Source organism: Tauraco erythrolophus, chromosome 6 (assembly GCF_009769465.1).
Source record: "Tauraco erythrolophus isolate bTauEry1 chromosome 6, bTauEry1.pri, whole genome shotgun sequence".
NCBI lineage: Eukaryota > Metazoa > Chordata > Aves > Musophagiformes > Musophagidae > Tauraco > Tauraco erythrolophus.
In genome coordinates this window covers 111,942-256,120 of record NC_141470.1, presented here as the reverse complement: position 1 = coordinate 256,120, position 144,179 = coordinate 111,942, and the positions used below count along the sequence as shown (strand labels likewise).

The 144,179-nt window shown below is 41.3% G+C and overlaps 2 protein-coding genes across 4 annotated transcripts; one reads left to right on the top strand and one right to left on the bottom strand.

The window, feature by feature from the left end:
- Positions 1–52,708: 52,708 nt before the first annotated feature.
- PDHX (pyruvate dehydrogenase complex component X) lies at positions 52,709–119,605 on the bottom strand. Of its 3 annotated transcripts, none has more exons than XM_086613141.1 (11): positions 119,464–119,605; positions 109,870–109,953; positions 103,527–103,627; positions 90,622–90,827; positions 88,001–88,099; positions 81,559–81,742; positions 77,707–77,854; positions 71,074–71,132; positions 64,663–64,821; positions 60,262–60,326; positions 52,709–55,327 (listed from the first exon to the last, which is right to left on the bottom strand). In XM_086613141.1, exons 1-11 carry the CDS (start codon positions 119,597–119,599, stop codon positions 55,063–55,065), a joined length of 1,506 nt encoding a protein of 501 aa, XP_086469267.1. In that variant the 5' UTR covers positions 119,600–119,605; the 3' UTR covers positions 52,709–55,062. The 3 variants fall into 3 exon arrangements, with proteins under 3 accessions (XP_086469267.1, XP_086469268.1, XP_086469266.1); XM_086613142.1 differs by lacking the exon at positions 119,464–119,605 and adding an exon at positions 110,480–110,572; XM_086613140.1 differs by lacking the exons at positions 103,527–103,627; positions 109,870–109,953; positions 119,464–119,605 and adding an exon at positions 97,583–97,704.
- Positions 119,606–119,832: 227 nt separating this feature from the next.
- On the top strand, positions 119,833–137,497 carry APIP (APAF1 interacting protein). Its single transcript, XM_086613659.1, has 8 exons — positions 119,833–119,953; positions 123,502–123,602; positions 126,788–126,836; positions 128,942–129,059; positions 130,126–130,261; positions 133,349–133,516; positions 134,070–134,192; positions 135,439–137,497. The coding sequence occupies exons 1-7, from the start codon at positions 119,918–119,920 to the stop codon at positions 134,167–134,169; spliced, it is 708 nt and encodes a 235-aa protein (XP_086469785.1). The 5' UTR covers positions 119,833–119,917; the 3' UTR covers positions 134,170–134,192; positions 135,439–137,497.
- The last annotated feature ends 6,682 nt before the right edge of the window (positions 137,498–144,179 follow it).

The window sequence follows — 144,179 nt, the reverse complement described above, 5'->3', positions numbered from 1 at the left end:
TATATTTATGGTAATATCACTGTGGAAGTACCTATTATCTATTTAGGCACAGAGTGCCTTGAATAAGTTTTCCATTGCATAAGGTTAGGAATTCCTGATAGTTCCACAACATTCTAATTAATCAAGTGTCAGCACTGTCTGCATGCAACTGCCTCAGCTTTCCTGCTCAAGTAACTTGACCAACTAATACTCATCCTTTATACAGGGCAATTATTTGGTTTTCTTTCTTGAAACTGAAGGCCTTATTCACAGATCTGCTTTTGTTTTTTCTTCCCTTAATTTATAGTGGATTAAGTTGCCAACATCTGTCACAAGTATTTTCTGTGGCCAACTCTTCTATATCATCTTTGTAACATGTTTTATTAAGCATCCAAACCAAGCTAAGTAACATCACCACTTTCTAATTCAGGGAACAATCCATGAAGAAGTATGTTAACTATCAAATCTGGGAATGCTTAAGGCTCATCATTGTAAGTGGCATTTCTTTTCTAACTCTTAGCAAGAAAATTAAAAATCTAGAAGACATGCAATTCCCAAAAGTATTTCCTAACACCATTAGAAATCTGAAAACATCTATATAGGTTTCAGTATTGTCCTATGATAACTTATTTTACCATTCTTAGCTAGATTTTCTTTCGATCCAAACCTATTCTCCTTAAGCCATGCCACCTCTTTTTTATTTTTTTAATTTTTCTTATTTATGTCTGATCATACCTTGAGTGTGTTGCATTATCCATCTGCCTTAACACCAGCTAAATGTACAAATAGTGGTTTTGTATATAGCATACCTCTCAGTATCTACAGTCCAGTCTTGATTCTTATTCCACCATGTTCCTCTTATCCCCACCCTGTCTAGATTCATTTCCCCTACCATCTCAACTTCCTCTGTTGTGTTACCAGGCTGCGGTATTAGTATATAAATATTTGGTTTTTCACTGACCACACTCCATCTCTGAGATGTACCTTCAGTACCTATACTGTTCCCTTTCTACATGATTCCCTTTGCCATCTTTCTGTCCACTGATTGTATTCCTTTGCATTTTGTTGTATACTTATTTATCTGATTTATGCTCTTGGTGAGCAAATACTAAGCCTCGAAATCATATGAATCTCTCCCCACTTTTTTCCCTTGTTCCTTAGTTTAAAATTCATAAGTCTCATTATCATTGCAGAGATTTCTCCAGGTAATTGGATGGAAGATGATTTGAAGGGTTGTCAGCCACTAGAACAGGCTGCCCAGGGAGGTGGTTGAATCCCCATCCCTGGATGTGTTTAACAATAGGGTGGATGATCTACTTAGCGATATGGTTTAATGGGGATTAGGGATGGTTGGACTCGATGATCTCTAAGGTCTTTTCCAACCTAGAAATCTATGAAATCTATGAAGTAGGTAACCCATTAGGTCTTCACCTTTTTTACATGAGATCGATTCGCGGGTCCTGAAGGAACTGGCGGATGAAGTTGCCAAGCCGCTGTCCATTGTATTTGAGAAGTCGTGGCGGTCTGGCGAGGTCCCCAATGACTGGAAGAGAGGGAACATAACCCCCATTTTTAAAAAGGGGAACAAGGAGGACCCGGGCAACTACAGGCCGGTCAGCCTCGCCTCTGTGCCTGGCAAGGTCATGGAGCAGATTCTCCTGGGAACCATTCTAAGGCACATGGAGAGCAAGGAGGTGGTGGGTGACAGCCAACATGGCTTCACCAAAGGCAGATCGTGCCTGACCAACTTGGTGGCCTTTTACGATGGGGTGACAGCATCGGTGGACAAGGGTCGACCAACGGATGTCATCTGCCTGGACTTGTGCAAAGCTTTTGACACTGTCCCGCACGACATTCTTCTCTCTAAACTAGAGAGGCATGGGTTTGATGGATGGACCACTCGGTGGATAAGGAATTGGCTCAATGGCCGCACTCAGAGAGTAGTGGTCAACGGCTCGATGTCCAAGTGGAGACCGGTCACGAGTGGCGTCCCTCAGGGGTCCGTGTTGGGCCCGGCCCTCTTCAACATCTTTCTCGGTGACGTGGACAGTGGCATGGAGTGCACCCTCAGCAAGTTCGCTGATGACACCAAGCTGTGTGGTGCCGTCGAGAGGGACCTTGACAGGCTGGAGAGGTGGGCCCGTAACAACCTCATGAAGTTTAACCAGGCCAAGTGCAAGGTCCTACATCTGGGTCGTGGCAATCCCAGGCACAAATACAGACTGGGCGGAGAATGGATAGAGAGCAGCCCCTGAGGAGAAGGACTTGGGAGTACTGGTGGACGAGAAGCTCAATATGAGCCGGCAATGTGCTCTTGCAGCCCAGAAGGCCAACCGCGTCCTGGGCTGCATCAAGAGGAGCGTGGCCAGCAGGTCGAGGGAGGTGATTCTCCCCCTCTACTCTGCCCTTGTCAGACCTCACTTGGAGTACTGCGTCCAGTTCTGGAGTCCCCAACATAAGAAGGACATGGACCAGTTGGAGAGGGTCCAGAGGAGGGCCACGAAGATGATAAGAGGGCTGGAGCACCTTTCCTATGAGGACAGGCTGAAAGAGTTGGGGCTGTTCAGCCTGGAGAAGAGGAGGCTCCTCTATAAGGCTGACCTTATAGCGGTCTTCCAGTACCTCAAGGGGGCCTACAAGAAAGATGGGGAGAGGCTGTTCAGGAGGGCCAGTTGTGATAGGGCAAGGGGTAATGGTTTTAAAATAGAGGGAGGTAGATTCAGGTTGGATATTAGGAAAAAATTTTTTACCATGAGAGTTGTAGAACACTGGAACAGGTTGCCCAGAGAGGTGGTGGATGCTCCATCCCTGGAGACGTTCAAGGCCAGGTTGGATGAGGTCCTGAGCAACCTGATCTAGTTGGAGATATCCCTGTTTGTTGCAGGGGGGTTGGACTAGATGACCTTTGAAGGTCCCTTCCAGCCCTAACGATTCTATGATTCTATGATTCTATGATTCTACATGGCGTGTCATATCACAGTTCATAATCAGTAATATAACAGTCAGAATGCAACATACCGGCTCTACACGAGTGTTGAGGTTACTGGTAGAAAAACACTGTGGCAAAGGGAAGTCTATAAGGCTCTAATATAACAGTAGATTACCCAGTTCCAATGTTCAGGCTGGTTCCTGCACTATATTTTTTAGACATTTGTCCAGTCTTATTTTTCAAGTCTACTTTAAAGCATTTTTTAGTCTCATAGTTATACTTCCTCCAGACTTTTCAGCTCATTAATTCTTGTAGTACTTCGTTTGCATCACAATAAATTTCTCTGTTTCTTTGACGTTCACATACTTCAGCTTTTGCAGACGGTTATGATTCCCTTCGAGTTATAATTTCACATTTTCTCTGAAGTCAGTCTTTCCAGACTACAACAATTTTGCTGACATGCTTTGCACTAGAATTTTTGCAGTTTATCAACAGCTTTTTATGTGAGCCCTTGATTTACACAAAATATTCATCCTGCCTTACCGAATATGAATTATCTAAAAATAACACCATTTTTTTTCCACTGTTTTATCTATAATTCACAACCTTATTACTGAATGAAGTCATAGAATTATAATATTCTTCATGCTGACAACTAACTTCACCACTACTTGATTGTTTCTCCCAGTTTTAGTCATGCTTTGTTTCTTATTGTGTAGTACACCTTTTGGGGATGGGGAAACATCTTTTTCTACAATGTCTCTGTACAGCACATCCGTAAGCCGATGTCTTGCTACATGGGGTGGATCACAAGCATTAACCACAAAGAACATATAGTGACCACAGCATAATACTCTATATGATTGTAGAACATTGAATACTGGTTTTTGTTCTTGGGTTTGTTTGTTTTCTTTCTTTTCAACTCCTTGACACAGAAAAAGGTAGCAGAGGTGATTCAGTATCTGCAGAAACGGAGAAAGTACAATGAATCTCGAACAGTTTCTTACTCTGTAATTATCCAAAGTTTCTAAGTTTGCCTTTCAAATCTCAAATTTAATACAATTGCATAAATGTGCATTCAGAGCAAAGAGTTTTGACTCTAAACTTGTTCTTACCATGAAGTTCTGAATAATTATCAACATTAAGGTTCAAGCATAAATACTAGGTATCTGAACGAAAAGTAAGTCACCGCTGTTGTCAGAAAATTGCCTTCAGCAGTGTTTAACAAAGACCACTGGGTTTAGAAAAAGAGGGCCTATGGACTTGCATTAACCTCCAGTTGCAGTGCTGATTTACAGAGGAAACATTCCAAGTTTCTTAGTCTCAGAAAGCAGACTACAGATTGCAATTTATTTCGTTTGCAAAGACATTGGAAGAAGAAGAGAATTAGAAAGGGTCTCTGTCCTTTTCTCACACACACAGCATTTGATGTTACGAATTTCCTTGCAGTTTTATCACTGTGCGCCCAGATCTGGAAAAGTAGATCCTAACATACTCACCATGAAGTGTGTGGTTGTCAGCTGTGAAACCCAAAATGTAGCATTGTTAATTTTTTTCTTCTAAACAAGTCCAACTTTTTCTTCATGGACATGAAGACAGATTTGTCATGTGCTTCTCTGTGAAAATAAATCCTTCAAGAGCTCTGCATGGAATCTTTTCAGGGTAGGGAGTTTGAGGGTTTTTTATCTTTTTTTTAATTTCTTTTATTTTATTTTTTATTTTTAACAAAGAGACTGTCTTCTGGCTTGCAAGTAACGGCATAGAAACTCAGCAACCTAATCTATAGTTCAATGTGAGCAATGAAAATGACTTATAGAGAGGAAGTGAAGAGTTGTTGAAGAGAGAGAGAGAAAATAAAAATGATAAATGTATAAGAAGAGAAGGGAAGAAAAATGAAGGGGAGAAAGAGTAGAATATTAGATCTTTCCAGTAGTTTCAATACATGTATGTACAAATAACTGTGCAACAGACACCAGAGCACTAGCACTATAAGCACTACTGTATGTTTGACTTTTTCTGTCGTAAGAGTGTACAGCTGCTGCTTGAAACCACTTCAGGCAATTCAAAGGAAATATTGGCTGCTCACAGAAATCCTAAAAAATCTTAAAAATTTCCAAGATTTTTTTTTGTCTTTGCCAGTCATTTTGAAACAAAACCTACTGAAGGAGACTGAAATCTTATTTTCTCTGCCTGTATGTTCCAGAGCCCAGCAAGAATCTTTCCTTCTTCTTCCTCCATTTGAGGATCTAGCTCAGTTTTTCATGAAGTATTTTTAGGACATGTTGTTAAAAAGAATAAAAAGCACTAAGAAAATGCCAAAGTGTTATTTAAAGAGAATGAAAAAATTTGTATACAAGGTTTCGCTAACAGCTCAAGTATCCTCCTTACATCTCTGTCTTTTTGAAGGACGCCAGACAGGGCTTAATTTCATTTCAATATTGTAGAACAAGAAAAACATTTTATTATATGCAAGGGAAGGGGAAGAAATGAAAGAGAGACTGGCTATGTGGTAAAATGCCTTCTAGTGAGGAAAGAAAATCCTTAAATAAATAAGTTTTAAGCCTCTGAGATTGGAAATAAACACACAGTCCTATAGTTTTAGACTGTTGCTTGGGTTCCAGGTCAGTTTTACACAGATAGAAACATTTTTCCATTTGCTGGTGTCTGGTAGCTCCAGATATTAAAGCCATGTAACAATATCTGTTTAAAAGATCATATTTAAAAGGTCTGCTAAATTTTGAAACAAAATTTTTATGAGTGTCTGCTGTTTTAAGGTAAATTTAGATTTTGGAAAATTTAAAACAATAGTTTGGTCTTTTCAAAACATAAAATTAAGAAGATATTGTTTTATTCAAATATTCATATTTCAAATATCCATACTGACACTTTTTTTCTTTGAATTCTTCTAACACCCACACACTTTAGAGTTTTACCACGGGAGTGGTTGTTGCATCAGGAGTGTGCCATATTCTAATCCTATGAGTGCTGCTAATATTCTAAGAGTAAATGCATCTCATATACACCCAGTGGCTCTTTGCAGCTGTGTTTATAAAATATTCCACCTCCACAGGGCATGCCCAAGCATGGGGCTAAGGACAACTATCCCTGAAACTGCCAAATTCTATGTAGCCATATAAACCCCAGAGAAATAAAGAAGCTGTCAGAGTCAACAAGAGGACAAGAGTTGACCCATATATGAGTGGACTGCAAAAAGAAGTCTGTTGAAAGCCCTGGCAGGGAGAGAAGCAGCCAGAAAGCAAGAGGGAAATTGCAGCACAGAGAAGAAGCAGAAAAGCTCTGCTTTGTGTTGAAAGAAATAAAAAAGGCAGCCGTGTCCACAGTCATACTGTTTCTCTCAAGACATATCCTTTTATCCTGTCAGAAGCATTGTCCCACTGGATGTACAGTAAATACATTCCAGAAATATGGTCACTCTACACTAAAGCCTCACTGTCATCTACCACTCCTTCATTTTTCCTCTAGTGATGGTCTGGCTGTAAGCATCAGTGTACCACAGACAAACATCTCTGTTAACTGATGCAAAGACAGTGATAACAACTCCAGAGGGTTCTCTACAAGGCAGCACTTTAGGAGGCTTTTTTTTAATTTGGGTTTTGAAATCAATCTGGTTGCATAGAACATCTTTTTGTTGTTGCAAGCTCAAGGTTCCAAAATGAGGAACTATTATCAGCATTCATCAGTGTATAATCATAATTCAGTCCTGTTTTATGCATAAGGAAGCCACCTTCACATTTCACAACAATTTCCCTCCTTTGCAATACCTTATTAAGCATGCACGCTACAAAACACCCTGGGAAGTCAGGAAAACTCTGAAGTAAAAGTGATTATTTTTAGTTACACCTATCACAGAGACTGGATGGCGTATAGCAGTTAGAATAAGGGACTGCAGGAGAAAAAGGTGTGGTCAGGGTTGAGGTTAAAGGCTAAACTGAATTCTTCTCACTGGAACGTATTTTCTACCTGAAACTGGAGAAGTTACTTGAACTAATATTCTAGTTTTTTAAACAAGTGAAGGCTGCATGTTAACTTCCGAGTGTCTGAACTGAAGCTTCAGCTCCAGCAAAAGAAATCTCATTGGTTCACAGCTGTAAGTGAAGTTAGAGAGCGCTACCCTTTGAAGTTCAGTTTACTCCTACATATTCTAAAACATGATTTCCTGCCTGTCTCAGTTTTTTTTCAAAATTGCATATGGTGTTAACACATAGAACTGTACTGTCTCAACTCAAGATAACTGTTCTTTTAATCGTAAGACCTCCTGGAGGTGATAAGATTTGCTCATCTTGGAGGCTTTTGTAAAGACAAACTACTGCTTTTGAAGCATTTAGACACTATAAAGCACCAGTCATCTCAAAGCACATGGCTTCTTGGTCATCAGACACAGTTCCTAAAACCCTGAAAAGATGGTTAAGTGAGCACTCTCTATGTTGTGCACTATGTGAGTCTGAGGACCTGGGAGGGTGAGGAGAGGAGGAAGCACGTGGTCATGCATTGAAGAAAGTACTGTAATCAGATGTCTAAAGAAGCTAAAATTACAGAAGCACAGACAAACTCGCTTCTGCTATTTCCTATTTTTTGAATGGTTGACTTTGGGAATGTCATACTGTTCTCTTACAACTGTATGTCTATGTAATTATCAGTTTATTTACTTTCCTAGTTAATTTCAAATGGTTTGATCTAATTGTTTCTTCTGGTACTTAGTGGGGCACCTAGGGATATCTATCACCAGGTTAAAGACAGTGGCTCTGTGGGGAAGCCAGCAAATATGCAACAGGGAGAGAGAGTACTGAGTGTTAAGCTTTTGAGATGAGCATATTAGCAGATGACCTAGTGTAAGAAGAGAGAGAGAGAAAAAAAAACCACCTCAACCCTCTCCCATTTTCCCTGAAATTTTCTGATTATTTATCAAGCTCACATTTGAGCAAACCAACCCATACCAGCCAAACTGGCTGCATCCTCTAGAACCTCAGTGCTGGCAAGATAGAATTGAACAGACACAAATTTCATCCTTTGGAGTATCTCTCACCAACAACCTTGTATCTCCCCCCTCTTGAGTACAGTACAGCCTCTTGTTAAAGGGCTAAACTGGCTCTGCCTGCACTCAAACATCTCCAAACAAGCTTAGAATATTCTACTGTGATTTTCTCCTCTAAAGACCAATTTAACTCTGAGGCACCACTGCTGGACAGAGCAGCAGAGATCCTTTCAAATTAAAATACAACTTTACTATCTCAGCTACAGCTCTTTCACAATGTCTGGGCTCTGTAAAATGTAAATCCAGTAAAAATATTCCTTCTGTACTGCTCAGTATGAAGAAATCCTTGCCAAAGAAAAGAACTTACGATTTAAAACTGGAGCTCACTCTGGGAGATTTTCCACTCCTATCCCACAGAGGATACTTTCCAGTTCCAGCCTCCCATATCAGCTGGGAATGCCTTGACACAGTTAGTGGGAAGCTTAATCTCAGGCAGCCACAAGGAGACTGAGACAGCAGATCACATGGAGTAAGAGAGAAAGAGAGAGAGAAACTAAGGAAGGCTCTGAAGACTGTTAATACACAACAATTTCATCTGATTGCAGATCCAACCAGTAGTTACTACACTGCACCAGATTGTAACCAGCATTCTCTTAAGCTGAGAATGGGAAACACCAAACTGGGAAAACTTTGCTTCTGCAGGTGTTTTAAATGTTTTTTCCCTTAATTAGAATCCACTAAAGGCAGAGCAATCATATTACATATTGGTAAGAACCCATCCAAATTATGAACTAGTAAAGATTCCTATGATTCAGACATACATGGCCTTTCAAACAAAGACCTGAAAGGGATATAAAAATTGGAAGTTTAAAGGAATTTAGGAATTAGGCTAGAGGACCATCCAGTGTAATATCTTGTCCTTGAGTGAGCAAGATGTGACACTTCAATGGGGAAGAGAGGAAAACCTGGCAACATGTACTCTTTCAAATACCAGGAATCAAGATATTTATCTGTCCTACTTAAAAAAACTTGAGACAACTCATCTAATACCATTTCTAAAGTACTTTTCAAGTGAGTGTGATTTTTAATTAAAAAGGCCTTCATATTCCAAGCTGCCAATCCAGCATTATTTAACAGAAACTTAATTAATATAGGAGCTTCTAATAGAATCATAGAATCATAGAATGATTAGGGCTGGAAGGGACCTTCAAAGGTCATCTAGTCCAACCCCCCTGCAACAAACAGGGATATCTCCAACTAGATCAGGTTGCTCAGGGCCTCATCCAACCTGGCCTTGAACGTCTCCAGGGATGGAGCATCCACCACCTCTCTGGGCAACCTGTTCCAGTGTTCTACAACTCTCATGGTAAAAAATTTTTTCCTAATATCCAACCTGAATCTACCTCCCTCTATTTTAAAACCATTACCCCTTGCCCTATCACAACGGGCCCTCCTGAACAGCCTCTCCCATCTTTCTTGTAGGCCCCCTTGAGGTACTGGAAGACCGCTATAAGGTCAGCCTTATAGAGGAGCCTCCTCTTCTCCAGGCTGAACAGCCCCAACTCTTTCAGCCTGTCCTCATAGGAAAGGTGCTCCAGCCCTCTTATCATCTTCGTGGCCCTCCTCTGGACCCTCTCCAACTGGTCCATGTCCTTCTTATGTTGGGGGCTCCAGAACTGGAGCGCAGTACTCCAGGTGAGGTCTCACGAGGGCAGAGTAGAGGGGGAGAATCACCTCCCTCGACCTGCTGGCCACGCTCCTCTTGATGCAGGCCAGGACGCGGTTGGCCTTCTGGGCCGCAAGAGCACATTGCCGGCTCATATTGAACTTCTCGTCCACTCGTAATAGTGAAGTTCACTTTTCTGTTTGACTTACTTTACACTGCAGCACTATTTATTTTTCGTTTCCTGATCACTATGTTCCAAGCATTGCGACTTTTGCCTCTTTAAGAGACAGGAACTTTACTTTAGTACCCTTCATATCTGATAGCTAATGATTCACATGATTTTGCGGTTACATTTTGATTGGCATGAAACAAATGATCTGTTTGGCTTTTGCATCAGATATACTGTACAATTTACATCTCAACTTTAAAACTACCAAGTAAAATACAAAACACATGAATTTAATTTTCTTCATCCAGCAATTTACACAGCAATATCTAGTAAATGTTTATTGTATGAGCACTTACGATGGGCAACAATTGCTATTTATTTAGCAGTCCATCATCATCAATTGACTCTAACTGCAGCATACATTTAAGGATAAATTTGTCACTGCAATACAGCAATTGATGGAAAGCATATTGTTTTGACAATTGTTTATTTCAGATAAATAGACGTGAGAATTTATGGAAAAGAACGCAGTGACTTAGAATCTAACCAGAATTCTGGGTCCTGTTCTTAAATGCAAAGGAACATTCACAGGCATAGCTACAGCAAGGTAGTCATCAGCACTCTGTATGCAGCTGATTTAATCGTGACTAAAGCCAAATGCATAGCTAGATGGGCAAAAAAGATGGAGAACCCTTCGGAGAGCCATGGGCAGGATGCGGAGAATAAAACTAGGTCACCTGATAGTCATCTGCACTCCAAAACTTTACTGCCCCTTAGTCAACAACTTCTTATTGTTGGTGATTGGGTGGCAATTGCTACATTTCCATGTCATAAACCTCCTCTTCCCAGTCACACCCTAAGCTCTTTCTCTCACCCAGGAAATAAGCCACAAGCAGGTTGCTTTCCTGCTTTTCTGGTTCCAACAGTACCTTATTTTGTAATGCATTACTATAATTATTTGTTTCTGGCTAGTCCCATAATAATTTTTCAGCTAAAAAAGTTTCCAAAACAAGTTTATGATGCATTGAGTGGGAAAAAAAAAGAGAAAGTATGTAGGAAAAAAGTGATTGTTTCCTCAAGCGCTAAAGATCCTAACTGGTCCTTTTCTGCTGCAGAATATTTTAAAATGAAGTTTGCTTTTCAGAAATACAAAACCAGCCCTGGGTACATGCATAGACATTTTAGTACCTGCAGTCCCTATACTATTTTTTTCTAAGCTGTTTCTGTGTCCTCTTGTAGGCTTGTATATCATTTTTTGACTTGCACCAGCACGGTTAAACCATGTGGTACCCTCCTCGGAACAAAATCCAGGATGACATAACTCTTGCTTTGCTCTTTCAATTGCTCTGTGTCCAAACACCAGACAAAATTAATCAATTAGTGCTTAGAAAAATAGAATCCCAGATAATGATTTGCATGCAAACTTCTCTGGAGACAATAGGCATAACACATGTTAAAACAAAGTGAATAAATGCAGAAAACAAATTGCAGATGTATCTTTCATATACAGTTGGAGTACAGAGGAGACAAGATTTGAAAGAGTTTGATCCAGTGAATTAATTTTTCAAAAGCTGGTGGTTGCCAAAACAGTGTGCATGTGTTAATTAGAACCTCTATGTTGATGTTCTTGATCTTGACACATCTACGGTGTAATGCCAGGTATATATCACACAACTATGTGCTGTTGCAATGCCTGTCCTAGTTTGCACAGATGTTAGTTTGTCTCCTTTTGCCTAAAAGCAAACAGAGAATGGTGTTAATAAAATTAAGTGTCCTAGAATAGAGTAAGAGATTTAAAGACAGAAAGTGTCTATGCCAGTGCCTCCTGAATAATTTCATTACAAAATTTATGAGTAATTTATGATTAATCCAAAGCCCAGAATGCTCCTATTGGCTGCAGCAAGAGCTGCCTTTACAAGCAGGAAAGTAAAACTAAAGGCAATCCAGTGAGCTGAGGCTTGTTATTTCTTACGAGTTGGTTATGGTGATCCTGTAAGAGTGTGTCGTGGGTTAGGCCGATCCGGCAACTAAACCCCACGCAGCTCTCCCACCCCAGTAAAATGGAGAGGAGAAAAATGTAATAAAAGAGCTGAGGATCGAGACAGGAACAGAGGAGCACCCACCAACCATGGTCCCGGGCAAAAGAGGCTTTTTTCTTAAAGCAAAACTATTTATTAACAGCTACCTAGAAAAAGAAAAGCACACAAAAAACGGTTACTTGAGAGGATTACAGGAAAACAAGGCCAGGTCTTAAAAACACCACCACTCCCCCCCCCACCCCCGCCTCTTCTTCCCGGCTCTACCTCCTCCCCCCAGCGGCGCAGGGGGGCAGGGAATGGGGGAGTGCAGGTCAGTTCATTCCATGTTGTTACTGCAGCTTCTCTTGAAGGAAAAGGAGTCCTTACACCATTGTCCCTTGCTCCAGTGGATCTCCTACTCATGGCGAAAGCGTGAATCCTACCCGCTGGGGGGCAAATCCTTACCCCATCGGATTGCCCAAGTGCGGGCTTTACCAGTCCTGGACCTTTAAGGAGCTGTAGCCACTCGCTCTGGCGTAGGTCATCATACAGACTTTAAATGCGCTCTGGTGTGGGTCGTCATATCGACCTTAAATGTGCCTCCGTACAGACTTAGATGCGTAAATTCAAAATGCGCCTCGACCTGTGCCCAAGATTCACAACAGTCTCAGGCTCAGGCATCACCTTTAACAAAGCACCTCCCCATCGGCGGGGGTCATCCCACGGACTCTAGATGCGTACCATACTCAGGCTCTGGCATCTCTTCTCTACGTGGGTCCTCCACGGGCTGCGAGTGGGTCTCTGCTTGCCCCACCGAGGACTTGTTGCAAAGGGGCTGCTCGCAAGGGGGACTCAGCCGCGGCACACGTTGTTCCGTCCCATCTTCACTGACCTCTTATGTGTGTGGCCGTTTCTCTTAGATTTCAGTCCTTTCTGGGTGAACTCGGCCCGGTGGGCGCCCTGGCAGCGGGGCTCTCCCCGAGTTCCCCAAGCGGCTCCGCCGCCACCATCCTCGACAGGGCGGGCATCAGCACGGAGCGGGCACCGGCCCGGCCTGGGAGCGGGGGCCATGCCCCCCTCCCTTCTCCTTGCTCCTGGGCACCGGCAACACCTTTCCGGTTCCTTTGTCCGACGTAAATAGGGCAATTCGCAGAGGCGCCGATTGGCTCAAGCCCCGAGGGGGACGAAAGTCCGGTGTGATGGGCAGCTTCTGCCACCTGGACCTCCCCCCCCACTTCAAACCATGAGTGTAACTAATAACTGAGGAGTTATTAATTCGACTGCCTCTGCCTGCTGTGATGCTCAGCATACCTCCTACTTCGTAACTCTCCACTGATGTCACAGGAATGTTTGCAGGACGGGCAGCAGAGCAGACTACGTGAAAAGGCAGCAGTGGTCTGCTCGCCTTCAAGCTGGCATAGCTTGGTTTGCCAGAGTTGAGGGAAATATTTTAAAGCAATTTAAATGAAGGAATTTAGTGTTTCTAAGTTAACAAGCACCAAGCCTGGGAAATCCCTGCTGTTTGGTTTCCACACATGCCTCTCACTGCCTGACTCTCAAGTCAGTCAAGAGCCATTTCATAAGTACTGAGGCTGAGATTTACCTGAAATTGAGAGCTGGAACACACACTGCTGTATTCCTCTTGAGCACACCATGACTACGTTTAAACAGACAGATTTTTTTTTTTTTCAGAATAATAATGTCAGTGAAACAATAAAGCCACAATAGTATTAAAAGGTAATGCCTATGTTCTTCTTATAGCCATTTTAAGAAAAGCTTTAATCTTTTATAAAACTAGCTCTGCCTCACTCTAATTTTCATGTTTTCAAGTGACAAGGGTATATCATTGTCCATTTACACACAAATCGTATGGACAGTATGCAGGTAGGATTTTTTTCCAACTTATCCAGTAGTTGTTTTTTTCTTCCTTCTAGTTTATATCAAATGACTACTGCAGACAATGTTTCATGAACAAGAACTTGTCTCTTCTATTAAGTAGCACACATACCAATATGCTTGCTCACACCCCCCTCCCTTTCTATTAGAAACTTTTCCAATAAAATTATACATAAATAGAAGGAGATTTCTTCTGATCACTTTAGGTAAAAGCCCTAGTTAAGAACTTTCCAGAAATTCAGTGAGAATAGCTTGGACCATACAGTCTAAACAAAAATAATTTTGAAATAGACAACTAACAATCGGCAACCTCATATTTTTGTTGTATCAACATTTTAAATCCTCTAAATTTTTCCTACCTATGATTTATTAATTGTGATACATAGCACTTTTTTCATAAAATGTAATTTGTATAACACAAAGTATTTGGGCTTTGTTTATGGAGTTATTCTGTACTGATTTAAGAATTATTTTTGGAAGCACAACCAACCAGGAAAGTCCTCTGAGAAAGAGGAGTTATCTCTTCCTTAGTGCACATTCTTCAATTTACTATCAGAAAAAATATTTACTGGCTTGCTAAATTGCTCTCATTCTTAGAGATTGTGTGTATGAATAATACGGCATGATATATAAGCCATGTATTCATTCAGGGTATTTTCTGCCTGTAGACAGACAGACCCCACCTATAGTCATACAGCATCACAAACTCCAAGTTTACTCAGAAGGAAAACATGCACAACTGGAAAAGAAAAGACAGTTAACTGACTCAGTGAAAATTATCAGGTTGCCAAAAATGATCCCTCTGATGTAATAAAAATGTCTTTAAAAGAACAAATGAGTCATGTTCCTTGGTGGACAAGGGAAGAGCAAATGATGTCATCTACTTGAACTTGCTCAAAGCAACACTGTCCAGCATGACATTCTTGTCTCTAAGCTTTTCTCCTTTCTCAGCTGTTAGCTCATAGAGACAAGGATGTTGTATGGGAAAGTGTCAAATGACTTGTCCCATCCCAAATGACATCCTTGTCTCTAAACTGGAGAGACACGGATTTGACGGATGGACCACTCGGTGGATAAGGAATTGGCTGGATGGTCGCACGCAAAGAGTTGTGGTCAACGGTTCAATGTCCAAGTGGTGTTCCTCAGGGGTCAGTACTGGGGCCAGTGCTATTTAACATCTTTGTTGGTGACATGGACAGTGGGATCGAGTGCACCCTCAGCAAGTTTGCTGATGACACCAAGTTGTGTGGTGTTGTGGACACGCTGGAGGGAAGGGATGCCATCCAGAGGGACCTTGACAGGCTGGAGAGGTGGGCCTGGGAGAGCCTCATGAAGTTCAACAAGGCCAAGTGCAAGGTCCTGCACATGGGTTGGGGCAATCCCAAGCACAAGTAGAGGCTGGGTGCAGAATGGATCGAGAGCAGCCCTGAGGAGAAGGACTTGGGCGTGTTGGTTGATGGGAAGCTCAACATGAGCCGGCAATGTGCCCTTGCAGCCCAGAAGGCCAGCTGTGTCCTGGGCTGCATCCAAAGAAGCATGGCCAGCAGGTCAAGGGAGGTGATTCTGCCCCTCTGCTCTGCTCTCGTGAGACCTCACCTGTGTTCAGCTCTGGGATCCTCAACATAAGACAGGATATTGTACTGTTGAAGCGAGTCCAGAGGAGGGCCATGAAGATGATCCAAGGGCTGGAGAACCTCTCCTATGAAGACAGGCTGAGAGAGTTGGGGTTGTTCATCCTGGAGAAGAGAAGGCTCCGGGGTGATCTTATTGCAGTCTTCCAGTACCTAAAGGGGGCCCAGGAAAGCTGGAGAAGGACTTTTTTCAAGGGTGTGTAGTGATAGGACAAGGGGCAATGGCTTTAAACTTAAAGAGGGGAGAAATTGATTAGACCTATGGAAGAAATTCTTCACTCTGAGGGTGGTGAGGCACTGGCACAGATTGCCCAGAGAAGCTGGGGGTGAATATGAATACTGGTACTGGTACAGCTGTGTGCAAAAGATATGTGGGAAAATCTCTCACAAAAACATGCACCAAAGTCTCTCAGTCTCTCTCTTCCTTCTCAAAGAAACAGTGAATTGTATTGCCCTATCTCGAATCTCATATTCTCTCAAAATCTCTAAGGCAGAGTATTGCAAGTCAAGAGATGCCTCATTTGCCTCTTCATAGTCTTCAGATGCTGATTGCAAGAAAAAATTACTTCTGAATTCAAAGTTCACTGGGCAAGATCATTACAATCATAAGAAAAACCTGATGAAAACTTGTATGCTTCCATCATGTCTATCTAACATTTACTCCACAAGATTTCACTGAAATGAGAAACTTTCTTGCATGCACCTCTGAACAGAGTCTGGGAAGCCTCACACCCTGTTCTCCTCATGAGGACTGCATTCTTCCTTTTTATGTTTTTGAGAAGGAAAAAACCTGAGTTTCTGAGCTTTGTCAGCTCCTGTGCAATACTCTATTTCCCTCTTGGGTTCATATCCACATTTACCAGCAGCTTAAGGTGAGAAATCAGACAACATGACTAGAGCATGATCTCCTGATTATGACCTGATAGAACTACCATGGCACCAAAAAGCACAATATACATGTCAACAGACATCAGCAAACGTTACATTCCTGTCCGTGGCTAAATAGTAGGTGAACTGAAGCAGTATATGTCATCCTGGAAATGTAAGAGTTCTGTTTGTTTAAATGCAGCCAGTCCAGCATGACATTAAGCCAGTGGAAGTATTAACTGTATTAACTGATCCGTATTTCTATGCCTATGTTAATACTGAGCTGCAGTCAGCATTTCAAGTAGTCCCTTTCAAAGGAGACGTGACATGCATAAAAAGGAACCACTAATGTTCTACTTTCTTTGCTTATAGCAAAACTTATTGGTTTTACCCAGCTTCCCTTCCTACCTAACTTTCACGCCAGGTCAAGGCCTTTGTTTTCAAAAAAAAAAATATTTTAAAAATTCTTCCATTAAACAAACAAACAAAAAAATAAATTCTTCCATTAAGTCTTTAGAAATGTACCTAGATGATAAAAAGTAACGCCAAAAGAGAAGGTCCTGAAAATTACTTTACCAAAGAGTTCTCACACTAACTGACCTGCAGTTTGGCGTTGTCAACTGACCAGTTGTGTGTGCAGAATATCTTATAGGCTAGATCACCATGCATGAACACTACAATTTGGTGAACCATTAAAAATCAAAACCACATTTAGATGACAATCCAAATAATTTCTGGACAAAAAGGACACACTGGTGTTCAAAAGAGTTTTCACCGTTGAAATGAGTGATAATTCTGCCTTTTCTGATACACTCCCAGATATTTACATAGATAAATTGTGGAATGAGGTGTCACATCTGAATGGGTTTACTCTGAAATAGGTGTACTTTAAAGATATTATGGCATAGGTTGAGGTGTGAGCTAGCAGCTTTTACAAGGTATATATTGAAAAGGAGAAAGAAATTTCTGTAGCAGAAGCAACCATCAAACCATTTGACATTGAAAATTCAGTTGCTGAACACAAAGTTGGATTCTCAGAGCCAGCTGCATTTAGGGAAATATAACATTATTCAGCTTTGGAAGAAAATTATACAAGAAACTCCCTGAAGGGGAAAGCAAGACACACACCTCCCTAGAACTAACCAGGGGAGTTAGCTATGAAACAAATTTCATTAGTTATCAGACTGTTTTGGATAATTAAGTCTCATGGGCCAGGATGTAATCACTGGAAAATTCCCGCCCTCTCTCCACCTTTGTGCAGAACTTTGAATAGATTCCTCATGTGTCTTATTCCTGTTTTACTTTAGCCCATCTATCATACAACGCTTACCAAAAACGGGATGCAAAGGTGAATTGTTATCTCCCAGGTTAAATCGTTAGACTGTAAAGAAGAGGCTGGAGCTCCTGTCCTGGTAAACTTAAGCCCTCTGTGGCTGAATAGTTTTGTACCCTGAAAAGACTCTGTAAAGATAACTTAATTTAACTTTATGCTCAGAGGAAGCCACAGAAGAAACTAGACAGAATACTGGTCTAGGGTTATGTAGGTGAAGGTCACTCACAGTTTTTGATCAGTCTGCAGATCTGTCAGCAGACCAGCAGGCAGGTCATTGCATCAGGCTTTTAACTGGCACCATGGATGAGCTGCAACCCAGTGGAAGGCTGCTAACCATTTCCTGTGGATCAGAATCAGGAAAACAGCAGATTGAATGACAACAGCTCTGCAGTTCTGGAAACAGACCCAGTTGTCAGGAACCAAAGACAGGTGGCAGAAAAGAACATGGTGGAGAGAGCATAAAACAATAACCACTGACTTGCATGATCAACTAGATAGGGAAATACCTGAAGATGCTGTAGGGTTACTGTGGCTAACTTCAAGGCTGAAAAAACTTGTTCATCTCGCATTGCTAATGGGCTCAAGCAAAAGAGAGCAGTAGGGCCAAACTTTGAGACTTTGCCATTATCACATTTATATTTGAAAATCCATAATAAAAAGAAAACTTGAAACATTTGGCTTTATGAAAAGATACCTTAACAACAGAAAATCAATGAAGGAGAAACCCTGCATTTAAAAGAAAAAAAAAAGACATCCTACTCTAGACTAAATCCGCTCTGACAAATAAATATGGCAAAAAAATAAGAACTGTAAAGTAGATGCACTACTAGAAATATTTTTCCAAAGCACACTTGTGATATTAGATCACTACCAGCAGATTTGTGAAAAAAATTCAATTGTAGCATCAGTCATTACAAAGGGAGACAAGAACAACACGAGCAATTCTCACCTGTTCTTTAACCAAAAAAAAATCTTTCAGCAATGATAACATTGCGAAAATGTTTTGGTTGAAACAGAGAAGAAAAAAACTCAACAGGGTAGAAATTGTAAAGCTTGATAGCTGAGAAACTCAGAGCAAAATATATCCTCCCTTTATTTTTATCTGATTTGATTACTAATTTAATTTACTTTTAAGAAAAATTATGTGGCAAAAGTAAGCATCCTTGACCTGATAGCCTTTTTCTATTATTTACATCAATATTACACTAAATTTCTGGTAAACCATACATCTATAATTGATTTTTATTGCAATAAGCATGTTTCTTATGCCTCTCTATACCAGCACCTATAGCATGTCCCCAAGAAAACAGACTTTGCGAGTTGTAGGAAGGTCAGTTTAGACACTGATGGTTCTTCATGAAACAGCTCAGACTTTCAAGCAGTACAGAGGAGTCCAATAAAGAAATATCCTGCCTGGGGAAACACAGAACTTTTTCTAATGGCAACTGTCATTGAGTCATCAAGCAAAAACGGTTAGGGAGAACCTCTTTCTCAATGCATTGAACTTCAGTGATTCAAAGACATCAAGTACAGAACACGTCACTTCCTTTCAAAAATCAACCACAAAGCCCAAAGAATATTATGAAAAGAAATAATGTAGCTAGAAGCTGTATCTAGGGGTGACAAACCAGACAGACTTGTGACGGACCAGCTGATGCATAAGAAATGCAAAATAGCTAAAAGCTATTTCCATTTTATAATACTATTTTTATATGTCATGATGAGCTAAAAGTCCTTTCTTAGTTAGAGCATTCTAGAAAACATGGCATGGGCAAAACCTCCATGAACCTGCTAGCTAATAAGAATGGTGCTTAAATTGATTGTTCAATAGAGTCTTTCTACTACATATTACTGAACATGTAATTAGAACAAAAATTTAGGCTGAAAGCTCCCAGATGAAGTCAATAGAGCTACACAGGCTGAAACTAGTAGAGAACCAACCCTCTGTCGGACTGTAAAAAAGGAGTTACCGCAACAGCTCTTAACTTAGAGTACACAAACTGTATTGTTTACTTGAACAAGTCAAAAAAAAAAAAAAGTAAAAATAATGAGTGTAAAAAAGTGATCATAATATGTTTCCTATATAATGACATCACAGCAGTGGCTGGATACTGCTGTCTGGTTGTTACAGTAATGGGTGTTTCCAAAATGCGTAGTTTCTATGTTGCAGTCTACACCCACTGCTTTACCAAGAAATCTCCAAATCTACATTTTCACGCTAATAAATAGCATGCAAGCAAATATCTGTTTTGGAGAGAGAAGGAAGGGTTGCTTTGGTTTGGTTTTTTAAGTGCAGCAGCCTCTAAGATGGATCTCAGCAGCTGCTCAACAGCATGCAATAACATGGCACGGTAAGTTTGAAACAATCCAAACTGAACCTGTGCCAGGAGCTTTCTAGGGAGGCTAGAGGCAACTAGTCAACCTGGAACATTTCCCACAGTGCACAGCCCCTTCCCACTCCTCTGCTTATTCCACTATTCTGCTGTGACTATCTATGCTAGCTTTCCAGAGCAGTCTTAAAGCCAGTCACTGTAGTATTGTACAGGTGTGGAAACTATTTAATGCTACTATTTGTACTGTGCAGAGAGAGGGAACTTTGCCTCTCCTTTCAGACGTGACAGAGTAGTTAAAACCTTGGTCAGATGTTTAACTTGGAAGAGAATTAAAATTAACATTCAAGCATGAAAGACCTAATAATCCACAGAAAACAACTGGAGAAAAAAATACCATTATTAAAACTGCAGAAGAGCCAAAGATAACTGTACTTATTGTTGATGTGAGTGAAAGATCACTTGCTTCCATTCAAATTCTCTCATATTTCATACAAATTATAAATTTCAATAGGCAGCACTTACCTAACAGTAAAGCTGAGGCCTAAAATAAGAGTGGGGAAAGAGACTTAAAAAATGAAAACAGAAGAAAATAGAATGGAAAATTGAGAGGCACACAAAACAGAATGATGAAAGAACCAGTGACAGTGAGTGTGCTGGGAGATAAAATTGGAGAATAGAAAAAGAAAAAAAGATAAATGAGACACACTAAGGGGCAGAGTAAGATGAAGAAAAAAAGAAGAAAAGAAATCAGGAGATGAAGGCAAGGCCATGGAGAAAGAAAAGCACAAAAGAAGGCACTGGGATTGAATAAGACAAAGCAAACATCACCTGGAAGACCCTGGTCTTCCTAGTTGTCGTGGGTTAGGTTGAACCCCCACACACAGCCGGTCACTCCCCCTCCCCCACCCCCAGGAATGAGGGAGAGAATTAAAGGATAAACGGGAAACCCGTGGGTTGAGATAAGAAAAATTTAATACAGATGATTTAATACACAGTGTAGATGCTCACCACCCCCTCGTATGCGAAGCCCGTCTCGTCCCAAAGCTGCAATCCCGGACGAACGCGAGGCCCCGAAATAGAGAGGGGCAGAGAGAGAGAGAGATAGTACTCCGAGAGTGGGAGTACTGGGAGAGAGAGAAAAAGAAAGAAAAACAATAGAGCAAAAGCGCAGCAAGCGCAAAAGAGCAAAAGCAGCGAAAGAGCCAAAGCGCAAAAGCCCTTCTGTCCGGCTGACCCTCGCTTTTATACTGGGCATGATGCTGCATGATATGGAATACTGATTGGCCAGTTTGGCCCTCAATCTTAAGTTCCACCACAAATCACAAGGGGAATCGGTGTCCCCTGTTCCTGAACTATGCTCCCCCTTATCCCAGCCGTGCTTCTGCACTCCGGCACACTGAAAAGTCCTTGGAGTTCACGTCCAACCACAAACATCACTTGCTATCAGCATTCTTCTCAGAGCGAGCCTCTGAGTAAAACCAAAACACGGAGCTCTTCTAGCTGCTTAAAAAGAAGAGCTAACCTGTCCCAGCTAAAACCTGGGACGTATCCACCCCTTATTCCATACCATGCACGTCATGCTCAAACCTTACATATATACTATTCCCTTAGCCATGGGTCATCCCTCCAAAATGTGTCTTCATCTGTTCTAGCAGTCTCTCAGGGCAGGAAAGATGACGTGGAATTCGCTCAGTCGGTAGAATGGATGACATGTGTCTTTGTTGCGTGTGGGGTCTGGAGCTCGTAGTTGGTGTATCCGGCTCGCCGTCTGCAGGTTGAAGATGTTGATCTCGAAGAAGTTGCTGGTTGTTTGGAATCGGTTCTGATTCTGACGAAGTTCATTCTTCATTAACCTGGATGATTCTTAATATAATGGCATTAGTACAATGTGACAACCATAGCAATGATGGTATGCAGGGACAGGGTTATTCAGCAATTAATATCACACAATTCAATTCATTTTATCATCTATTTTCACCCAACATCAAATCCCCTTGAGGTACACATCGGACTTCCCCGTCCTTCTGCATCACCCACCAAGTGCACCCAGGTCCTTGAGCAAAAGCAATCCCACGAATGGGTTTACCTTTACCCGAGGCAGGAATAACCCAAACTGTCTTCCCGAGTATATTCCTCATGTGCACTACAGGGACTTATCTCCTTCTACAGTACGTAGAAGTTCTGATTGCGCAGGACCAGCTCGATTGGCAGATCCTCTAGTGTTGACTAACCAGGTGGCTTTTGCTAAATGCGTATCCCAATGTTTGAAGGTTCCACCACCCATTGCTTTCAGTGTGGTTTTTAGCAATCCATTATATCGTTCAATCTTCCCAGAAGCTGGTGCATGATAGGGGATGTGATATACCCACTCGATGCCATGCTCTTTGGCCCAGGTGTCTATAAGATTGTTATGGAAATGAGTCCCGTTGTCTGACTCAATTCTTTCTGGGGTGCCATGCCGCCACAAGACTTGCTTTTCAAGGCCCAAGATAGTGTTCCGGGCGGTGGCATGGGGCACAGCATAGGTTTCCAGCCATCCAGTGGTTGCTTCCACCATTGTGAGCACGTAACGCTTGCCACTGCGAGTTTGTGGAAGTGTGACATAATCAATTTGCCAAGCCATCTCCATACTTGATATTTCAACCAACGCCCTCCATACCAAAGAGGTTTTCAACCGCTTGGCTTGCTTGATTGCAGCACACGTTTCACATTCATGGATCACCTCTGCAATAGTTGTCCATAGTTAGGTCCACCCCTCGATCGCGAGCCCATTTGTATGTGGCGTCCCTTCCTTGATGGCCTGAGGCACATGGGCCCAACGAGCTAGAAATTTTTTCACCTTTATGTTGCCAGTCCAGATCCACCTGAGCCACTTTAATCTTGGCGGCCTGATCCACCTGTTGATTGTTTCATGTTCTTCTGTGGCCTGACTCTTGGGTACATGGGCATCTACATGTACGTACTTTACAACCAGCTTCTCTACTCGAGCAGCAATGTCTTTCCACAACGGGGCAGCCCAGATGGGTTTACCTCTGCGTGCCAGCTGCTCTGCTTCCATTGCCGTAGCATCCCCACAGGGCATTTGCTACCATCCAAGAGTCGGTATAGAGATAGAGCATTGGCCACTTTTCTCGTTCAGCGATGTCTAAAGCCAGTTGGATGGCTTTCACCTCTGCGAACTGACTTGATTCGCCTTCTCCTTCGGTAGCTTCTGCGACCCCGTCGAGTAGGACTCCATACAGCAGCTTTCCATTTTCGATGTTTTCCTACAAGGCGACAGGATCCGTCAGTAAACAGAGCGTATTTCTTCTCATTGTCTGATAGTTCATTATAAGGTGGAGCCTCCTCAGCACGTGTCACCTCCTCCTCCTCTGGTGACATTCCAAAGTCTTTACCTTCAGCCCAGTTAGTGATCACTTCCAAAATTCCTGGGCGATTGAGGTTTCCTATCCGAGCTCTTTGTGTGATCAGTGCGATCCACTTGCTCCATGTAGCATCAGTTGCGTGGTGTGTAGACGGGACGCTCCCTTTGAACATCCAGCCGAGCACTGGCAATCGGGGTGCCAGGAGCAACTGTGCTTCCGTACCAATCACTTCAGAAGCAGCTCGGACTCCTTCATATGCTGCCAGTATCTCTTTTTCAGTTGGAGTATAGTTGGCTTCGGATCCTTTGTATCCTCGACTCCAAAACCCAAGAGGTCGACCTCGCGTCTCCCCTGGCGCTTTTGCCAGAGACTCCAGGTAGGACCAGTTCTCCCCGGCTGCAGTGTAGAGCACGTTTTTGACATCTTGTCCTGTCCGGACTGGTCCCAGGGCTACCGCATGGACTATTTCTTGTTTAATTTGTTCAAAGGCTTGTTTTTGCTCTGGGCCCCATTCAAAATTGTTCTTCTTTCGGGTTACTTGATAGAGGGGTTTTACAATCTGGCTGTAATCTGGAATATGCATTCGCCAGAAACCCACAATGCCTAAGAAAGCTTGTGCTTCCTTTTTGTTGGTTGGTGGGGACATAGCTGTTATTTTATTAATCACGTCCATCGGAATCTGACGACGCCCATCTTGCCATTTTATTCCCAAAAACTGAATCTCCTGTGCAGGTCCCTTGACCTACTCTGTTTTATGGCAAAGCCTGCTTTCAGAAGGATTTGGATTATCTTTTCACCTTTCTCAAAACTTCTTCTGCTGTGTTGCCCCATACAATGATGTCATCAATGTATTGCAAATGTTCTGGGGCATCACCCTGTTCCAGTGTGGTCTGGATCAGTCCATGGCAAATAGTGGGGCTGTGTTTCCACCCCTGGGGCAGTCGATTCCAGGTATACTGGATGCCCCTCCAAGTGAAAGCAAACTGTGGCCTGCATTCCGGTGCCAAAGGAATTGAGAAAAACGCATTAGCGATATCAATTGTAGCGTACCACCTGGCTGCCTTTGACTCCAGTTCATACTGAAGTTCCAGCTATCTGGCACGGCAGCACTCAATGGTGGTGTAACTTCATTCAAGCCACGATAGTCTACTGTCAGCCTCCACTGCCATTGGACTTACGTACAGGCCATATAGGGCTGTTAAAAGGTGAGCGGGTCTTTGTGATGACTCCTTGACTCTCCAGTTGATGAATCAACTTATGGATAGGAATTAGAGAGTCTCGGTTGGTACGATATTGCCGTCGGTGCACTGTTGTAGTAGCAATTGGCACCTGTTGTTCTTCGACCCTCAGTAATCCCACAGCAGAAGGGTCCGTTGAGAGACCAGGCAAAGTAGACAGCTGCCTGCCTTCTTCTGTCTCTACTGCAGCTATGCCAAAAGCCCACCGATATCCTTTTGGGTCTTTGAAATACCCTCTCTTAAGATAATCTATGCCAAGGATGCACGGTGCTTCTGGGCCAGTTACAATAGGGTGTTTTTTGCCACTGCTCTCCAGTTAGGCTCACTTCAGCCTCTAACACAGTCAGTTGTTGAGACCCCCCTGTCACTCCAGAAATACAGATGGATTCTGCCCCTCTAAGTTCGACGGTATCAAGGTGCATTGGGCACCAGTATCCACTAGAGCCTTATACTTTCTGGGGTATGATGTGCCAGGCCACCGAATCCACACAGTCCAGTAAACTCGATTATCCCTCTCCTCCACCTGGCTGGAGGCAGGGCCCCTCTAATGCCTGTTATCATATTCATCAGAGGAATCAGCAGGATTAGAGTCAGGGTGGCTAGGAGGATCAGCCCTCCCATTTTGACTAGTGGACTGCTCACTGTAGACTGGGGCAACAGCTGTCCTGGAGGAATTGGAGAAAGTTCTATTCCTGTTGGTTCTTCCTCCCAACTGGCGTACCCTTGCCTCTAAAGCGGAGGTGGGTTTTCCATCCCACCTTCTCATGTCTTCTCCATGATCACGGAGGTAGAACCACAGCTCACCCCGTGATCTGTACCGTCTCTCTTGTCTCTCTCGAGGAGGGTAACGCCTGGTTCTGACAGCTGAAATTCTAGAACGTTCAGGTGGTGGGAAATCTACTTTTTCTCTTAATTCTCGGACCTCCTCAGACAGCTTTTCCACAGTCTACAACACAGGTTCGTATAGAAGTATTATCATCATATCGTCGGAGGTAGGTGACCAGATTACCTACGGATAGTGGTACTTCATCGTCTCCGAAGTCCATTATTGCCAATGAGGTGGAATATGCTGCTGGCGCACTCCGTATAATCTTCTGCCACATTGGTCGTGTGCACCGGACGTCATCTGGATCTTCGAGTCTTGGTCCGCTTCTCGAGTCAAGATAAATCAACTCTCGCACAGCCAGTTCTCTCAGATACTGAATAGCTTTTTCTATGTTGGTCCACTTGCTTACATTACATGGCACCTCGTCCTTGTAGGGATACCTTTCCTTTATAGCTGCCAGGAGCCGTCTCCAGAGGCTGCGGACTTGTGTCTGCCTTCCAATTGCTTTATCAATGCCTCCATCCATGGCAAGGGCTCCTAGCTGCCTGGCTTCATTACCATCTAACTCCAGACTATTGGCTCCCATGTCCCAGCATCTGAGCAACCAAGAGACAATGGGCTCACCTCTAAGACGGCCATAATCTTTTCGAATATCTCGCAGCTCGCTCATTTTTAGAGATCTGGTGGTTATCGTCTCATCTATGATGTCACTTCTCCTCCATTGAGATTTCTCTGGGGCGAAAACAGAACGCTCCCGCTCATTTCTCGTGATGGCCCTGGTTGCTCTTCATCATCATCATCCTCTCCTCTGCGTTCTGACTTTCGCACACATTTCCTCGGTTGCTCTTCCTCCAATCGTTGTGATGGCCCTGGTTGCTCTTCTTTGTCTGGTTGCTCTGATGGCCCTGATTGCTCTTCTTCATTTGGTTGTTGTGATGGCCCTGATTGCTCTTCTTCATCTTCTAACTTTTGTATACATTTTCTTTTCCTTACGGGGGCAACTGATACCGTTGTAGTCTGAGTAGCTATAGTGCTTGTCATGGGAGTCGAGATGGCAAGCACAATAACCCGAGAAATAAATTGATATACACCCCTAAATGGCCGATTGACTTTGAATATATAAATAATTAAACATATATTCAGGAGACCTTGCAGGACAATCAAACCCGTTAAATTATTCCAATGATGTTCGGCATTATCAAAATCAACGTAAGCTTTTGTAAATGAAAAGTCACCAGTATAATTGGCGATGATATCCGCCAGGTGACGCTCAAAATTAATAAACGAGCTCCACATCACCATCCCCTCTGCACCGCCGAATACAAAGACTGAGCCGGTCCCAGCACCGATGATCTTATCAGAGTTACACCAGTACAGTATAGCAAAACCCTTAATTACCGATAACATACTTTTCATGCCGGTCCAACACCCAGAGCCAGAAAACCGCATAAACATTCCAGCCTAACATCATATAGGGTAAATAAGGCAATAAATTATGAATGTCCGGTAACATGTATGCAAGCATAACAACAGCATTCAGCCAGCAACATCGTTATCTCAACCCCTTCGGGCCCCACGTTGGGCGCCAATTAAGACTGTCGTGGGTTAGGCTGAACCCTCCCACACAGCCGGTCACTCTCCCTCCCCACCCCAGGAATGAGGGAGAGAATTAAAGGATAAACGGAACCCGTGGTTGAGATAAGAACAATTTAATACAGATGATTAATACACAGTGTAGGTGCTCACCACCCCCTCGTATGCGAAGCCCGTCTCGTCCCGAAGCTGCAATCCCGGACGAACGCGAGGCCCCGAAATAGAGAGGGGCAGAGAGAAGAGATAGTACTCCTGAGAGTGGGAGTACTGGGAGAGAGAGAAAAGAAAGAAGAAACATAGAGCAAAGCGCAGCAAGCGCAAAAGAGCAAAAGCGCGAAAGAGCCAAAGCGCAAAGCCCTTCTTTCCGGCTGACCCTCACTTTTATACTGGGCATGACGCTGCATGATATGGAATACTAATTGGCCAGTTTGGCCCTCAATCTTAAGTTCCACCACAAATCACAAGGGGAATCGTGTCCCCCCTTGTCCAACTATGCTCCCCCCTTATCCCGCCGTGCTTCTGCACTCCGGCACACTGAAAGTCCTTGGAGTTTCACGTCCAACCACAAACATCAACTTGCTATCAGCATTCTTCTCAGAGCGAGCCTCTGAGTAAAACCAAACACGGAGCTCTTCTAGCTGCTAAAAAGAAGAGCTACCCGGTCCCAGCTAAAACCAGGACACTAGTGGATAACCTGTAAGTTTTGAGAACACTAATAGCTTGACATGTTCTACTAAAATCGCAAAAACTTCTACTAAATCTTCTGTATATTTTTTTCCCAGTTTAGTTAGTTAGCTGGCTGACTACCAAGTGAATCTGCCACTGTACAACTGCTGTCACCATAAACCACGTTAATCTCTACAACAGTGAAGCTGTGCAGTCTACCAACTAAATTACTGCAAATATTTTGTATATTGTTGACTGTATAGTAAATACTGTTTACAATGTGTGAATATACATGGCTACATAGTGCACCCTCTCTCAAGGGTTACCTTCACTTAACACTGATTGTCGCTCTAAATCTGTACCTATTTAGTGATGGCTTTGTGAAAAAAAAGCTTTTCAGTCAAATTTCCAGAGGCTGCCCTAATCATGTCAAAACGTGTAAACACAATGAAGGTCCATAACATTTCATTTTGCTCCAAAGGTATTCTTTGGATTCAACCAATAAATTTTTCCAGTATATCTCATAATCCACCAGGCTACTGAAAACAAGGGCTACAAATTTTTGAGAGCACTCTCATTTTCTCATTCATTATGTTGCTTCTAAAACAGCTTACAACGGCAACATTAAAGACTGATACTTGGCAGTTAGGGGTACAATTTGAGGAAGATGTTGTTGCAACACAAGCCATCCCACGCTTGTGTCTTTGTTCTTGAAGAAGTAATAGCTGTCCAAGAAAAGGATGAAGTCCTACTATAATGCCCTAACATGAATTTGTATTTGTTTTGCCTTTTTCCAGGCACAGTGCACTTGGCAACTCAGTGTATTTCTTCTTACTTAGGCCAGTTCTATGTGGCCTACTATTTCTCAAACAAGCTTTTTGAGTCTAAAACCTAGCAAGGCAGAAAGTAACAACATCCTTAGTTTGCTATACCTCTGGCTTTTAGAATAGAGGTCTAATGCTGACATAAAATTAAACTGGTTCTAGTACACTAAGTATACACAGGTAACTAGAGTAAAAACAAAAACTCACGTCATTTGTGACGTGAAAAGATGGGTACGTTATAAATGGATCTCTGAGACTGCACTTCCCAGCTATTAAAGTGACATATAAGAAATGAATACAATGGTAATTTTGAAAGGCAAAAAAGTCTCTGTAAAAGATGAGCTGGAAGGCTGACATTCTGCTAGGAAAATATATCCATGAAAATACAAAGATTAATCTTCAATAAAAGTTGAGATAAACTTGAATAAACAAAGACAAAAACTGAGATTAAGAGTGGAACTGAAAGAGGCTGATATAGAATTGAGAACACATTTTCACCTTAGTAAAGCTGCAGCAAGGGAGGTTGCACATGGAAGCTATAGTGCATTGAGGTCTTCAAAAGCTGCACCAAAAAGTAACCCATTCTTGGGAGCAGCAAGGGACACAACAGTCCCACAAGGACTCAAAACAGTGGGCAGAGCCAGATGCTGCTAAGGGTTTAACAACACTCCCAGGCAAAGCAAGTGATGAACCAGGTACAGAGTCCAGCCAGGGAGTCCAGTCAGGAGCAGAAGACAGGGCCAGACACAAGACTATAATGTACATACAAAGGGTCTGTTCCAGGAGGCAAGCTGCCAACAGCCAAGGTCTGATATCTGTAACTTACTTTTCTTAACGAATGGCATTCTGCAGTTGGAGAAGCTTCATGAGGAATGTTATTTAATACACATAATTCCGAAGCTATTTCTCCAGGTAAGGATTTGGCTCCAAGTAACATGCCCAACAGGATCATTTTCTGCATCTTCTCTCTATATGGACTTCTTGGTCAACCTGCGGCTGTACCAAAGAAGTGTACACCCTCAGAAATCTCATTTAAGCACTTTGAAATGGGTGGTTTTCCTTAGGAGTTCTTTTCTGGACATATTTTTAAGGATAATGTCTTCTGATAGTGTCCATTAAGGTCTTCAGTGATATTGCATTTATGATTTACCATGGCTTCTTTGGAGGTACTGTGTCATCACATAAGCATACAATGCAGCCTACAAAATGCTTATAAATGCCAGAGTAAGAAAAGAAGGAAAAGAAGAAAACTGCCTCGAGGGAACGGGGTAAGGGAAAACGAAACTACTGCAATAGCAGTAAAGAGACAAGAGAAAAGAAGACCAGGCAGACTGGAAAATGAAAATAAAACACTGGGTACACAAGACTTGCTGGAACTGGAAAGGCCAACAAGTATGACAGGTAGATTCTTCAAAGCAATGTGCAAACAGAGGCCTTGTAGCTAGTTTCATACAAATAAAAAATGAATCACCAAAGAACCATTCTCTGGATACTTTCAGCAGAAATGTGTCCCTTGTTCCAGCTTTCTACCCTCAAACTCAATAACCCCTAAGTAGAAGATGGAGTTGATACCCTTACACAAGAAGGACATGGAGCTGCTGGAGCGAGTCCAGAGGAGGGCCATGAAGATGATCCGAGGGCTGGAGCACCTTTCCTATGAAGACAGGCTGAGAGAGTTGGGGCTGTTCAGCCTGGGGAAGAGAAGGCTCCAGGGTCATCTTATAGCACCCTTCCAGTACCCAAAGGGGGCCTATAGGAAAGCTGGAGAGGACTTTTTACAAGAGTGTGCAGTGATAGGACAAGGGGCAATGGATTTAAACTGAAAGAGGGGAGATTTAGATTGGATATAAGAAAGAAATTTTTCACTCTGAGGGTGGTGAGGCACAGGAACAGGTTACCCAGAGAAGTTGTAGATGCCCCATCCCTGGAAGTGTTTACGGCCAGGCTGGATGAGGCTTTGAGCAACCTGGTGTAGTGGAGGGTTTCCCTGCCCGTGGCAGGGGGGAAGCTAGATGATCTTTGAGGTCCCTTCCAACCTACACCATTCTATGATTCTACGATAGCTCTTGCCTTGTTTTAGTTGTAGTCAATAGTCACAACGCTCTGGCTGATCACTGTCTGTTTACCTGACAGGCACAGCAAAGCAAGCTTCTGTTCTTTCTGAAGCCTATGAAAACCAAAAAGAAGAGCCTGATGTTTGTAAATCGTAGTACATTTGCGTTCTTAGAAACCAGAAATTGCTGGCATTACATCGGCGTATTGTAATAATTCTGCTGCTGAGACAAGAGCAATGACATCACTTTCCTTTCTTAAAAACAAACTATAATTAACGATTCAGTGAGATGCAGTGACATCGCAGTAAACAGTAGAGATGAGGCCTATTAGTTATGAAACACTGGAGCTTTTCTCAAGAAGAAATAGCAGTGTTTGCTCTCTCTAATACACTGCTGTTTTTTCTTTAGCACATTCATCAGCATAGAAACAAATGTGCTGCTTTAAAGATTGGGAGTTACTCATGTGATTTGGCCATGGATCTAAATGTCAAGGATGGAAAACCTGACTTTCTTAAAATTTAAGAATAATAAATATTTTATTCTATTATGTGCTGAGATAAAAAAAGGCCTGTGGAAAATTCAAGTCACAATAAGAAGTAAGTTTCTTCCAAATCTAGAGGACAGTTGTGTTACAGGTTTGATTCCTGTTTCCTTCTCCCCCGTACTGGAACTTTAAAACTTAGGAGTGATGCATCCAAAGAAGCATGGCTAGCAGAGTGATGGAGGTGATTCTGCCCCTCCACTCTGCTCTGGTGAGACCTCACATGGAGTACTGCGTTCAGCTCTGGAGTCCCCAGCACAAGAAGGACATGGAGCTGTTGGAGTGAGTCCAGAGAAGGACCACGAAGATGATCCGAGGGCTGGAGCACCTCTGCTATGGAGACAGGCTGAGAGAGTTGGGGCTGTTCAGCCTGGAGAAGAGAAGGCTCCGGGGTCATCTTATAGCAGCCTTCCAGTACTTAAAGGGGGCCTACAGGAAAGCTGGAGAGGGACTTTTTACAAGGGCCTATAGGGATAAGACAAGGGACAATGGATTTAAACTGAAAGAGGGGAGATTTAGACTAGGTAGAAGGAAGAAATTTTTTACAATGAGAGTGGTGAGGCACTGGAACAGGTTACCCAGAGAAGCTGCGGATGCCCCATTCCTGGAGATGTTCAAGACTAGGTTGGATGAGGCTTTGAGCAACATGATCTAGGGGAAGGTGTCTCTGCCCCTGGCAGGGGGGTTGGAACTAGATGATCTTTAAGGTCCCTTCCAACCCAAATCATCCTAGGATTCTAGGATTCCATGATGATGTGTGTAATACCTATGCCCATGGCTCTCATTTTCCAACCATCCTTTTCTTCATCACTCCAGCTGTTACACAGCAACACGGTAAGTTAATATGTGATTTTTTTTAATCAGTTGTTGTTATCAGCAATTCTCTTCCTCCTATATAATTCTGCCTTCTGTCCCTAGTGCAGGCTAATTTAGACAATTTTCCAAACCCTTTAATGCATTCTAGATAATAGAGCTTACTTTACAGTAAATTGAACCGAACTTGCTTGGTGAAGCAGAACCTATAGAATATTTTAACATCAGAATGCGAGGGTACACCTGGTTAAAATTCTGGCAGATTCCTGATAAACAATACACTGTGGAAATGCAGCCTGGAAAGTTACAACTCGAAAAATATTGACTGATACCTCACTGGAGTTTAATCATGCTACCTTAGGGATTATAGAATCATAGAATCATAGAATCGTTAGGGCTGGAAGGGACCCTCAAAGGTCATCTAGTCCAACCCCCCTGCAAGGAACAGGGATATCTCCAACTAGATCAGGTTGCTCAGGGCCTCATCCAACCTGGCCTTGAATGTCTCCAGGGACGGAGCATCCGCCACCTCTCTGGGCAACCTGTTCCAGTGTTCTACAACTCTCATGGTAAAAAATTTTTTCCTAATATCCAACCTGAATCTACCTCCCTCTATTTTAAAACCATTACCCCTTGTCCTATCACAATTGGCCCTCCTGAACAGCCTCTCCCCATCTTTCTTGTAGGCCCCGTTGAGGTACTGGAAGACCGCTATAAGGTCACATGCTCATGTTTTCTAAAAATCAGGCCTAATTATAGACTTAATTACATGACTGTATGAATTACAATCATGTCAATTAATTAATTCTTATTCCAAAATCAGCTGGAACAGTACTGGGGAAAAAAAAAAAACAAAACCACAAAACCAGCAGTGTAGAGCCTTTTATACCAGTTCATTTGCCTTGGTGTTTGAGATCAAATGATGTCATGCTCTTGGTTTAAGACAACAAACCTAGTGTGTTGTAATCAGCATCAACATGTATCAGCATCTCTTGCTTTTTTCCTTACTGTTTTCCTGCTGTAGTGTCAGCCTACTATCCACTAAAGAAATGTTTTATTGTGTAGGTGCAAAGTATTTAGAAGATGCCTATCTAATTATTCTTCTGTTTTGGAAAGTCATGTATGCTGGGAAAAGACCGTATCCTTATATGCAGGATTTTCTTATTTTTTTATGTCTAGGTTGAGGGTTTTTTTCATTTAAAAAAATCAAAAAATGCATACAGAGGAAGTAACTATGTCTCATATTAACTTACTATGTAATGCAGTTACCCTGAGGAGCACTATTTAATTGTTATTTCCACTCTAAATAAATTATTTCCACTCTAATAAAGGAGTCTAGTTGCTGTCTTGGCTAGATGTGTTTGATATGAAATCAGAGCACACTTCTAATTTATTGTTTGCACACATCTTACCCAATTTTAGTAGCAGTTACATGTTTTTCAGTTCCTGATTTTAAAAGTTTCTGTATTTTCTTCAATATGCCTCAGTGAATCACTTGGCAAGGAGTACCTGGCAAGGAGGCAGACCTTGGCAATCCGGGGTGAGACTGTGTTTGCAGTTTCAGTTTCCTGGGCATCTCCGCTTAGCCAATGGAACCCTGGCGTGTATCAAAAACAGTGTGGCCAGCAGGAGCAGGGAAGTGATTGTTCCCCTATACTCAGCACTGGTGAGGCCACACCTGGAGTACTGTGTCCAGTTTTGGGCCCCTCACTTCAAGAAGGACGTTGAGGTGCTGGAGCGGGTTCAGAGAAGGGCAACAAAACTAGTGAAGGGTTTAGAGAACTTGTCCTATGAGGAGCAGCTGAGGGAGCTGGGACTGTTTAGTCTGGAGAAGAGGAGGCTCAGGGGGGATCTTATCGTTCTCTACAATTACCTGAAAGGAAGTTGTAGGGAGATGGGGGTCGGTCTCTTCTCCCATGTTATGAATGACAGGACAAGAGGGAATGCCCTCAAGTTACACCAGGGGAAATTTAGGTTAGATACCAGGAAAAATTTCTTTACAGAGAGGGTTGTGAAGTATTGGAACAGGCTGCCCAGGGAGGTGGTGGAGTCCCCATGCCTGGAGGCGTTTAAAAACCGTGTAGATTTGGTGTTGAGCAATATGGTTTAGGGACCCTGACAGTGCAGGGTGAATGGTTGGACTCGATGATCTTGAAGGTCTCTTCCAACCAGACGATTCTATGATTCCACTTAAAAATCAACACTCATCTGTAAACATTTAGCTTTGTACAAGGAGTTACAAGACAGAATCTTTGTCTTCTTTGATTCATAAACAAATCTCCAAATTATAGATAACAGTAGTTGATGCTGAAGATTGGATCAGATTTAACCAACAGTGAAGATTAAAGTATCTTTTTCCCGCTTTTTCAATTTCTTTGAACTTCAGTTTACTGCTATCAATGATCTGAAATCTATCAGAAAGATAATAAAATCAAGCTGTTCTCCAGCGAGCCCTTTGTTTCTCACTTTGAGAGTGGCTCGAAAGCTGGTTTCTTACCTGTGTACGAGGCAGCTCTCTGTCAGGAATGCAGAAGCTGCATGTAGCATGTATATCTTTATCTTCAGGACATGCACAGCTACTGATGTTGTTAAAAACATGTCTCCAAGTCTAAGGAAAAACTGAAAGTACAAAAAGTCCTGCCAAAAACCAAACATTCAATTAAAAAAATTAAAATCATTCAAGTTTATTCTGTAGGGAACCAAGAAACAGGAAGACAAAACCTAACAGTAATTTCTCTCCATGCTTCCTCAGTGATGAGAGTTTGTTGTTTGCATGCAAGCCTCAGTGTTATTTTAGACACCTTTGGATATCCCAACTGGTCACTAGCTGCCACTCCTGAAGAGCAGCTATTGTCGCTTATTTTTTTATAATTTTCTTTTTCTTTATTTTTTTGTTAAACCAGGTAGAAAGCGCTGCCACAATCCCAACATGCAACTTGGGGGATAAAAAATATTAAAACAGCAAAAGCAAATTATAAACCATGCTAGCTTCAGTAACAGTGTTTTTTATATATCTCTCAGTAAAAAGCTTCTAACAAAGTGATTTGGCAACAGTTACAGGTACCCTGCTCTAAACTGTAAAACACAGTATATGCTTTACATTAATGAGTCCTGCTTTAGTGAATCTCAAAGAATTAAAACAGTTTACAGATGGACAAATGAATACTTTTGAAGAAGTGGCAAATCCTGCTGGATTATAGTGGGTAGAGAACAGTTTACAAGGAAGGAAATAAAGTAATCTTAATCAAATACTTCCTCTTGCTTCACAGGCTTTCAGTACTTAGCTCAAAAGAAACCATTCAAATAGTTTTCTGCATAGGCAAAAGAATATAGCATTCATAAATATGTACATAATAGTGACAAATTTTTACTTAAAGCACCTCCTTTTCTCCTTTTTAGGAGAAAAGATACCTGTGAAGATAAAGTTCCTGACATGGGGCTAGTAGGTATAGAAGAGAACTTCAAGGAGAAGCAGCAGGGATTATTCAAAGGCAGTGAGAAGATCATGGAATCATAGAATCATAGAATGGTTTGGGTTGGAAGGGATCTCAAAGATCATCTAGTTCCAATCCCCCTGCCATGGGCAGGGACACTCTCCACTACACCAGGTTGCTCAAAGCCTCATCCAACCTGGCCTTGAACACTTCCAGGGATAGGGCATCCACAACTTCCCTCAGCAACCTGTTCCAGTGCCTCACCACCCTCAATGTGAAAAATTTCTTCCTTATATCTAATCTAAATCTCCCCTCTTACAGTTTAAAGCCATTGCCCCTTGTCTTAATCACTACATACCCTTGCAAAAAGTCTCTCTCCAGCTTTCCTGTAGGCCCCCTTTGGGTACTGGAAGGCTGCTATAAGATGACCCTGGAGCCTTCTCTTCTCCAGGCTGAACAGCCCCAACTCTCTCAGCCTGTCTCCATAGCAGAGGTGCTCCAGCCCTCAGATCGTCTTCGTGGCCCTGCTCTGGACTCGCTCCAGCAGCTCCATGTCCTTCCTCTGTTGGGGACTCCAGAGCTGAACGCAGTACTCCAGGCGAGGTCTCACGAGAGCAGAGTAGAGGGGAAAAATCACCTCCCTCGATCTGCTGGCCACGCTTCTTTGGATGCAGCCCAGGATACGGTTGTTTTTCTGGGCTGCAAGTGCACATTGCCGGCTCACATTGAGCTTCTCATCAACCAGCACCCCTAAGTCCTTTTCCTCAGGGCTGCTCTCAATCCATTCTCTGCCCAACCTGTACTTGTGCTTGAGATTGCCCCAACACATGTGAAGGACTTTGCACTTGGCTTTGTTGAATTTCATGAGGTTCTCACAGGCCCACCTCTCCAGCCTGTCATGGTTCCTCTGGATGGCATCCCTTCCCTCCAGCGTGTCCACCACACCACACAGCTTGGTGTCGTCAGCATACTTGCTGAGGGTGCACTCGATCCCACTGTCCATGTCACCAACAAAGATGTTAAATGACACCGGCCCCAGTACTGACCCCTGAGGAACACCACTCATCACTTGGACATTGAGCCATTGACTGCAATTCTTTGAGTGCGACCATCCAGCCAATTCCTTATCCATTGAGTGGTCGATCCGTCAAATCCACGTCTCTCCAGTTTAGAGACAAGGATGTCATGCAGGACAAGTCATTTGACACTTTCCCATAGGACATCCTTGTCTCTATGAGCTAACAACTTAAAGAATGGCAACCCAAGCTTACAGTAGAGTAGGCACCAGGGCTGTGGTTTTTTGCCTTAAGCATTTGATTCACAAACCAGCTGAGATTTCAAGACTTAGTTCTAAGAAACAAGAACAAAGTGCCTCTAGAACATCTCTGCCAGTCAGAATAAGCTCCACACCAGGAGTATCCAGCCTTCACATTTATGGTGGTGGCTTAAATATACGGGGACACTGTTGAAATCATCACAAGGAAAATGTAAATCTAATTCTCTGCTAAAATTTCTTTCACCTTTAATCTCTGGAATCTTTATAATGTTCCTAAGTAGCTAAACTAGATCACAGAATCATAGAATAATTTAGGTTGGAAAAGACCCTTAAGATCATCAAGTCCAACTGTAAAACTAACACTGCCAAGTCAACCACTAAATCATGTCCCTAAGTGCCACATCTACCTCCAGGGATGGCGACTCAACCACTTCCTTGGGCAGCCTGTTCCAAAGCTTGATGACCCTTTCAGTGAAGAAATTTTTCTTAATATCCAATTTAAACCTCCCCCGGTGCAACAGGAGGTCCTTTCCTCTTGTCCTGTCTCTTGCTACTTGGGAAAAAGAGACTGACACTCACCTTGCTACAATCTCTTTTCAGGAAGCTGTACAGAGTGTTAAGATCTCCCCTCAGCCTCCTTTTCTCCAGGCTAAACAACCCCAGTTTCCTCAGCCACTCCTCATAAGGCTTGTGCTCCAGACCCTTCACCAGCTTTGTTGCCATTCTTTGGAAGCACTCCATCACCTCAGTGTCTTTCTTGTAGTGAGGGGCCCAAAACTGAACACAGTATTCAAGGTGCAGCCTCACCAGTACGAAGTACAAAGAGACAATCACTTCCCTAGTCCTGCTGGCCACACTATTGTTGATACAAGCCAGGATGCTATTGGCCACCTTGGCCACCTGGGCACACTGCTGCCTCACATTCAGCCCCCTGTCAACCAACAATCCCAGATCCTTTTCCACCAGGCAGCTTTCCAGCCACTCTTCCCCAAACCTGTAGCATTGCATGGGGTTCTTGTGAGCCAAGTGCAGGACCCGGTGCTTGGCCTTGTTGAATCTCATATAATCGGCCTCAGCCCATCAATCCAGCCTGTCCAGATCCTCTGCAGGGCCTTTCTACCCTCAAGCAGATCAACACTTTTGCCCAACTTGGTGTCATCTGCAAACTTACTGAGGGTGCACTCAACCCCCTCATCCAGATCACTGCTAAACAGAATCGGCCCCCGTACTAAGCGCTGGGGAACACCACTTGTGACTGGTGTCGTTGCAACCAACAACCAACTTGCTGTTTGCTCTGGCAACTAAACTCCACTCAGCCGCTCGCTCACTCCTCCCCTCAGTGAAGTGGAGAGGAGAAAAATGTAATAAAAGGACTGAGGGTCGAGATAAGAACAGAGGGAGCACCCACCGACCATGGCCCCGGGCCAAACAGACTGGGCTTGGGGACAAATCAATTCAATTCATTAACAGTTACTTGAGAGGATAAAGAGAAACAAAACAGATCTTAAAAAAAACACCTTCCCCCTTCCCTTCCCACCTTTCCTTTCTTCTCCTGTCCCGGTGGGGAATGGGGCTGCAGGTCAGCTCATCACACGTTGTTTCTGCCGCTTCTTTCCCAAAGGAGGAGGACTCCTGACATACTTTTCCCTGCTCCAGTGGATCCCCTCCTCACGGGACAGTCCACAGACTTCTCCACTGTGAGTCCTTAATGCAGGATGCGATCCTGACCCATTGGATCGCTCCAGTGTGGGCTGTTACCACAGTCATGGTTCTGAGGGAGCTGCCACCCGCTCCGCCGTGGGCCATCCCACGGACTCTAGATGCGTCTCTACTCCGTCGTGAGTCCCATTCTCCACGACCTCTCTCAGGCTCAGCATCTCTGCTCCCACATGGGCTTCTCCCTGGGCTGCGAGTGGGTCTCTGCTCCACTGAGTCTGTCCTGGCTGCAGGGGGGCTGCCTGCTGTCTCGCCACCAGTTGCAAGGGAACCTCAGCTCCGGCACACTTCATCCCATTCCATCTTCACTGACCCGGTGTCGGTGTGGCCGTTTCTCTCAGATCTCAGCCCTCTCTGGGTGAACTCAGCCCAGCGGGCACCCCAGGAGTGGGGCGCTCCCCGAGTTCCCCAGGCGGCTCTGCTGCCACTGCCATCCTCAGCAGGTGGCACCATCCCGGTGCGGGCAGCCCCCAGCTGGGAGCCAGGGAGTGAGGCAGTGCCCTCCTCCCTTCTCCCCTCACTCCTGGGCAAAGCACCTTTTCCGGTTCCTTTGTCCCGACTTAAATAGGGCAATTCACAGAGGTGTCGATTGGCTCAACCCCCAGGGGATGGGGGTCCATTCTGGTGGCCAGAGCCAGGTCTGACGTGGTTCCAAAACCAGGGAAGTCACAGAGAGCAAATCCCCTCTCCTGCCATCAGAACCCCTTCATACAAACCAGCCACACTGGCCACCAGCTGGATTCAACTTCATTCACCACAACCCTTTGCACCCAGCCATCCAGCTGTTCTTTACCCAGCGAAGAGTATGACCATCCAAGCTGTGAGCAGCCAGTTTCTCAAGGACAATGCTGTAGGAAATGGTGTCAAAGGCTTTACTGAAGTCCAGGTAAACAACATCCACGGCCTTTCCTTTATCCAATAAGAAGGTCATCTTGTCACAGAAGGTTAGGCAAGCAAGGCCTGCCTTTCATAAACCCATGCTGAACGGGCCTGATGTCCTAGGTTATGATGTAAGATGTGCCCAAAAGTATATATTCTACCACCATCTTCATGAGCTGTTGAGACCAGGTGGGGCAATGTTTCCCTTGCCTCCTCCTCCCAGACTGTCTTCTGTTAATGGGCCATCAATGCCTTGCCCATGACTCGTGGATCACTCCCTCCAGGAGCCATCTCTGTTTGATGGGCAATCAAGGATCTGCGGCCAGACTCCCAGAACATCGGCCCCCTGGGAGATGCTCCAGCCGGGAGGGGAGGGGGCGCCTCGCGACTGCACCGGCGCGCGGGAAAGCGGCGGCGGCGGCGGTCGGGCTCTGGCAGCCACCGGGGGAGACAGACGGGCACTGCTCGCTGCTGCTGGACTGGCTGGGACAGAGCAGCCACTGGAGGTTTGCTGCGTGCCTTCCGCCCAGACCTGGGGGGCCTGGGCCGGCCGGTGTTAACAGCCCAGAGGAGCGGTTTTTTCCTTCTTCCCCGCCGGGTTCCCGGAGGAAGACCGGGCCACCTGCAGCACCGCCGGCCCTTCGGAGGCGGCCCGCGCCCTTCGGCAGGATCGCTGCTTCGGCGGAGCCACGGCTGCCGTGCCAGGAGGGCTGCAACCACCGTTTGATCGGACTGCTGCCAGCACCCTGACCAGCAGGGCGTCAGGTCGTATTTTGACTCTGTCAGTGTTTTTTTTTTTTCTTTTTTGGTGTACTATTGCATTTGGATGGTTGTTGTTGTTGTTATTGTTGTTTTCCCTTGTCTTTAATCTTCCTAGTAAAGAACTGTTATTTCTACTCCCATATCTTTGCCTGAGAGCCCCTTAATTTCAAAATTTTAGTAATTCAGAGGGAGGGGGTTTACATTTTCCATTTCGAGGGAGGCTCCTGCCTTCCTTAGCAGACCTCTGTTTTTTTTTCAAACCGAGACACCTGATCACCTGGTTGTCCTGTATATGCCATATGATGGCACTCAATACAATCTGCTCCACAACGTTCCCTGGCACTGAGGTCAGACCGACAGGTCTGTAGTTCCCCAGATCCTCCTTCTGGCCCTTCTTGTAGATGGGCATCACATTTGCTAACCTCCAGTAAACTGGGACCTCCTCGTGTCATGGTTTGATGTGTGTGGGGAGGTTCTGGTTGCAGGAGCTGGCCACCAGATCAGACTCCCATCCCCCTCGGGGTTTGAGCCAATCAGTGCCTCTGTGAATTGCCCTATTTACATCGGGACAAAGGAACTGGAAAGGTGTGCCTTTGCTCAGGAGTGAGGAGAAGGGAGGGGGGCACTGCCCCTGCTCCCTGGCGCCTGGCTGGGCAGCGGCCCGTGCCGGGCCGGCGCCACCCACTGAGGATGGCCACGGCGGAGCCGCTTGGGGAACTCGGGGAGAGCCCTGCTCCCGGGGTGCCCACCAGGCCGAGTTCACCCAGAGAGGACAGAGATCCGAGAGAAACGGCCACACCAACACCAGGTCAGTGAAGGTGGAACGGGACTGAGGTGTGCCGGAGCTGAGTTTCCCCTGCAACCAGTGGTGAGACAGCAAGCGGCCCCCTTGCAGCCATGGCAGTCCCGGTGGAGCAGAGACCCACTCGCAGCCCCTGGAGAACCCACGTGTGAGAAGAGATGCCTGGGCCTGAGTACGGTATGCATCTAGAGTCCGTGGGACGACCCCCGTTGGTGGGGAGGTGTTTTGTTTAAAGGGGATGCCTGAGCCTGAGGACAGTTGTGAAGCATGGGCACAGGTAGAGATGCATTTAGAGTCTGTGTGATGACCCACGCTGGAGCGAGTGGCAACACCTCCCTAAGAATCTGAGACTGTGGTAAAGCCTGCACCGGAGCAATCCGATGGGGAAGGATTGCATCCTGCGGGTAGGACTCATGCTGGAGAAGTCTGTGGATTTTCCTCGTGCGTAGGGGAACCACTGGCGCAAGGGAAAATGGTGTAAGGACTCCTTCTCCTTTAAGAAAGGAGCGGCAGTAACAACATGGAATGAACTGACCTGCACTCCCCCATTCCCTGTCCCCCTGCGCCACTGGGGGGAGGAGGTAGAGCCGGGAAGAAAAGGAAAGGGGGGTGGAGTGGTGTTGTTTTAAGATCTGGCCTTGTTTTCTTCTTATCCTTTTAAGTAACTGGTTTTGCTTGTCTTTATTCTTTTAAGAAACTGTTAATAAATTGTTTTGCTTTCAGAAAGCCGAATCTGTTTTGCCCGGAACCATGGTTGGTGGGTGCTCCGTCTGTTCTTGTCTCGACCCTCAGTCCTTTTATTATATTTTTCTCCTCTCCACTTTACTGGAGTGAGAGACCGGCTGTGTGGAGTTTAGTTGCCAGATCAGCCTAAACCACAACACCTTGGTTAGCCAGGACTGCTGATAAATGACTGAAAGATGCTTCAGCTTTCTGTTGTATCGTCAGTTGTTTTCCTTGTCTTCTCACAAATTGATTTCTTGAAATAGATGAGACTGAGCACCAGGAGACCTGAGTGAGACATGTGAAAAGGAAGGGCACATGCTTCTTCACTGATATTTCACAGTATCACTGGAAGCCACAGGCAGCTTTTAAAGATGTAGTTGGAGCTGCTATCCTAATCTTTTCAATCTCTCGGCACCTCTGTGGACAGTCCCAGTGGTATTTTCATTTCACAACTCTGTATTCTATTCACATGTAAGCAAGGAAACAGTTACTAAGGAAAGGATAGACAGAAACTCTTAAAAAATTTAACTCTTTCTGATAAAGTTCAGTCCTCACAGACTTCAAAAACGCTGAAATTTCCTTTCAAGTCCAAATATGCTTTCATCATAATCAAAAACATTTTAAAAATTCTTGTCTTCCAACTTAACAGGATCCTTAAAAAGGTCTTTTTGTATAAGGATTTCAGAGATAACATAAATTCTTAGCAATTCATGGTGAGGTAAGCCAAGGCTTTCTGGGATTGCTGGAAAAACTGATTTAAGCATTGGCAGATAAGAAATTCTTTAAATGATTTCAACAACTGACACATAAATGACCTCTTATAAAAAGTGGTGGTTAGTACTAAAATAATCTTATGCACACATGTTATTGTTTATATAAATCTACATCTAAATTAAAACTGCAAATGAATACCTTTGAAATGTTCACAGCAATTCTAATGAAAATATTTTTAACTGTAAATATACATCCACAGTTTTGTGAAAACATCAGCATGCTTATAAATGTTTTTGGTGAACTAGGCCACTAATTCTTTCAGTACATTGAAACTAATTTTAAATGAAAAAAAAAATTAAGTAAAAGAAAATTAGATGTTGTTGTCTCTCTGGTTGAGAGTCTCACAAAAGGCCATCTTTACATTTCCTACCATCAGTGACATGGGGATCTGCTCTAGAAAACTTATCTAGCAGTTGCATACCTTAAGCAAAAAAAAATTGCAATCTATAATTGTTTAATCTGCTGTTCACATATTAAAATCCAGTCAAGCATTCTAAACAACTACAAGAAAAACAGCAAACTGCATGAAAACTTTTTTTTTTAATATCACAAAAACTTCAAAGAAACTCCTAAAACTTCCAGAGTCACAAAAACATATTCTAAAGTTTGTAATTAGAACTTGTGGTTGGTATGGCAAAGAACTGTCACTTAACAAGACAAGGGTAAAATTTTCTGTGTTCAATTTATCTTTAAACTGAAAAAAAAACAAAACAAGCAAAACGCTCCTCAGTCTTTAGATATGCAAGAATCCAGAGTTCTTTTGCCACTGAGTTCTCTACAGTTACCGTTTTCCTGTCCTAATCTCTCTTGCTTTCCGTCACTAGTTAGGCAAACTCTTATCTCCATAGAGCAAGCACTACCCACTAATACTTTGATATAAATGATATACACACACCCACTACTGAGTCAGATACAGCGCACAGCCACAAGCAATCACCACATTAAATAGCTTAAAAATTAGACAGGACTCAGGATTAGAAAAGTGCAGAGAAAATACTGGTTTAGCCTATGCCTAAATCAGTCCTAATACCATGTGATTTCTAGAATATCCCTTGCTGGATTCACAGATATATTCACAAGCTTAACAAAATACTCTGCAACAGTTGCAGGTTTTTCTTGGTTAGTTGATTATCTTCTTATTTTTTAACAAAAATAGATGTTTGAAATCTCTCCAAGAGCTCTAGATGTATTATTCTCACACAACACAACTCTTTCCACCACCACATCCCTCCAAAACACTGTGATGGGGTATGTATAAGGGAAAGCTCCCTTCTCACTTAAAGATTACTCCATAGATTCTTCAGGGTATCTCTCTTAGCCAAGAGTATTTGTTCCTAGCTATCATTTCAACCTTCTCATCACTTGTGTTTGAGCAACAGATGCAACGTTGCATTTTCTTTCTTCAATTTAATCAGGACAGCTTTCTCTTAGGCCTCCCCCAGTGTTGCACTTATACACTCCTACGTTGACACGCATACATTAAAGCAGAAATGTTGGTCTCAGCAGGGGAATTCAGAAGCTTGTCTCTTTGTTCAAACTGTAGCCCAAATCTGAAAGGCTTTAACAAATGTGGTTGAAATAGCAGCTGGCTCTTTTTACCAGTCCATCTCAGCACAGACAAGAGACACACATGTGCACAGGCACACACACAAAGTATGCACACATGTTTTAAAAGGAGGTCCAAGAAGTAAAATTCCGTTTTTTAAATGTACTATGGAATATTAAAGTTTTGAAGTATTATTTCCTTCAGAATTTGCTTAAGACAATTACAGGGACAGAGATCATCTGCTTATACTTTATAGCTTAAAAAAAATCCAGGCATTCCTTTATAATCAATAAAATAGATATAATGGTATATGAAGATCATAGAATCATAGAATGGCATAGGCTGGAAGGGACTTCAGAGATCATCTAATCCAACCTCCCTGTCATGGGCAGGGACGCCTCTCAACTAGACCAGGCTACTCAAGGCTCCGTCCAACCTGGCCTTGAACACCTCCAGAGAGGGGGCATCCACAACTTCTCTGGGCAATTTATTCCAAAGTCTTACCACCCTCGTACTGAAGAATTTCTTCCTAAGATCTAATCTAAATCTGTTGTCCTTCAACTTAAACCCATTTCCCCTTGTCCTATCAGTGGACACTCTTGTAAAAAGTCCCTCCCCAGCCTTCCTGTAAGTTCCCTTCAGGTATTGGAAGGCAGCTGTTAGGTCCCCCCGAAGTCTTCTCTTTTCAAGGCTGAACAATCTCAGCTCCCGCAACCTGTACTCGTAGCAGAGGTGCTCCAGCCCCTGGATCATCTTTGTGGCCCTCCTCTGAACACGCTCCAACAAATCTATGTCTCTCTTATGGTGGGGACACCAGAACTGGACGCAGTATTCGAGGTGGGGTCTCACAAGAGCCGAGTAGAGGGGGAGAATCACCTCTCTTGACCTGCTGACCACACTTCTCTTGATACATCCCAGGATGTGGTTGGCCTTCTGGGCCGCGTGAGCGCACTGCCGGCTCATGTTGAGCTTCTCATCTATAAATACCCCCCAGTCCTTCTCTTCAGGGCTACTCTCAACCCACTCTGCCCAGTTAGTATTTGTGTCTCGGATTGGCCCGACCCAGGTGAAGGACCTTGCGTTTTGACTTGTTGAAGCTCATGCAGTTTGCACTGGCCCAATTCTCAAGCCTATCAAGGTCCCTCTGTTGGCATCTCTTCCCTCAAGTGAGTCCACGGCACCATACAACTTGGTGTCATCGGCAAACTTACTGAGGGTGCACTCAATGCTGTCATCCATGTTGCTGACAAAGATGTTGAACAGCACTGGACCCAGAACAGACCCCTGAGGGACACCGCTTGACACTGGTCTCCATGTAGACATCGCACTATTGACCACAACTCTTTGAGCGCGACCATCCAGCCGGTTCTTTATCCACCGAGTAGTCCATCTGTCAAATCCATGTCTCTCCATTTTAGAGACAAGGATGTCATGTGGGACAGTGTCAAACGCCTTGCACAAGTCCAGGAAAATGACATCTGTTGCTTTACCCACATCAACCAGTGCTGTAGCTTTGTCGTAGAAGGCCACTAAATTAGTCAGGCACGACTTGCCCCTAGTGAAGCCATGTTGGCTGTCACCAACCACTTGGTTATTTTTTATGTGCCTTAGTACAACCACCAGGAGAATCTGTTCCATGATTTTACCTGGCACAGAGGTAAGGCTGACTGGTCTGTAGTTTCCCGGGTTGTCCTTGGTCCCTTTTTTAAAGATGGGGGTTACGTTTGCCCTTTTCCAATCTGTTGGAACCTCACCAGACTGCCAGGACCTCTTAAATATGATGGCTAGTGGCCTAGCAACTTCATCCGCCAGTTCCTTCAGAACCCGTGGATGTATCTCATCAGGTCCCATGGACTTGTGCACCTTCAGGTTCTCTAGGTGTTCCCGGACCTGATCTACTCCTACCCTAGGTGGTTCTTCACTCTCCCAGACCCAGCCAGCATCCTCTGTGATTTGGGTGGTGTGGTTCGAGTGGTTGCCAGTGAAGACTGAGGCAAAAAAGTTGTTGAAAATTTCAGCTTTCTCCATGTCCTCAGTAACCAGGTCACCTGTATCCTTCCGGAGAGGCTCCACATTCTCTCTCATTTTCCTTTTTTCTCTCACATACCTATAAAATCCTTTTCTGTTATTTCTAATATCGCTGGCCAGATTTGACTCTGTCAGGGCCTTAGCTTTTCTAACCTGGTCTCTGAGTACACGAGCAACTTCCTTGTACTCATCCCAGGTTACCAGTCCCTGCTTCCATGCTTTGTGTAATCCCCTTTTGTATTTGATTTTAGCCAGGAGTTCTTTGTTTATCCATATAGGTCTCCTGGTGTTTTTGCCTGATTTCTTCCTTTTAGGGATGCAATGCCTTTGAACTTGGAGGAGATGATCCTTGAAAGTCAACCAGCAACCTTGAGCTCCCAGTCCTTCCAGGGCTTTATCCCATGGCACACTACCAAGGAGGTTCCTGAAGTGGCGAAAGTCAGCTCTTCTGAAATCGAGGGTTTCAAGCTTGCTGAGCTTCCCCCTCTTAGCTGCCCTTAGGATCTCAAACTCCACCATCTCATGGTCACTGCAGCCAAGGCTACCCACGAGTTCAACGTTACCTACCAGCCCTTCCCTATTGACAAAAACGAGATCTAACATGGCACCTCTCCTCGTTGGTTCCTCTATCACTTGGATAAGGAAGTTATTGTTAATGCATTCCAGGAATCCCCTGGATTGCTTGTTCCCCGCTGTGTTGTTTTTCCAACTGATATAAGGGTGGTTAAAATCCCCCATGAGGACCAGGGCTTGTGAATGAGCAGCAACTCCTATCTGCCTATGTAGGGCCTCATCCACTTGGTCCTCCTGATTGGGTGGTCTGTAGCAGACTCCCACTGTAAAGTCTCCTACCATTCCTTTCACCCTGGTCCACAGACACTCGGTTCTATCATCATCACTTGCCAGGTGGAGCTCCATGCATTCTAGCTGTTCGTTGACATAGAGGGCAACACCCCCTCCTCGTCTCCCCTGCCTGTCCTTCCTGAACAGTTTATACCCCTCTAGTCCAACACACCAATCGCAGGAGTCATTCCACCATGTCTCTGTGATCCCGATCAGGTCATAGCGCTGCAGGCTCACAAGCATCTCCAGCTCCTCTTGTTTATTGTCCAGGCTGCGGGCATTCATATAGAGACATTTGAGTTGGGTCCCTGATGAGGTACCTGGAGCCCCCTGATGATGCTCAGATGTTTCCACAGTAACCAACCCTTCAACAACCCCTGTGCTCTGTCTGCAACCTGGCATGACACCTTGATTCCTTGCTAATTCACAAGACTGCGTGATCTTGCTAGTGCATTTCTCCCCCACAAGCACTGGCATACTGCATTCCGGCTCTCTTCCAGTGATCATGATTTCACCCCGATTTCACTTTCATACCTAGTTTAAAGCTCTGCCTGTGAGCCCTGCCAACTCCCTTCCCAAGACCCTTCTCCCTCTGTGGGACAGGCTATTACCATGCCTTTCTAACAAACCTGGCCTCTTGTAGATCCAGCCACTGTCAAAAAACCCAAACCCCTGCCGGACACACCAGGCTCGGAGCCACGTATTAATCTTTTGGTACTTCCTGCCTTCAACTATAGGTGAAAAAGACTACTTTCTTTGGACTTTCTTTCATCTTTTCTACCCTGCACAATAAGGATTGTCTTCCAAAATGAAGATGCAATTCTTCCCACAATTGCTGAAAGGTAGTCTTTGGCCAAAACACCTCTCTCTCTCTCAGCTCAGATCTCACTTAATATTTAAGCCATGTGAATAATATTTAAGACACTCCTGATAGGTCAATTTAGTTTCATAAGTTTATAGCAGCACCGACACTACTGGTAAAAATACAACACTTCTTGTCACTTATTATGAGATCCATTAGGAGATCCATCCCTATCCATTCCAGTAAGAGGGCCTAGACTGTTTGTGGCCTTCCTCTGCAGCTGACAGGGTGGTTGAAGCCTGCCAGATAGCATACAAATACATAGGAAAAGCAGCCAAGGAGGTGCCTTAGAGCATTGTTTAGGATAATTTAGCACATCCTAAAATGTCTCTTCTGATCCAGGTTAGGAGTTACTCAGAATCATTAGCCCTTATTAGGAGCTTGAGTAACTGCTTTAAAGACTATGATAGCTAGATTAGGTTCAAAATAGGAATGGATGGAGGATGGGCTCCTAATCTGCCTGAAAAAGCTGTAACTCCTCTACGCTTGTCAACAGGGAAATGAAAGATGTTATAACATCTGATAAATTTCTGCAGGCACAACCTGCAGAATTCACAACATTTGTTTATTTCACTTCAAAACAATTCTGTACATATCTTGTCTCTCCAAATAGTTTTTTGGGGAAAAAAAAGTGTGGCTATTAGTTTAATCTGCATCTGTGTATTGCTTGTGCTATAATGTGAATAGTAAAGGTGCTCTAGAATCCTTGCCAAATGAGCGAGTAAGCAACGTATTGCACTCAGAGTATTTGGTTGAAATTTACACTATAAGCCACACAAGCCACATAAGTCTCACACCACAGAAGAGTATAAGAAGAGTTTCTTTCTTGATCAACCAAGGGATCTGTTATAGTTCCTATTTTCCATGCAAGGAAGAGGAAACAGTGTGATGCTGTCTGAGAAACTCAAGTGCATGCTGCTAATGAAGACTGGGACATGACACAGCAAGTATAAGCATCTGCACAAGCAAACAGCCTCCGTGGATATTTAAGCTTATCATTTATTTGGCGGGAAAGAGATTAAAAGTGCACCAAAGTTGCAAAATGAAACATAATTACACATATTATCCTAAGAGAGGCAGCTGAAAGATGAATTGGTTGATGAGTAGGTCAACAGAGAGTATCCTACTAGGTTCAATTGCTTGGATTCCTGAAAAGTGAGGCAAACAGCATGCAGTAATGAATGTTACATAGACAATGCAAGAATCATGAAACTGTAGGAGAGAGATCTGCTGCACTAAAAATTCAGTATATTCTTCATAAAACAGTGAGCAGAAATAAAAATGCTCTAAGCTGCCCTTTCTTCTCATCTAGGTCTAGGCCACACGGGCGTAACTTCTAAGGTATAAAAGAGAATCTTCTCTTGATCCCTAACCTTTAAGGAGGCAAATAGTGGTATTCATGAACACAGCATGAATCATTTTCCTTAGCACAGGCAACGAACAAAGAGAAAAGTCTGTCAGTTTCCAGACATTATTTCTCATAATGACACAAATGTTTAACTTGCCAGGTGGGACATTTATTGTGGAGAGAGGGAAGAACAATATGGTTATTGTATCTGAATAACTATCCACTGTGGTACCTAGAAGTCAAAAGAAAAATGATATCAAAGGGAAGGAGTGCAAACTGAATTCAAGCAGATAGTGATGGCTTTTCACTGATACAGGTTAGGCAGATTTTGTAAAGTAATCATGCAAAGTAGCTAGCCAAGCTTCCAGTAAATGATTTGCACCCTAATTTAGTCAACACATGGGTCTTCACTCAAATCCTAAATTTCTGTATTTCTTGGAATGTTTACTGATTAGTACGTTTCTACAAATCTCCAGCAAGCTACGGTGAACATCCTTCTGCTTTACCCAAGCATGATTACACAGAAAGAAATCACAAAAGGTTCGAAGTTTAAAACTTATGCTTAACTAAGAACACACTAAAAGGTACTTTCAACTGATCAGTTTTTTCTCTGTTTAATCTATTATGGATGTAATTACCGTACTGACTTAGAGAAATCTGCTCTCTATGCCTTCGGTATTTTAGGGACAACTGGAATAAAACATCATTGAATATGAGTCAGCAGTGTGTCCTGGCAGCCAAAATGGCGAACCATGTCCTGGGGTGCATCAAGCACAGCATAACTAGCCAGTCGAGGGAGGCGATTGTCTCACTCTACATTGCACTGGCGCAGCTCCACCTTGAGTACTGTATGCAGTTTGGGTGACTCAATATAAAAAATACATCAAACTATTAGAGTGTGTCCAGAGGAGGGTAACCAAGACTGTGAAAGATCTTGAGGGTAAGACAAGGCACGGTTGAGGTCACTAGGTTTGTTCAGCTTAGAGAAGGTTGAGAGGTGACCTCATCACAGTCTACAACTTCCTCAAGGAGAGCAGTGGAGAGGAAGGTTGTGATCTCCTCGCTCTGGTGACCAGCAACAGGATATGAGAAAATGGAACAAAGTGTCATCTGGGGAAGTTCAGATTGAACATTAGGGAAAGGTTCTTCACTGAGAGGGTGGTTGGACACTGGAACAGACTCCTAAGTGAAGCACCAAGCCTATCAGAGTTTAAGGAGCATCTGGACGATGATCAGTCATATGATTTAGTTTTAGGTAGTCCTGCAAGGAGCAGGAAGTTGGACTTGATCTTTATGGGTCCCTTCCAACTTGAGATATTCTATGATCCAGTTCTGCAGGAAGTGCCATGCAACGACCAAGGTTTCCATCTGATCCCAATTGCAACAGATCAAGGCAAGTTAGTGTTTATGATTCCTTCTTTATTCATGACAGGTGTGTTCTAAAAGACTTCAAAACCAAACACCAAACCATCAAGCTACAGCTTCAATTCAAGAATATCCACATACTAAAACAGTTCAGGGACTATATTTACATTTACAGGGATCCATAGAGTCAGAAAACCAGGCTGCTCAGTCTGCCCTCTGCTGGTCTTCCCGTATTTCAGTTTTCTCTTTAAAACAAGTCTTTAATTGACAGAAATGATCGAGAACAGTGGCAGCATAAGGCTTATACCAAGCAAATCCACCCGTGAGCAGTACATCAGTACCTTGATGATCTCATTTCTGAAGGATGACTCAGTGAACAGCTCTATGTGCAGAGATTAATAGGCTGATTAATACACTTTCTTGGAAACAAATTTTGGATAAACATGCACATATTTTGGGTAATTAAAAAAAAACAGCATAAGAAAAAAGCATGTTTCGTGCATTTTCTTGTAGAAAAATGTTTGATTTTTCATGCTACATTACTATAGTCAGGAAGGAAACTGATAGGAGACACACGAAAGAAACTTCTCTATTGTGCTAACATACTTTAAAGATACTGCAGTAATGCTCATTATCCTTGCATCTTGAGATGAATGCCATGCTTATCTTAGAAACACTTCTTCTTGGGTAACGTGAAGCTCAAGGGCAGCCTTGGCTTTAGTGACCATGGTGGAGTTCAAGATCCTTAGACCAGGAAGGAGGTCCACAGCACGCTCAGTACCCTGAATTTCAGGAGAGTAGACTTTGGCCTCTTCAGGGATCTCCTTGGTAGAGTACCATGGGAGAAATGCCTGGAGGGAAGAGGGGCTCAAAAAAGCAGACTAATATTCAAGGATCACCTCCTCCAAGCTCAGGAGCAGTGCATCCCAAAAAAGGGGAAGTTGGGCGAAAACACCAAGAGGTCTGCATGGATGAGCAAGGAGCTCCTGAACAAACTCAAGCACAAAAAGGAAGCCTACACAGGGTGGAAGCAAGGACAGGTAGCCTGGGAAGAATACAGAGAAATTGTCTGAGCAACCAGAGATCAGGTAAGGAAAGCTAAAGCCCTGATAGAATTAAAACAGGTCAGGGGCATCAAGGGCAAGAGAAAAGCTTCTATAGGTATGTCAGTGATAAAAGGAGGACTAGGGAAAATAGGGGTCCTCTCTGAAAGGAAACAGGAGACCTGGTTACCCAGGAAATGGAGAAGGCTGAGGTACTTTTGGTGAGGTACACACTTCTTTGCCAAATCACAAACGTTTTAGCAGGACCTATAGCAATAGGACAAGGGGTAATGGTTTTAAGCTATAAGAGCGTAGGTTCAGACTAGACCACCACCAGGTTGCTCAAAGCCTCATCCAACCAGGCCTTGAACACTTCCAGGGATGGGGCAGCCACGACTTCCCTCAGCAACCCGCTCAAGTGCCTCACCATCCTCTGAGTGAACAATTTCTTCCTTATATCTAATAGAAATCTCCCCTCTTCCAGTTCAGTCATTGCCCCTTGTCCTATCACAACACATCCTTGAAAAAAGACCCTCCCCAGCTTTCTTGTAGGCTCCTTTTAGGTACAGGAAGACTGCTAGAAGGTGTCCCTGGAGCCTTCTCTTCTCCAGGCTGAACAACACCAACTCTCTCAGCCTCTCTTCAAAAGAGAGGTGCTCCAGCCCTCTCATCGTCTTTGTGGCCCTCCTCTGGACTCACTCCAGCAGCTCCATGTCCTTCTTGTGTTGAGGACTCCAGAGCTGAATGCAGCACTGCGGGGGGGTCTCAGGACAGCAGAGTAGAGGGGCAGAATCACCTCCCTCAACCTGTTGCCCACACTTCTTTTGATGCACCCAAGACACAGTTGGTTTTCTGGGCTGCAAGCGCACATTGCTGGCTCATGTTGAGCTCCCCATCAATCAGCACCCTCAAGTCCTTTTCCTCAGGGCTGCTCTCAATCCATTCTCCATCCACCTGTACTTGTGCTTGAGATTTCCCCGACCCATGTGCAGAACCTTGCACTTGGCCTTGTTGAACTTCATGAGGTTCTCATAGGCCCACCTCTCCAGCCTGTCAAGGTCCCTCTGCATGGCATCCCTTCCCTCCAGCGTGTCCACAATACCACACAGCTTGGTGTCATCAGCAAACTTGCTGAGGGTGCACTCGATCCCACTGTCCATGTCACCAACAAAGATGTTAAATAGCACTGGCCCCAGTATTGATCCCTGAGGAACATCACTCGTCACTGATCTCCACTTGGAGATTGAGCCCTTCTCTGCAACTTTCTGAGTGTGACCATCCAGCGAATTCCTTATCCACCAAGTGGTCCATCTGTCAAATCCATGTCTCTCCAATTTAGAGACAAGGATGTCATAAAGGACAGTGTCAAATGCTTTGCACAAGTCTAGGTAGATAACCTCAGTTGCTCTTCCCAAGTACAAAAATGAAGAACATAATACCAGATTTTAAATTAGTCTGCAAATTCTCTTGGGCTATGCAATCAACGAGAACTTCTTGTACTTTATTAAGGACAATACACAACTTGCTGGTTTTTTTTCCCTTCAAAGTAGTATGAGATTGACAAACAACTTCAGAAAAATTCATAGTTAACCATTTAAAATTGCAAATTAATTCTAAACACCCAATCTTGAATATAATTTATCAATGAGAAACTCCTGGAAATACAGAATGGATATGTCCATTATTGCACAGTAAGCTAGATTTGGTAATCAAAATCTGTCCCTACTGTTAGATTAATAGTTTATGATATCAGAACAAGCCAAAGAAGCAAACTCATTTAGCAAAAACTCTCAACTCAGTATTAACTACAGGTTTTACCTTGGAATTAGGCAGCAGCTCAACAAAAAAGTCCTCCAAATCTTCAAAGGAAGTACTTGCACAGACTACAATAAGACAAACTCCCATAACTCTACTGACATTTTATATTCTCTCCAGGTCCTGTAAATGCAGTTATTTCATTTCAAACACATACAATACATGGTTCCATATTTTAATATATATAAAAGAAAAAAAATCATTGTACATCTGTTAATTTAAACTTCAGGCCACTGCACATAATCCTCCAAGTTACAATCCAATACACACTGATGATGAGACACTTTCTACTTATTCTATTCATGCAAAGAACACCATTAATCAGTAGATATTCAGTGTGCAAAATTTGACCTTTCATACTGAAACCTCGATGAGATTAAAATTAAATTAAAAAAAATAAAATTAAAGCTAGTTTTTTCTCACAGTATTGCTGGCACAATTAACTCGGGTTTTAAGTTAACCACAATATATCACAGAGCACCTGAATTTTTGTTTTTTTAATATTTTGTGGTAATGAAGAAGATACCTGAGTTAGAGTCACTTCTAAATTTAAAAAATGTAATTGTCTCCAAATTAAGTCAAAGAAAACCTATTAATTTTTTACACAAAAAGTTTTCATTAAATGTTGGTTCCAACAAAAACTAAAAATCAACGACGCTGAGATTCCATCCTTTACGGAGATTGCATTTACTCAGACAAGTTTATTCTCCTCTCTACCCCTCTGCAATGCTTTAGATTATGTAGTTATCTTAATATACTGGAAAACATAGATACACCTACAGTTTAAATGTGTTTTAATGAGTTCTAATTATATGAATGAAGCTGTGGATTTCACCAGATCATTTAATATTTTGAGAAATTATTTATTTATCTATGACCTAATTTAGTCTTTCTCAGAATTTCCTGTCATTTATTATCCCCATTCATCTCCATAGTCATCTTGTTTTCTCCAATCTTACAGTAAAGGGGAAAATAAAGAACAGTTATATCTGTGATGCAAATGAAATTAAACCAAAACTTTTCCGATTTGTAATGTCTTTGCTCTTATGTAGCCATTGAAATATCTGTCAAAACCTCATAAACCCCATTTCAATCTGATTTGGATGGCAAAACATACCAGAAAAGTCTTCTGAAAAGTGAAAAACTTTCTACTGCAGCAATATCATTTAGCTACTTGGTTATCTCAGTATTAACAAGGCAAGTATTGACATAGCAGCACTTTGCTCAATTATGATTCCTGCTTTCCTCACTCTAAAAGACCGATAGTTAGCCCTTAAATAAAGCATCCCATCTCAGCACTGAAAAGACCCCACCTGGAGTACTGTATCCAGCTCTGGAGTCCTCAGCACAGGAAAGACATGGACCTGTTGAAGCAGGTCCAGAGGAGGGCCACAAAAATGATCAGAGGGATCGAACACCTCCTGTGAGGAAAGGCTGAAAGAGTTGGGGTTGTTTAGTCTGGAGAAGGCTCTGTGGAGACCTTATTGCAGCCTTTCAGTATCTGAAAGAAAGATGGGGACAAACTTTTTAGCAGGGCCTATAGTGATAGGACAAGGGGTAATGGTTTCACAGTAAAGGAGGGGAGATTCAGACTAAATATAAGGAAGAATTTATTTTACAATGATGGTGGTAAACACTGGAACAGGTTGTCCAGAGAGGAGATAGATGCCTCATCCCTGGAAACATTCTAGGTCAGGTTGGACAGGGCTCTGAGCAACCTGATCTAGTTGAAGATGTCCTTGCTTATTGCAAGGGGGTTGGACTAGATGACTTTTAAAGATCTCTTCCAAGCCAAACTACTCTATGATTCCCTTTTAAATTTCATAAAATTTTCTTGACTGTTCCTTTACAGAGATTTCTACACAAATGTTATGTACTGAGTGTTTAAAGAAATGTAGTAAGTTAACTTTAAAGCGTTTTAGCTTTACAGTAGAAAACCCAGACATTGTAAAAGCCTAAAAGCATGAAAATTAAGTTTTTCATGTTAGAGAAATTAAATATTTAAACTGTCCATCTCACAGTAACTGTCTACTCCTCTACACAGAAAAACAACCCCAAGTACATAACAGTTATCTATGTTATCAAAACAAGAAGCAACCCTCAACAAGTTTAATACAAGGCAAGTCGCATTGGATTCTCTATGTTGGCTTTCAAGGTCTCCAGAAACTTTGAAGCCAGTTCATCATCTACCACCCGACCATCACTTGAAAGAGTCACTGTCATAAGTTGATGCTGCTCAAGTTTCTCATTCCCTTCTTCATCTTCCACAATCTTGAGCTCCGGTCTTGCTCGGCCCACAGCCAGGATGCAGGCCTGTGGAGGGTTTATGACTGCAGTGAAATCATTGATGCCAAACATGCCCAGATTGGAGATACTAAATGAAAGAGAAAAGAGTTACCAGTAATGTCAGAAATTATATATTCCCTAGAAGAAGAAATCTATATTCAATGACTACTATGACCTAATTCTCTTCCAAGGCCAAACCCATTAGATCTGAACTGGATTTTAGTTGGGCACATTCCAGCTCTCAAAGGTTTGGGATTATTTGCAATTACAACTTATGTGTCTTTTCAAAAGTCCCATTTCTTTACAGTCTCCTTGCATTGCATGCACTAAAGGCAGAAAGTAGGACAGGAAAGTGGTATCTTCAAATAAACTTTGCCTGGCCCTGTTCCAAGCAAAACGTCTTTTAGATTGAACCTTACAACTTTAGGTTACAATGGCTGCTGATAACCGAGTGATACCAAGTGAAACCACCCAGGCACAGAAAAGCCTCATCTTGCCTTTCTCCCTTGAACATTTTTGTCTGTGTAGCCGACTAGGAAGTGGTATATAAGAAAAGGCTTGGACTCTTTTGTGACAGACTGTCTATAGACAGAGCTGGCCAACTGTCTCCTTGTTATAGTTACTGTAAAGAAAAAATATTAATCTGTACAGAATAATAGAACAGTTTAATTGGAAGCACCTTGAAAAGTCATAAGCAGGGACATATTCAACTACATCAGGTTGCTCAGAGGCCTGTCCAACCTGACCTTGAATGCTTCCAGGGATGGGGCATCCACTTGGTATCACCTGCAAATTTGCTGAGAGCAAGCTTGATTCTACTGTCTATGTCATTGAGGAAGATATGAAACGGTACTGGTCCCAATATGGACCCCTGAGGGACACCACTTATTGCTGATCTCCATCTGGACATTGAGCCATTGACCACTACTGTCTGGATGCAAACATCCAGCCAATTCTTTATCCACTGAATAGTTCATCCGTCAAACCCTTATCTCTCCCATTTAGAGAGAAGGATGTTTTGGGGGATAGTGTCAAAGGCCTTACAAAAGTCCAGATAGATGATATCCATAGCTAGCCTCCTGTCTACTGATGTAATCACTCCATCACAGAAGGCTACTAGGTTCATCAAGCAAGACTTGCCCTTGGTGAAGCTGTGCTGGCTGTCTCGAATCACCTCTTTGTCCTCCATGTGCCTTAATATCGCTTTTAGGGGGATCTATTCCACAGTATTCGCAGGCACAGAGGTGAGGCTGACAGGTCAGTGGTTCCCAGGGTCGTCCTTTCTACCTCTTTTAAAAATGGGTGTGATGTTTCTCTTTTTCCAGTCACCAGGGACTTCACTTGACTGCCATGACGTTTCAAGTATCATGGAGAGTGGCTTGACAACTACATCAGCCAATTCCCTCAGGCTTCTGGCAGGCATCTTGTCAGGTCCCATAGACTTATGTATGTTCAAGTTCCTCAGGTGGTTACCAACCTGATCTTCTCCCACACTGGGAGAGACTTTTCTTCCCCAGTCCCTGCCTTACACTCAATCCACTCAAGAGATGTGGGAAAAGGGGTTGCCAGCAAAGACTGAGACAAAAATATTGTTGAGTACTGCAGCCTTCTCCTCATCCATTGTTACCAGTTTGCCAGTCTTGCTTTCTTTGATGTTCCTTTTCTGGCTGATATGCCTGTAGAAGCCCTTCTTAGTATTCTTGCATCCCTTGCCAAGTTCAGCTTCATCTGCACCTGGCATTTCCTGACCCCATCCCTACACAACCGGGCAGTGTCCCTATACTCTTCCCTGGGTATCTATCCCTGCTTCCAGTGCTGTGCGCATTTCCTACTTTGACCAGCAGGTCTTGACTCATCCATGTCTATCTCTTGCCTTCCTTTCCTGATTTATTAAACTTGGAGATTTCTCACTCATTGAGACCTCTTGCACTCTATGGAAAGCATCCTTAAAGGTCTGCCAGCCTCTGTTCTGCTCCCTTGTCTTTGAGGGCAGTTTCCCAGGGGTCCTATTGACTAAATACTTGAACAGCTGGAAGTTTACTTTTTTGCCTGACACAGATCCCTCAGGACTGCAAACTCCACCAGTGCGTCATCACTGCAGCCCAGCCTTCTCCAATCTTGATGTCACTGATTAGCTCACTGCATTGGTGACCAACAGGTCCAGTATCACATCCCCTCGGTAAGGGTGTCTACTACCTGGCTTAAGAAGTTATCCACAACACATTCCAGGAGTCTCCTGGATTGCTTATAGCTCACTATGCTACTTTTCCAGCAGATGTCAGGGTGGCTGAAGCCCCCAGCAGGATGAGAGCCTCGAGTGCAATGCCTCCTGTAGCTGGAGTGAGAAGACTTCGTCAATAGGCTCCCCCTTGATTGAGCAGCCACACACCAACCACAAGCTTCTCTCTGTGCCTCGGTCTCTAATTACCCATAAGCTTTCAAACCTGCTCTGGCCATTCTTCAGAGGCAGCTCATCACAATCTATTCATTTCCTGATGTAGAGGGCAATTCCTCCACCCCTCCTTCCTCACCCCGTCCCTTCTGAATAGCCTGTAACCCCTCAGCAGCCGCACTCCAGTCATTGGATTCATCCTGCCAAGTCTCAGTAATGGCAAGTAGGTCATGGATTTTAAGCAGCATGGTGGCTTTCAACTCCTCCTGTTTGTTGCCTGTGCTGTGCGCATTGGTGTAGAGGCACTTCAGCTTTGCTGTCGGCTATTACTTTCTTAGAGGAAACACCCCTTAATTCCTTTGAGGTATTTCACAGGTGTTTCCCCGTTGGCTCCTATTATCTCAGGAGTCCGTGGCTCACCTCCGTAAGACTTCAGGTGTGCTCTAGTGTAGCCAGCATATCTCAGAGCAACAGGTTGAGGTCCCTCTCTAGCACCCCATCCCTCTAACCTTGTCATGGTCGTTCCCACAGCTCGTCATGGGCAAGCCTGGTATTATCCCCCTCCCCCTTCAAGTCTAGTTCAAAGCTCTGTCAATGAGCCCTGCTAGCTCATGAGCAAAAATGCTCTTCTCCCTTTGAGACAGGTAAAATCTGTCTGATGCCAACAGGCCTGGTGCATGTAGGCCATCTCATTATCTAAAACCAAAAATTGTGCATGACACCAGCCACGGAGCCATGTATTAATAAACTGGGCACGTCTGTTTCTTCCAATGATGTTGCCTGCAACTGGAAGGAGAGAGGCAAAAATAAGCTGTTTGCCGATTCCCTTACAACACCATTCCCAAGGCCCTGAAGTCTCTTTTGATGGCCCTTGGACTACACATTGTAGCATCATCACTACCCACATGGAACACCAGCAATGGGCAATAGTCCAAGTGCCGTACCAGGCTAGGAAATTTCCTAGTGATGTCCTCATCCCAGGCCCCAGAGAGGCAGCAAACTTCCCTTAGAGGAGGGTCTGACCAGCATATTGGACACTGTTCTCCCTCAGAAGGGAGTCGCCTATAACTACAGCTCGTCTTTTCTTCCTTGTGAAGGGTGGTCGTGATACATGGGGTAGGCCTTTCTGACCTTGGCAACACCTCTGTGCAGATGGACTGTCATCCACATCATCCATTGACTGGCCTTCCACATCCTCCATACCTTTGTACAGAGGCACCTGGGAAGGTGATGCGGCAAGGAGTGGGTTCACCTGCCTCACTGAGCATGGACTTGCCTCAATTCACTTCTCTCCTTTAAGCTACTGTCTTCAGCCTGGCAGAGGAAGGATACAGAATCCCTTTGATCTTGGTTTTTTTCGGTGTCTATTCCTGTTTCTGTCTCAGGGAGGGCGGAGCATGGTTCCACCAGTCTCTCTTTCTCAGACTCCATGATGCTCCTTCACCTTTCTACTTCCTCTCATAGCTCTGCCACCAGATGAGAAGATCATCCACCTGGTCACACCTCACACAGCTGTTCTCACTTCTGCTATCTGTTACTAGTGAAATGCTCACAGTTATTCGCACTCGGGGGCCATTTGTGTTGATGAAGACAACCAAGCTCTACCGCTGCATTTCTGTACGTTTTTCTGCTGAAAGGCTTAGAGATTCTTTTGACCACTCCTCCAGCATGAGAGCCACATACTCCAGACATTTGCAATCCAGGCACATTAATACACCTTACAGTAATGTTTCTGCAGAAGTCTGTAGTATCACTCTCATCACAAAATTATCTATTCTAGAAGATATGATTAACATAAGCATTCAGAATTAGCTTTTAAAAAACTGACAAAAAGCAAGCTAAGCTAAAGTTTATGTAAGAAAACATGGTGCTTGATGATACTGTGTCATAAAATATAGTACATTAAAGTTTTAGAAATCTGGGGAGTGTAGAAAGTCAGCTGAGAAATTAATTGTGCAACTGTGTCACTACATTCATGCTAGTGTTTTACACATGCCATTTATTTCTCATCACTGAGTTCACTAGTTCTTTTTACAGAGTAGATTTTGTAGAAAAAAAATTTACTAAATATATGCTACTATTTAAAATCGATCTACTGTTTTTTAATGTTTTAGTCAAAAGTAAACTATAAGGGTTAACACCATAACTTTGCTGTAACTTTTTTTGTCCCTCTAGAGACATTCCTCTGAAGAGTGAATTGAAGACAAACTGGACATCGCTGTCTGCTGTGATACTTCTGCCAAACAACTCCTCTTAAAATATTTATTTTAAAACTATTACCAGTGGCTTTTCCTAACTACAGAATGCAATTAAAAAAAAACAACTAAACAAGAAAACCAACATTCTTCTGCAATTGGGAAAAATTAAAAAAAAAAAAAAAGGCACATCAGTCTCAGTATGAAAAACGTGAATTTCACACCACGCTCAGATGAAATAAACCTGTACCAAGACAATTGTTTCCCCTTAATATAGGACACTTGGCCTAGTTTTGTCTCTCGATCATCACATGTAGCTTCACCCTAAATGAAGCAAGATTTTAAAAGGCAACGCATTAACGTACAGCATTTAGCTGAGGATAAAACAGTTCTAAACCCACATAGTGCGTATTAAATTCTGCTACAGAGTTTTACCTAAAAGATCCTCCCTGGTACTCTTCCGGTAATAGTTTTCCATCTCTTGCTTTCTTTGCTAGAGCCTAAGGAAAATTAAAGAAAAAGAAGAGGAGAGAGGAAAGAAATTTAAGTGTTGTAATAGATTAATTCTTTTTGTGTCTTTTTTAAGACACTATACGTCCATACAGCAGTACCATACAGCCATTAAAGTCATTTGCTTTTAGATTTAGGGAAGCACCTCAGCAACCACTGGTGTTGTAGCTGCAATGATTTGACAAAGAGACAAGGACAAAAAACCACCTTTATTTTCTCAGTTATATTGGCTGTTCAATAAATGCTGCTCTCTCATCTTGCAAACCTTGCTGCAGTTTTCACAATGGAACCACCATTCTGTCTGGTGCTTTTTAGATGATAAAAATATCTAGCAAAATACCAATAAGACAAATTGACAGTATTTTTCTTAAGATATTTGTTTAAAGAAAACTGCCATGTACCACTTCAGAACTCTCTAGCAGATTGAGGAGAATGTATTTCTTACAGCTAAGCATTCAACTGCCTTAAAGACCACCCTTCCTGTGACCTCCCTTTTGTTTGTCTTTTCTACTTCTAATATAATAGACGAAACTCTCCACAAACATTTTGTTCAAAATACAGCCCAACAAGTTCATACTATGTTCTAAGATAAGATCACAGAGAAAAAGATCCTTATCCCCACCTATGATGTTTCTAGCTCTGAGGTCTCCTTAGATGGAAGCAGTGGGAACCAGGATGAATAATTCTTACAACAGTTGTCACGTAAGGAAGAAAGGAATGTGTGGACCTCAAACAAAATGGCACTCATTGGTGGGTAAAGAGCCAGTTATTCAGCCACCAACCCGTTCCTAACACCTTGTGAGTACTCAATGGAAAAGGTGGTGACTGGAAATGTGCTGGATGACTTCTCCGTTAGTAGTAATCTTAACAAAAGGAGGAGCTCTTCAACTGACAGCAGAGGCAGACATGGGAATATTTGCAGGACAGATGAGGTATCCTGTTCATACAGAACACATTTAGTGGTTTTGGCTTGTATCATATTTATTCTGCAGGTGGAAAAGAGCATGGAAAATGTCACGTAGTGACAACTGCAGCATTATAGAATCATAGAATCATAGAATGGTTAGGGTTGGAAGGGACCTCAAAGATCATCCAGTTCCAACCCCCCTGCCATGGGCAGGGAAATCCTCCACTACACCAGCTTGCCCAAAGCCTCATCTAACCTGGCCTTGAACACCTCCAGGGATGGGACAGCCACAACTCTGGGCAACCTGTTCCAGTGCCTCACCAACCTCAATGTAAAAAATTTCTTCCTTATATCTAATCTAAATCTCCCCTCTTTCAGTTTGAATCCATTGCCCCTCGTCCTATCACTACATGCCCTTGTAAAAAGTCCCTCTCCAGCTTTCCTGTAGGCCCCCTTTAGGTACTGGAAAGCTGCTATAAGATCACCCCGGAGCCTTCTCTTCTCCGGGCTGAACAGCCCCAACTCTCTCAGCCTGTCTTCATAGCAGAGGTGCTCCAGCCCTCAGATCACCTTCGTGGCCCTCCTCTGGACTCGTTCCAGTAGCTCCATGTCCTTCTTGTGTTGGGGACTCCAGAGCTGAACACAGTATTTCAGGTGGGGTCTCATGAGAGCAGAGTAGAGGGGCAGAATCACTTCCCTCGACCTGCTGGCCACGCTCCTTTGATACAGCCCAGGATATGGTTGGCTTTCTGGGCTGCCAGCGCACATTGCTGGCTCATGTTGAGCTTCTCATCCACCAGCACTCCCAAGTCCTTTTCCTTAGGGCTGCTCTCAATCCATTCTCCGCCCTGCCTGTACTTGTGTTTGGGTTTGCCCCGACCCACGTGCAGGACCTTGCACTGGCCTTTTTGAACTTCATGAGGTTCTCACAGGCCCATCCCTCCAGCCTGTCAAAGTCCCTCTGGATGGCATCCCTTTCCTCCAGCATGTCCACAACACCACACAACTTGGTGTCATCTGCAAACTTGCTGAGGGTGCACTCAATCCCACTGTCCATGTCACCAACAAAGATGTTAAATAGCACTAGTCCTAGTACTGACCCTGAGGAACACCACTCGTCACAGGCCTCCACGTGGACATTGAACCGTTGACCACAACTCTTTGAGAGCGACCATCCAGCTAATTCCTTATCCACCGAGTGGTCCATCCATCAAAACCATGTCTTTACAGTTCAGAGATAAGGATGTCGTGCGGGACAGTATCAAATGCTTTGGATAAGTCCAGGTAGACAATGTCAGTTGCTCTTCCCCTATCCATCAATGCTGTAACCTCATCATAGAAGGCCACCAAATTAGTCAGGCAGGATTTGCCCTTAGTGAAGCCATGTTGACTGTCACCAATCACCTCCTTGTTTTCTGTGTGTCTTAGCATAGTCGCCAGGAGGATCATTATGACATTTTAAAACAAATTTAACTGTTTCAAAAAGCACAGACAGGGAAATAGACTTGGATCTGCTTCTGGGAAGGCTGATCAAGGCAACAGAGTCTGTTTATATTTTTCTTCTTCTGGTAAAAATAATAAAAGTAATGATAGTTTCCAATCATTTAATTATGTGAGGGAAATTTCAGTGGAAGTGAATAGAAAACCAAAGATCTGCTTTATCGCAAGATGAAAAAAGTGCTGTATCACATTTGTGAAACTTTCTTGGAGAAGATTATTCCATGAATTCCCTCTGTTTCCTAGAAATTTTCTACTTTTTAGGAATTCTACCACTGTTTTCTAGGATTTTTTTCCATGTTCTTTCTAGGAACTGACCTTTGTTTTCTTTTTTTTTTTTTTATTTATTTCTAGATTGCTCTCCAGGCAGTTTCAGTTTGTGCCTCCCACATGTTTGTGCCCTCCACTCCCATGTCAGGTACATATTTATTTCAATAATTCAGTCAAGAAGGTGAAAAGCAAAATTATGTTGGTGTAGACACCTGTAATCTATGTGACCCAATGACTTTCATATTGATTAGTGTGACCTACATTATACACATTCCATTTGAAATGAATCATAGAATCATAGAAAGGTTTGGGTTGGAAGGGACCTCAAAGATCACCTAGTTCCAACCGCCCTGCCATGGGCAGGGACACCCTCCACTGCACCAGGTTGCTCAAAGCCTCATCCAACCTGGCCTTGAACACTCCCAGGGAAGTGAAATGAAATGAAAAGGAAATGCTTACTTTATCATAGCCCTGTTAAACACAATGCAGGTGTACATTCCCATTATGGGAACTGCAGGACACTAATTTTTGGCAAAAGAGGTTCGTAATACTGCATCACAGTATTACAGATATTGGGGATGATGAAGAAAGCACAACCTATACTTCACTTCTCATAATGCTTTTCTTCTTGTCATTCTATCACTAATCTCAGAATAGCATAACAATCCAAACTTACCTTCCTCCTCAGCTGGCTACTAGATTAGTGAAAGGATTTGTTTTCACAACACATTCAACACAAAGTAAGCAATATGGACTGGAAAGATCTTAACAACATCCAATTATGAATGTTTTGTGGCATGACACGCCTTTTTCTGCTACAACTTTGTTGGTTGTTCCCCTTGGCCAACACAGGCTATTATAATTTCTGCAGGTTTCAGTAAAAGACAAAAGTGCAGGTTGTGTCTAGTTTTGGGACAGTTTTATGCCCTAGCAGCTACTTCTGCTGCATTCCTCAGATATTGTAGTCCTTCAATTAGCACTCATTAAATGACAAAATAAGGCTTGTGTTGAGGGATTTCATCATTCATTGTATTTTTTGCCTGCCACAAAACACTTCTGTGGCTGGCAACAACTGCCACAGATTCAAGTCGCTCTAACTGGCACCTGGTCTATGCAAAATACTGCACACAAACCTGAAGAGTTTAATGTTCCCTTTCCGGTGACATTCTTAACTGAACCGCATATTGAAAAAATGCAGACAGAAATAAGTGCCATAATATAACTGCATAGAGAGTAACAACAAGCAGCTACAAGCAAGTTTCTGGGAAAGGAGAGAAAAAAAACCCTTCCAGACAAACAGAATCTCAAACCCAAAGACAGGAAATACTAAAGAAATTAACATATAGCTTTCTAACAAGAATTAAAGAAATGCAATTATATTAAATTGCAGAAGTCTGTACAGGTTTATTTTTCAAACAGTCTAGCCAGAATTCAACTAAATAATACGATGGCTAAGTTATTGTTAATTAAAATTAACAGAGATGCAAAAATTAACAATAATTTTGAAGTCTAAGGAATGATAGAACTGCTTTAGATACATTTTGAAACTGTCTTTGTTATTACTGATGTGTAACTGGGTCACGGTAAGTTTTCTGCTACAAAAAACTATACAGCTACTATATTCCTCAGCCTACCATACATTTAAGACCTACCTTTGCGGAGGCAGCAATTTCCTTTATTCCCTTGGCAGCAACATCTTTTATGATTGGTGTAATGAGACCTCGGTCTGTTGCCACAGCAATAGAAATGTCAATGGACTGCAGCTGCCTGCAGGCTTCTCCATCCCAGGTTGCATTCACATCTGGCATTTGCTAGGGGGGGAGAGAGACAGAGAGTGTAAAAAGAGGCAGCTCTAAAAGAAAAATGGTGCAATCAGAGAAAGGAAAAATGTTTAAAACACATAGCTACATACAGACATTCACCAAATTAATCAGTTTTATCACAGACTGCTGTCTGTAAATGAAGGCAAAGGAACAGGCTACATCTGTCATCAAGACTGCCACAAGCAAGAACGAAAAAGAAAAAAAATCACTGTGAGGGTCTAAGAATAGATGTACATGATTAGTTTGCATTCATTTTATATAAACTTACTTTGTCAAAAGCCATGAATGTATGCTCCAGGAACTAAAAGTGGCAAGGCAGTCAGAAAGCTTTTTGGTGCTGCTGGAAAAAACATAACAAAAGCCTACAAATTCCTTCAGGAGTAACTGATACTACCTTATGGATGCTCAGCATGCAAACTACAAAGCAGTGTCATATCGCAGTTCATTGACTTAAAAAGCATGGAAACGGACATCATACTATACCCATGTGTTGTTTTCCACTCATGTCTCAAGCATGACTCAACAAAGGAAGCTACAAATACAATATAATGCAGGTACACTGTTATTCAAATGAGGTTCTCCTAAAATGCATCCGATTTTTTTTTGTGTGTGTGCGTGGACTCAATTAAAATTAAGATAATGTTTACTGATAATTTCAATGAGGTTTTGAGTTTACCATATAAAGCTGAAACGGCTCAGAGGGAAAAATAAAAAACCCAACATGTAAGTAAAGTCTCAGGCAACTGGTCACAAATACTGTGAAGGTCCTATTTCCAGTAAATCCAAGATTAGTATTTAGTGACCTTATTGAAATTAGGAATTAGGAAGTTAAGTTCATAGTGAAGAAAGTATTCCAGAAAAAAAGTACTGCAGGAACACATTATCTCTATCTAAACTATCTCCTCTTACTCTCTCTAAGCTAACTACATTACTCCTAGAAGAAGCAATGTAACATTACTCTCGGTTCCTATTCTTCAAAACCAGAATGTACATTAAAAAAAAAAAGATGGTAGTACTACTCTGTGCAAGTTAAATAAACTTCAGGATGATAACTTCCTTCTCCAAGTGGTAGAGGAACCAACGAGAAGAGGTGCTTTGCTGGACCTTGTTCTCACCAACAATGAAGGGCTGGTGGGGAACGTGACGCTCAAGGACAGCCTTGGCTGCAGCGATCATGAAATGGTAGAATTCAAGATACTTAGAGAAGCAAGGAGGGTGCATAGCAGGCTCACTACCCTGGATTTCAGGAGAGCAGACTTTGGCCTCTTCAGGGATCTCCTCGCTAGAGTACAATGGGACGAGGCCCCGGAGGGAAGAGGAGCACAAGAAAGCTGGTTAATATTCAAGGATCACCTCCTCCAAGCTCAGGAGCGGTGCATCCCAACAAAGAGAAAGTCAGGTAGGAACACCAGGAGGCCTGCATGGATGAACAAGGAGCTCCTGGACCAACTAGGACACAAAAAGAAGGCCCACAGGGGCTGGAAGCAAGGACAGGTAGCCTGGGAAGAATACAGAGCGATTGTCTGAGCAACCAGAGATCAGGTTAGGAAAGCTAAAGCCCTGATAGAGTTAAATCTGACCAGGGACATCAAGGGCAACAAGAAAAACTTCTATAGATACGTCAGTGATAAAAGGAGGTCTAGGGAAAACGTAGGCCCTCTCCGGAAGGAAACAGGGGACCTGGCTACACAGGATATGGAGAAGGCTGAGGTACTCAATGACTTCTTTGCCTCAGTCTTCACTGGCAAGAGATCCAGCCGCACAGCCCAAGTCACAGAAGGCAAAGGCAGGGACTGGGAGAATGAAGAACCGCCCACTGTAGGAGAAGATCAGGTCCGAGACCATGTTAAGAACCTGAAGGTGGACAAGTTCGTGGGACCAGTCGAGGTGCATCCGCGGGTCCTGAGGGAATTAGCAGATGAAGTTGCTAAGCCACTATCCATCATATTTCAGAAGTCATGGCAATCTGGTGAAGTTCCCAATGACTGGAAAAAGGGAAACATAGCCCCCATCTTTAAAAAGGGGAAAAAAGAAGACCCAGGGAACTACAAGCCAGTCAGTCTCACCTCTGTGCCCGGCAAGATCATGGAGCAGATCCTCCTGGCGACTATGCTAAGGCACACAGAAAACAAGGAGGTGATTGGTGACAGTCAACATGGTTTCACTAAGGGCAAATCCTGCCTGACTAATTTGGTGGCCTTCTATGATGAGGTTACAGCATTGATGGATAGGGGAAGAGCAACTGACATTGTCTACCTGGACTTATCCAAAGCATTTGATACCGTCCCAAATGACATCCTTATCTCTGAACTGTAAAGACATGGTTTTGATGGATGGACCACTCAGTGGATAAGGAATTGGCTGGATGGTCGCTCTCAAAGAGTTGTGGTCAACGGTTCAACGTCCACGTGGAGGCCTGTGACAAGTGGTGTTCCTCAGGGTCAGTACTGGGACCAGTGCTATTTAACATCTTTGTTGGAGACATGGACAGTGGGATTGAGTGCACCCTCAGCAAGGTTACTGATGACACCAAGTTATGTGGTGTTGTGGACACGCTGGAGGAAAGGGATGCCATCCAGAGGGACTTTGACAGGCTGGAGGGATGGGCCTGTGAGAACCTCATGAAGTTCAAAAAGGCCAAGTGCAAGGTCCTGCACGTGGGTCGGGGCAATCCCAAGCACAAGTACAGGCAGGGCGGAGAATGGATTGAGAGCAGCCCTGAGGAAAAGGACTTGGGAGTGCTGGCTGATGAGAAGCTCAACATGAGCCAGCAATGTGCGCTGGCAGCCCAGAAAGCCAACCATATCCTGGGCTGTATCAAAAGGAGCGTGGCCAGCAGGTCGAGGGAGGTGATTCTGCCCCTCTACTCTGCTCTCATGAGACCCCACCTGGAATACTGTGTTCAGCTCTGGAGTCCCCAACACAAGAAGGACATGGAGCTACTGGAACGAGTCCAGAGGAGGGCCACGAAGGTCATCTGAGGGCTGGAGCACCTCTGCTATGAAGACAGGCTGAGAGAGTTGGGGCTGTTCAGCCCGGAGAAGAGAAGGCTCCGGGGTGATCTTATAGCAGCTTTCCAGTACCTAAAGGGGGCCTACAGGAAAGCTGGAGAGGGACTTTTTACAAGGGCGTGTAGTGATAGGACGAGGGGCAATGGATTCAAACTGAAAGAGGGGAGATTTAGATTAGATATAAGGAAGAAATTTTTTACATTGAGGTTGGTGAGGCACTGGAACAGGTTGCCCAGAGTTGTGGCTGTCCCATCCCTGGAGGTGTTCAAGGCCAGGTTAGATGAGGCTTTGGGCAAGCTGGTGTAGTGGAGGATTTCCCTGCCCATGGCAGGGGGGTTGGAACTGGATGATCTTTGAGGTCCCTTCCAACCCTAACCATTCTATGATTCTATGATTCTCTTGAGGTGTTCGCCCCACCAATCACAAACTGTCAAACCAGTCACTGTCAGTTCATTCAAGTCAAAAGAGCATGTCTTGCATTGTTCAGAAAGAAAATATTAAGAAAATATGATTCGAACAGTGCCCAGAAAAAAGTAAAAAAAAACTGCCTTGAATTTAAGCTTGTGAACACTACTGAATTTCAGGGTGGGGAGGTGCATGTGGAGGTGAGTTTTCTTTTTTAGACTAGTAGTCCACGTATTTTCCTGAAATAGTGACATAAAGTAGTTGAGACATGAGCTTGATCATGAACAAATTTATTTCCTGGTATACCGAGTTAAATCTGTTTTGATTCTTCTAAATTTATTATTTTAGTAGTCAAACAATGCTACCATAGATTTGTAACAAAGCAATAGAGAGGACAGAACAGTTTAATGATTACTTCCATATAAACACAATATTAATGTCTTATAAAAAAACAAACAAAAAAATCCAGAAAACAAAACATCTCAATTTCTTCAAAACAAAAGTACAAGAACTCCAGCTTCTTAGAATCATACCTGGGACATGAACTCATTTATAACCAAAGATACACTGATGTTACAAAGCTGTATGCCTTATCATTTACTAGATTTGTCTATTGAATTTCCTTGAAGAAAGTTAAAAGTGACGTACTACAGATTACTTTCTCATGTTTGCAGCATACAACTATCTAATCCTTAAGTTCAAGATAAAATTCTGTATGTCAAAATAAAGTGTCAGCCAAAAATATGATGAAAAAGAAAACAAAAATAATCACAGACTAAATATGTTTATGTGTATATCAGAAAGAGAAATCATATTTACAGAATTCATTGGTTAGGTCATTGCGTGACGGTAGGTAAGGAAATCTTTTAAATAATGGCAACAAAAAAAAAGTACATTGAATGCTTGTATTCAAGTCAGTCTTTCACATATAGATGAACTGTAAACTAGGATTATATCCCATTATCTTTCTTGACTGGTCTTTTTATGTGTAGAAGATAAAAACACAAAACCTAATCTTTCATTCCTCTCTCTGTCTCCTGTTCCTTTCAGCTGCTCTCTGGTGCAGAAATTTGTTATCCCATGCTCCCAAGTAGTAACGCACAGTAATTTTTGGATGTCACCATTTCCTCGCATAAAGTCTCATTAGGCCACAGAAAGAAACTTCTTGCTACGTTCACATCTAACAAACGCATAGCAATCACATTCAGCTCCTCCTCTGTTCCTGGTATGAATAACTTGAGAAGTTTTTGCCAGCCTATCCAATGCCCAGCATTTCTCTCAGGCACTTGCTCATGAAACTGCCTAGAATTCTGTCCATTTTCTGTTGAAATCTATAGCTCTTGCAATTATACATTAATACTTAGATCACGTTTGGCTAGAAATTTCTCAAGTCCATTCCAGTGCAGTGTTCTCACTTAATTCCAAACATCCACGGGAATAGTTCCCCAACTTAAGTGTAACTTCCTCCTTCAGTTTTTGAAGAGTTAAAATAATCCTCGCTAATGAGAAAAATGGTTTTCACTCCCTTTCTGATGTTTTTATATTATTGTGAGGTAATGCAACTAGTCTGGATCCTTGTTCTTGTTTATTTTGTGTGTTTGTAGCTTTCAGAACACACTGTTCAAGCGATGCAATGACAACAGCAAAGTTTCACTTTTCTAGGCGTTTACCATATAGCTAGACAGTGTGATCACTGCACAATCAAAAAGGCATAGGTAACGAATCCATGGCAATACCACGGTCCAAAATCTGCATTCATTCATTGTCACACGTAAGTACACAGCCTTGATGACAAAGACAAACTTCACTGTTTGAAGATCAAGCATGTGTCCCCCTTAATTATACTTCTACATGACTGAGATCTTTTCCAGTTGTCGATCACTAGAAGACACTATTTCTTCCTGAACCTTAAAAATACTGGCCTTCGGACTGCTCAGAGCTCCCACCTATGACTTATTCTAAAATTAAGTGCAAAATGAATTTAAACCAAAACCACTCCACATCTAAGTGAAACCATCAGTTTTTTCTTTTCACAAGTTTGGAAATAAGAATAATTTCACATTATGTTTTTCAAGTGATTATATTTGAGACATTCTGGACTAAGAGGAGACAGTTCCAAAGCGTGGGAGTTCTCCTAAACAAGGGTCTCTGAAACGTTTGGGTTTCAAAAATTAAATAGCACTGGGAGTGTTTTCCAGCAGAGCAATCAACACAAATTGGAAGGCAATGTATCCAGTTCTTGTCAGAGAACACACAAATAGCTTATGGAACCTGTGAAGCCTCTGTAGTCTGGCATGGAATAAGTAGACCCTAATGAAATTTAAGATCTTAACTTCAGGATGTACTGCAATCGTTTAAAGCTTACATTGACAAAGAGAACTATGACAATTCTTAGCAAGGATCGGGTGCCTGAGGAATTTTTAATTCAAAGCAGAGGTCACTGAATATGCCATCAGAATACACCTGACGTAATACACAAGATTGGTATAAGACTTGGATAAATATTTATTTAAAACTGTAAGAGAAAATAAGATACAACAGCAAAGAAGATTTATCTTGCCAATTGTTTTAGCCTGCTGACAAAGCATCTACCATTATCTGCAGATGATAATTGTAGTAAGTAGATCTTTCTCATTTTTACAGTCCACAACATAGACAGGGTAGAGAATTTTAGCTGAAGAGCTTAAAAAAACCTGACGAAGTGATAAAGAACTACAAGCTTTCCTATGATCATGTTCATATCTCTACAGGACCACAAAATACTTCTCGTCTCCTTGGCAGTTTACTAAAAACCATATTTTTTTCAAGTCAATTATTCACTTACCTTCAGAGTAACTGCAGTTGCCTTGATAATGAAATCATTTACAGATACTTTAATGTCATCTGCAAAAAGAAAAAAAAAAAACCACAAACACATAAAAACAATCATGGCTCGTAAGATTTGTTTATCTGCGTTCGTGTGATAACAAGATTCCAGTGATTCAGCAGATCTGCTTCTTCGAAACATTGCCAGAAAGTGCCTCATTTTCAAACTACAATCATAAAAGTAATAAAACTTTTCTCCCCCTTGGGACAAAAGGAGTATCACCAAGGAAAAGTCTCCTGAGCAGAGACATTCTTGCTAGCTGTTACTAGAAGGTCAAAAAAGCTGCAAACTTGAGTATTACTACTCATTCTTATAAGTAACAGCCCATATGTGTTTTATGTTTTACATATTTATTGTCGACATAGAAATCCATTCTAGGAGCTAAATATACAGAGACAATATTGGAAACTACTATTCTTAATGTACTATAACGCGTTAACTAGGATAATTGCAAAGATCAGCTTTTATTCAGCTTCCAGTGACCTTTGTGGCTGTACAACGTAAGAATTAGCAAGGTGAAGGCATCTGTCAATCCTTGAAATGGACTAACAATACATTCTAAAGCAGGCTGAGAAATAATATGAATGTGACAGTTGTCACATTGAAAACAAAGCTACGCACAAAACAGGGCAGCATTAGCTAGGGGCAGATAAAATAACCTTGAGAGGACTGGATTTTTTCAATACGAGCCTAAGAAACACTGTGTAACACTTAGTACAATTGTTTTCTTTCCTCAAAAGCTTAGGAGAAAGGAGGGATGGAAACAATGCTTATAATTGCTCTGTATTATTTTTTTCAAAGTTTTAGGAGACCGAAAGTACTAACTAAAATCAGGACTGGCAGCAGAAGCGAAGACTATACATACAATGAGACTGTGCTACAGTTGGTACAAGATTATCCTGAAGATGCATGATATTTGCACTATATTAAACACGTCATTGCTCTGCTACCATCATCACTGCTGTCAGCTGAACGGATCAAGAAGCAAAACTACCTCATTTTCGAGTCTGGTTTATGGCGTGTAATATACATACCTTTAGAAATGCTTTTGTAAAGGGAAAATTATTTACCGATAATTATATTAAGTGAAATCTTCTTAAGTGATCATAAATTTGGAAGGATGAACCAAGTGTCCACTTACCACATAACTGACCTACCACATTTGCCATGAATAGCCATCTATGTAGAAGAAGACAGCAAGCATTCTAATGCAACACAATGGAATTTGCAAGTGCTACGTTTCATTGACAGAATTTCACATCAGACAAACTGGTATCTAAGTTATCAAATATATTTTGGTATTTTGTATTTTGATGTATATATTACATTACTAATCCTTGGCAAAAATGTCACTGTCTGCTAGGAGGGGCAGGAATACATACTACAGTTAAATGAAGTATGTCAGATAATATTTACCCTCAATCATTGATGTTTACAGTAGAGATAATTGCTATAATTTATCCCCAAAACAAACTGGCTTGCAGTAGGGAATGCTACATAAAACTTCCACATTATGTCTCATCATGTAGTAGAAAGCACCATCATTTCCATCAGGGGAAAAAAAAATAAAAATCTACTAGGACCATCTATGTAATTGCATTTTATGCAAAAACAAATGACTCTTTCCCATCCCTACATTTAAAAAAAAATACTCATTAGGAACCCACAGCTGCAGAGGAGATGGGAAAAACCAAGAGAGCATTCCTAAGACAATTTTTTGCTTCCTTTCTTATGACCTACTCCTTTTTAAAGAAAATATCAACACCATAAAATGTCTTTGACGTTAACTTGTGAAAAACGTATCATCAAAACAAAAGACAGGTAAACAGCACCAAGAACGTTTTGGTCAAATCACTGAAAGATTTCATCATAATTTACCTCAACTAATTGTGGATCATCACTCAAAGCTACAGTAATATAAATACTACTTTAAGACTATCAATTCACAATATGTCACTGGGCAGAAGTATTTATGTGACTTTGGAGTCTACATTTCATTGACTTAAAATTGACAGTTGTCTCCTGAGTGACAGAAAACCATATTTTGCTCTCTACCAAATTATTTATTACAGAGAAATTATTTAATGCACATTGTGCAATGAACACATTATATCTAAGGCACACAAAAATGTATATCTCCTCAGGACACAGAGAAATGTCAACTCTTACTTCTCTTAGCATTTGTAGAAGTGCCTTATCAATGAAATATTCACACCCATTCATTTTCCAAAGTTCAGCATCCAGTTCTTTTCTTTCAAGAACTGAAAAAGGATGTGACATCAGGACGTATATTCAAAAACTGCAAACTTTTTTCTTATTTCTCATTGCTAGCTAGAAAAAAAAAATTAAAAATCAACCACCATCTTCCTTTCTTCTCTTATTTGACATCACTCCAAACTCAATCTTCTACCTCTAGGATGCTCAAATACATTTCAAGTTCAAAAGCTCACCTGAAACACTATTTGGACTCATTTCTGTGAAACCATCATGTTTTCCTTCAGATTCGCTTTAATTTATTTCAATTACCAGTAAAGCTTCAAATGAAAAAAAAGTTTTATTTTTACAAATCATATTAAAATACTGTATTTCCAATTATGTATCAAAGAAAAAACCTGATGTAAAAAAACCCAAACACGTGATACATATTGTTTCCAGGCTTTAATTTAACAGACCTCAAAAACTGACTGTGGGACCCATCAAATTCACTCTCCCAACTCCAGAACTACACATAGAAAGCTCTCTGAGCTTACACCTTTTTTTTCCTTTAGTCTTATTTCCTCCTCATTCCTATTTCCAAGAAATGCAGCCTTCAAACATACAGCAATATGTTGTAACAACTCATATTTCCTTCCCTGTCAATCTTTCAAGCTCTCTGCCTTGTCAGCTTGAATTAGGTTCTTTATCCTTTTAAAAGTTTTGTTAAACATAGCCCTACTTAGTACCTAGAAAACTTTAATGTAAAAAGGTCCTTTTACTCTTTCATGACTTTTCAAAGTCATTACTATATTTTGCTTTGAAAGTAATAACTGATTGATGATAACTAAAGTCTCAAAACTAACATAAATGCTGAAGGCAATTTAGAATTCTAAATGGTTGATTTTTCCTTAGTATTACTATCATATGCAGCCTCTAAAAAAACTGTTCAGTAAAAAGCTATGACTCAAGTTGAATGAATGTGCAATAACTGACGATTAACAATTTCTCTTTCTACAGCCTAACAATCCTTGTGATTTGGGGCCAGTTTTCTTGACTAGTGCTCAGACTCCTCTAACTGGCTCCTCTAACAGATTTCGTATCAGGCTATGAGGTGTATGCGTGGATGTCTTCTTCAGCAAATAGAACTTCACTACTTGCTCATATAGCCTGAAGAGTGTGGAAAATGAGATTTCATATTATGGAATGAATGGTGAATGAAAATCAAACTTATAAAGTGGCAAAGATTAATCTGTGTGCCTGGAATAGTATCCAAGCTTTGTAGATATTCAAAAGTCAAGTTTTGTAAACAAATACATGATTCTTCCACCGCATAATTAACTAAACCTACCAAAAGAAAAAGTGATAAATTTGATTTCCCAATTTGATTTGAAAAGGGATCTCTCCTCCAAAAGAATGAAAATTATTTTTAAAAATCTACGCCTGATTAGTTCAGCTGCAATTGATAAAACAGACATCATCTGATCTCAACCGATCTCCTGCAGATAAAACGCAACAGATGTCATGTAATTTTAGGTAGAGATAAGATATTGCCAATTCAATAAACAACACTGCTAACCTCAGACATTAGAAATAAATATTCTTCTTTGTGAAGAACATTCCACATTTTATAGAAACTTAAGACCAGAAGAATCACTTACAGACATTGTGGTCAATCATACTACATTATCTCAACTAATTTATCCAGTGCTGCCTTAAAACCATGGATTTTCTGAGAAGACTACTCTTCCTGTCCAGCTGCAGCTGAACCTCATTTCTCAATGTATTAGAATTAGTTAGAGCTCCAGGGACAAGCAGGAAATTGAAGGCAGGTATTGCCCCCACTCAGGCCTGTCTCACTTCCCCTCGGCTACTGTTTCCTACTTTGCAAGATCGCCTCAATAGTGCTTGTATAGTTGTTTTACAGGTTTGATGCAAAAATGTAGAAGTGGACTGAGACAGCTCAAAATAACTTGAGTTATTGGGGTGAAGTCACTTCTGCAATGAAGACAGGCTGAGAGAGTTGGGTTGTTCAGCCTGGAGAAGAGAAGGCTCTGGGGTGATCTTATTGCAGCCTTCCAGTACCTAAAGGGGGCCTATGGAAAAGCTGGAGAGGGACTTTTTACAAGGACATGTAGTGATAGGACAAGGGGCAATGGCTTTAAACTGAAAGAAGGGAGATTTAGATTAGATATAAGGAAGACATTTTCACTCAGAGGGTGGTGAGGCACTGGAACAGGTTACCCAGAGATGTTGTAGATGCCCTCCCATCCCTGGAAGTGTTCAAGGCCACGCTGGATGAGGCTTTGAGCAACCTGATGTAGTGGAGGGTGTCCCTGCCCACGGCAGGGGGGTTGGAACTAGATGATCTTTGAGGTCCCTTCCAACCCAACCCATTCTATGATTCTACGATTCTATGATTCTAAGTTTTGGCATCAGAGGGAATGAAGATACTAGAGGCAGAAACATGCAGCACAGGCTTTCAACTGTTTAATCCAGCTTTTCTGTGAAGAAAAGTATCTCCAAAAATCTATAACCTCTGCAAGTAGCTCAGGAGATAAGTGAAGATGGAAGATGTGACTGAGAAAGGAGTGAATTCATTCATCCATCCATTTTTAACACAACTTACCAGATTGGTGACAGAGATATAACCTTGCCAAGAAAAATACAGTCTTGTAGTGCCACTATTCAACAGTTCTCTCTGATACTATTTCATTACAATCCTTTAAATTCTTGTTCAAGATGAGTATTTAACGGAAATGAGCCTCATAAGTGTGATGGAAAAAAGAAACATTACATTACAAAATAAATTTTTCCTCAGCTTCAATATTTCTGAGTCAAAACATACAATTTTTTTTTACATATTTCTGACACTGGTATTTATAAACAGATTGCACTGTGTTGGTGTCCTTTTTACAGAATATTAAACCAGCTACCAAATTATTGAAAAAAAAAAAAAAGCAGAGGAAAAATGCTAGTAACTGCAGGCAATTGAAAGAACTGACCTAATATAAAACAATGCTTTCCTACAGTTTCCACAGGTTTTGGTTTAATACCTTCATGAACTATGAAACTGGAGCCACTTCCTGTAGACAACATTAAAACCAGTAAATTGACCAAATATTTCTAAATACAATAAGATTTATTTAAATTAAGAAGATTATGATGTTACAGTAATAAAAAAATTTCATTCAGGTTTTCTACCCAACTAAATAGAAGTCCTTAAACAAAGACACTAAGCAAACACCACTTTTGTGATATTTTGCATGAAAATGAAGTACTTGCCTGAACAGTGTTCTATTGAAAAATCCTCGCTTTTTTAAACGCATATCATATATACTTTGTTGAACTGAGATTTGGGAAAGAAGATTCTAGCCAGCATAGTTAATTCTGAAACTATTAAAACGTCCTATTGCACAGAACACTTAGCTGATTTTATCAAAAACGTGAGCAGTTTTAGCAAAAACATAGCAATCTGATTATGACTTTAAACTTCAAGAGTTTTTTCTAAGTCAGTCACTTCAGTGAATACAAGTTGAAACAAAAGGGAAAATTTAATTTCTTAATCTTATACATAAACATTTCTGTATAAATAAGACACAGTGGACATTATGAAAATAGGCATTTTACACACACATATATATATTAAGATTTATAGCTTTTAATTCAACTCTTTGTCTCTCTATATATACCTTAAAATTATCCAGCTTTCTGTGGGAAAGATTTGTATTCCAACAGCTTAACATAGTTTTAAGCATATACATAAATTTCAGTGAAAGATAACCCTGCCTCATTCACATTAATACCATTACTTTGCCTTCATGAGGAATTTACCATGCATTGGCTAACATGTGCTTAAAAACTCATTTTCTTCCCTCACCATGGATAAAGCCATTCTCATCCAGAGTGTGAGAGGCTGCATTAGCTTTCCTTTTCCAGCAAATTCAACAATGACGCCAGCAAAACTAAAATTTAACACTGTGCGTAGAAGAACAGAGCATAAGTGTATTTTAATTTGAAGCTTCCCCTATTATCTTTCACATGAATAATTTCAGATTTTAGCCACCAAGAAGCTAAACATTGCTCCATCTGGATGGAAGGAAACAAAAACCTACTGGAGAATGCATAGTTCAGTCCTGTGTTAAATTGCAGTTGTCTACAGAGTGTTGTGTTAGTTGGCAAAGTAATGCCTCTGTCTTCCTGTATCTTGGTAAGTTGCCCAATTCAATGATCACAGGGAACTACAGCTTGAGTCCAACATACAGAACACCAAAAAAACATTATTTGAATGCAGTGTTCTGCCTATACAAAAATCTACACCACCTGGGCAAAATTATGTAAACAAGACAAACTATGCATTAGTACCACATGCTATAATAAATCAGTTTAATCACTAACCTTTGGTCAATTCTTTTCTTAATTTCAAAATGGCATCAATGTCACACTCAGCAGCAGCATATGCATGAGGTATAGTAGTTTTAGACTCCGTTAATCTCTTAGCAATAACTCTTCGGATGTTGCTAGCTGGAATTTCTGTGAATGTGCCCTGGAAGAAATCATATGCTGCATATTAAACATCAAGAGAGTTTAACATACTTCCCCTTTGCTGAAACAGGACTCCAGCAGTGATGCGTTATCATCAGTGACTCCTGTTCATTCAAATATCCCCTAGATACAAAAAGCGATACATTCCAAGGACTGAAATTAATACAAGTAAGACCATTCCAGTCTATTCCACTTAACTTGGATCAACACAACAGGTTTCACAGAATAAAGATAGTTTCACTTCACAGTATAGAATTAATCCTACTAGTCTATGCTTGGGACTGCACATGGGTCGGGGCAATCCCAAGCACAAGTACAGGCTGGGTGGAGAATGGACTGAGAGCAGCCCTGAGGAAAAGGACCTGGAAGTGCTGGTGGATGAGAAGCTCAACATGAGCCAGCAATGTGCACTGGCAGCCCAGAAAGCCAGCCGTATCCTGGGCTGCATCAAAGGAAGTATGGCCAGCAGGTCGAGGGAGGTGATTCTGCCCCTCTGCTCTGCTCTCATGAGACCCCACCTGGAATACTGTGTTCAGCTCTGGAGTCCCCAACACAAGAAGGACATGGAGCTCTTGGTGCAGGTCCAGAGGAGGCCACAAAGATGATCCGAGGGCTGGAACACCTCTGCTATGGAGACAGGCTGAGAGAGTTGGGGCTGTTCAGCCTGGAGAAGAGAAGGCTCCGGGGTGATCTTATAGCAGCCTTCCAGTACCTAAAGGGGGCCTACAAGAAAGCTGGAGAGGGACTTTTCACAAGGGCGTGTAGTGATAGGACAAGGGGCAATGGATTTAAACTCAAACAGGGGAGATTTAGATTGGATATAAAAAAGAAATTTTTCACTCTGAGGGTGGTGAGGCACTGGAACAGGTTGCCCAGAGAAATTGTGGCTGCCCCATCCCTGGAAGTGTTCAACGCCAGGTTGGATGAGGCTTTCAGCAACCTGGTGTAGTGGAGGGTGTCCCTGTCCATGGAAGGGGTTTTGGACCAATTTGAGGTCCCTTCCAACCCTAACCATTCTGTGATTCTATGATTCTAGCATACTGCTTCAAAGAAAGTATTTCCAAATATTTAGGCATTAATTCTCAGTATATAATTACTTTATATATTTTAATTAATTATTTCATATATTTAAAATTTTGGTTTAATTCAGGCATTAATTCCCAGTATAGAAGCACCGTTTCATCTGCCACACCTGGCATATTGCTCGGAATATGCTTCGTTCCATTTAAATTATAACAGAATATTTCCTCAGCAAGCTACTGCATTTTCAGTTCCCTGAGTGGTTGCTTAAAACAAGCTTTACTGTGTATCTTTTTTGTTATTCTTCTCTCTCCTTTCAGATATATTCCGTAATGTTTCAATGTAGAAGTTTTCCCAGTTTCTTCATAGAAGAAAGTCAACTTTCAGGGAAACTCTCGAAACACCCCTCGGTGACGGGCAAAGTCATGGAACAGGTTATCTTGAGTGCTATTAATGAGCACATACAGGTTAACCGGGTGATCAGGCCCAGTCAACATGGGTTTATGAAAGGCAGGTCTTGCCAATCAAACCTGATCACCTTCTATGACAGGGTGACCCGCCTGGTTGACGAGGGAAGGGCTGTGGATGTAGTTTTCCTGGACCTCAGTAAAGCCTTTGATACAGTTTCTCATAGTGTTCTGGTGGAGAAACTGGTAACTGCTGGCCTGGATAGGCACACCCTCCTTTGGGTTAAAAACTGGCTGGATGGCCGGGCCCAAAGAGTGGTGGTAAATGGGGCTAAATCCGGCTGGAGGCCGGTCACCAGTGGGGTTCCCCAGGGCTCAGTGCTGGGTCCAGTTCTGTTTAACATCTTTATCAATGACCTGGATGAGGGGATTGAATGTACCCTCAGTAAATTTGCGGACGACACCAAGCTGGGAGGCTGTGTTGATCTGCTTGAGGGTAGGGAGGCCCTTCAGAGGGATTTGAACAGACTGGATCGTTGGGCTGAGGCCAATGGCATGAGCTTTAATAAGGCCAAGTGCAGAGTCCTTCACTTGGGGTATAAAAACCCCAAGCATCGCTATAGGCTCGGGGAGGAGTGGCTGGAGAGCTGCCTGGTGGAAAAGGACCTGGGGGTGTTGGTTGACTACCGGCTTGATATGAGCCAGCAGTGTGCCCAGGTGGCCAAAAAGGCCAATGGGATACTGGCGTGTATCAAGAATAGTGTGACCAGCAGGAGCAGGGAGGTGATCCTGCCCCTGTACTCGGCACTGGTGAGGCCGCACCTGGAATATTGTGTCCAGTTTTGGGCCCCTCGCTTTAAGAGAGATATTGAGCTCCTGGAGCGAGTCCAAAGAAGGGCGACTAAACTGATCAAGGGGCTGGAAAATAAAACTTATGAGGAGCGGCTGAGGGAGTTGGGGCTGTTTAGCCTGGAGAAGAGGAGGCTGAGGGGAGACCTGATTACGGCCTATAAATACTTGAGAAAATATGGTGGGGAGTTAGGGGAAGGGCTCTTTACATTAGTGATGGGAGATAGAACAAGAGGAAATGGGCATAAGCTTAGTCAGGGGAGATTCAGGTTGGATGTTAGGAAGTATTTCTTCTCTGAAAGGGTTGTCAGCCACTGGAATAGGCTGCCCAGGGAAGTGGTTGAGTCCCCATCCCTGGATGTGTTTAAGAATAGGGTGGATGAGCTACTTGAGGATATGGTTTAATGGGGATTAGGGATGGTTGGACTCGATGATCTCTAAGGTCTTTTCCAACCTAGAAATCTATGAATCTATGAATCAGTGACTAGAAAATAAGTGATTCTGTAAAATGTTATTTTCTATACCTAAATTATAGCATGTATACTACATACTGAGTAGTACTCAACATACAACAAGTTGCAGTATGTACAATCTGGTGCAATCACAGAAACATTTTTTTCTGTAATGCGAAAGCATCTAAGCTTGAGCTTTCTGTGCTTTGTTTGGTTCTTTGTACAATGCAAAAGAGCACAGCATTTTCTGAATATTATCAATTGTCAGCACACTGTAAACTTCAGCCTGTAAAGATACTGAAGCCAGAAAGGTTTTCCCCCCTATTTTTCACAAAAGCTTTTCCATTTCTACTAATGTGCATTTCAGCACAGGAATTTCTTCTTTAAAAAATATTTTCTGGTATTTCTAACATTTCAAATTAACATAGTAACTGTATTTAAGTGCTAGAGTTTGCAAAATTATTCTTCAAAGTAACCACTAAGCCCTTAACTTCCTTGCTTCTTGACAACTCATCAATAGACATTTACATATATTGCAGGAAAGAAAACAAACGAAGTACAGTAAAAATAAATCAGGATTCAAGTTTCTGCGAGTTGGAAATACACACTGACATACTGATCCTGCAGGCATTGAGGGAAAGGGGTGTACGGTTGATTTCCAAACTAGTGGCATCTTCCTGTTTGGGGACTGAAATAAAACTGCTGCCTCTCTGACTGTCCTGCCTGCAATGTAAATTTTTTCATGGCTTCAGTTTGCAAGTTACACAAAGTAATGTGTAGACCATAATTTCAAGAGCTCTGCAGTTTGAATTACACTGCTTTAGAATCACTCAAATATAGTAAAAACTGCACGACTGGGCTTGGCATTCGGGTGGCCTTAGTTTCCTTCATCTCTCCAGTTCTGGAAATCTCATATAACTGCTTAGCCATGGCAATACTTAGCTGTAGCAATGCTGAGGACTTAGCAGAAACGTTACCAGTGCAGCAGGTTGTCCAGGTGTGGAAACTGGTGGAACTGTTGGCCTTGGATAAGCAGAAGTCACAGCTGTCGCTTGTGAAGCAGAAGGCACTGCAGTAGGCTGGGGAGGAGCTGGAGAAACCACAGGTTTCAATTCACTGGGTTTGCCCTTCTGCTTCTCTTGTAGAAGTTTGAGAGCATCTCTGGTGAGTAAACAGAGTGAAATACTGACAACAAAGAAACTATTTCAAAAACTCACAAAGTGTTACTATTCCCTTTATTTTATTAGCCACTTCTGTGCATTCACATTTATGTTGTCAACTCAAATATTAAGACAGTGATTACTATTAACTGATACAAATTTTGTGTCTCTTTTGTGATAACTTTTTAGTAAATGCTTATTAACTTCTGTGAATAAAAGGGCTTGAATACGCAGTAATAGAGAACATCTGTGTTAGAGAAACATAACATTCATCAACACTAATAATTTGTGAATTGCACTAACAATCGTTTTAAATAAGTATCAGAATACACTTACTCAAGCTATAAAGTCTCAAATAAAAGTTTTCATCTGTTGTATTTGTAATCATTTGAATTTAATGTAATTAATTGGTGCTCACAGTACATTTATCATTCATTTTGCTGTACCTTTCTGACATAAATATGCACAAACAGGTGCAGATAGCATACAAGTCCATACCTCATAAGCAATTTGAAAGATAACATCACACTGAAGAACCAAAGCCAAAAATTGAGTAACATCTAACAGTCCCGGGTGTGGTTGAACCTCGTCTACTCTACAAACACTCTCCCAGGGTCTTTATACTGATACAGCTACCACCACAAAACCTCCTCTTGTGGGCACAGTATGACAGACATAAGCAAACTCCCATCTTTAGGCTATAATACTACATCTGCCCTAGGTGCATTGTATTTATGAAGCAGCATGCTAAAGATTAGCACCTAAGAGGCTCAACAGAAAAGACTGCATTTACACCACCACTGCCAACTGCAAGGGAAATAAGCTATAGTAAAATTTCTGGTTTGCAGTTGTAACCACACCGATACCAGCGACTTCCTAGAAGACTTGTATCCATCAGATCTCCTCTCTTTATGCTCCAGATCTGGTAACAGAATTCGGTATCATATACCCTAGATAAATCTCTATCACTTCATGAAGACATCACCACAGCATGTATACGAAAGTTTATGTACACAAAGGTTTATTACATAAACTGGCAGGGGAAATTAAAAATAAATGTAAAAATCAGGCTACTTACAACTACACCATGGCTTCAAAACTAAATACTAATAAATACTAAACAACAAAACTATCTAATTTTGTTAGATTTCTGCTTGAGTGAGAGTCTATTCTTGAGTGAGAGTCAATAGTTGGTGTGTTATTAAATCTTTGTAGAAAGGACAAAATCTCAGAAAAACATTACGCGTTCTTAGTTCTTCTTAACAAAGAATGCACTCCAGAAACAAGAACTCAAAACTGAAAAGCTCTGTATGTTCTTTTACTGATTGCTGACTTGCAAATAAAAAAAATGATTGAGCTCAGGATATAAATTTGTCATTAATAAAGTTGTTACTTGTTTTCCCAAATTAACATTAGCCAAAATTTGCTTTTAAAAAAAAGTTTAGTATTTAACATAACAACTATTTCAGCAAACAAATCAGATTTCATTGAATGAAAATCATCCCCTAGCATTACAATTTGAGACAAAAACATAACTGCATAACACAATGCAACTTTCCTAGTTAACACATTAGAAGCTGCCAAAAATTACTTCAGAGTATTAACCTGGCACTCATAAGACAGACCATCTGCTCATTATATTCCACAATACATAAAATAAAGCTTTTATAGCTTCTTTTAAATATATATATCTATTAAAGCTAAGGAAATACATTAAAATTACTTCCATATATTAGCAAATGACAAAAACTAGATGGTCCTACCTATCATAGCCAAGTCAAAGTGTTTTAATAATTTTAGTGGCTTTTAGTGTGTTAAGTGAAAAACATATTGTCAAAATTGAGCTTATTTTTAGATTAGAAAATTTCATGCAGGAGTTTTTGAAACTCGTGTGAGTATGAGCCCTAAATATATATAAAAAATATACACATACAAATCTTGTTTTATACATATTTGTAGGTTTATATTATATAAATATTTGTTACACATACATGTAAAAATAATTTCCCCCCCCAACAATTCCACATGATTTAACTGATTAAGAAAAATAAGTACAGCAATGTTATGACTGTCACAGGTGAAGATTGTGAGCCTGTATATAAGCAGAGTTGGAGGAGGCACCAAGGCAAATCAAATTAAACAGATGTTCAGTACAAGTCAGGCAAATAGATATTTTATTAGAACTGGAAAAGGAAGGCTTGGATACATCTTTCCAACTACTCTATAAATCTTTATCAACACAGGATACTAATGGAGAAAAATGAGAGAGAGGTAACAAATATGAAAGAGAGCAGTCTGCTCCCCAGAAGATACCAGAGCACGGTAAATGTTTATTAAACAATAATATGCCTTAACAAACTGTTAGTATTAGAAGTATGCAGATTCTGGCAACTTTGTTACACTTCAGTTTACCATTACTACCGAAGTATATAGTCTTTGCACTTCATGTTAGCCAAAACCCAAAGAATGGTGAAAGCAAATGGGGTATTTTATGCCCGAACTATACTGTGCTTGAAATGGGCAAGTTACAGGTCATACACGTTCCTAAAAATCACTAAGGATCCAATGGTGCAACAAGAGATGCACAAATTGACACTAGCTTCCTCTGATGGCAGTTATTGTTACTCAATTGTCCCAATCCCCTTTCATCTGAACATCCGATTACTCAGTTCCTAGAAGATTTCCTGGAAGAAGGAAAAAGGCGAGCAGAGAATGTTACACATCAGAAATTTCTAGATATCAGAATCACTGCACTATCAACATTATAGAAGGAACTCATTCCTCCAGAATGGCAGCTAACAAATTGCACACAGCATAGATCTTGCTATAACTTTGCACTCAATTCATATACATGAAATCACTCTCTGGAAAACCAGCACCACATGTGTGCTTTGTGCCTTGTCTGCAAGCCAGAAATGCTAATGACTGAGCCGCTCTGAGATCCTAAATCACACTAACTCAGTGATAGCTGGTAGGAAGGTACTGATAAGAGGAACATGGGTACAGAGAAACACAAGTATTATTGGTAACTAGCCCTGCCACCTTTTTATTGTTGCATTTATAAATCCCTAGATCAATAGTAAGTAGGATGAGAAGGGGCAGAAGTAGTCTTAAACAAACAACAATTTTAACATAGCTCTCTCAAATATAGTGTCTGAGCTGATGACTAGCAATATGGTACAATCTTTGACCGAAGTTGTGAGTTACTTTGTACTGATACATCAATTTGCTAGTATCTTTCTGAAGAAAGCAAAGGATGTTGCTTAAAAATTAAAAAAAAAAAGCTGCCATTCCATAAAACAAAAACAAGGAGCCAACAATAATTCAGCCTTGCAAAGATACATAAGAGAAATGAAGTATCAACCTAGGAGTAGATTATGACAGAGAAAGCTAATAAGTGAAAGCTCCTCCTGTTGCTGTTAGAAGTTTTACAGTGAATTGAATTTAAAGATAGAAAGTTGGGGGAAAAGAATCTTGCTTGCTTATATAACTCACTATCTTTGTTTGTTGTGATGTGGTGAGCATGAGCTCTGTTCAACAAGGAAACACGAGTTAAAAGTGAAAAGTGAATTCGCAACACTCTCTTAAAGAATCAATCCCCAGCCTACTTGCACAAGAGACCATGAGTCACTCAGCTATAAAGCATGGCATGTATTTAAACAGTAATCTCAAGTTAGCAAAAGAAATATTTCCCTGAATATCTGTAGAAGCTGCCTACAAAGATCTGCAAACATTGCATTTCAAACCGAACCCAACAGGAGAGCCCGTAGGCGTCTGAAAGATTAACACCATTTTGAAAGAATGGTTAAAAAAAAACAGATAATTTGTATCTTAAAATGACATTTCTAAGTCAAATCTTTTGTATCAAAGAAAGCAGTTTTGAAAAAAGATTTTGTTAGGTAATTCTCATAGCTACAGAAAAATCTTTGCTACATCTCCATGACAACTAGGGAATGTTAATTAGGCAGCTCAAAGCCTTAAAGGGTTTCCACCTGCCGTAGCCTAGTAACACATCATAAGCTACCATCACACTTACATAATTAAGAAAAAACTATCTCTGATAATTTGCAGTTACATAGGATATTGTATCTATTCAACTTCCTATTTTATCTCAACTCAGCCGAAGACCAGGAGTAAAACAGTTTTGAAAAAAGCACAGACTCCTACTGTCTGCTTCTCTCGGTTCAATTCCCAGTTACACCAACCTGCCTGTCTTTGTATGGAAGCTAACAAGGTCTGTGTAGGTGAATGGCAGCATTTGGCAAAAGGAGTAATTTTACTGATAACAAAAATAAGTATTCCTGCCAAAATCCTCATCTCCAACAACATACACACTAACTTGAAGACAATGCACCATTGTGATAGTTTGATGTGGGGGGGGGGTGTTCTGGTGGCAGGGGAGGGGATTTGCTCCCTGTGCCACCAGATCTGAGTCCCATCCCCCCCGGGGGAGGTTGAGCCAAGGCGGCGCCTCTGCGAATTGCCCTATTTAAGTTGGGACAAAGGGGCGGGAAAGGCTTTTTGCTCAGGAGCGAGGAGAGAGCAGGAGGGCGCTGCCCTCGCTCCCGGCTCCCGGCCGAGCGGCCGCTCGGGCCCGGGCCGGCGCCATGTGCTCAAGATGGCGCCGGGGGAGCCGCATGGGGGACTCGGTAAGCGCCCCACCCCCGGGGTGCCCACCGGGCCGAGCTTCCCCAGAGAGGATTAATATCTAAGAGAAAACAACCACAACGACCGGGTCAGCAAAGATGGAGCAGGAGGAGGTGTACTGGAGCTGAGGCTTCCCTTGCAAATCGGTGTGAGATGGCAGGCGGCCCCCCTGCAGCCAGGGTGTACTCGGCGGAGCAGCGACCCACTCGTGGCCCGTGGAGAAACCCACGTCGGGAAGGAGATGCCTGAGCCCAGGAGAGGTCGTGGAGCAGGGGATGCGTGACCAGGTACTGTTGATAATGGGGCATGGAATGCACGACGAGGTCGTGGAGGCATCTGGAGACCGTGGGACGACCCACGCCGACGCGAGTGGCAGCAGCTCCCTAAGAGGCCGAGACTGGTAAAGCCCGAACTGGTGCGATCCATGGGGAGGATTGCAATCCTGCGGGCAGGACTTACTTTGGAAAAGTTTGGGGACTTTTTCTTTGTGAGTAGGGGATCCACCGAAGCAAGGGAAAAATGGTGTAAAGACTCCTCCTCCTTTAAGAAAGGAGCGGCAGTGAACAACATGGATGAACTGACCTGTACTCCCCCATTCCCTGTCTCCCTGCGCCGCTGGGGGGAAGACAGAGCCAGGAACGAAAGGAAAATAGGGGGTGGGGAGGTGTTGTTTTAAGATCGGGCCTTGTTTTCTCTTTCTCCTCTCAAGTAACCGGTTTCGTTCCCTTTTGTCTTTTGTTAAGTAACTTAATAAATTGTTTTGTTTTATTAAGAAAGCCTGAGTCATGTTTTGCCCGAGACCATGTTTGGTGGGTGCTCCCGCTCGGTTCTTGTCTCGACCCTCAGTCCAAAAACCACGACAACCATTTTAAGGCTAAGGGCTCTGGATCTACCACAACACGTTCTTACACACAAGTTCCTCACTCCAAGGCTTGAGTACCAATCATTACATCAGAATACTTAAAAAGTATAGTAAACTACTAGAAGCCTGATCATAACAAACCACAGGTTTGTAAACAAACGTTCTTTAAATCAAAGATGGGAAAAAAACAAAGATGGGAGAAAATCAGAACTCTGGATTTCTTACCATTACACTTCATTGCTCTCCCCAGACTAATAAAAACCAGAACAAATTAAATCCTGACAGACTTCGTAACTGAACTTCAGTGAAAAAAGCAAAAGATCTGAACTCCCCAAAGAAAAGCAGATGAAGAAAACAGGCTGCTGGTATTTTATTTTGGCTCTGAATACACTTCTGAGTAGCAAAATTCTTGAGATCCACAATGGTAGCTAACAGTGGTGCCTAAGAGTTTATAGCCACCATTAGGCTGAGCTACAGGAAATGTGTCAGCAGCACCAGATGGCATATAAAAACTAAAAGTGTCTTTTTTTTTTTTAATTAAAGTCTTCCGACAATATTTCCTAACCTATTCTCCATATTGTCTCAAAAGGTTTTTCAAAATTTAGCTAAGCCATTTCTCCATAGAAAGAAATGGAATAAAAAGCTGGCTTTTTAAATAAATGGCCTTTTCAAGTTCATGAAGATTGCTCTAGGTTCAAAGGAAGAAATAAAGGAATATGAGGTTGTAGCTTTACTGAAATATCTACATACTCTTTCGTGAAGATTCCTCGAGGCCCAGAAGGTGTAATATTGCTTGAATCTAGTCCATGCGTCTCCAGAATGTTGCGAGCTGCAGGACTTAAGCGAACCCTGAAGAAATGAGGAAAAAAACAAACTGTTTAAACAATAAGTTTAACTTATCTTGTTTAACGTATATCAAGAGAAACTACATGATATATAGTCTATTCAGAAGCAACAGCTGGGGAAGAAAACAGTTCTGCATAAGGTCTGCGATCCTAACACTGAAATCAGACTCTGCCCTTTCAACAAGCTTTAATGAAAGGTTGAATTTAAAAACACAATAATGACCTTAAAGAGATCACAATAAAGAGTGGAAAACTCATTTCCAAACTTTCCTCTAACAGGATTAATGCAATATACTTGAGGATTCCTCTGGAAAAGGATCATCAATAAAGAACCAAATACATTTTTTTTTAAGACCAGATTGTTACAGTAACATTAAAAAAAAAAGTTTTTGAAACTCAGACAAGAGGGTTGCTCCTCTCCATTATTTGTTTGGGTAGCTGTAATTGCACCATTATAGAATTATAGAACGGTTAGGGTTGGAAGGGACTCAAAGATCATCTAGTTCCAACCCCCTGTCATGGGCAGGGAAACCCTCCACTACACCAGGCTGCCCAAAACCTCATCCAACCTGGCCTTGAACACTTCCAGGGATGGGGCATCTACAAGTTCTCTGGGCAACCTGTTCCAGTGCCTCACCACCCTCAGAGTGAAAAATGTCTTCCTTATATCTAATCTAAATCTGTCCTCTTTCAGTTTGAATTCATTGCCCCTTGTCCTATCACTACATGCCCTTGTAAAAAGACCCTCCCCAGCTTTCCTGTAGGCCTCCTTTAAGTACTGGAAAGCTGCAGCTTAACTCTAATTATAACACTACCTTTGTCCTAGCTTCAATTTTATTTTATAGGATTGATTTAATGAAATGACTATTTTTTCAGAAAGCAAAAGCCATACAGATGTAGCTGTCTAATTCAGTATCTGCTTTAGAAGACTATGTATTGAGCCCTCTCACACTTCAACATTTTAATCAGCATACACCTAAGATACACTGTAATACTAGTAAACCTGTACCTGCCATCTTGACCTAGATGGGGTATACTCAATAGTAACATTTCTCCCACGAAACACAAACAGTGATCAACTACAAAGCACAGTACATAGCTACAGACCACTTGGTACACCTTAGCATGACTTGCTTTCTGAAATGAGGAGAAAAAAAACCACCAAAACAACACCCGTAGAGAAGACATATCAGAATTCTTAGATAGAAAAGCAGTAACATTTTCATAAAAGAATAAATACTTGGTTTCAAGTCTTTCCACAAAATCTCCAATTCATTATTTCCTAAAGGAGACTGTGTTTCCACCACATTGAGTTTTAAGAACCGTCCATAAGCCCTTGCAAAAAAAACCCATATCATAAATGATCATTTGATTCCAAAGATGCTTATACATCTCTAACAGTTGCAGTGAAACAGATGTACTTCTGATGTGCTTTGGTACTAAAATGCAAGACTTGATCCTTTCAAGGATCCTTTCCTTGGACCACCCTCCTACTACAGGTAACATTTAGGCAATGATCTCAATTAGTTGTCTTCCACTTGCATGAGAAGAGTCTAAATGCTGACAGCAAAAGTAGACATAGCAAACCAGATAGAAAAGGTAATGAGATTTGGAGATAAAAAACAAACAACAAACAGAAACTAGAAAAAAAAACAAAAACAAAAACACACACGCACACACAAAAAACAATCAAAACAAGCTTGTGTAGCACATGCTACCAAAATTAGTTTCATATTCTTCTCTTTAACAGGCTGTAATTCTACAGCTTTTGTGTTTTCAGAATTCACTCCAAACAAGGAGTGATACCTCCAAATAAGGTACATCCTGCGACACAAACCAGTGATTTATAGATTACTGTTACCTGACTAACACTTTGGAGTTAATTTAGTAAATTAACTAAGATGTTTGCAATGTTTAGAGTATCCTAACAGATCAAAACAAAACAAAACTAACAAAGCACACAAACCCATAGTTCTGAGTTTTTAAAAAATACGAAGAATTTTTTTCTAATATTAAAAGCGCAAGAGCTTGGAAGGGTTTTGGAGTGTGGCATTTATTTTTCTCCTAAAAAAGAAACAGAAAACAAGTTATAGGTAAAGAAAACAAGTTATATATAGGTAAAGAAACAAGTTTCTATACAGGTAAAGAAACAAGTTATAGGTAAACTGATCATCTGATGCATAAGCATTAGTGTCCATATATATAGTGTCCATTAGTGTCCATATAGTGTCCATTAGTGTCCATATATAAAGACAACTTCTTCCTAATCTAAGCTTAGAATCCTTCATAAAGCAATTGTATGTCAGAATAAAAGCACATCCACAGAAGGTGTTCTAATAAAACTGTATTATTCGAATCAACTTACTTGGCTTACAAGCAAAGAAATATTCTGGGCAGACAACCTCACACATACTGAAACACTCAAACTAACACCTTGATACTAGGTAAAAAGAGACACAAGATTCTTCTTGGTTCAGCTCTACTGATCTAAAAGAGTTCCATTTCATAATGAACATAGAAACTTACTGCAATTTTCCAGGTTGATGTTCCAGTTTAGGAGGGGCTGAAACTGAAGGACCTGCAGGAGCTGAGGTAAGCACTGCTGCTGGTGGAGCCAGAGAAGATGGATCACTACCATCAGCTGGTATTTCAACTTGCTTCCAGTCCTGTCCTTCCTCTACCAGCAGACCAATTAGTGAGCCCAAGCGTACGTTTTTGGTTCCTTCTTCCACCTAAATTTAAGGTAACGAGAACATTAAGTTACATATTGCACTGTCTAGACTAGATGTCTTCACATCTACTAAAAACGGTAGATGTGAAAATTTCAGGCATATTAATGACACTTCATCCAGAAAACATATCCCATTTTTATTCCTACTATTAGTAAGATGATTCATGACTGAAATTAATCACAGTTGCTATTATAATGTGAGGATGGTCCAAAATTCCACACATCTAAAGTTAGCGCTCGGATATTAAAGCAAGCAAGTTACAGACTACTGAATATATCCAAGAATAAAAGTTACATGAGCTACTGAAAAGAAATGTGGATGACTAATCTTTGTGAATTGAGTGTGAAAACTTCGCTGGACACATTGAACAAATGTACTTTGAGGTATCTACTCTGTAGTGTTACTTTTTGAATACCAACTTGTAATTTCAGAAGCTAAGGGAATAAAAAGAGACCAAAACCCCAGAACAAAAACAGTGTCCCATTACTTCTTTTTGAGAAAGATAACATTCACTTTCAACTAACTTCCACCTAGTCTGTATATTTTAACATAACAGGTGTGAAATAACAAGTCTGTCCACCAAGACAACTTAGACTGTATCAGCCCAAAAAGAATCATAGAATGGTATGGGTTGAAAGGGACCTCAAAGATCATCTAGTTCCAAACCCCCTGCCATGGGCAGGGACACCCTCCACTACACCACGTTGCTCAAAGCCTGATCCAACCTGGCCTTGAACACTTCCAGGGACGGGGCATCTACAACTTCTCTGGGCAACCTGCTCCAGTGCCACAATGGAAACGGACATTATGTTTCCACCACAAAGCCATATTGCACATACATTTGCCTCAAATGGAGCTAGTATATATCCGCAATGCTGACATTTTACCCAAGAAAATGCAAATCACTATCATTTGAAAAGCCCAAAGACAGACACACAAAATAAAAATATACATAGTATAAGGTATGACACTGTTCTTATTACCTTAATGGCATTTTCTAGGCACTTAAACAACAATAAATAAAACAGAATGTTGTAAAGATTGTACTAGGCAGATGCAAATACTATAACATTTTCATTCAGACAAGATTGTTGTCTGCACACTGTTCACTACACTGACAGAATGGATCAGATTTCACAGGATTACCCAGCTCCCTGGCTAGAAGGACCAAAACTAGACTTAAGAAGGAAAAGCAAAGGCAATTTGTTTTCAGTATGTTCTGACAAAACATTTCACGTTTACGTGAAAAGTCAGTTCACTTCTTTTTTTCCCCCATGAACAGCAGGAAAATTACAGTGTAATACTTCTTTAAGAGTATTTATCACACAAAACTAGAGAGTATTTATTACATGAAAAAAGAGAGTATTTTAAGACTTAGTTCTACATTTCTTGTTTTGATCTCTTGTTGCATTCTTCTCCATTGATATTCTGAAAAGCTTCATTTGAGAGAAGAAAGTCTGAAGAGTCTGTCAAGACTTGACGTCCTGGTTTCAGCTGGAACAGTTAGTTCTTCTTTCCATATCTCTTTTCAAAGAGCTGTCATGGTTTCACCTGGCCAGCAACTAAACACCACACAGCCGCTTGATCCCCCTCCCCAGCTCCCGAGGAATGGGGAAGAGAATTAAAGGGGAAAGGAAGGAGACTCGTGGATTGAGATAAGAAAGATTTAATAATAACAATAATATTTTAATATATATATGTATATATAAAGACCATAATATATAAAAAACAGCGATGCACAGTGTAATTCCTCACAACCCAGTGACCAACACCTGTCTCATCCCAGCAAACGATCCCAAAACAGATTGTCCAAACAATTCCAGATGAGCAAGAGGCCCAAAAAGAGAGTGAGAGAGAGACAGCACACCGAGAGACCAAGAGTCCTCAGAAGAAGTTCTAAGGAGGCGAGGAGCGCGCTCAGCAAGCTCACTACCCTGGATTTCAGGAGAGTAGGCTTTGACCTCCTCAGGGATCTGCTTGGTAGAGTATGATGAGATGAAACTCTAGAAGGAAGAGGGGCGCAAGAAAGCTGGATAATATCATCTCCTCCAAGTCCAGGAGCAGTGCATCCCAACAAAGAGGAAGTTGGGCGAAAACACCAAGAGGCCCACATGGATGAACAAGGAGCTCTGGGACAAACTCAAGCAAAAAACGGGAAGCCTACACAGGGTGGAAGCAAGGACAGGTAGCCTAGGAGGAACATAGAGAAATTGTCCGAGCAACCAGGGATCAGGTTAGGAAAGCTAAAGCCCTGATAGAATTAAATCTGACAAGGGGGATCAAGGGCAACAATAATAACTTCTATAGGTATGTCAGTGATGAAAGGAGAACTAGGGAAAACGAGTTCCTCTCTGGAAGGAAATGAGAGACCTGGTTCACCAGGATATGGAAAAGGCTGAGGTACTCCATGACTTTTTTGCCTCAGTCTTCACTGGCAGGAGCTCCAGCTGCACAGCCCAAGTCACAGAAGGCAAAGGCAGGGACTGGGAGAATGAAGAACCACCCACTGTAGGAGAAGATCAGGTTTGAGCCCATCTGAGGAACCTGAAGGTGCACAAGTCCATGGGACCTGATGCGGTGCATCCACGGATCTGGAGGGAACTGGCAGATGAAGTTGCTAAACCATTATCCATCATATTTCAGAAGTCATGGCAGTCTGGTGAAGTTCCCACCAACTGGAAAAGTGGAAACAGACCCCATCTTTAAAAAGGGAAAAAAAGAAGACCTGCGAAACTACAGGCCAGTCAGTCTCACCTCTGTGCCCAGCAAGATCATGGAGCAGATCCTCCTGGAAACTATGCTAAGTTACATGGAAAATAAGGAGGTGATTCGTGACAGCCAACATGGCTTCACTAAGGGCAAATCCTGCCTGACTAATTCGGTGACCTTCTATGATGAGGTTATAGCACAGGTGGATAAGGGAAGAGCAAGTGACATCATCTACCTGGACTTCTCCAAAGCATTTGACACTGTCCCACACAACATCCTTGTCTCTAAACTGGAGAGACATGAATTTGACGGATGGACCACTCGGTGGATAAGGAATTAGCTGGATGGTTGCACTCAAAGAGTTGTGGTCAACGGTTCAATGACCAAGTGGAGGCCAGTGACAAGTGGTGTTCCTCAGAGGTCAATACTGGGGCCAGTGCTATTTAACATCTTTGTTGGCGACACGGACAGTGGGATCAAGTGCACCCTCAGCAAGTTTGCAGATGACATCAAGTTGTGTGGTGTGGTTGACAAACTGAAGGCAATGGTTGCCATCCACAGGCACCTTTACAGGCTGGAGAGGTGGGCCTGTGAGAACCTCACAAAGTTCAACAAAGCCAAGTGCAGGGTTCTGAAAACGGGTTGCAGTAATGCCAAGCACAAGTACAGGCTGGGCACAGAATAGGTTGAGAGCAGCACGGAGGAAAAGGACTTGGGAGTGCTGGTGGATGAGAAGCTCAACAGGAGCCGGCAGTGTGTGCTGGCAGCCCAGAAAGCCAACTTTATCCTGGGCTGCATCAAAGGAAGTGTGGCCAGCAGGTCGAGGGAGGTGATTCTGCCCCTCTACTCTGCTCTCGTGAGACCCCACCTGGAATACTGTGTTCAGCTTTGGAGACCCGAACACAAGAAGGACACGGAGCTGTTGGAGTGAGTCCAAAGGAGGGCCACAATCATGGTCCAAGGGCTGGAGCACCTCTGCTATGAAGACAGGCTGAGAGAGTTGGGGTTGTTCAGCCTGGAGAAGAGAAAGCTCCAGGGTGATGTTATAGCACTCTTCCAGTATTTAAAGGGTGCCCATAAGAAAGCTGGAGAGAGACTTCTTACAAGGGTATATAGTGATAAAACAAGAGGCAATGGCTTTAAACTGAAAGAGGGGAGATTTCGATTAGATATAAGGAAGAAATTTTTTACATTGAGGGTAGTGAAACACTGGAACAAGTTGCCCAGAGAAGTTGTGGCTGCCCTATCCCTGGAAGTGTTCAAGGCCAGGTTGGAACTAGATGATCTTTGAGGTCCCTTCCAACCTTAACCATTTTATGATTCTAAGACCAAAAGTCCTTCTTTCCAGTCAACCCTCATCTATATACTGGGCATGACATTGCATGATATGGAATACTTTATTGGCCAGCTTGGCCCTCAATCCTAAGTCTAAGTTCAAATGATAAGGCGAGCTGTGGACCCTTTGTCCCAGCTATGCCTGCGCCCCTATCCTGTTGTGCTCCTGCACACTGGCAAGAACACAGCAGCCGAAAAGTCCTTGAGGTCTCATTGCCAACTATAAACATTAGTGCACTATCAACATTCTTCTCATGATGAATCCCAGAATAAAATCAAAACACACACCTCTTCTAGCTGCTAAAAAGAAGAACTAACTCTCTCCCTGTCAAAATCAGGACACTTGATCAGATTTTATTTTTATTGAGATGACTTTAAAGCACTTGAGGATGATAGAATGCCAACCAAAAGTCCTGAACTGATTTGTTTAAGGCTGAAAGATTCTATCACAGAAAGGCCCATTGATGAACAGATTTGTAAAACTATGTAAAATTGCAATGTTACTACCACTCACAATGAAATAAACCAGCAGCTTAAAGCGTGCACAAACACCACCTGCTTAACCTAGTCACTGAAACACAAAAACTAGGAAAAATAGGAGAAAATAAAGCTATACACACACACAAAATACTGAAGTTATTCACTCTCATAATTTTAGAGCATTATCATACTTTGCACTAAACAAAGTATTTAGAAAAACTATGTTTATCAGTACAATACTCAGATGTTTGATCCATACCAATGATGATGCAAAATGGATATGTCCTCCAAGTTCAAAATACTCTCCATAACATACTAATGTGCAGCAGTTAACTTTTTTTCTCCCCAAAATAAGAATAAACCAAATTTTTTAGCATTTACAAAGGCTTGCATACACAACAGAGAACACATTTTTATAAGCGCTCTACATATTGTAACTGAGTAGACCAAGAAGCACTGAGACATGCCTGTGGTGTCAAGTCCTTGCCACAATTTTGGTCTCAGAGTGCTTTAATGGTGCTATGATAACTCACGTAGAAATCCAATAGGGATGGAGCCTTCAGAAACCTAACACACCAGTTATACTCTGTTTATAACTCAGCGTTATATGAGCACTTAAAGCCATCAATGCTGTCAAACTCTCACTCTTAAGAGCAAGTCAATTGTGGTTTTTCTCATATTCACTGCTCCAAGAGAGTTATGCAAAACACCAGTATTGCTTATTTTCCAATATAAGTTTCAAGCCCACATGACTGCAGAGTTTATACTTCTAAAAAGTGTACAGATGTATTGTTTTTAGAAACATGTTTTTAAACATACAGTCTTTGCAGCTCAGAACTAGAATAGACAAAGAAAAATTGTTATTATTTTGCTTAACTTTTCATCTCCTGGATTTTTGATTCACTTCTACATTTTCATAATTCACAATACCAGAAAACTCCTTTGCATAAATCTCAATGAACCCTAGATTCTTGGATGTAGAAAGAGCTGAAAAAATACCTTCACAATACTACTATTACTGTGTGTACGCACAGCCAAGAAGAGTCAAAAAGATACTAACTTTGCTGACAAACCAATGAAGCACAGGTGAGGCACGACAGGGAGAAAAAAACGGAGGGGATTAAGTATACATAGGAATAAAGTTCCCTCGGAGCTGTTGCACTGCAGCACAGTGCTTTAGTCACTAACACACGTATATCAAACCAAATGTTTGTTTCTCACACTGGGAGGAAAGCTGGATGGAACTTATGCTGGCTTATTGTGCAGTGGAAGTTTTATACATATAGTTTTATACAGTTTCAATTCATAGCAATTCTCATTTAGGTCATGAAGGAGAAAATGGCAATAGATATTAAATCCAGTTCTTAATCATTCATCATCTAGTTTTGGTCCAAATTGAACTAGTAAGTATTTTAGGGAAAAAAGTCAACGTTCATTTAAGAAGCAACTCTACTGAAAGAATAATCATCATTCTAAAATTAATTAATTATAATATTTTCATTTAGTCATCTAATCTTTCACTGCATTTTACACTGAATCAGATGAGATCACTAAAAGACCTCTTCAGACAGAAAAGGGATATACGCACAAGTATCTGCTTTATTGTTGGTCTGCTCTTTCTTAAGCCATACAAACTTACATTATGCAGTCAAGAAAAAACCAAGAAGAGTTACAAAAGTTGAATTATTTAATCTAATGAATCTTCTATCTTTAAAGGTGAAAAACAAGGTGTTAGGCAGATAGTGTGCTTATTTGACTCAGTTTTCCACACTGAAGACAGTCAAGATGTTGCAGAATTGTAGCTGGCATCAAAGAACAAAAGATTTGTTGCCTCACTTCTTTTAGGAAGTGAGTAAACTTCAGTCAGATGCATGAAACGTTTCATTTTCCATCAATTACATCAGAACTGGAATTTTTAAAGAGTCTTTGGAAGAACAGTCTTTTCAAAAAGAAATCATCTCCCCATCCACAAACCTGAGACAGCTTAATGTTATAAACCTTACGCAAACATCTACTGAACACCCAATAAAGTGCAGAAATATCCACAGGACACTGCAGAAATACTAATAAGGATCATACTTGAGCTAGGAATGAAAAACAATCAAAAAATTTCTGATCTTATTGCTCCCCTATTACTTGTGTCCAAAACATCGTTTCTTCTGTACTTTTTAGGAGACTGGAATAAAAGCCTATTTGTGTATCTATTCTGTACTCTAATACTTAAATCTCACCTTTTCCAGATTCCAAAAAGGGGGATTAAAAGAATATATTAAAGACTGGGTTTGCATAACAGTCTGCTCATGTCACACCAATAAAGCTACCTCTCTTCCCTTAATCTGAAAGACATTATAGTTATTTTCCACCTCCGGGCATCTCCTTCTCTTGGTGTATGATTGTTACTGGATGACGCAGTTATCTTGGCTAAGGCCGAGTGTCACTGCTCCATGATATTGTTATCACATAGTTGCTGGAGAGCTTAGTTTTGATCTAGAAAAAAATTGTGTCACAAAAGCAATACAAACAAATTTTGGAATTTGGAATACAAGACAGAAAACAGGAAAAACACAGTTTCTGACATACTTATGCTACTTGTAGTAATCATGAATTACTATTGAAGAAAATTGAAAAATCAACATTGAGTTTGCTATTCTTCATGTCTCTCCGGGAATCATTCTTTAATACTTTTGACAGAGACAATCCCCGTATCTCTTCTTCACGTAATCTAACAGAGCAGTATTTGTAAATGCAGAATAGGTACTTCATATTAAAAACAAAATGAAGAAGTTGCACAGGTTTTTGTCGAGGTTACTAGATGCAAAATAATTTTCAGAAAAATTTAAAATTCAAGAGGAGAGAATTAAAATAGTGAAAGCACTACTCACCCAGCAATTATTAAAATAACTATATGGAGACTAAAAACACATCTAAAAATATGCTGGATGTGAGATTTTGTCCTGGGATAGCAGCATATATTCTTTGAAACTTATTAGATGTGTTGCTCCACAGTTGAACACAAAAACTCAGAAGTTTCAAGGTGCAACAAAAAAATTGAACGTCTGGGAAAAACTGCTATTTGGCAATGTAAATTAAAAGGAGGAAAATACTCACAAAACCCTTGTTTATATAGACTAGTGTTTAAAATGCAAATTATTCTGTAGAAATTAAACACTAATGACAATTTCTTGTAAGCCCTGATAGACTTCACTTGTAGCTGAGTCCCATCTTACACCAGCTCTCCTCCTCACCCAGCCCCCCACCTCTTCCCTTAGCTTAATCAAAAAAGGAAGATACTAAACAGACCATAATTCTTAAGTGCTGCCTCACAGGAAACTACTCTCCCTTCTTCTGCAAAGGATAACTACGGAAATACATGCTGTTGTAAGAAAATGCAGCTGTACTGAGGGGTTTTGGGTTGTATCAACCCAAATAGCTTTTTTAACAGCAGCAGAAACGTTTCTCACTGTGCATAGGGTAGAATTTTCTCTCGCACGTTGATGGCTCCAGGAACTAGTTTGCCCTAAGTAGTTAGACTGCAACTAATACCAGTATACCTATACATAATTATGCAATCTACACCTCTTGTGAGGATATTCCCTAGATGAGATCTCCCTGACCAAACTACATAACATTTACTAGAAAAGTTTGCATTCGACAGCATTTTCTTTCAGAGTACAATCTTCTTAATGATTGTAGGACTGTTAGTAGAATAACACTGGTTTAGTTAAGCAGAAACAGGTTCAGGATTACTAGCTAAACATCAGTCAATATAGACACTGCTGAAAAAATGGAAAGGTGAGAGAAGCATAGCATATTTCATTTGGGAAATGTTCCATTAAATACTTGAGTAGTATTTCACTCTATAAAGTCCTCGTGAGGCGTTAGACAGAACATTTAATCCAGTTTAGAGCACCATACTTCCAAGACAAATTGTTAGAGAGAGCTTGAAGGATTATAACAGAACAAAAGAGGATTTTGAAAACAGTTCTTTGGAAGTTGAAGAATCCAGGCTTTTTCAAAGTTGCAAAAGAGAACACCTTGGGAAGATATGTTAAGAATCTTTGACTGAATGCCATTAAGCTTCAAATAGTTTCCTTATTTAAAAGTGCATTTATATAAAGCAACATTTGCAGGACAGCATCTGATACACTTTGTTTAGCGTGGAACTACAAAAACATTTGCATCTTCTAGATAAAGTCCAACAGCTCCAAGGAGTTGTTAGATAAGCATTCATCCTCAGAAGCGTGACTGAAATAGCGGATATAATCTCCACAAAAGGGATTCAGAGTACTGAGTATTCAGAAAAGTTTCAGACTTCTTATAGTTAGTTATTGATCAAAAGATATGATCACATGAAGCTAAAATGGATAGAGAACAACTTTTATTTTAGAAGAGGTATGGATTAGTTCAGATCTTAATTTAAGCTTCAAAAAATAATTGCTTTGTGCTTACACACCTTTGCATACTAAAACTAGAAATACTTTTAACTTCATTTCACCCTGTATTTCAGATCATTGCAGTCTACAAAATACTTCCAATCTGATATTTGACCCCCTCTATGTTAGGAAGGGAAAAGATTCTAAAGCTTAAAAGGAATCTCACATCTAATTTTGAAACATATTTTCCAATTATCAACAGGTTCTGAAAAACTGTTTTAAGAAAACACTAACAAAACTGGCATGCAGATTTTGAGCTAATAACCCTTTAAACAGATCATGAAAACCAAAAATAACCATTTTAAGAGTACTACCCTTCATATTACCAGTTTAAAATGGTAAAAATATTTCTCTCCTAGAACATAAAGGATCTCAGTGAAGAGAAGATAATGAAGAAGTGTCTCCCCAGCTCATGTTAATGAGCATTCAGGTAATGAAAGTCTATATAGTAAATTCGATTTTATCTACAGCTCCATAAAAATTACTTTTCTCAATCAAAGTTTCAAATTGAAGACACAATCTCTCAGTCAGGTCTTACTGTTAATGCAGTAAAGGTTTATGGGGTTTTTTTGTTCTGTTTTGGGGTGTTGTGTGTTCCCTCCCCCCTTCTTTCTATCACAAAAAGGATTATGTTCAACACAGCTTTTCACTGGGGTCTTTGATCTGTTCTCCTAGTGGAGAATTCTGTAACTGCAGCATCTCCACTCTAAACCAGAAGCACTGCTCAGCAAAGAACTTTCCTTTTCAAGTTCATTCCACTCATCTTGTTACATTTTACTTCTCAATCTCTACATTTTTTCCACTTCCTTCTCTCCCAACATACCAATTTGACCTAAACATTTTGACAAAGGGTTTCATAATCTATTACACATATGGCAAAACAATTTCTCCTAATTTTTAATTTATTTTATTCAAAGTTCTTCCCCATCACCCTATTGTTCAATTATTGTGGAGGAAGAGAGAAAACAGCTGCAATACTCCACCAGCATGGAAATTAGACTGTTCTAAAAACTTCAAAAAGTGAGGAGTTTGGGATAGAAATGCGTAAGAAATGAAGCAAGATTTTAGTCCTCCCAAGCAAACACAAGGATGGAGTCTTGTGACAGTAAGGAAACGGACTACAATTTACACGCGTCTTTTCTTCCAAATGAGGTATAGACTAACCTGTAAGCACCATAAAAATTTGGAAAACTGTGGATGCCCCATCCCTGGAAGTGTTCAAGGCCAGGCTGGATCAGGCTTTGAGCAACCTGGTGTAGTGGAGGGTGTCCCTGCCCATGGCAGGGGGGTTGGAACTAGATGATCTTGGAGGTCCCTTCCAACCCAAACCATTCTATGATTCTACGAAAATGTGGTTTGTGACAAAAAGTATATTACAGCTTTATTAATGACTTCCACACGATAGAACAGCAAAAGATCATTATTGTATTGCTGAAAAGTCAAACATTCAATCAGCACAATTTCTGTATATGTATCCTTCAGTCTTTAATAACACGCTCACTTCTATTTCCTCCATTTTATATGAAGCTGTATCAAGATTGTACAGAGAAATGTAGTTTCCTCTCTAGGACCTTCCTGCTTCATCATTTTTTGTGTCCCTTCATTGATGGTTGGGTTTTTTTATGGTATAAGAAACATATAAGGAACGAGGTAAAGAACTGAAAGGGCATCAGGCATATCATCAAAGGCAACTGAATCTTGCCCTGCAGAAACAAAATTTAGTCCTTTCTGTTACCGACAAAATACAGAGGCAAATCATTTAAAACCAGACTTTTCATATGAATATTAATAGCACATTCTTTCCATCTTGAATGTAGGAGTTGAAACTGATGTACAAGTTGAAGTATTAAAACTTACAATTGAAACTACAACAGTATTTAAAAGCCCAACTAAGACAAAAGCCCTAAAAGTATGGTGGTAGAAGAGTGGCACAACACAGCTGCATAGTCGTGCAGCCCCTTCGCACCCAATCACAAGGAAAAGCCTGCTGCATGGTGTCCATTTCACAGCAGGTTCAACAGCACTTTGCAGATGCAATTGGTTGGCCAAACAACTGAGTGGTACGCAAGGGGTAAGGAGCCAGAGAAAGGCAAACACTGCAAACACGATTAAGCAATGTTTCAAGACACAAAGGATCCTGTAACAGAAAGCATCTTTTGATTTGTTTAATCAAAATTAATAGTCCTGGAACAAACAAACCTGACACAGTGCGTACATACCAAGACAGACAAAGTGTCTGTCAAATACTCTACGAGTTAAGAAAAAATAACAGTACTAATATTTATTTTAACATGTCTACCACCAAAAAAAACTAAGAAGCTGCCCAGTGATTCAAGTAGATTTCTTCAGTATCCTACGGTTCGAATACTACAAAGCGTTCCTTAACTTTTCTTGGAGACACTAGCTCATAGGCATGATGTGTAAGTGGTAAGAAGCTTTTCTTATATCAGTATATGCATCAAATCTGAGAAATATTACACCGCAGAACCCTGTTTCCCCATTTAGCTGCATATTTGACAGCCCAACTAGATTTTCTACAATTGCAATTGAGCGAGTTTTTTTATCTTAACCAACCCGCAAATTCATTGCAAAATCATGTTTAAGATTATCCACGTTTATCTACTCAATTTCTAAAAGGGAAGAAGAAAAGCTATCAGGGTTCTTGTTGGAAGTGCTGACAGTTTAAGCCTTCACAGGATAAATACAGGAACTCCACAGATTTGGATATTATTTGGGGAAAATTTTAGAAAAAGTGGTAAATATTGAAAGGGAGGGAATACTTTCCTTTGTCTTTATATGCAATTAATAACAACTTTCATTTCCCTCTCTGAAGATAAGATAGTCTCTCAATTTTTAAGGATCTAATATGAACTTTCAGAAAAAGCAGTATTTAATTTTACACAGAAGCAGCAACAGAAGGCCTCAGAATTACAGCCCCACCCTTCTAAATTCTGATGAGAATTAACATCAGGTCATTTTGAAAGGAGAAATATTTTTCAAAAATGTTAGAAAAGAGCAGGAGGAGAAAGGCAAAGATACAGAACTTGACTGGGCAGGGCTAGAAGTCAGTCCTTCATCCTGATCTCTATAGTCCAGTTGTTATTACTTCCATCTTGGAACAGAACAGGATTTAAAGCAAAACATAAACAAGGAGCCCAAATGAACTGAGCATTATCTCTGATATATATGTACATACACAGAAATACTCCAAAATGATGTTCAGAGAACTCCACATTCATCTCAGTTCTCAATCTTTACATTAAGCCTAATTAATCTAATTTTAAGAATACAGGAAATTAATAATGCTAATGATTGTCTTCTGGGTCAGCTCATGTTCTATAATGCTCCATCTTCAACAGCCAGCAGAAGAGATCACACATCCTGGGTAAAGTATCATTCAAAATTCTATATTCAAACTAACTGATTGTAACGTGGTTTTCTATAACTCAGAGTAAGACACATCATGAACTGCAGTATTTCGTGGATATGATTCGTAAGGTGCAAAACATACAAAACAACATAATTCCGTCAGGTTAACTGAAAACCCACTAAACATCTAGAGTCATGTCCCAGTAGTCTGGTACGTCTCGGAAATAAATAGAGCAATTACTTTTCACTAGGAATGTAAGTAAGTGCATTATTCTGAAAGGTGAGCGAAAGCAAACTAGTTTTTGAGGCAATATGCTAAAAAACAGTCAGAAGATAAGCTATGTCATCCTACTCCGAAAGACAGAATCCCTACCAGTATTTTAGCCAATATGCCATCATCACTTGATTCCATGGTAACCACTGCTTTGTCTGTTTCAATTTCACACAGTGCATCTCCAGCATTCACTGTTTCACCTGCAAAACAGAACAGAACTTAAGAATACTTAGCCTAAACTTCCTTCCATATCTATTTAACCAAGGAAGACAGATATTTATCCATATAACGCATTCATTTTACATTCTTTAATATATTCTATAGCCAGTTGATCTCCCACTGTTATTTATGATATAGTATCTTTCATTTCCAAATAAAAACACTAAGATTCTGAGACACAAACTACTATAGCAGAACATTAACATATTCCAAATGCTGATGTTTACAGTAGGTTTTCCAAGAGGACGTACACACAAAATAAAATTTATTTCCGCAACACCATCACTCAGTAACACTGCTATGAATAAAATCCTGAGCCTTCCATATTCATTACTAACTGTAAGTCAAAGGAAGGTATTTAAAACTGTAATTTTTTAAGACAATGGTCACAGGCAAAAACATCTTAAAGTGTCATAGTTCTCTAGTTTGTATGTACAGTATCAAAGATATTAAAATAAAAACCTCAGGAACATTAACCTCACTGGAAGTCATGTATACAACCTTGTTTCGTCAATCTCCTATATAGTTTAAAAAGCTATTTCAGAAACATACTTCATGAAATAAAAATATGTACGAGTGTTAGAAATTGCTTTCGCTACGTTACACAAATCTATGATTAATTCTGAAGTATAATCTTCCTTTGTTTTTGCAGAACATCTATACCTGTTGATGCATGATAAAGATATTATTGATCTGGATTCTTTCAACAGACCAATACTGACTAGAAGGCCAACATTAAAATTGAAATTACATTGAAAAACTTTGAGGTAGTTTTCACCTCCAACAAAACATGATAACACTTTCCTCACAGAGCACTGAAAAGTAGGGACAATACATACAAGCCTAACGCATGACTACAACTTTTTATATTAAGTAAAATTTTAATATTTCCCCAGTACCAGAAATGCTGCAACATGATTATCTATCTAAGCATTTAATTTAATTCCTGATATCACACTCTGTTGTACTTACAAGCAATTTTAAGAAGAGTATTTCACAGCAGCATTCAAAAATCTCATGTGTGTTCCAGTATCCAAGGGCAATAGAAAGGATCAGTTATTTTAATTAGAGAGTTCAACATTTGTGAGAGCTCTTAATTGATGCCCTTTGATGTCAATTACAAATCCACTTTTCCAGTAGACAGAATTGGAAAGAACCCCTTTGCAGAGCCTATCTTTGCTCTTACGCTCTCTAACGAGAGCAGTATTTGCAACACAAGATGCCTGAAAGGCAACTCTGCAAGATTATATACAATGCCCTTCGAAAATCTTGGGTGGGGTGTGGGGTTTGGTTTTTTGTTTTGTTGTGGTTTTTTTTTTTTTTTAACAATTAAGTTCTTATATCTAGGCTGAGTGATTAGGGTCTGTACTGAAGTTGAGTTTCCCTCCAGGAAATCACATCCAACTGGCATTCAATGGCCTACGTTCTCTGTTCAGTTACTGACCGACAAGTATCCAGATCACAAGATACAAACTGCATTCCTGGATGGACTCTTTGCAAATCAAACCAAAGTTGGCTGGGCACCGCGACTGAGGCCCCTGGAGGTGACGTCTCAGAAGGTGGCAGTTACACACAGGAGGAAATCGTCAGTTACATTGCTTATTCTGTTTCCTGTCCACAATAACAAGAGGATTTCAGTCTCCTGGGCTGTCAATCATCTTTCATCAACATTAAATTAATACATAATACAAACTGTGTTTCTAAAAGCTTGTATTATTTTTATGAGAACAACTTTACTACCCCCAGGAATCAATATGAAACTGCATTAACAATAGGAAGGAAATATTAAAGCTGTTAATTAAATTCGGCATTTTTCCTTCTGCAGCACTGAAATCATCTGTCCATCCTGTGAAAGCATAAAATGAAAACATTTGATATTTACACAAAGAGCAGAAAAATTATCAAAATAGTATTTTACTGACCCCTACTTATTATACAGTGTGAAAAACGTTTCACATGCATTTGTCAGCTTTCTTCTGTCAATTGCTTTAAAATATTTATTTTCTTGGATATGAGATTATCAAACATTTATATTCAGTAATGCCACTACATTTGGATTGCCAGCTCACTGAAGGATTACGTATAGTTTTGAGTATCCTTTGAGGACAAAAAGAATATAAGCAATAAATCACTTTTATTTTTTCTTCAAAATTTATCTTGACATTTTTTACTGTTTATGGTTTTTATTTTTCAGACTGTCAGAGGAAAAAAATCCATGATAATTATGTTCACACATGTGCCAAATAAGACAATATACTATTGTCATGGTTTTAGGCCGAACCAGCAACTAAACTCCACACAGCCAGTCTCTCACTCCAGTAAAGTGGAGAGGAGAAAAATATAATAAAAGGACTGAGGGTCGAGACAAGAACAGAGGGAGCACCCACCAACCATGGTCCCAGTCAAAACAGACTCGGCTTTCTTAAAGAAAAACAATTTATTAACAGTTATTTAAAAGAATAAAGACAAACAAAACCAGTTACTTAAGAGGATAAAAAGAAAACAAGGCCAGATCTTAAAACAACACCTCTCCACCCCCCCTTCCTTTTCTTCCCGGCTCTACCTCCTCCCCGCAGCAGCGCAGGAGGACAGGGAATGGGGGAGTGCAGGTCAGTTCATTCCATGCTCTTACTGCTGCTTCTTTCTTAAAGGAGAAGGAGTCTTTACACCATTTTCCCGTGCTCCAGTGGATCCCCTACTCACAAGGAAAAATCCACAGACTTCTCCAGCGTGAGTCCTACCTGCAGGATGCAATCCTTCCCCATCGGATTGCTCCGGTGCAGGCTTTACCACAGTCTCAGATTCTTAGGGAGGTGTTGCCACTCGCTCCAGCGTGGGTCATCACACAGACTCTAAATGCATCTCTACCTGTGCCCATGCTTCACAACTGTCCTCAGGCTCAGGCATCTCCTCTGAACAAAACACCTCCCCACCAACGGAGGTCGTCCCACGGACTCTAGATGCATACCGTACTCAGGCCCAGGCATCTTTTCTCACACGTGGGTTCTCCACGGGCTGCGAGTGGATCTCTGCTCCACCGAGACCGCCATGGCTGCAAGGGGGCTGCTTGCTGTCTCGCCACCGGTTGCAGGGGAAACTCGGCTCCGGCACACCTCAGTCCCGTTCCACCTTCACTGACCTGGTATCGGTGTAGCCGTATCTCTCAGATCTCTGTCCTCTCTGGGTCAACTCGGCCCGGTGGGCACCCCAGGAGCAGGGTGCTCCCTGAGTTCCCCAAGCGGCTCCGCCATGGCCATCCTCAGCGGGTGGCGCCGGACCGGCGCGGGCCACCGCCTGGCCAGGCGCCGGGGAGCGGGGGCAGCGCCCTCCTCCCCTCTCCTCATTCCTGGGCAAAAGGCACACCTTTCTGGTTCCTTTGTCCCAACGTAAATCGGGCAATTCGCAGAGGCGCCGACTGGCTCAAACCCCGAGGGGGATGGGAGTCCAATCTGGTGGCCAGCTCCTGCAACCAGAACCTCCCCCCCACATCAAACCATGACATCTACATTCAGTTTTGGTCTTGTTTCTAAATAGAAAGTAGAGTAATAAAAATCCTAAACCAGTTTTCTCTCAAAGTCCAACCATCAATTAAGATATAATTCAATTAAAACAGGTATGGAGATTTTTTTTCCCTTTTGTGTTGGTGCAGAAGCATAGTGGAAAGACTGAGAAAAAGCAGTGTATATGTGTTGCATCCTAAGACCTTCTAATGTGGAAAACTGATTCATTCACGTTGAATTCAACTCTCTTACTTTCTCTTGCAATTCTGAATGCTATACTTATTGTAAAACAGACTACTGTTGGCTTTTAATGTCGTACAGTTATTGACAACTAATGAATAGAAAAAGGACTTTTCCTCTACATAATCTCGACTTGATCTAACTGAAACTTCAAGAACATTGGTGTAATTACTTTTTACAGACAGACTGCCATATTGTTCCTAGTAAATTCCGCAGAAATTCTTACTAGAAATTTCACAAGCAAAAGGTCCTGTCCGCTACTGGAGCGACAAGTCACCTTCCAGCTACCTCTCAAAATGTATTCAAAATGTATAAAAGCCAAGTACTCCACAGTAACACAACGATGGAGGCTCTATCAACACTTAGATGCTGGGTAAGTCAAAGGAAACAGCTAATCTAGACAGAATAGTCAAAATACACATTTAACCCCAAAAATTGTGTCAAAGGAAATCTCTAAGAGATTTCTGTTCTCCAGATGAGTTCATCTCTAACAAATCTGTGTCTGAGAATAAGATATATCCTTACAGTTATCAAAAACTCTGCAATGCATCCTATAGCAACGGACAACTGCCACCTGGAATCCAAAACTACAGTCAAAATCCAGTAAATGGACAGGGGAAAGGGTAGGAGGAGAGGGAAGAATGGTCTCCTGACAGAACAGGGACTGCCAATTCTTCTACGGATCATTTTTCATTTACATACAACCTATGTGAAGACAAAACATACACAGACTGTTTATCTAGCTGCTCCAACATATTTTAATAGAAGTACATTACTTTTCAGTTGTCAGAGTGCAGAGAATCTAAAATAACCAAGGTTGTTGAGGCTTTTTTGGGAGGAGTAGTTTAGTTTATGTTGTTGGCTTTTTTTGAAAGATTTCCCCCTTTGGAATTTGGGTTACAAAAGTAATTTAAATTTTCTATCAGTTTTAATTGTAGACTATAATTCAAATATTAATAAAAGTAAGCCCTGAATAGCAACTATAAAAATACTGTATCTCTCATGTTATTTCGTAACACAGCAGAATAATGAAACAGAGACCTTCGACCAAAGCCGAAGGTTCTCAAACTTCCAAAGTTACTGATCAGCACGACAACACTGGGAGTTAAAAAACGATGTACACACTCACACCCTGGAAAAGGCTAAAGGAAATTTTTTCAAAAATACGATGAATGCAACCTTTTGGAAGACAACTACAGGAAAAATGTTTCAAGAACCAAAAACTGTAAAGTGAGGATTGTTCAAGAAGACAGGAGCCATATACCAAACACTTTGCTTCAAAATACTAAAGTACAACCAGAAAGAAAGATCTTACTCTTACAACCAATTGAGAAGAGGGCTACAAAAACATCAGAGGGCTGTAACACCTCTCCTATGAGGAAATGCCAAGAGAGCTAGGGTTGCTCAGCCTGGAGAAGTGTCTTGGTTTCAGCTGGGACACAGTTAGTTTTCTTTTTAGTAGCTGGAATAACACTGTGGTTTTGATTAGTATGGGATTTTTAATGGGAAGAATATTGATAGCACACTGATGTTTATAGTTGGTGCTGAGACATCACAGACTTTTCAGCTTCCTGTGTTTTGCCAGCACGCAGGACAAAACAGGCTCAGAGGGTACATAGCCAGAACAAAGGACCCACGGCTTCTAGCTTATGATTTGAACTTAGATTTAGGATTGAGGGCCAGATTGGCCAATGAAATATTCCATACTGTGCAATATCATGCTTAGTATATAGATGAGAGTTGCCCAGAAGTTTGATCTCTCTATTGGACTCTCAGAGTTCTATTTTTCTCTCACTCTTTTTTCAGGCCTCTCCCTCTCCCAGGATTGTGGTTTTGGGATCGCTTGACGGGACAGGACGGGCACTGCTCACCAGGTGGCGAGCAATTACACTGTGCATCATTTGACTGTATATATTATTCTACTTTTTAATTATTATTGATTTTATTTCAATTATTAAATTGTTTCTATTTCAACCCACGAGTCTCCTTCCCTTCAATTCTCCTTCCCATTCCCCGCCGTGGGGTACAGTGAGTGAGCAGCTGCGTGTTTAGTTGCTGGTCAGGTTAAACCACAGCATGAAGAGAAGGCTCCAGGGAGACCTTATTGCAGCCTTTCAGTATTTAAAAGGGGCTTAAAAGAAAGATGAGGACAAACTTTCTAGCAGGGCCTATAGTGATAGGACAAGGGGTAACGGTTTTAAACTAAAAGAGGGTAGATTTAGACTAGATATAAGGAGAAATTTTTTACGAGGGTGGTGAAACGCTGCAACAAGTTGTCCAGAGAGGTGGTGGATGCCCCATCCCTGGAAACTTTCAAGGTCAGGTTGGACGGGGCTCTGAGAAGCTTGATCTAGTTGAAGATGTCCCTCCTTACTGCCAGGGGGTTGGACTAGATGGCCTTTGAAGGTCTCTTCCAATCCAAACTATTCTGTGATAGAGCTGATGAATTACAACAAATGTGTCCATAGAAAATGCTATCTTACCTTCCTTTTTTAACCATTTCACAATGTTTCCTTCTTCCATTGTAGGAGAAAGTGCAGGCATGAGAACTTTAATACCAGGCGTACCTGTAAAACAAGCATATGATTATCTAGACTAAATACTTCTTCAGTATAATTATTTTCTGTTAACTGCTTAACAGAAATGAAACTAAAAGGGCATGAATCTGACAGAGTCGAGCAAAAGATTTACTATGATGCTCATTTTTTAAGCTTACAAACAAGGATGCACTCCCAAGAACACCATGGAAAACAAGGCACTTTAAGCAAAACCTTGGTTACAATGCTGTGTCACAGCCTCTCATTTACTCCAGGACAAAAGTGAACGAGATGAGTCTCCAAGACTTGTCCTCTCATTTCCCACTTGCTTGGCGGGAAAGGAAGTCTGAACATTAGACTTGTCTGATGTAAGCAATCCCAGAGGAGATAACAAACACACATCACCTGCACATCTGTCTCAGTCCTCAAGAGAGGCCAAAACATTTGCAACCACAAGAAATTGGGGGAGAGGTACTGATATGTTCCCTGCTGATGAGTCATAATGTGCTACAGAGGATAGTATAACTCCACCCACAAATTCCTCAGTGGTATTTACGATAGTTTTTCTTCCCAGTTATGCAATATGTCAGCAGTATGATTAGGAACGTATGACCAGAGAACCAGGCAGGCAGGTATCTTCTCTTCTGTCTCAGAGTACTTAGCCATCCTCGGGGTTCTAGTCATGGGTATGCAAGTGTGAAGACACTGTGGGGTGTAAATGTGCAAGACATACCTAGCCAAGTGTTAGAATCCTTTCTGACTCTTAACCAAAGGCGAGATACTCATATCTTGACCATGACCTCTGTCTTAGTGCAACAGTAAGAGCACACCAAGGCAAAGCGTGTAATCCCATTTTTAAATTTTTAGCTTTTAAACCAATAAAGCCTCCCTGATCCTAGTACTCCATATACTGATGATCCACCTGTTTCACAATAAAATTTTCCAATGTTTATTTATCCTTTCTACATCTACTTTGCAGATTGAAATTGCCTAATTTCAAGTTTCAGTGACTGGATCTCATGTTTCTGTTAAAAAGCTTGAAAGATTTCTCATTACAGAGATCCTTCTCACAGCTAAGTGTCTATTTACAGAGACTAGGTAAATTCTTAGCCATTTCTTTCCTTTAGTAAGCCAAATAAAAAGTCCAATGTATTTAGGCAACACAACACCACAATCTCTGGTCCTGCAACACTAGACACGGCCAGCTAGCAGATCGCTTCAGTCTGCCAACTGATTGAATCTGCTTAGTAAACCCATGCACAGAGAGAAGTGGCAATGTGCAGCAGCAAGCTACACGCCATGTAAGTGGGATTCTTATGCGGACAGGGCTCACAACTCAGCACATTCCTTGGCTTCATAGCACACTGCATCTCTTGTAATTTGATCCAGAGTATCAAAGTAGTATTCTGACAAGGCAGGGACTGTGAGAATGTAGAACCGCCCACTGTAGGAGATCAGGTTCGAGACCATCTAAAGAACCTGAAGGTGGACAAGTCCATGGGACCAGATAAGGTACATCTGCGGGTCCTGAGGGAATTGGCAGATGTAGTTGCTAAGTCACTATCCATCATATTTCAGAAGACATGGCAATCTGGTGAAGTTCCCACTGACTGGAAAAGGGGAAACATAGGCCCCATTTTTAAAAAAGGAAAAACAGAAGACTCAGGGAACTACAGGCCAGTCAGTCTCACCTCTGTGCCTGGCAAGATCATGGAGCAGATCCTCCTGGCGACTATGCTAATGCACACAGAAAACAAGGAGGTGATTGGTGACAGTCAGCATGGCTTCACTAAGGGCAAATCCTGCCTGACTAACTTGGTGGCCTTCTATGATGAGGTTACAGCATTGATGGATAGGGAAAGAGCAACAGACATCTGTTGCGGACTACTGGTGTCTCAATCTTCGGGGATCACAACCCAGAAGGTTGTTGTGATCTTCCTCGTATATCAGAAGGCTTTGTCACACTCACTCCAAAGGTCCTTGTCACAACTAAAGGCTTCCAACAGAGAGCTTCAAGATGCTGCTCTCCAGGGGCTCCTATCACTCCAAACTCCAGGAGGGAAATGCCCCACTCCCTCTTGGGAGTGCCCCACCTTTATTCATCCATGAGTCACGTGGTTTCCGGCTGACCAACGTGACTCACAGCACCTGTCCTAACGAGGCACAGGTGCTTTCTATTGTAGTAGCCAGGAACTCCCCCAACAATTCCCCCTTTCTTTTTTGAAAAAATACCTAATAGCATTTAGGGCTTTCTAATGTTCCAGTTCCATTTTTCATTGCCATTTGTCAGGTGCCTTGGAACAAAACCGTGGGGGAGTCGTTCTTATGTTTTCCTGTCATACCACGTCGGTGGTGGATATATCCACTGTTCTGATGAGGTTGGATACATCCACCCTGGTTGTTCTGGCTGCTTAACCTGCGGCTGCCGCAACATTCCTTCAGGGGTCTTTTCCGGATTAGTTTGCGGTTGTTGCAGTGTTCCCGCAAAGGGCTTGCCTGGAGTATAAGACATCTGTGCATACTTTCTCTTTCTGCTGCTCCTCGGCCGGCCATTGGATTTGCAGTTTTTTGCGAGATGACCTATTCTCCCGCACTTATAACACTTCAGTTTCTTATTATCTGAGGCCATCAAGGTGGTGGCTAGCGCGGTCATTTCATGTTCCACGGACCCGACCTTAGCACATGCAATGACCATCTCCTCTAGGGAGGGGTCCCCTGGGAGTACTTCAATAGCTCTTCGGCAGTCAGCGTTGGCGTTATCCCTTGCGAGTTGTTTTGTCAACAGGGCCCGTAGATTGCCGTCATAAACTTGTTTTTCTATAGCCCCTTGCAATCTTTCTACAAATTGTAAGAAAGGCTCCTTGATTCCTTGTTTAATTGTGGAATACTTCGCTTGGGGTTTCGCCATTTCTGTGGTCCGCATGAGGGCCTGCATTCCTATTTGTTTGATCTGCCCAAGAATTTGGGGATGCCATTGGGCCTGTACCGCCGGATTACTAAATACCTGACCCGTTCCCATCAGGACATCTGCACCTACGGCATAACATGGGTCACCTTGGGGTAACTGTATATTTTGTAGTGCCTGACGGTCAGCCAACTGCCTCCATGTGCTCATAAAAATGGAGCGTTGTACCGGCTGGAACATAATCTGAGCTAGATGTTGAAAGTCATACGGCACCAATATTTCCAAGTTTAGTAATCGTAATAATTGTGTTACTGCTGGGGAGTTTGGCCCATACTGTGCTACCGCTTTTTGTATGTCTCGTACGACTTTCCATGACCAGCCCAGGTATTGATTGGGCTGGTTAGAACCCGGGAGGGTCAATTCCACAGGGAATACATTTGGCCTTTCCCCTATTTCCATCATGGATAATTTTTCGTTATTGACTGGCAGCCCCAAGACTTGAGCCAAGTCCCAATCCCCAGCCTCTATTGCTTTCATTTTTATTTCGTTCCAAAAACGGACCGGGTCACGGCGTTGAACTGTCACTGTAGGGGTTCCCAAGGGGTTTGGATTTAATAAACAGACAGATTCTAGTGACTTTTCCCTCGGTGATAACTCCTCAGCTGGGCTGTCACTTGTTTTGGAGATTTCTTTTGCTACAGGGGGGGTCATAGCCTGATGCAGTATCTCCACTACAGCTGCTAGCTGCTGAGATACTCCTTGGAGCATTGTTACGGCCTGGCGCACTAGTGCTGGCTGCGCCAAATGTACCTGGGCCGGATAACCAGATACCGCGGGATATGAAGTTGCCAAGGGTGGGGCCAATTGCTCAAATGGCGGAGCCGTAGGCATAACGCATCCTGAGGAGGAAGGGGGGGTTGCTGGGGCAAAGGGTGGGGGACGCTCCACTATTTCCTGCAGGGTGGGGTAGAGTCCCTGCATAGTCCCCGCAACTTTATTGATCTCTGTGAACAGCGAGGATACGTCTAACTCGCTGTCCACGCTGTCTGGGGTTAGTCTTCCTTCAGATAGTTCGTTGTTCCCTTCATACCCCTCGCTTGCAGATACATAATCTGTTGATTCCTCTTCCTCCTCTTCTGCTGACTCCTTTTGAATTATATTATCTAGGGCCTCCCATGTACGCAGCAGGTCGGTCCGGCCCTTTTGCTTAACCACAGCTTCATAGAGTAACTTATCCCCCAACCTTTTCCAAAGTTCTAGGTTAAAGGTAAAGGTGAGGTTGACTAGATCTTCATGTCCCGCTGCCCAGTTGAGTAGGTAATATAAATCCTCATTACTTATACTGAGCCCCGCAGCCATTCCTGCAGATTTGAGAAAGGTGAAGGTCTGGCTTTCCTTTACAAAATTCTGACCCATGTTCACTCCCAGTGGCTCACCTTGTTCCAGGTGTCTAAGTCAGAACTGGTCAGTCCGCAGCTCCTGCCGCTCTCAAGCTTCGTTCTGCAGTCCCAGTGGTTCCTGTTCCGACGAATCACGTCGGGGTCACCAATTGTTGCGGACTACTGGTGTCTCAATCTTCGGGGATCACAACCCAGAAGGTTGTTGTGATCTTCCTCGTATATCAGAAGGCTTTGTCACACTCACTCCAAAGGTCCTTGTCACAACTAAAGGCTTCCAACAGAGAGCTTCAAGATGCTGCTCTCCAGGGGCTCCTATCACTCCAAACTCCAGGAGGGAAATGCCCCACTCCCTCTTGGGAGTGCCCCACCTTTATTCATCCATGAGTCACGTGGTTTCCGGCTGACCAACGTGACTCACAGCACCTGTCCTAACGAGGCACAGGTGCTTTCTATTGTAGTAGCCAGGAACTCCCCCAACAGACATCGTCTACCTGGACTTATCCAAAGCATTTGATACTGTCCCACATGACATCCTTGTTTCTAAACAGTAAAGACATGGTTTTGATGGATGGACCACTCAGTGGATAAGGAATTGGCTGGATGGTCGCAATCAAAGAGTTGTGGTCAACAGTTCAATGTCCACGTGGAGGCCTGTGACGAGTGGTGTTCCTCAGGGATCGGTACTGGGGCCAGTGCCATTTAACATCTTTGTTGGTGACATGGAAAGTGGGATCGAGTGCACCCTCAGCAAGTTTGCAGATGACACCAAGTTGTGTGGTGTTGTGGACACGCTGGAGGGAAGGGATGCCATTCAGAGGGACATTGACAGGCTGGAGAGGTGGGCCTGTGAGAACCTCATGAAGTTCAACAAGGCCAAGTGCAAGGTCCTGCACGTGGGTCGGGGCAATCCCAAGCACAAGTACAGGCTGGGCGGAAAATGGATTGAGAGCAGCCCTGAGGAAAAGGACTTGGGAGTGCTGGCTGATGAGAAGCTCAACATGAGCCAGCAATGTGCGCTGGCAGCCCAGAAAGCCAACCGTATCCTGGGCTGCATTAAAAGAAGCGTGGCCAGCAGGTCAAGGGAAGTAATTCTGCCCCTCTACTCTGCTCTCATGAGACCCCACCTAGAATACTGTGTTCAGCTCCGGAGTCCCCAGCACAAGAAGGACATAGAGCTGCTGAAGCGGGTCCAGAGGAGGGCCGCGAAGATGATCCAAGGGCTGGAGCACCTCTGCTATGAAGACAGGCTGAGAGAGTTGGGTTGTTCAGCCTAGAGAAGAGAAGGCTCTGGGGTGATCTTATAGCAGCCTTCCAGTACTTAAAGGGGGCCTACAGGAAAGCTGGAGAGGGACTTTTTACAAGGGCATGTAGTGACAGGACAAGGGGTGATGGCTTTAAACTGAAAAAGGGAAGATTTAGATTAGATATAAGGAAGAAATTTTTCACTCAGAAGGTGGTGAGGCAGTGGAACAGGTTGCCCAGAGAAGTCGTGGCTGCCCCATCCCTGGAAGTGTTCAAGGCCAGGTTGGATCAGACTTTGGGCAACCTGGTGTAGTGGAGGGTTTCCCTGCCCATGGCAGGGGGGTTGGAACTACATGATCTTTGAGGTCCCTTTCAATTCTAACCATTGTATGATTCTATGACATACAGCTTGTAACACAAGAGATACTAACTTTCTGAACTTTTAAGGATAATTATGAGGCCAAATAAATATATATATTTTGGATACTATTTTGTAAGAGTAGTTTTTCAGCACCTGACTGATTTTTGAGGCTCTTTCCTGAACTGAATCTGTATTCAGCTAGAGAAATAGACAAGTAGCAAGTATATTGTATACAATGGCAAGAATCAATTCTGCTTCATATTCCCTTTTCTCTAATACTCAAGCATTAAGGCTTATTATCATTCAGTAGGAAGCAACACCACATTTCTCCCAGTTGCTGTACTGCTTAAAGCAAGCAGGAACTTAGGAGCTTATGAAACTTCTGAACTGCCTGTCACTATCCATTAATGTTACTGCTATCAACAGTAACTGTGTTATTACATATCAATTATCTGAAAGAAAAAGGGAAGAACACTTAAAAAAAACTTCACATAAACAGTAGCTGCTATTTTAAAGAAAACCCTCTGTGTAACCAAGAGACTTTGTTCTTGGTGACACGTTTTAAGACTCAAGTTGCCTTTAGGCACAACATTTCTGCCTCCTTCCTTCTCTATGAAGAGATTCAATGCATATTTAGGCTGCGTATCAAACAGACTGAAGAGCAGGGCTTTAAGAGAAGAGCAGACCAGTAGACTTCTATAATATCCTATTAACTACAGTCTGAGAATCCCATTGACAGTGAATTTTGTACTTAAACTTATTCAGCATAACACAGGTTCATTGCCTCTTTCTGACCTCCTTTGATATGAAAACAGCTACAGCACTGTCAAACAAAAAAGCCTGCAATGAACTGAAGACAAATGCTTTAGTGTGTCCCACGGGAGAGATATTTCATAACTTCCTAAGCCATGCTCTGTAGTCAACAGAGAAACAAAAGATTTACTCCAACCTGATATCAAGGATAAGATTAAGAAACATGAAAAACAAAGAAAAATTGACATACCTCTAACAAAGGTTCGTTCTATTTTTCTTCCTTCCTTGTAACCAACAAACTAGGAATTCAATTCTGAATTAATCATTTTGACTATGTAAAACAACTTTCTCCCTCCTCTAGCACCACCACAGAGAGGGACAGAAACACATAGAGAAGCAAAAAACTAAAGTGACACAAAAAAACTAGATCTGCATGCAAAAGACAAAGCAAAGACAATACTACAAATCGTGTCGTTTTCAGAAAAAGGAAAGTGGAGAAATAAAACTAATGGTTAAATAAAACTGACGTAAATTTAAATTCCTAAACTAGGAACCAAGAGTGAGTTTTATGTCCAAAAGAGCTGTGTTTACCAGAGAAGTTACGACTTTCCTCTTTGATTTCACTTTAGAGGCTACAATAAACATTCAAGAAAAACAGTGTCACTGAGACATGCACCACCTTGAAAAGCAATAAGGAATATTAAGAAGGTTAAAAGAAACAAGTCAAGGAGGAAAGCCTGAACAAGTTAAGGTGTGATATATTCACCTTAATACATAAAAGCTTAGCATAAGGAAGAAAAAAAAAATTCACTCACTTCCATATCCAAAATTAATAATTCAACTCCAGCTATATATTTGTCCCAATCCGATGTCTGAGAATTTAAATGCCCCAATCTGAAGTCAGGGAAGGTTTCTGTATGATCCCAAGAACAAGATCAAATGCCGTATAACAGAAACAGCTTTTATTATCAAAAGTAAAAAATAATAGTGATAGGACAGAGTAGAAGGAAAAGGCAGAAAGCATCAAGCATTGGAGACAGAGCTGCAAGGAAAGTCACCACCATGGACCCACAGTGTCCTCTAGGTCCAAAGTTTTCAGTGTTCTGATGCTGGGTGATGGCATAAGAGAGCGAAATAAGAGAGAGGGGCTTTGTCTCAACTATCCTTTTAACCCTGCAGTTTCTGATAATTTCCATGGCGATGGCAGTCTCTGCATTCCTGCACTCGAACACGACTCCAGCCAACCCCAGACCTGCTCACCACACGACTGCTGCATGATTCAACAGTGCACCACGGTGCAAAAGGTGTTCTTCACAAGCCGGACGTTTCCGTAACCTTGTGACCTTCAGGAAGCAGTTAGAGACAAACTCCACGGCTCAGGCTCTTGCACAGGCAATCTTTGAGACAAATGTTCAAACATCCAGTCTCTCACAATATTAAATAAGCCTTTCTCACTGTAAAGATATTAAGTACTGCAATGGTTTGCCTGGGAGGACTGTAGACAAGAGATCTAATGCAGAGGTAGCTAATCCTGCATTAGACAAAGCGACAGACATATATTATTCTATGAAGAGGGATGAAAATGTTTTCGAATAGAATTTGGAAAAAAAGCCCACATTTGTTTCACACCTTCCCTATATCATACACAGCAAGTTTTGCAAAGGAAAAGATTTTCATACTGCAGAGCAGCAAAGACAAGCAGTTCTGGAAAGAAGGGCATACTGAGATCCAAACTACAATGATTAACAAGTCTCTAAACTACTGCTGAGTTTTACTGTAAAAGGCATATAGTTTTATTACACAAGGTTAACAAGAGCTCACTTTATAAGAGCACTTAAAAAAAGAGTTCAGGTATTTTATGCCCTGTATCACACCAGTACCTAAACAATAATCAGCTGCACTGTTATTAAGCGCTTTACAAGTTGTAACTAACAGATCAACTATGTAAATTAAAAATCACATTTCATTCGGACATCCAAAACTTTTCCCTCATCTCTTGGAGACAGAGGAAAACATGGAAGGTAAGTAGATGATCTGTCTGGTAATTCTGTAACAACAAACTCCTGAGAAGACAAAAAATATCTTGAAAGGCTATTGCCATAACCCCATAGGTCGACTTCTGTGGAGCAGTGTGTGCTAGACATGCAGTTAATAAAAATTATTTTGAAATTGACTTTAAAAAATACATAATATATAGATTCCATACCCTTCTCCAGCTACTTGAAACATTACTTCTAGAATAAAAAGATGACAGAAAAGTGATGGAATCTCTAAACATGGAAGAAAAAACCAAACCCAATAACTTTCTCTTTAAGTACTTAACTATACTCGGATCTAGAAAACACTCAGCTATTTTCAATTGTAAGCACTTTTTTTTTCCCCTCATCCACAACAAAATATTTACATATTTGAAGGCCTAATCTCCCATCAATGTTTTCCTCTGTAGACTCAGATTCCTTCATTTTTTTTCCCCTCAGTGATCCCATTTTCTAGACTTTTAACAATTCTCACGTCTCTCCGAATCCTCTCCCATCAGCCCATACCCTTCCTGATGTATTTCCAGTGCACCCAGAGCCCAAACCGAACAGCATCCTGCCAGACTAACCTACCTTCGCCACCTCTCATCCGTATCCGCTTCCCGGTCGGTCATCGCTGCTCCTGTCAGCCCCCCACCGGCCCCGCTCGGCCTTTCCGCCCTGCGAACCCAATCGATGACACCGGGCACCACCTGCCCTCCACCCTGCACAGCCTCTGCTTCTCCCCCAGCACCACGCACCCTCATCTCACCCTCAGCACCGCAGCTCCTCCACACAGTTCTCCCTGCCGCAGGCACCCGGCAGGTGCCTGCCGAAGGGCGCAGGATGCGGCCCGTCACTCACCCCGCAGCTCCCAGGTCTCGTGCAGACGCCTCCAGCCTCCTCCAGCGGGGAAACACGCGCCCGGAGCCGCCCGTCCCCTCAGCAGCAGCTTCGCCACCCCGCTGCCGCCGCGGCTCAGCCACACGGCCGCCGCCATCTTGCCGCTCCGCTGTGCCGGGGCTGCCTCCCGCGGTGCCTGAGCAGAAAACAAGCGGCCCGTCCCCACCCCGCGGCCGAGGCGCCTCAGCGCAGGGAAGGAACACAGCCTGCAGTTCTGCTGGCCACCCGCCTGCACCGGGCACGGCGGCGAGCCCTCCCCGGCACCCCTGCCCGCGCGTCCGCCTCAGTGGCGCGCCCGCATTCCCTCTCCCGCTGCTCCCGCTACCGGCCCTTTGCTGCCCTCCCGACCCGAGGCGGGGCTGGTCCCGCCATCCCGCTCCACCGGAAAGCGGTGCCCTGGGGAAGGACCAGCGCGATGGCGGCCGCCGAAAACGGGTGCGACGTGGCGCAGGTACCGCAGGGCCACGCACAGCCCCCCGCGCGCGACGCGTGCACCCGAGGCCGCATGGGCGTTAAAGGGGCGGTGAGGCCGGCGTGCGCGCCCCGGCCGGGCTGCGGCCCCTTTAAGCAGCTCGGCGGCGCGCGGTGCCGGGTCGGCGGCGCCTCGGAGGCCCCGGTCGGGCGGGGAGGGACGGAGCACTGGAACCGTAACTGGCGGCGGTCCTGCCGGCGTGTCCGGGCCTCCGCTGCCGTCGCTATAATGTCTTAAAATGTCCACATTGTAGTTCAATTTTAGACCTTTTGAAAATTGTCCCCAAAACCTTTACAAATGTGTTTGTTCCACAGGTAGCCTGGGTCGACCTTGATTTCTATTCTATTAGGCCCACATTGTTTTTTGAGTTATTAAGTTAGGAAGGTGACTTTGTTTTGTTTTGGTTTTTAAATCGTGTTAGATATGATAATTTGAACAAAATAGGAAAAAACTAGTTTTCCTTGAGCAACTGCAGTCTTGCAGAATACAATAATAATTTTTTTGAAGAGATTTGAGAGATGGAAATGTTCTGAATTTTCAGTGAATACTTTCAGTCAGTTTCTGTTTAGAAACTTAACAGCAAATTTGTTTTCAAAATAATAGTTTAAAGAATTGAAAAATTAGTCACTTCTTTTAGTTCATATAAATGTATGGTATTTTCCTTCATACCTAACAGCACGTAGAAACTTAGGATAAGATGGTGACAGCATAGCAATAAAGAAGCTGAATTGTTCATTATATCAGAAAACTAGTGGGCTAGTTCCTGAGTCGGAGAGATGAAGGAAGAGATAACCAATGGCATCTGTGCTTCAACTTAAAAATCAAATTTAAAAGTACTGCTAATTGAGATTTGACAAAGAGTAATCCTGTTGAGTTGCCTATTGCTTTCACACATGTTCACTCCCAAGCTTATTACAGCAAGTAGCCTTATTTTAGTTATGGAAAGAACTGTCATTTTTATTATCAGTAATTTTAAATATGAAATACAGTAATATTTTTGTTTAGATAGTTTATGGTTATAATCGATATCCACTGATCCTGTAAAAATACCATTAAACTGAGGATAGATTTGTAATCCTGGTATTCTTCAAAGAAATAGCCAAAATTCCTCAATTATATTTATTTTCATACATTCTTGATGAACATAGCTTATGAATTTGAAATGTAAAGAATTCTTTTTAATGATTAAAGTGATGAAGAGCACTCATGTTCTCCTATGAATATGAATTTTGAAGTAAATGTCTAGATTCATCAAGCAGGGAATATATGAAACAAGTGTAGCTGTGTTATAATCTAGGGCTTTTTACGGCTGTGTACATTCAAATAATAATAGCAATATAAACCTGTGTAATATAAGTTTATTCTATCAAAAGTAGAAAAGATATAGTTTTTCTTTGAAATGAGAAATACTGGTGTGGTACAGAGGTTAGAAATAGAAGGTGATGTCATTTCAAATAAGTCAAAAGAAGATACTGTGGGTCAGTTTCATGACAGGTTAATACATAAACATTATGTACAGCCATTAATTCTGTATAAATAAATCTGAACAACAAAATGGGGACCCATAATTTACACATACTATGCACTTATTTTGTATTTGTAAATGTACAAGCATTAATATTTTCAGATTCACAGTCCATTTCAGAGTTATTAGTATTTGAGGAATGTTTAGTTAGTCGGAGTGTACTTGATGTATATTACTATTTTCAGTAGTGAAGAGCTGGAAAGGAGCAGTTTCATTTTCAGCTGTGTAATGGGGAAGATTTCAGGTTTTTTTCACTGCAAATGTAGGATTTTGCTTATTTGGCCTGAGGTCTTTTTCCTTCGTATACTCTTGTATATGCTGTTCTGTTTGTTTCAGGTAATGATGTGAACTGAGGAAGGCTCATGGTGCTTTAAAAGTCTTACCTTCTTACATAAGTTTCTAGGAGTGCTGGTTAGAGTTTGTTTCTATCACTTGAAATTAATAAACAGATAATTTTTTTAACGTATTAAAAGAGACTGTAAATAATAGAAACAAAATCCTAGCATACAGGAATAGCATCTGAACTGAATCCCAGCTCTTTAAAGATAATTGCTTCAGAAACAAGGGCCATTGAAGAATGTGGTGCTACGCTATTAACCTGAGGTTTGAAGTACTGATCAGACTTGATGCATATATAAAAAGAATTATATGAGAGTTGGCTGCAGTAGCAGGGGACAATATTGGGTGACCTAAGGTTTTAGGCTTCCTGAAACTAATCTATTTTTCTGTTGAAAACAACGCAAGGAGCACATCTGTTGTGCTTAATTACTGATTTCTGTCGCGTACCCATGTAAGAACCAAAACCAGGTGTGTTACTGTGGTAATGTAGGCGGAAATCTTACCCCATCCTAGGGAGATAGACATAAATAAAATTACTGCTCTGTTTCTCCACTGTTTAATTCCTTACTTGATGGATTCAGTTGTATCGGATCTTTGTGAAAACACATATGATTCTTATTTTACACTGGTAAATGGGGGAAGATTTGGCTTTTTATTCTCTCAGATAAGCTAAAAGAAATACTCAAGACAACATGCAAATGCATAAATTCAAGTACACAGCATGAGTTAAAGTAGCATCTCACAGTTTACTCTGTGTATACAGTATATTTCTCTTGTAAATTGTTCCAACATTCAGAATTTTTTGTTTTCCAGTGTAGGACTTAGTTATCAAAGAATGCTACCTATTAGGTACAGCTTTTCTAGTTTTATATGCTCAGTGCAGAGTAATGTTTAGAATTGCCAGTAAGTAGTTTTGGCTTGTACTGTAAAGCCATTCTGGTTTAGATTAACTATGAATGAATCTCTGACACTACAGAGACCTTTGGTTAATAGATAGATATAGATACATTTATTGATGTAATAAACAATGGAATATGAAAAAAAAATAAGATTTTTTTTCCTTCTGAAAGAAATACTAAAATAATGCAATTTGCCTTCTGGGTAAACTGCATGTGAGGTAACCTCACATTGTAAAAATGTAGGAATGTGAAGTTATCAAATATTTTGCCTATGTTTTCTATGGTATTTTTGACTGCTATGTTAAAATATTATATAACAGAACTAATAAAGTCTGTTCTACTGAAATTTGTAGATCAAGCAAAATAAACATACAGAAAACTGATGCAATGGGAAAGCTTATTAGTTAAGCTTTTCAAAATGGATAATGTTAGATGCATTTATTTTTCTTTTTTCTAGCCGTAATACCTGCGGGCCACTGCACTCGAGTAAATTTGAGGTGAGACCTTTGCTGTGAAGCATGATCAGACACGAATTTTATTTGGGGGTTTTGTTTGTTTGTTTGAAGGTGTGAATGGCCCCTGCAAAGTGTAAAGGGCATTGTGCAAACACACAGTGGTTTTGTAAATGAAGTTCATAAGCATAAGTTAGACTGTTGTACTGCAGTGTGAAAGCACTATCCCTTTAAACTCAGTTTCAGAAATTAAATTCTTAGGTTTGTGGTGCTTCTGATGGTTTTTAATTTATTTCTTTCATTTATTTTTAGGAGAAGTTACATCCGAGAAATCTTATCCCAGAGCTTTGTAGACTGTTCTATGGTTTAGGCTGGGTAACCGGAACCGGTGGAGGAATCAGCTTGAAACATGGGTAAGTAAAGATGGAAGAGAAGGAATGTGATGGTTAGCAAGAGAGATGGTGGCTGTGTTCAGTAGTTGGTGAGAGCATTTCAGTTTCATGAAAAATGTTTGAAAGTCAAGAGTGAGCAAGAATCGTAGAATGGTTTGGGTTGGAAGGGACCTCAAAGATCATCTAGTTCCAACCCCCCTGCCATGGGCGGGGACACCCTCCACTACACCAGGTTCCTCAAAGCCTCATCCAACCTGACCTTGAACACTTCCAGGGATGGGGCAGAAGGTAGAGTGTGAAATGAACAGTGTGCCAAATTTAACCACAGAGAAGGGAGATAACTAGTCTGAATTAATCATTGCAGTCCTTTCAATGGAGAGAGCCAGCTTCAGAGAGTGACTTTTTTTCTTTCCTTTTCCTATTTTTGTTTAAGGTAGATGAATTGTCTTTAAGGAACAATGCATTCCCCTTTTTTCATGTCATTGACTATGGAATTTAGAGTGGGTTACACCAGTCACATGGCTTTTGGATGCCTGTGGTTAGATGAAATGAATCCCACCCTAGATATTTCACAGGCAAGACGTTTCCTTTACAAAGGAGATTATTGCTCTACTGAGATGATTTCTAAGGCGATATTCTTAACATATAATTAAAGCAGGACAGGTAACAGCAAAACAGTTTTTGGTGTGTATCCACTACTAAGGAGCAGCACTTTGCTTTTTGTTTTGCTCATCTTCCTCTAGTCTTCCTTTCCAAACTTTTAATGGAGACAGAGCTCCTCTCAGTGGCCAGTGAAAAAAGAGAAGTCTGCATTCTGCAAAACACCTTGCACAGTGCCTGCAGTTCTGTCCCCAGTCACAGGGTGTTGTTACACTTTAAAGTATCTGACCTCTCATTTTTCTGGCATACGCTTGCATGCAGATACAAACAGCCATTGCTATTCAAATATATGAGAGAGATATATATCTGAAGTAAAGGCTCTGTATGCTAATATTTGTGCTGTTCTAATGGCTTTGTGCAGGTCATTTCACTTCCCTGCTTGATTTTGCAAGCAAAGCAACAGCAATAATAATAATGAGAGGAATTACAAGAGGGTTAGTTCTTGTTTCTAAAGTTCCTTGTCTATGGAAAGATCTTTCTAGCACTGATTTGTCATCAGTAGCTAAATGTAGCCTGTTTTCTTCATCATTTCAGTGTGATTCTTGTTGGTTGTGGCAAGACAAATGGTGCCAACAGAGAATACACTAACATAGTGGTACAGTTTTCCTCAGCGGTTCTATAACTTGGTTGCCCAGAGTACACTTAAATACATATTTGAGTTGGTACCAATACTGTACATGGTCTAGGAATAGTAATCTGTGTGGCTGTACTGTTTTATATCTACAGTAACAGTAGCTATGTTTCAGAATTAATAGCTATGAGGCAGAGATCAGACTAGCTTAGAATTGTTACATAGGAAATAGTGAAAGAACAATTGAAATTTGGTTGAAATTCTAACAAGTGGTCTTACCAGCTAATCCTAATCAGCATTACTCACTGTGCAGTTCCTATCAATACTCAGAATAAAAATGTCAATTCCGATGTGGGTTAGCATATTAAAAATGGATCTAGAATTCTTTGTCAGATGCCCTATATTTCAAAGAATGTATTTCATCATCAGATTTTCCCTTTGTGATTAGCGTCTACAAAAGAAAAAAATATTTTAAGAAAAAATGCATGTCTTTCATTAGTAACTAGATTACTACTTGATTTCTTGATATGTTGCACTCTCAATCATCTTACTCATGCAAAGGAATTAAAACTAAATTAATGCAATGTTGGCAGTGTTAATTCTTGAATGTTAAGAATTACAAATATGATAAAGCCACATTTTGATGTGCTTCACAGCCGTTTTACCACTTCGAAGAGTTCATCATCTTAAGAGCTGTATTTTTCAAAGAGTTAGAATCATAGAATCATTTAGATTGGAAAAGACCCTTAAGATCATTGAGTCCAACTGTAAACCTAACATTGCCAAGTTCACCACTAAATCATATCCCTAAGCGCCACATGTACACATCTTTTATGTACCTCCGGGGATGATGACTCAACCACTTCCTTGGGCAGCCTGTTCCAAGCAGGCTTGATAACCTTTTCAATGAAGAGATTTTTCCTAGTATGCAATCTAAATCTCCCCTGGCACAACTTGAGGCCATTTCCTCTCATCCTATGACTTGCTACTTCGAAGAAGAGACCAACACCCACCTCACTACAACCTCCTTTCAGGTAGTTGTAGAGAGTAATAAGATCTCCCCTGAGTCTCCTTCAGACTAAATAACCTTAGTGCCCTCAACCACTCCTTGTAAGACTTCTTCTCTAGACCCTTCACCAGCTTGGTTGCTCTTCTAAGTGCTGTTGTCCAGAAATATATACATCTCGTGGTCCTTAGGAAATGTATCTGTAACTTGACTAATTCTTCACTAGATGTCTCTGTGCTCCTGAATTTAGTATGTTACTGTTGAAACAGGATAGTGATTAAAATTGAGACAGATAATCTGATCATATTTCAGATACTATCTTAAAATTGTTTTAATTTAAATCAATTTTTATAGTCTTTGTTCATGTAAAACTTGCAAGTGATGCGCTTCTACTTGAATTTCAGTCATTTAATTGCTTTGAATTAGTGTTATCTTTTTATCAATACAAATAGATAAATGCGTTAAAAACCTAAACCACACAGTTATAACAAAACCCAAAAGTATTATTTACATTGTAGAATACTACAGATAATGAATATTGTTTATAGGTAGCCTGTGAATTTTTAAGTAATAGTTTTGTCACCTGTTTTCTCATAGATCAGTATCTGCTTGCAATTCTCTTGTTCCATTTTTATTTTGAATTGTAGGCATTTGAGTTTGGAATTATTGCAAGAAGAGGCTGTGTGTTTCTCTTTGTAGGAAAAATAAGGCTGCACTTCCTACGTTTGTTTCGGATCTCTTGTCAAGTTGAAAGCACAGTTTTGTGCCTCTTCAAGCTAGAGATTTCATATGTCATGCTTTGATTCAGTTCTGTTTTGAAAACTATCTACATGTCAGTCTATGTCAGGAGCCAGAAAGTTATTAAACTATGAAATTGCTATTTCCTTTTCAGTGGATTGAGAACTCTAATGCCTGTGCTGTTGAAAAACCCTGTGTTTATTGATTTTCCCTGTCTGTAACTTTTCTTAGGAATGAAATCTACATTGCTCCTTCAGGAGTCCAAAAGGAAAGAATACAGGTAAGTTGAACTGTATTTTTACCTCAGAGCTCATCTTGAGATGGATGAAAGTATCTTTGTTTAGAGTTTCATTCTTCCTTATGTAAAGTTAGAAACTTGTTATACTGTTGACTGCCTTTTTGAAACAGCTGAGGATTTTGCCCAGTACTCCACTAGTATGCAAGTTAATATGTGTTTCAGTGGCCAGTGTAGATTAGTCTTGATGAATCTATTTGCTTTAAATTAACGCAGAAGACTCTGAGATTCAGCCATTTCTCAAGTCCAGCTTTATTCTTTGTCAAGCTTAAATGGCTTTATAGTTGTCTGGCTACAGTTTCAAGTTACTGTGGCACATATGTAACTAAGCATTAACTCCTCATCTCTATTTATTTTCATTTGAGTGATTACAAATCTTTGACTTGATATTCTCAGTAAATAGATGGGCTCTCCCATGAAAAGGTGACCTTGTCTATCTGTCTCCTTTCAAAAAAAAAACCCAGAGTGTAAGTGGAGGAGAGAACAGTGAATGATAACTATTTTATGACTATTTTATGGAACTCCCCTAGAATAGAATAATATGTGGAAAGGATTTGTGTGTTTATAGATCTGAGGGTAAATACAATGAGAAGTCAAAGGAATCTCTTTGCTGATAGAAACTTAGGGTTTCACAACAGTGCTCACAGTGGGGATGTTAGCAAGTAAGGCAGGCAAAGGTATAACATAGCAAGACTGTAATGGTCTGTTCTAAGGAGTAGCAGTGGATTGAGCACAGTGACTAAGGAAATCTCTTGCAACAGTATTTCCTGCTGATTTTTAAAATAACATTAAAGAAGAAAGTTTTACTGCTGCCCTGAATTATTCTTTGTGCTATTATGAGTAGCTGATAGACACGAAGGTAACATTAATGTGTCTACATTTAGCCTGTATCTGGGGCTAAACAATAGCCAGCTATTCTGTTACCCAATGACCCTTCCCCACCCAAGGAGGGGAATTGGGAAAAGGAAAGAAGACTCGTGGGTTGAGATAAGAACTATTTAATAATTGAAATAAAATAAAATGGAAAATAATAGTGATAATAATAATATATACAGACAAGTGATGTACAGTGCAATTGCTCACCACCCCATGACCAATATCCAACCTGTTCCCAGCTAGCAATCCCAGAGGAGGAAAATCCTGAAACCGCAGTCCTGGAAGAGAGAGAGTAGGCCTCAGGAGCAAAATGATGGGCGAGACCCTCCAGGGACAGCGGTCATTGAGAAAGAGATGGCGACCACTGAGAAAGAGAGATACCATCCCTAGCAAACTTTGCTATTTATAAATTGCAATTTATAAATTGTCAAATGGGTATTCCATACCATGTAGTGTCCTTCTCATTACCTGCAGAACATTACATGGTATGGAATACCCATTTGCCAATTCAGGTGTCAATTGTCCTGGCCATGCTCCCTGCAGATTCTTGACCATCTGAGTCATTAGCAAAAACAAGTTTATAAAGTCCTTGATCTCTATAGATACCTTGGTGCCATGGCTTGCTACAAACTAAACCAAAGCATCTTACCAACTTTGTTCTAACTGAATTGGGTGCTGCAGTCTTGAAAATGCAGCTTGCTTTAGAAATGTAGCTTTTCTGAACAGAAAACTGATTCTATGATTCTATCCCAGCAAAACCAGGATGTCATGTAAAGCTGCTAAAAGCAAGGTTTAAAAAAATGGTCCTACAAGTTAAATATATTATATGTAGGTTTAATATATGTCCTTTGTTGATTCTTTAAGGGAGGAAGGAAAAGGTTATCTACATTTCTTTTTTTGAATCAGTTACTACTTTTCCTTTTGATCTATTATCTGTTATTTAGATGAAGGCTGTCTCCTTTCTGAGAAAATTTTAATTTTGCAAATATCTACTTGGCAGCAGCCTGAATACAAAGAGTACCTGATATTAAGTTATGTTACACAATGTCAGTAAATAGTATTAGAAGCTAGAATAAATGTGGTGTGTTACAGCACTTTTGCGAAGTTAAAATCATGTTCTATATTAAATATGTGGTGTATATATTTGTCTTCCTAGAAGGAAAACAAAACTATTTGGGTCATCACAGGTCAAAATAATTTCTTCTTTCTTATAGCCAGAAGATATGTTTGTTTGTGACATGAATGAACAAGACATCAGTGGTCCTCCACCACATAAGAAACTAAAGAAAAGCCAGTGCACACCTCTTTTTATGAATGCCTACACTATGAGAGGTGCGTAGCAAATGTTTTAGTTCAGCGATGACTGAAGCACTGTATATACACATTCACAAAATTGAATTTCAATACCATGTTCTTTCTACATGGAGGTTACAGTGAAATAAACATGAAACTATAAACCAAATTGATTTGCAAAAGAATTTGTACAATGGAAGGTAATCCATGGTGCCATCCTGTGAGTGTCATTTACATTTTAATCTCCTCATGTAGCTGTATCTGTGATCATATTTCGGCACTAAATTTTAGTGCAGTATATTAGTAGGTTGCTGGAGTTGCTGGGGGATTTACGGCAGTTTGTATCAGTAGTTTTGCCTATTCAGCAACTATGGCTCAGATCCTTTTGCAACCATTGGCTGTGATCAAAAGTTCTAAAGGTGAAAAAGTAGGAAACTTCTTTTGCAGGTAGACAGCAATAGAGAGCTTTTGCTATTGTGTAAGATTGACATCTGTTACTTTGTAAAGGATTTAGGGAGTCTCTTCTGGTCTTCCTGCATAAGAAGCTTACATGTATACCAGAGGAAAATTCATTTCGTATTTTTAGCAACATTGCAACTTTATAAGTAAATTATAGTTATTCTGTACCTGTCTTTTCATCATGACACAATAAGATAACAATACATTTTTTTAGAGAATATGTGGATAATCAAAGAAGAGTACTAGCATAAAAAAATTCTAAACTTTAGTCTCACAAATGAGATTGGGAATTCTTTAGAATCTCAGAACTCTGCTGAAATTAAGGAGTGTTTCAGTCATTGCAGCATGTAAAGAACTGTACGAGTAGTTTCTCCTTGAATTTATCACTAACTAAAGGTTAACACTAGTGTCCTGAGACTATCCATAATTATCCTTTATATATGAGTAATTATCTCATACCTTTATTTAGGTTGCTGTATATGTCTTCCTGTAATTCTTGCTGTAATACAGTAGATCACATTTGCGAAAATGCCTAGCCAAGGGAAATCGATCAAGTATATGAAAAAAAAATTCTTAATAGACACATTTTAAAATTAATTCTAAAAATGTATTTTTTTCTTTTTTTTTTTCCCTTTTCTGTACTTAGGGGCAGGTGCAGTGATCCATACTCATTCCAAGGCTGCTGTTATGATTACCCTTCTTTACCCAGGGAGTGAGTTCAGGATTACCCATCAGGAGATGATAAAAGGAATCCAGAAGTGTACTTCAGGAGGCTATTACCGGTACTTCTCTAAATTTAAGAAAAGAGGCATGCTATTTGATCATTCGTTTTCAGCAGTATAAATAGATGACAAGTCATTTGAGTTATGTGCGTTAAGATGTGTAATATAAAGTATTAGGAATAAGAAGTAAAAAGACCTCAGGAATAAATCAGTCATTGGCTTTCCCTAAGAAGGACTTAAGCCTATGGAAAAGATCTGAGATACAGTCTTGTAATGTCAAGGCTATTGTGGTCTGTTGAGTTACAGAAACAAACCAAAGAAAGAGCTACATAGAATCATAGAATGGCATAGGCTGGAAGGGACCTCAGAGATCATCTAATCCAACCTCCCTGTCATGGGCAGGGACGCCTCTCAACTAGACCAGGCTACTCAAGGCACCATCCAACCTGGCCTTGAACACCTCCAGAGAGGGGGCATCCACAACTTCTCTGGGCAATTTATTCCAAAGTCTTACCACCCTCGTACTGAAGAATTTCTTCCTAAGATCTAATCTAAATCTGTTGTCCTTCAACTTAAACCCATTTCCCCTTGTCCTATCAGTGGACACTCTTGTAGAAAGTCCCTCCCCAGCCTTCCTGTAAGTTTCCTTCAGGTATTGGAAGGCAGCTATTAAGTCCCCCCGAAGTCTTCTCTTTTCAAGGCTGAACAATCCCAGCTCCCGCAACCTGTCCTCGTAGCAGAGGTGCTCCAGCCCCTGGATCATCTTTGTGGCCCTCCTCTGAAAAATTGACAATACATCTTGACAAATATCTTGAGAACAGGGCTGTTAACACATCTGTACAATGTTAAACTGAAACTGAAGCCAACCAAGGTTAGGTTGGATTGATAATGTAAAAACTACATTTGGGTGGACTTCATATATCACTGCCTGTGCTAGTTTAGGGCATGTTAACAGAGTAGAGGATTTCAGATTGTACTTGACAGACTTTGAAAGAAAATTCAGGCTCATTAAAGGCAATGTTATTACTTTTCAAGGATGAGCTCTGAGATAAGTGCTGAGTTATTCCAAATTATGTGTGATGGCTTGTTTTGAGGACTCCACCCACAAAGTCTTGAATTGGGGTCTGCAAACAACATTTATATAATATGTGACAACTGGCTGAAAAATTGAAATGCTAAATTTTTTCCACTTTTTGATATTAATTTTTGTAACTAACTATTGCCCTTTGGCAAGGGAGCAAACAATTTATCTGGTGTGTGATTTTATGCCTGGGCATATTTTATTCAGTTTTGACAGCTTTTCCTTTTTGTCAGCATTAGCATTTGTATTTTTAATGTGGCAAAAGAGACTCCTTATATTGAATTGTCTAGCAACACTGGTTTTAAAAAAATCCACAACAACTTTATTTTTTTGGATATGCATTTTGAATTCTCAGACATTCCTAGGAGACATTGTATTTATTGGGTTCCATATCTCCGAGTTGTCTCCTGTCATCCTGTTAATTTCACAGAATCATAGAATGGTTAGGGTTGGAAGGGACCTCAAAGATAATTCAATTTACCAGAAAAACTGAAGAAATCAAAGCTCCAGATTACATGGTTTCTAAGTACACATGCAGCCACACTAGACCTATTCCACTGTCTTGCCTCACATGAATCTCCCCATTGAATTCAAAAGAAATTTGGTAGTACAGAATGGAATCTTTCAAAAAAGGGATTGACAATATATTGTTTGTAATTACATAAAACTTCTCGGAAAGCTATCCAGGAAAATGCTACAGATAGGACGTATTTGTTGGCCTAAATATGATTCCAGTAATGCCAGAATAGTTTTACCTTTGACTTCAGTAGAAGGAGAACTAGATCTGTAGTAAATAGCTTTGAAAGTCTCAGACTGTCCCAAAGTATTTTATATGAAGGTTTAGCTAAATGTAGGCTGCTTGTTTTTCAGTAAAGAGATACCAAGTATTTAACTCATTCAGAATCTTCTTGGGATTTTATAGATATTAGTTTTTAATAAAAATATTATGATTAGGAATCAGTTATGGTACTTACACGTGCTTCCAAACTCATGTCCAAGTAGAAAGCAGAACCTAGGAAACCAGTCCCGTAGCTCATTTGGCCTGATGAGTAGCAAACAATCCAAATCTAATCTTAATGATCAGAATATGTAAGAGTCAAAGTAAGCCTACAAAACCCACTTAAATTCAGTATTTTTCATTCACTTCATTCACTATTTTTATAGACTTCCTTGGGAAACCATCAGCATTGAAAACTGTAAGGGATGAGACTTTACAATTTTCTGAATATCTGATTTCAAGTACAAGCTGTTTTATTTTTTCTGTGTTTTACAAAAGTAAGTACTACTAGCATCCACTCAGAAAATATCTATGTGATCTCAATGATAAATCTGAACCTGAACTGGGGACTTATTAAAACTATTTAAACAAGTTTCTGCCAGTGTTAATTAAGGTTTGAACAATGCCAAATATCCCAGTCCTCCTTCAGAAGAAACTCTCAGGCAAGTTCCACTGAATAACATGCATCATCTTGTCTTTGGAACTAGGGCTCTCGGGCTCTCTTAAGATCACATGTAGCCCACCAATGACTCCATCACAGAGAATTTGTTTTTCATGTGTTGACTCTACTTTCTATTTATATGCCTTAGCAGGACAATCTTATTTCCAGGGGCCTTTTGGACTACCTAAATTAATTTTTTTCTGCTCTACAGAAAACAGCTTCGTTTCCTTCTTCATGATGTGATTCTTTTAAATAATTTAATCTGAGATAAAGCTTGTGGGTGATGCCAATACAGGATGAAGAAAGTCTTAAAAGTTGTAAAGGGACCCAACTACAAAGTGATACGTGAACAAACAGATACACCTAATATGTTAAAAGTGTTATTTTCTTTCTGTGCCTCAAGTGTAGCTCAGGTGTTGCCAGCATAGCATACATTGGGGAGTGAAAGATGTTCCTGGGAATTCTTACGATACAGCGTGACTCACAAGAGAAAAGTGTAAAATCACTAGTGTTGAGAATTTGGTAACATCTCTACACAGTCAAAGGAGAATCTCTTTCTTAGGGAAAAGCTTTATACAGCCAAACACAGTGTTTTTTTAAATACATGAGCATTCATTTTTCTTCTAGATATGATGACACACTAGTGGTTCCCATTATTGAGAATACACCAGAAGAGAAGGATCTCAAGGAAAGAATGGCACGTGCAATGGAAAAATACCCAGACTCTTGTGCTGTATTGGTCAGACGTCATGGAGTTTATGTATGGGGAGAAACATGGGAAAAAGCCAAAACTATGTGAGTACAGTTTAGGAATAAGGTCTCTTTTGCCATTACATCTCAAAATCTTAATGATCTTAATGTCATGTGTATTTCCAACCCATGGAGAATGATTCAGAACATTAAGTTCTGTCCTGACTGAATGTGTAGGGGGCTTTTGGGAATGGGCTCAGCTATGATTCCACTGCTTGGTTTTCCTTTCATATCAATGCTGGCTGATAGAGTTGCCAACGTTTTCCTTTCATATGGACAAGTCCCTCCCCATATGAAACTTACAGACAATCTCTGCTTTTAGATGACACCTGCCAATACTGTTTGTATAGTCTTCCCTAGTCCCATTTTTGGAATTTACTTCTTCATTTGCTGATGAAAATGCAGCAGATCAGGATCATGTAGCAAAAATAGTGTGCACTCTTCATACTGCAGTAATGGAAATAAATAATAATAGAGCTGTCCAGTCAGGCTGTCACATTGGTGATGTGAAGCTCAAGGAAGAAAATTTAATTTTCGTAAAACATGGTAAGACTTGAGCCTTACTTTATGTTTCATTTTTTTTTCCTTTTAATTTTAGGTGTGAGTGTTATGATTACTTGTTCGATATTGCAGTGCAGATGAAGCAGCATGGTCTAGATCCTTCAAAACATCCAGCGGGAGAAAACGGGATCTTATAAAAGACAACAACATTTATATTCAGGTGTGAATTTATCTGTAGACGTGATTTGTTTGCACCATCACTTCAGTCTGCTTTTCCACTCAAGAAACTTCAGTATTGCACATCTCCTCCACTCCACTCCATTACCACTGCAATTGTAGCTGTGCCTGAAATAATGCTCCTTTAGTACACAGTGCAACAAAAAGATACGTATTAATAATTAGTTCAGTGTGTCCTGGGCATATTTTAGCACCTATGTACAGCATGAAGTGCAATTGCTTTTTAAAACTAAACTATATCAAGCATTAGCAGTGCTTGATGGAGAGCAAAGACTGCATGCTAGTAAGCTAATCTATACAGAGATGCCTGAGCACCCACTTTTGTTCTTCATCTTGCAGGATCAAGGTTGATTTCACTCCGTCTCAGTGGTATTACTTGTACGGTCAGTTGTGGGTTTTTTTTCCTTCAGCAGAAATGGCTAGTTGCAATTTGATTACGTTCCATTGATTAGTGTCACCTGTCTACGTCATACAGCAAATTACCCTGACTTTCTGTTTTCTAGTGTAGCAATGATCAATGTTTTGAAAGTTTTCATTACAACTATTTTAAAGTAAACGCACATAGGTAATATGATCAGGCAGGACTTCACATGAAGGATCTCTGAAACAATTCTCACATAAGCAATATACAGCTCGGTATGGCAAAACACAGTGGTAGTGTAATGTTTCAGAGTCTGGGACACTTCTTCCTGAAAAATCTAAGCAAGTTTAAAGATAGCGGTACTGAGATTATAAAGGAGTTGCTAGGCCAAAGTGGTGGTCTAACCAAACACTAACTCATTGCACAGAACTGCTAACTCATTGCACAGAACTGCTAACTCATTGCACAGAACTGGCCCATCAGATCATCCTCTCCACTCACCACGTTTGCATCAGAAGGGATGACGGGTGCCTGCTCAGGCAGCATAAGCCCAGAACAGATAGGTACTTGGATCATTAACCTTTATGCCCACACTAGACGAGGGATGGCAGGTTTACGGTCAAGTGAGTCTCTGCATGAACAGGTATTTGGAGTGCTGCCACCGCATACAGTGATGAAGACACACTGGCTACGACACCTGCACAGAGCTACCTCATGGCCTTTGAGAGCTATTCTAAAATTGCTGCTCAGCCCCTGTGATTGAATAGGTTGAGCTAACGTAATGGCATTAATGTTCCTTGGCCTATTTCTTTTGACTAAATACCTAGTTTTAGAACATTTACACTGGTATCTTGTTTCTCCTATACAGGTTTCTTATATGATGATGAGACTTCCAGATTATACCTCATGCTGTTAAAACCAGAAGGGCGTGCTGTTATACTCAACTGATTGACAGATGTTACCAGTTTTGACTGTTAAAACACATCCAACAGGAAAAGGAGAGTTAAAAAAAGTAAAATGCTCAACAATCATTGCTATTTATGAATCCTGTCAAATGCTAGAGGAATGAAAATTCAGATGCAAAAAAAAAGATTTTGAAAAAAGCTTTGGAGAACTAATGTGACATTTTGTTTGTGTGCTTTAAAAATTCATATTTCAACACCCACATTTGTTGATTCTGCTCTACTGCTGCATGATTCGATTTGTTCAAGGTCTCCATTTCTGAAAGTTATAGTAGCCTTTATTCTTGGGGAAAAAAGTGAGGACGACCCCTTAATTAATAGTCAGATATAAAGTTTAAAGCATTGTTTGAACTGTTGATGCATTCATACTGTCTTAATAGGTTTGGGTTTTTTCAAATTGAGCCTGTAGCATATGTATTTTTAAATTCTCCTAATTGTCATTCTTTGTTGTCCTACTCCTAATGAGTAGGAAACACATAATTTTATAGCGTGCATTTGGAAGTTGTTACTGAAAGACTGCTCTAGGTCTTGTCTGTTTTTTACCTCATTAAAGTGTTTCACTTTCAATAAGATTTTATTTATTACAACTTTAAGACAGCTTTTTGTGACCTACTATGAGCCAGCCTAAGATTTAGTCAAACTGCTCATCAGGATATAGTTTCACATATTTATGTATCTTAGCGTCTTCTTTCAAAAAGTCCTGGAATGGCACCCCCAGTGACATCAGTCTAAGCTTTGATTGACCAACTTTATGATTTCATATTGAGACTCTAGTCCCAAAGGTGAATTGAGACAGGGTAAGTGCCAATTGACCTTGCTTTCTGCTAACTGCCATGCATTTCCACCACTACTCCTTGCATCGTCTCTGGCACTTTTTTGAGCTTCTGTGACGTGAATTAACTCTTCAACCTAAGAGAATACTGTGGGAGTAGGGAGAAGAAAATTATTATATTGTTTCCTAATAAGCCGCTGGTAAAACATGGAATCAGCTCAGAGGATGGTACACTAGAACCAGAGCTGGGGCAAAAGAGGAGATGGCCTAAGCCAGAGATGATGGCAGACAACACTTCCCCCATTTCATGGGGATGACTATTCAGATTTACTCAGCTACTTGTGGGCTAGAATTCGCTGTGGATGCTCTGAAGAGTTCAGAAAGAACTGAAATCTGTGGAAAGTATTCTGCTAAATCAAGAAGTCAGGAAGGAAGTTCTTCTATGCTCACCCATTGATGAGCATTGACTTTTATTATATATGTCAGACTACTGAGTATAGCACAACATACGTCTTTGGTCTCTCTAGTTGCTGGTAATTGCATTGCACCGAACTTGCATGAAAAACATACTGCTTTGGCTTTGTGGGTATTCATGTCTTCACGTAACAGTCTGTCATTGGGCTCTGAGAAAACTTATTTGCAGTAAGGCATCATGGTATAAGCCGAGCATCTGCTGACCTTATCCAATCTGCTGAGTACTAGCTATTTCTGAGCAGTAAGATGTGGTCACCTGTGCCATGACAGGCAGGTGTAGTACCAAAGTTGTTGCTGCTATGCTGCCAGTTTCTCAGCAACCAAATCTCTTTTATCTACACATCCTCATAGAAGCTACAGCCTGTCTTTCTGTGCTGCACAAGAGAGCATATTCAGCATCTGTTGCTACCAGACCAACAGCAGCTGTGAAACATGTCAAGACCTCAACTAGTGAAATTACCACTTCACACAAATGATTCATTAGAGAACATGCTGCCATCAGAAACTTCCTGAGTACTTGTCTACCAAGATAACAGACCCTTGCCTCTAGGCTGCTTCAGTTTTTCTCAACAGGAAATACCTAAGGCTTGCTCTCAAATGTTCTGGTCCCTGTCAGTCAGGTATCAACTAAACAGTTGTTAAAAAAATTGCCATATAGTTGAGACAGGTCTCTTTTTCACCTGATGATTGAACTGCAAGACTCAAAAGCGCCGATTAAAGTGAATGTAATTGAACAAAATCTACATTTTAGGAACAAGAATAGCATTGACTGTTTTGTGGTTTATGCCATTATTTCTGAATGCCCTTCCCTAACACTTCTGCTACCTGATTCTTCAAATTCAGAAAGAGTAGAAAAATAGAAGCATAGAATGCGTTGGGTTGGAAGGGACCTTAAAGATCACCTAGTTCCAACTCTCCTGCCATGGGCAGGGACACACTCCACTACACCAGGTTGCTCAAAGCCTCATCCAAAGTGGCCTTGAACACTTCCAGGGATGGGGCATCCACAACTTCTCTGGGCAACCTGCCTCACCACCCTCAGAGTGAAAAATTTCTTCTATAGATCTAATCTAAATCTGCCCTCTTTCAGTTTAAAGCCATTGCCCCTGTGCTATCACTACATGCCTTTGCAAAAAGCTCCTCTCCAGCTTTCCTGTAAGCCCACTTCAAGTACTGGAATGCTGCTCCAAGGCCTCTCCCCAGAGCCTTCTCTTCTCCAGGCTGAACAACACCAACTCTCAGCCTGTCTTCATAGGAGAGATGCTCCAGCCCTCAGATCATCTTCGTGGCCCTTCTCTGGACTCGTTCTAACAGTACAATGTCCTTATGTTGAGGACCCCAGAGCTGAACACAGCACTGCAGGTGAGGTCTCTACTGCAGAGTAGAGGGGCACAATCACCTCCCTCGACCTGCTGGCCATACTTCCTTTGATGCAGCCCAGGATACGGCTGGCTTTCTGGGCTGCCAGTGTACATTGCCAGCTCATGTTGAGCTTCACCCTCAAGTCCTCCTCAGGGCTGCTCTCAACCCATTTTCTACCCTTATGCTTGAGATTGCCCCAACCCATGTGCAGGACCTTGCACTTGGCCTTGTTAAACTTCATGAGGTTCTCCCAGGCCCGTCTCTCCAGTCTGTCAAGGTCCCTCTGGGTGGCATCCGTTCTCTCTAGCACTCTATGATTTCCTTAAACATTCTGTGATTTGCCCCTAGTGAAGCCTCGTGATCTTGCCAGGCACAGAGGTGAGACTGACTGGCCTGCAGTTCGCTGGGTGTTCATTTTTTCCCTTTTTGAAAATGGGGGCTATGTTTCCCCTTCTGCAGTCAGTGGGATCTTCACTGGACTGCTATGAATTCTCAAATGTGATGGATAGTGCCTTAGCAACTTAATTCGCCGTTTCCCTCAGGATCCATGGATGCATCTCATCAGGTCCCATGGACTTGTGCACCTTCAGGTTCCTCAGATGGGCTCAAACCTGATCTTCTCCTACAGTGGGTGGTTCTTCATTCTCCCAGTCCCTGCCTTTGCCTTCTGTGACTTGAGCGTTGTGGCTAGAGCACCTGCCAGTGAAGACTGAGGCAAAAAAATTCATTGAGTACCTCAGCCTTTTCCATATCCTGTTTCCTTCTGGGGAGAGCCTACATTTTTCCTAGTCCTCCTTTTATCACTGACATACTATAGAAGATTTTCTTGTTGCCTTCAATGTCCCTGGCCTTTCTTGTTGCCTTCAATGTCCCTGGCCAGATTTAATTCTATCAGGGCTTTAGCTTTCCTAACCTGGTCCTTGGCTGCTCAGACAATTTTTCTGTATTCCTCCCAGGCTACCTGTCCTTGCTTCCACCCTGTGTAGGCTTCCTTTTTGTGTTTGAGTTGGTCCAGGAGCTACTTGTTCACCCATGCAGGCCTCCTTGCATTTTTGCCCGACTTCCTCTTTGTTGGGATGCACTGTTCCTGAGCTTGGAGGAGGTGATCCTTGAATATTAGTCAGCTTTCTTGGATCCCTCTTCCCTCCGGGCTTTATTACACGGTACTCTACCAAGCAGATCCCTGAAGAGACTGAAGTCTACTCTCCTGAAAACCACGATATTGAGCTTGCTGTGCTCACTCCTTTCCACCTTAAGGATCTTGAACTCCACCATGTCATGATCACTACAGCCAAGGCTGCCCTTGAGCTTCACATTCCCCACCAGCCTCTACTGTTGAGAACAAGTTCCAACATCTCCTTGTTGGTTCCTCTATCACTTGGAGAATTAAGTTCTCATAAACATGTTCCAGGAACCTCCTGGATTGCTTATGCCCTGCTGTGTTGTCCTTCCAACAGATACCGGGGTGGCTGAAGTCCCCCATGGGGACCAGGGCTTTTGAATGTGAAGCTGCTCCTATCTGTCCATAGAGGGTCTCATCCACTCCATCTTCCTGGTTTTGTGGCCTGTAGCTGACCCCCCACTATAATGTCACCTGTCCCTGCCCTCTCTTTAATGCTGACCCATAAACTCTCAGTTGGCTCCTCATTCATCCCCGGGCAGTGCTCCATGCACTCCAGACGGACCTTGACGTTGAAAGTGACAGTCCTTCCTCATCGTCTCCCCTGCCTGTCCTTCCTGAAGAGCCTGTATCCTTCCATTCCAATGCTCCAGTCATGGGATTCATCGCACCACGTTTCCGTGATGCCAATAAGACCATATAGCCTTGCCGGTGTGCACAAGTAGTGATGCAACTGGCAGGTTTCATTAAAGTTGGTGTCTTGTTACCGTTAGGGATGTTTGTCCTTCCCTACTGTACGTCGTGCTGTACCTGCAGTGTGCAAGCTTTAAACCTCTGAGGGTAACTCTTGTGAAATAATGGTTATCACTAAGTTGCTGCGCGTTGTTGGCTGTATGTTTATTGACATATTTTTTCATTATTAGACACTTGTTTGTCAGTGGCAAATGCTTTGCAGTGACTCCACATCTTGTGGATTGCACTATGAATTTGGGTGAAAAATGTTATTTTTTAGATCAGAGAGTGACTTTGGGCAAGCTGTGTACTCCTCTGCTCCAATTAAGCACAAAACACATCTCTAAGTATTTTCAAGACTTCAGAATTGAAACTAACATGAAGGGAAAGCAGATTGTATTTCCCTTAGCTTTTCTTCCCTGTGGGCATGCTAACAAAAATACTTCTTGGTTTGACAGTCCACTTAATCTTGAAATCTAGTTGCCATCTATTGGTTGTGACATTTAATTCTTTATTTAAACTGCTAGATTTCTGCAAAAGTAAATTCCTGTGTTATTCTGATGATGCTGTCAGAATAGGACACAATTGTATCATTCCATAAGACTGATCTTTTGTAAGGATAAAGATTATTTTACACTCAGTGTTGGTTTTTTCTGTATGTATAATGACAAACTACAGAATACTCACAAGGGAAGGTATTTTTTTCCAAATATTTTCCTCGGGGGTCATGTTAATTACAAATATTCAGTTCCTCATCCAGCTACAATTGGCCACTCTGTAGCCTTTCTAAAATCTGTGTGAAATATCAAATTTCTATAGCAGCAGTTAAGTTCTTTCATATAGGATTCTAAGATGCTCAGGGTCCCATTCAGTGTTACGGAAATTAACTAGATACATTCTTCTCACATCTGTTTGTGTGTGAACTCTCAACAAAGAAATCAGTAACTTCACAGCTTTGATGGCTTCATAAACTTGTCAAATGATTACTGTTTCCTAAAGTGTTCAGAAAGCTCTTACAGTTCATCTCCAGTTATGTAGAGCAAAACTATGAAAATTTCCCATATGATTTATAGCTTCTAAACTCCCATCATTTTTAACTCGAGATCATTTTCTGATGTGACTTGTAGGCTAATAAGCCAGCAAGATATTTTTATACTTTCACAGCAAAGTCTTGATCTCCATTGAAGCTGATTATCTAGGTTCAGTATCACCAGATAGGCTTATGTAAAAATGACATAATTCCCATTTCAAGTGGGTTATCCAAAATACTAATTAAGTTCCTGTATTTCCCAATAAAAGTAATTTCCTAGCAAACATCCTACTTGCTTTCCAAGAAGGAAATAAAGCTGCAGAGTGCAGCATCTCGAAACATTAAGAGAGAGAGCTCTAACTTACAGCAAGCAGTTATGATGCCAATATAGGTCCTCTAGTGAATGCTGTAATGCCTGGACAACTGATATCCCGTTTCCTTTAACTCTGGAATTGTCATTTAAAAATTAACATCTAAAAAAGCCCACTGAATAGTGGAACAATATAAATAATCCAGTAGCCTTCCTCTAAATACTTTTTTGCCAAACTTTTTAGCAAATATGTCTGTAACAATTTTTGCCATTTTACAGAAGATGGCAAATTGACAAAAAAAAACCTGGAGCACGTTAGATGGCTTACTTCTGTATCAAGGAACAGAAGAAAATTATATAGTTTGATATTAATGCTTCTTAATTTCATTATTGTTAAAAAGCCTCTGAACTGATACAAGTTAAGGTATCCCTACTGAAGGGAGTTATCAGTCATGTACTCTACAGATTCATAAGCAATAATCAGGAGAATGGTTGATTTTTGAAGCCACTTTGGATTTGTAGTTCCCTTTTCTTATAAGGGGAGGTGAAGCCTTGCAGAGTTTGGTTTTGTTTTCTTTCCTTGAGTGTAAGGTGAAATAAAAGTTGTGCCTTAGAGACCTAGGTTGTGTTCAAAGACAACCCTCTGAGCTGAGGTAGACTTTTGTAACAGAGAATATAGAGGTGCTTATGACTACACTTCGCTACCAGTTAATCAAATCTTTAATAGATTTCAGTGAATCTGTACGTTTGGTTAAATTTTAAGTTGGTTTAATGTTAAAAACTTAAAGTAACTCCAGAAGAATGCTATCTGACATAATTTTTAAAAGTGAATTTTTACATCCCTGGGTCTGAAAAAGAGCTCTCAGGCATTTATCCTAGTGAACCCAAGGATTTACTGCATAAATAACATGTTCCAGGTCAGGTTGGATGAGGCTTTGAGCAACCTGGTGTAGTGGAGGGTGTCCCTGCCCATGGCAGGGGGGTTAGAACTGGATGATCTTTGAGGTCCCTTCCAACCCAAACCATTCTGTGATTCTAAAATTCTATTAAATGAGATGGTAGATAAAATCTCACTATTTTTTGGTTCACATCATTAGCACAGGGACCTGTTTGTGCTAAATTTGAATGCTAGTGGTTCAGCATACTGAGTGCACCATTGCAAAATTACTTTGGAGGTGAAACTTCTAGTGGAACCACAACAGTTGGCTATTTCTTAGTATTTGAATCTATTGAAAAAAAAAATCAATTCCAAAATTTTTTAATTTTTCTGTGCATCTTCAGACTTAATCTAGCATCTGATAGATTTTGCTAGAGCAGTCAGAAAAAACTAGTGACTGGCTAATGCTCAATACCAAATACAGACTGAGTGTGTTTGATCAGATGGGATTTAATTGAGAATTATGGAAATTCATATTGCCTGAACAGCACTTGTGAACACCCATTTTCTCTGTACTTATGTATGTGTGTTGGGTTTTTTTTACTCTAAGATAACTGCGCTATTGTACTAGCAAGTTTCTCACATCTATGACAGATAAAATTACAGAGTTTAATCTCCAGAAACGAGATCAACAAACATTTATTTAAATAGTTAAGCATAAATTCTCACTCCTTAATAGCCTGAGATTAGCTCGGATTTCTCTAATGGTAATTTCTGGTAATTACAAACAGAATATACTGGATGTAGAAGAAAGAACAGGTCTTACATTTATAGCAAAGAGCTGGAAGTCTAGATTTTGTGTCTGATTCAAGTGTTACCTGAAGGTCATGCCTTGAACCGTTCACTTTGATGGGAGTTTCAAAAGAGCTTGAATGAATCAGATGCTACCCTAAATCCCATTGGAAAGTTAGGTGCTTAATTTCACTAGGCTCTCCTGTAACTCCAAGGATTTAGCTGTCTGCATTTCCATCAGGGGAGTAAAATATTTCTTTTCATGGGGGCCACCTTGAATACTAGATGCCAACTTATCACTAGTTATCCCAGATCAACATCAAATGCTTAGCTGGTATTTTTTTCCTAAAAAGAAAAAACACCTCTTATAGTAGAAACCCTTAGTTTAAGAAAAATGTTACCTAATGTAATTTCACCTAGCAGAGATTTACAAAAACAAGAACTTGAAAACTGAGCTTTCCTGCTTACTCAGAGATGTACCTTAATACTACCACAAGTAACACAACACAATTTTTGTGACTTTAATTCTGTCCCTCCCAAAGGATATCAGCCGTCTCTTTCCAGATGAAACATCTGATTCCTATTCTTAAGTTCCTGTTCTCCAGACAAAGCAGGTTTCCCTCACCGTCCCCATTTTGGTGCAGTTCCTGAAAACAACACCACTGCAATAATTTTAAGTGTGTCTCTATGCATGAGTGATGATGGCAGAGTACCTGGGCTCAGCAGGCTGCTGTGCATTTAACACTGATTAACACATTTCTTTTGTCTTTATGCTTTGTCTCATTTCCATGTTTTACTCAGTTTTAATCCTGCTTTTCTGTAGGATTTTTCTCCCTCCCCTGTTTTCCTTACTATCTTTGAAACCAAATGTAAACTTAATACCATTTGCATTCGGGTTGAACTTTCAAACCCAGGAATATTTTTGTGTTAGGAAACTTATCTCTTTCCTCATTCATCTACTATATCCATGACATATCTGAGCATGTCCTGTTATTTGCATATTTGCAAAATTTAGGTATTTAAAGGGTTAATGTGCCTTTTGTACCTCAGACACACTAGTATTTTGCAAGCAAATATCTGTTGGTTGCAAGAGCATATGAGCAAGTATGAGACTAATTCCTGTTAAGGAGTCGCTACATTAAAAGGATATTTGCATAATCATAGACTAACATAATGTA

What these genes read in the sequence shown, in the direction of transcription:
- PDHX (XM_086613141.1), bottom strand. Translation starts at nt 119,599, where the DNA reads ATGGCGGCGGCCGTGTGGCTGAGCCGCGGCGGCAGCGGGGTGGCGAAG. An exon ending in GAAATGGTTAAAAAAGGAAG is followed by an intron (nt 103,628 to 109,869) that starts GTAAGATAGCAT and finishes TCTGTTTTGCAG; the next exon opens with GTGAAACAGTGAATGCTGGA. An exon ending in GCATATTGGCTAAAATACTG is followed by an intron (nt 90,828 to 103,526) that starts GTAGGGATTCTG and finishes CCTTAAATTTAG; the next exon opens with GTGGAAGAAGGAACCAAAAA.
- APIP (XM_086613659.1), top strand. Translation starts at nt 119,918, where the DNA reads ATGGCGGCCGCCGAAAACGGGTGCGACGTGGCGCAG. An exon ending in GGAATCAGCTTGAAACATGG is followed by an intron (nt 123,603 to 126,787) that starts GTAAGTAAAGAT and finishes AACTTTTCTTAG; the next exon opens with GAATGAAATCTACATTGCTC. An exon ending in TGGGAAAAAGCCAAAACTAT is followed by an intron (nt 133,517 to 134,069) that starts GTGAGTACAGTT and finishes TTTTAATTTTAG; the next exon opens with GTGTGAGTGTTATGATTACT.